The sequence below is a fragment of the Drosophila subobscura genome, chromosome U, assembly GCF_008121235.1.
Source record: "Drosophila subobscura isolate 14011-0131.10 chromosome U, UCBerk_Dsub_1.0, whole genome shotgun sequence".
Lineage (NCBI taxonomy): Eukaryota > Metazoa > Arthropoda > Insecta > Diptera > Drosophilidae > Drosophila > Drosophila subobscura.
The window spans coordinates 14032398-14154293 of record NC_048534.1 but is presented as its reverse complement, the minus strand read 5'-3'; the positions used below and the strand labels follow the sequence as shown (position 1 = coordinate 14154293).

The 121896-nt window shown below is 46.1% G+C and overlaps 11 protein-coding genes across 29 annotated transcripts in view; 4 read left to right on the top strand and 7 right to left on the bottom strand.

The window, feature by feature from the left end:
- Positions 1 to 2047: 2047 nt before the first annotated feature.
- On the bottom strand, positions 2048 to 16140 carry LOC117901377 (rho guanine nucleotide exchange factor 7). Of its 6 annotated transcripts, XM_034812091.1 has the most exons (9): positions 15692 to 16133; positions 10680 to 11058; positions 10415 to 10615; positions 9936 to 10356; positions 9637 to 9876; positions 6193 to 6595; positions 5887 to 6129; positions 3915 to 4757; positions 2048 to 2423 (listed from the first exon to the last, which is right to left on the bottom strand). In XM_034812091.1, exons 2-9 carry the CDS (start codon positions 11015 to 11017, stop codon positions 2230 to 2232), a joined length of 2883 nt encoding a protein of 960 aa, XP_034667982.1. In that variant the 5' UTR covers positions 11018 to 11058; positions 15692 to 16133; the 3' UTR covers positions 2048 to 2229. The 6 variants fall into 6 exon arrangements, with proteins under 6 accessions (XP_034667982.1, XP_034667983.1, XP_034667984.1 ...); XM_034812092.1 differs by lacking the exon at positions 3915 to 4757 and having other exon boundaries at positions 15692 to 16128; XM_034812093.1 differs by lacking the exons at positions 2048 to 2423; positions 3915 to 4757 and adding an exon at positions 5301 to 5479 and having other exon boundaries at positions 15692 to 16128.
- A 283-nt stretch (positions 16141 to 16423) lies between these two features.
- Positions 16424 to 17928, top strand: LOC117901381 (la protein homolog). Its single transcript, XM_034812108.1, has 2 exons — positions 16424 to 17495; positions 17559 to 17928. The coding sequence occupies exons 1-2, from the start codon at positions 16512 to 16514 to the stop codon at positions 17748 to 17750; spliced, it is 1176 nt and encodes a 391-aa protein (XP_034667999.1). The 5' UTR covers positions 16424 to 16511; the 3' UTR covers positions 17751 to 17928.
- A 101-nt stretch (positions 17929 to 18029) lies between these two features.
- LOC117901378 (protein spire) lies at positions 18030 to 59037 on the bottom strand. 5 transcript variants are annotated; one of them, XM_034812094.1, is made up of 16 exons: positions 57658 to 59037; positions 42943 to 43010; positions 31586 to 31703; positions 31094 to 31203; positions 30093 to 30213; positions 29951 to 30030; positions 26997 to 27127; positions 26781 to 26892; positions 26444 to 26576; positions 22576 to 22649; positions 22310 to 22517; positions 20965 to 21078; positions 20186 to 20721; positions 19923 to 20126; positions 19547 to 19863; positions 18030 to 19494 (listed from the first exon to the last, which is right to left on the bottom strand). In XM_034812094.1, exons 1-16 carry the CDS (start codon positions 58280 to 58282, stop codon positions 19275 to 19277), a joined length of 3171 nt encoding a protein of 1056 aa, XP_034667985.1. In that variant the 5' UTR covers positions 58283 to 59037; the 3' UTR covers positions 18030 to 19274. The 5 variants fall into 5 exon arrangements, with proteins under 5 accessions (XP_034667985.1, XP_034667986.1, XP_034667987.1 ...); XM_034812095.1 differs by having other exon boundaries at positions 20965 to 21063; XM_034812096.1 differs by lacking the exon at positions 20965 to 21078 and having other exon boundaries at positions 57658 to 59036.
- A 7481-nt stretch (positions 59038 to 66518) lies between these two features.
- LOC117901384 lies at positions 66519 to 67244 on the bottom strand. The gene is made up of 2 exons (XM_034812110.1): positions 67111 to 67244; positions 66519 to 67046 (listed from the first exon to the last, which is right to left on the bottom strand). The coding sequence occupies exon 2, from the start codon at positions 67036 to 67038 to the stop codon at positions 66757 to 66759; it is 282 nt and encodes a 93-aa protein (XP_034668001.1). The 5' UTR covers positions 67039 to 67046; positions 67111 to 67244; the 3' UTR covers positions 66519 to 66756.
- Positions 67245 to 67470: 226 nt separating this feature from the next.
- Positions 67471 to 68222, top strand: LOC117901382 (protein UXT). Its single transcript, XM_034812109.1, has 2 exons — positions 67471 to 67626; positions 67676 to 68222. The coding sequence occupies exons 1-2, from the start codon at positions 67580 to 67582 to the stop codon at positions 68124 to 68126; spliced, it is 498 nt and encodes a 165-aa protein (XP_034668000.1). The 5' UTR covers positions 67471 to 67579; the 3' UTR covers positions 68127 to 68222.
- On the bottom strand, positions 68160 to 75646 carry LOC117901379 (zinc finger protein 853). 4 transcript variants are annotated; one of them, XM_034812100.1, is made up of 12 exons: positions 74720 to 75646; positions 74323 to 74658; positions 73923 to 74081; positions 73390 to 73647; positions 73099 to 73333; positions 72936 to 73024; positions 72622 to 72756; positions 69481 to 69637; positions 69225 to 69430; positions 68895 to 69163; positions 68529 to 68829; positions 68160 to 68473 (listed from the first exon to the last, which is right to left on the bottom strand). In XM_034812100.1, the coding sequence occupies exons 1-12, from the start codon at positions 75050 to 75052 to the stop codon at positions 68291 to 68293; spliced, it is 2661 nt and encodes an 886-aa protein (XP_034667991.1). In that variant the 5' UTR covers positions 75053 to 75646; the 3' UTR covers positions 68160 to 68290. The 4 variants fall into 4 exon arrangements, with proteins under 4 accessions (XP_034667991.1, XP_034667994.1, XP_034667992.1 ...); XM_034812101.1 differs by lacking the exon at positions 68160 to 68473 and having other exon boundaries at positions 68689 to 68851; XM_034812102.1 differs by lacking the exons at positions 68160 to 68473; positions 68529 to 68829; positions 68895 to 69163; positions 69225 to 69430; positions 69481 to 69637 and adding an exon at positions 72212 to 72562 and having other exon boundaries at positions 74720 to 75645.
- Positions 75647 to 77522: 1876 nt separating this feature from the next.
- On the bottom strand, positions 77523 to 82765 carry LOC117901380 (cullin-3-A). Of its 3 annotated transcripts, none has more exons than XM_034812106.1 (11): positions 82624 to 82765; positions 81606 to 81866; positions 80210 to 80593; positions 79382 to 80143; positions 79142 to 79312; positions 78904 to 79074; positions 78726 to 78840; positions 78522 to 78664; positions 78243 to 78466; positions 78047 to 78185; positions 77523 to 77978 (listed from the first exon to the last, which is right to left on the bottom strand). In XM_034812106.1, exons 2-11 carry the CDS (start codon positions 81663 to 81665, stop codon positions 77826 to 77828), a joined length of 2322 nt encoding a protein of 773 aa, XP_034667997.1. In that variant the 5' UTR covers positions 81666 to 81866; positions 82624 to 82765; the 3' UTR covers positions 77523 to 77825. The 3 variants fall into 3 exon arrangements, with proteins under 3 accessions (XP_034667997.1, XP_034667998.1, XP_034667996.1); XM_034812107.1 differs by lacking the exon at positions 82624 to 82765 and adding an exon at positions 82339 to 82543; XM_034812105.1 differs by lacking the exons at positions 81606 to 81866; positions 82624 to 82765 and adding an exon at positions 80671 to 81382.
- Positions 82766 to 85125: 2360 nt separating this feature from the next.
- On the bottom strand, positions 85126 to 85926 carry LOC117901903 (rutC family protein UK114). The gene is made up of 3 exons (XM_034812868.1): positions 85769 to 85926; positions 85471 to 85700; positions 85126 to 85313 (listed from the first exon to the last, which is right to left on the bottom strand). The coding sequence occupies exons 1-3, from the start codon at positions 85831 to 85833 to the stop codon at positions 85192 to 85194; spliced, it is 417 nt and encodes a 138-aa protein (XP_034668759.1). The 5' UTR covers positions 85834 to 85926; the 3' UTR covers positions 85126 to 85191.
- Positions 85927 to 99359: 13433 nt separating this feature from the next.
- LOC117901285 lies at positions 99360 to 99984 on the top strand. The gene is made up of 3 exons (XM_034811978.1): positions 99360 to 99569; positions 99630 to 99768; positions 99823 to 99984. Exons 1-3 carry the CDS (start codon positions 99360 to 99362, stop codon positions 99882 to 99884), a joined length of 411 nt encoding a protein of 136 aa, XP_034667869.1. The 3' UTR covers positions 99885 to 99984.
- Positions 99985 to 103662: 3678 nt separating this feature from the next.
- Positions 103663 to 105501, top strand: LOC117901963. The gene has a single exon (XM_034812943.1). It carries the CDS (start codon positions 103775 to 103777, stop codon positions 105260 to 105262), a length of 1488 nt encoding a protein of 495 aa, XP_034668834.1. The 5' UTR covers positions 103663 to 103774; the 3' UTR covers positions 105263 to 105501.
- Positions 105502 to 121054: 15553 nt separating this feature from the next.
- LOC117900467 overlaps positions 121055 to 121896 on the bottom strand; it is a 1857-nt gene continuing 1015 nt past the window's right edge. For 3 of the 5 annotated variants that reach the window (XM_034810845.1, XM_034810844.1, XM_034810846.1), the window contains exons 2-3: positions 121895 to 121896; positions 121060 to 121837 (exon numbers count right to left, since the gene is read on the bottom strand). The exon at positions 121895 to 121896 is cut by the window's right edge. In XM_034810845.1, coding sequence (XP_034666736.1) covers positions 121198 to 121827 — 630 coding nt within the window. In that variant the 5' untranslated portion in view covers positions 121828 to 121837; positions 121895 to 121896 and the 3' untranslated portion in view covers positions 121060 to 121197. Of the gene's footprint in view, positions 121838 to 121894 lie in introns of all 5 variants that reach the window. The other 2 variants (XM_034810843.1, XM_034810847.1) reach the window with 2 other exon arrangements.

Below are 121896 nucleotides of genomic sequence, written 5' to 3'. Positions count from 1 at the left end.
AGTGAGTATAAAAAAGTGTAAAATATTCCCTGCTTTTTGATTCAATTTCTATATTAACCACAAGAAGAAAAGTAATGGAAAGTTAGTCAGCAAAGCCCTTTCTCCCTCAAGGCAGCTTCCGATAGCCACAAGCGAATAAATTTCCAATTTAAACGAAATTGAATATTCAAATATTCAATCGGAAATTTCACTAAACAACCAGAAGCGATTTAAGAGCCACAATTAATTGTAAATGTGGAATCAGATGTCAGCGGGAGATATTAATGGGAAGCGCCCTCTGTCGCTGTGTGGCCACATCCCACCAGGTAGTAACAATAGTTAGACCAAATTACATAAATGCATACATAAATATGTACACACAAATGTACATGCATATGCAGTGCGGTTGATTGCGGTTGCAAATTATAATTTCAATTTCGAGGCAGGGTCGGGAAAAGTTGCCCAGCCCCGACTAATTGTGACATGGAACTGGGATGGAAGTGGCAGCCATGCCTTGGCAGCGTTAAAAATTGGCTAAGCAGCGAACCTTGTGGATTATACAGAGCGGCCATTAAGACTTTAAGGCATAACCGACAGGCTGGGTGGGACTTGTGCGATAATTTCAGGCTACAAGTCAGTTGAGTTTTATGCTCCAGGCCTCTCGGGGGATCTGAGATTGCTAGCCGACGGAAGACCGATCCGCGGCAGAGAAAAACCTGCCATAAAACTAAAGAATTAAATTTTTAATAGCTTTCAGATACAATAAAGTCTTTAAGCGAACCATCAGGGGCGCCCTTCGCTTCTTGCATGTAGGCCCGGGTAATCATCAAGTTGAAAGTAGTAATTGCTAATTGCTAATAATTTAATAGTTGGAAAATATGAAGCCAGAAAGCAACGCTAATGATCGTCATTAAAGCGGCCCAGGGGGTTACTATCACCATCTCCACTCCAGCCGAATCCATTTAGCTAAGCAGCTGCAATAAGTCTTGCTAGCAGGTGGAGGGCTGGAGGAGAGCCCCTGGGAAGGAAGGGCGGTCTGTGCAGATTGCATGCGAAAACTTCCGCAAGTCTTTGCATCCGTTGCCACAACACAACTCAACACAGAGGGCAAGGCAAGTCCGCAAGTTCCACGGCCCCAGGAAGTGGAAGTGACACATTCCAAGCCGATCAGCCAGCCAGACAGACAGACAAACAGCAACTCAGACCGACCGGCTAGCGCTTGCATTGTTCTCAAATCCTTACTGACATACTGAATTTGTTTCGCCAGCATTGTGTGTTGTTGGGTCTTGTCTAACGCTTGCTGTTCATTTGTCGCCAGCTGCCTCCACTCAGCTTGCCGCTGAGTGATTGCAATCTCATTATGTTCCTCAGCAGCCCCGACATGGACCTCAGCAGACAGCGGAGAGCGTCGCCGTCGGAGTTGTAGGAAGCAGAGCAGAAAAACCTGAAAGCATTCCGAATTATGCAGTAAAATTGTCAAAGAAACTGTTGCGGGCATACATTGTTTTACACTTGTTAAATCATTGTCATTCTTCTGCCGCTGATTTGGGTTAGTTTCCGTTTCTTCTTAGCTGTTTATGTGGGTTCCGATTACAATCTGTGGGCGCACATTAACCGTCAGCCTCGTTATGGGAGTATTTATACGCAATTAGAGCCACTGTTTTCTTTGTTTATATTTATCCTCGTAAATGTTTCTATATTGTATAATAAAATATATGTAAATACAACTTCTGTTGAGCGTTGTTTCAGAACTCGCTTAATTTGAATACTAAATTATTGGCACATTTTCAGAATTTTGAATGAACAAACCAAAAGTGCAAATCTGGGACTGGGACTGGAACTGGGACTAACTAACATAACTTACACAAGCAGCATACTAGAGCGTTGCAATGTGGCAACCTGTGAGGCCAAATCAGAACTAAATCTAACAATGTTAATGCTGATAAACTCTAGACTATAAATAGGTGTACAACTCTTAGTAGATTGCATAGAAGTAGACGTATTTTAGAAGTAGCTTTCACACACTTATTGGCGTATTGTCCATTCACAAATAAATATACATTGAATATTGTATGTGTGTGGGGTTGTAAAGTCCATTGGTAGTTCATTTTTTTGGTACACACTCTGCCCGACTGCCCAGGGGGGTTGGATGCAAAATAAAACACTCTTATAGCTAAGTTATATAAAGCTATGTGGAAGCAGCGGCGGGATACGTTTCATCGTCGATGGAGTATGAAGCTACTTGCATAGTCAACACTTGGGTGTGTTGGCCCCACTGCTCACGCTGCTCGTCTCGAGGTGCTGCATGAGCAGCTGCTGGAGGTCGGCGCGCAGGGCACGCTCCTCGTTGATTTGCAGCTTGATCTGGGACATGTCCTGCTGCATCTGGCGTATGGCGGTCCAGAGCTGTCGCAATGTCGGTGTCATGTCCTCGTTCTCAAGGCCTGCTCGGTTGTGGGAGTTTTGGATTTTTTTTTGTATTTCAGTTGGATAAAAGAATAAAGAACAAAATATGTTAGTGTGTTGTGTGATTGGTTGAGGATCGAATAATGGCATAGAAGTGGGGCGGCGGAGAAATGTGTACAGTAGATGGTCTATAATGTGTGTGCATAAATCATAATTTGTAAGCTATCACAACGGAAATAAAGAGAGTGCTAAAGAAGAATTGCTAAAGGTAAGACATCGTGGCCCCTGCATTGCAACACTTGGATCCTAGATCCCTACTAGCTACAATACATTAAGTTATACTAATTATATTATAAGCATAAATACTAATGAACAACACACAGCCACACACAGAGACAAACAAAAGGGAGCTTCGTCTTGTAAAGGATTTATTCATTTTTCATTTATCGTTTCATTTTTGTTCGACTTCTTCTCTTGCCACTCGACTCGAACACAAATACAAACACGTACAAACGGATTAATAAATATTAGATTATAAGGTAGTTTCATTTGGTTAGACAACATTTTGCACAAAACACTTACAAATTACGGCCGGGGGGTTTCTCCCTCGTTTAATAATGCACAACAGTAGGTTACTTTGATTTAGTGGCTATGGCTAAGAGACTTTAAATCTGCGCCTTTTGATTACACACTTGCACGTACTTTGATTCGATTTCTTGCTAGGCAGGCAACGAACATAAACACGAGAGTACTGGAACTAGCAATAACTTATAACTGGGCAGCACTGGGTCTACCCCCATTTTGGTTTAGTACGCACAAAACATAAATACGTTTAGGAGTAAATGTTTATAGATTATAAAGTTTATGCTATGGCAAAAAAATACACTTATAGTTCTTTAGCAAACTACAAAGTGTTCCCTACAAAGTGTAGCGTGTAAAGCCGAGGACGGAAATTGTAGAGCCCTTCTCGCAGCGGAACTAAACCGTATCGCATATGGAAGCCAGAAGCCAGGAACCAACTGGAGCTGCTGGCAAGCCTCAAAGAGCTAGTCTCTAACTCGCTTAGTCTTGTCACGAAGGCAAACGGTAGGATGCTTATTACAGGACACAATGTCAGCTATGCTAAACACACACAAACTCTACTCGTAATTAGGTTTATAGACACAACAAGGCGGCGCTTATGGCTTATGGCTAGGACTGGCAAGTAATTTGTACAAACATTTTGGTCAAGTGTTGAGGAGCACGAAACTCCTCTGGCATTGTACAAATTAGTTGTTACAATCTATGGTTAAGGCTTTTGGCGTTGAAAGCGTTGAGCAGCCAGAAATCAACTAAAAATATAATTAAATACTCTTCATTCAAAGCAAAGCTTGAGCAGCGGCTGGAGCAGCAGGCGGCAATGCGGGATGCGAATGCTGATGTTCTGATGCTGATGCTGATGCAGAGATGATTGATGAGGCATGCCCCGACCACACCCAGACAGACTCAAAGATGGTTGATCTTGCGCCACTGCTTCATCACAAAATTACCGCAACACCAGCTGCCCGACTGCCGCTTGGTACCGTCAGAGTTCAGCTCCAGGGACGCCGGACCCGCTCCGTTGCGCAGCAGTGAGGCAGCACATCCGTGTTCCTCGCGCTCCAAATCGCTGTCGTCCGACCGCTCGGCTCCCGCCAGCTGGGGCGTGCTCCGCTGTAGTGTGCTGGTGCGCAGGGCGCCGCCGCAGTTCATCAGGTAGCCAGCACCGTAGCCGGCATAGCGGTGGGATGTGGAGGTCTCGAAGGAACGGTTCAGCCGGCGGTCGTAGAGTCCGGGATGGGCAACGGTTCCATCAGGATTTGGCTTCACAATAGTTGTGGGCGATCTCTGATACGTTTGCTGTGCAATCAGCTTCGGGGCGGGCTTGTTTTTCCTCGGCAACAAGGGCGAAGTGCACACGTTGTCGTAGCCAGAACCGAAGCCGCTCTTGAGGCGGTTCAGGGACTTCCTGGTGGCCCGCTCCTCGGACAGCGCTCGCTGGTAGTCCTTGATCGAGGGCGAACCTCCGCCCGCTCCTGTGATGGAGTAGCGCTGCCCAGGGGCCGCATTCAGCGAGGAGGACACCGAGCTGGAGTACAGATTGAAGTTGTTTGGACTGGCCTCTCGCCAAATGAACGAGGAGTTCAGGCTTCCTGCCGAATGCTGGCGGTTTTGTTGCTGTTGCTGTTGATGGTGCTGCTGCTGGTGGTGATGCTGCTGCTGCTGCTGTTGTGCCTGGCTGAGGTAGGTGGCATTGGCTATGAAAGGCAGCTGAGGATTGGAGGTCGAGAAGGTCTTGCTCGTTTTCAGCTTGCCGCCGCGTATGGGCAGGCACGGAGTCCAAGGTTGCAAGACTACAGAGGCGGAGGCATTCATTTCAGTTCAAATCGGTTCGGTTTGGTTCGGTTCAGGAGTTGTTGGAAAGAGAGAGAGAAAAATGAAGATATTTGAAGAAAACGGAAAAACGAAATACCAACAGCGACAACAGGAAGGACGCAGAACCAAAACACCCAAACAAAAACCAAACACAAATGAAAAGAACCCAAAACGGGTGGAGCACAACGACAAGGGAGACAACAGCAAACATACATACAGGAAAGCATAAGTGGGAGATTGTGAGATGATGAGGGATTGTGTGTGGACGGACCGAACCGGGACAGTGGACATATACCAGAACCAGATACCAAGTGGGGGGGGATGAGAATAAAACAGAACAGAGGGAAAGTTCTCTAGTTAGTGTGTGGAAAAGAATATTAAACCAAAACCCCTAGCTGTACGAATATACATAATGTGAGAGGCATAAAGTGACAATGCTGAATGGAGTGGTGGATAGTGCAATGATGTATGGGGCGGGCGGTCGTGGGTGTAACAATAAATTAAACTAAACTTTACACAGGTAAATGGGATAATAACAGAAACATAATATTTATTCAATGTGGGAATAAAACACAAACAATTCCAATTGCAAATACAAAAACATCAAGAGATTTGTAACAAAAAACTTTGGTTCCTTTGCTCGCAGCTTAGCAGCAATTTCGCAGCTTAAAAACGAAACATTAATGGCCAATTCTGTCAACTAAAAATTACAAATCATTAAACTCTCTTAAACGTTAAGGTTTGGTTAACAATTTTCAAGCTTAAAATTAAACTTTTCGCCTAAGCCTAATACAATTTAAGTTCTCGTTTCAATTTGGAAAAACTCTTCTTGGTTTGGTGAATTAATTCAGAGGTGATTAAAAAGCAAATTAAATTATTAAAATTATAAACCAACAAAAATGAAAACTAAATGTAGAGTGAGTGTGTGTGTGAGTGTACAGCTGTGTGTGTGTGTGAGTAAAATTAAGCAATTTTCTAATTATATTCAAAGTTGCTTTTTGGTCAATTATTTGGGAAGTTCTTGGCACGACACGGAAATGTTTACAAAGCCCACAGCTAGCTGTGGCTGCTAGATGAGGCACATGTTTGGCGGCCTGCGCCACTTACCCGAGTGTATGGTGTTCCTGGCATTGTTCTGGTAGGCGGCACAGTAGGCCTCGAAGACGCGCAGCACCAGGGCATCCTCCTCGTAGGTGGGCTGGTTCTTACGACCGCTGCAGTAGCTGGCCAGGGCATTGGAGGAACTACTGCTGCCGCCGCCTCCACCACCGCCACCGCCACTGCCACCGGCATTCAACAAACTGGGACGCAGCGGCGGCGTGGGACGCAAGCAGCTGATGGTCCAGTTAGCTGAGAATGCGCAGAAGGGAAACATAAGCGAAAAAGATTGATCCGGATGTGTGCTGAGCTCACCCTTTGTGCTTCCTTTCCTTGCGCTTTGCCCCACCGTTGCTCCCGCTGCCGCTGCTGCCTGCAGTGCCGCCGGGCTGCCGTCCATGGCTGCCGCCGCTGGTGCCTGGGCTGCTGTCTTGCTGCTTGGTGTCTGGGCTGAACTTGATCTGTGGCCGGCCGCCCCCAGATGACTTGGTAGACTTGGTGGTTGTGGCGGATGCAGAAGATGTGGTGGAGGCTGAGTGTGCGTGTACTGGTTGTAGCTCAGGTGATGGTTGAACGACTGGCTCCGTTTGTGTTGTGACATCGAGTTGGCGGCCGGAGAGCCCTGCAGACTGTTGCCCGAAGGAACGGCTGGCACCTGCTGACGGCCGCCTGCCTGTGGAGGCAGCAGCAGCAGGCTGTGGCTCGATGGCGGCGACATCTGCAAAGGAAAGAGATAAGCCTCATGAATACTCAGCAATAAAACAAAAGTCTTTCGGTCTCTTGGCGGCTGCAAATTAACAAGAACAACGTACAGGCGGCAAGCAGTCCTGTGTGTGGCTGCAGCGAGCAAAGCGCAGCAAGCAAATCGAATCGAATGCGAATTTCTCATTTAGAATTTGTGGTTCTTTGTGGTGCTGAGCGTTAGATAAATGTTTTGTAATTCGTTTGGCTACAAAGATGACAACCTCAATGCAAAAACACAACGCCAAAAAAGTAACAAAAGTTCTGCAAGGAAACTGGAATGATTTTCTGGTATGATTAGTGGAGAGATTCTCCCTCTCGCTTCGGGCCATACACACGGGTTAGTCATGGGATGTCATGGGTTGATGAGGAAGCAATTGTGTGGATGCGATCGTTTCGATTTCGTTTTGGACGTGCTGCATTTTGCCAAATGGTTTTTGAATATGGGTGGACATGAGAGAGCAAAACGAATTTACAAAACAATCAAACGGAACACGTGCACAAACGCCCACCGACCAGGCCACACGAAGCTCCATCTCAGACTGAGACGAACCTCCGGGCAACCTGGCAGGCAACACATTTCGGTTTGCTTGCCTTCTTCGCCCGCGAAAGAGACGCGCGCCGCACAAATGGGACAGTCGAGCGAGGAGGAGTAGGCTGGCTCGCTGGCATATGCCCCGCGTGCGGCGGACAGGCGGGCCGACGCCTCATCCTCGCTGCACAGCGGACAGCCAGAGGAGGACGAGGCTGTGGTGGTGGTGGTATTGGTGGTGCTGGTGGTGCTCCCATTGTAGTAGTCCACGCAGTTCTGGCACACGGAGCAGTACAGCGTGCCCTCGCTGTACCCGCTGGCACCCAGCGAGCAGAAGCAGCTGGAGCACACTGAGCCCGAGTCCTTGGAGTCCTTGGAGCTGTCATGCACCGACGGCAGGCTCTTGTTGTACGCATGGGCTATGCCCCGCACCACTTCCGGCGGCAGGCGCTCCTTCTTCCACCAGTGCGCGTACATTCCAGAGCGAAAGGTGGCGCGTGGTGCGGTGTCCAGCTCCCCCACTGAGCTGGAGCTGACCAGTGGATCGGTTGCCGAAGTGGTGTGCGTCTCATCCATGCTGGCGCTGCAGGGCAGATAAATGCTCCTGGCATTCACTTGAATCTGCGTTGTGCTGACAATGGAAGCCTCTTCTTGGGTTGCCTTTTGGTTCGTGGGTGTCGTCGGCTCCTCTGCCAGCTCCTCGACAGGCTCCGCCTCCTCCTGCGTTGCCTCTGGCGTCAGAAACTTATCACGGAACATGCCACACACATCAAAGCGCTCGCCGGACTTGCCGCTGTCATCGAGCACATCCTGGCCTGTGGCGCACATTGGAAAATAGGACTCTGGGTTGGGTGGATCTGGCGAGGCTATGGTGCAGCTGCCAGCCATGCCGCTGTCACTGGAGCGCGGACTGGGGCACTGGGAGCTCTCGCAACAGCGACACTTCGAGTGCAAGTGGAGATCTGGATCGCGACGAGGCGGATTCGGCGGCGGTGGGCGGTTGGACATCTGCAGAAACTGATAGCTAATGCAGCGCCTAATGGAGTCCCTGCTGTGCTCTGCGGCGGCGTCCCGCTTCTTGGAGGCGGTATCAATGCACAGTTCGGTCGTTGAGCTGCTCCTCGCCGCCTGGCTGGATTCTCTTTGAGGCTTGCCAGACGCGGGACTGTCGCTCTTGTGGGAGACCCGCTTATCCGAGTTTAGATTGTGGCTCTGGAAGGGCAAAGTTTCGCGCTGCAACTGCAGCGGATTCTCGAGGGAAGCCAGCGCCTCGTCGTAGTTGTACAGCAACTCCGCTTGCATTTTGTCGGGCGCAGTGCGACAGGCAGCGGGTAGATCCAGCGAGCTGGAGTGCACTCCGTCCTCTGGCTCCGCCTCAACACTTTGGTTCTGCATCTCCTGCCGATCCTTCCACGTGGGCACATAGACCTCTGTGTTCTTCGACAGATTGAAGCGGTTGCCCACGAAAATGCTCGGCATGCTGTGCCGCTCCGTTGGCGAGGCGGGCAGAGGAGCGGTTGCCTCCTGTTCGCGCTGCACCTGGCTGAGGCTGAGATCATCGGGCATGCTGGCAAGGTTCTCGCAAGCAGTGAAGGCGCCGCCCAAGCGAGCTGCATACATGGAACTGGCATCGGAGCTCTGCTGCTGTAGGGTGAAAGATTTCTTTGGCTGCTCCTCCGCGACACAGCTCGTGATGCTGCCGCCAGCACCCAGCTCCAGCGTGGCCGTGGAAGTGTGAACGCTGGAATTCCGATTCAATGACTTGCGCGCCATGGCCCGCAGAGCCCTGGAACCAATGATGAGCGACTCCTTTTTCAGCTCATTCTGAGCGAGAACCTCTTGGTCATCAATCGAATCCAGTTTGATGAGATTGATGGACGAACAGTGTCTCCTGGGCAGCCCATGGTCCACAAAGGTGCCAGTGGAGTTGCAGAGGGAATCGTTCCTCTTGTTCTGATAAAACTGAACGTATTCAAACGGATCCGAGTCGCAGGAATGAAGGTACTCATCATCGAAGTCATCCTCATAGCTCTCCGAGTCTGTGGGCAGCTCAATGGCATCCTGCCGCTCCAGTTCCGACTGCCCAGACTCGCCGTTTTCATTGAGATCCTTGAGCTTGGCAGCAGCCTTGTGGCAGCGCTTCTTGCGCAGCGCAATGCGCATGAGATCGATGCTCTGGCGAGCCTGTGGATACAGCAGCATCTTGACAATCGCACTCCTCAGTCCTCCGGCCCTAACCAGACGGGCAAAGTGCGCGCTGAGGTTCGCATAGGGCGCCGTGGGCGGATAGTTGCTGGGCGGCAGCGTCGTCCGCACTGGGTGGACATTACCCTCACTGGGCGTGCTGGCGTAGTATGCGCAGAGCGAGAATCGCGTGCAGTAGCCGCGCGAGTCCAAGTGCTGGCTGAGCTGCTCAGTGGCCCAAGATTATGGTACGAAATAAAGAGGTAATCAAGATCATTGTTCGGTTATAGCTCATCACTTACATGCGCCGCATTCAGCTGTCCCATCGAGGAGTTGCTCAGGTTGCTCAGCTGCCGCTTGATGCCCATCGGCAGGCTGGGATTGTTGGCATTCAGCAGCTCCACCCACTTGTTGGCCTCGTTGGGTCCCTGGCAGACGGCCACTATGCGATCGATCAGTGGGCTGCTGATCTCGAAGGCGTTCTTAATGGCGTCCGTGTCCTCCAGCCGGTGCACAATGATGCCAGTGAGCGGCAGTTTGCCCTGCGAGCAAGAAAGATTAACAAAACGTTCGCAAACTAAAAGCAAACAGCAATCCCAACCTCATAGATAAAGGCGCTCATGCGCTGACTGACACTCAGGATGAGCAGCGTTTGGGGGAACAGCACGAAGTAGCGATCCCGATGGTCGGCGCCCACAGCCACGCTGCCCATGTGTATGATGTCCCCGAGGGTGCTCAGCTCTTGGCCCTGCCAGCCGCGCACTGGTCCTGTCAGCACCTGCAGCTCCAGCTCCTTCTGGCGACGCGTGGCCGAGCAGGTGGCCGCAATGTCCTTGTACACGGCCACACTGCGCTGAGTGTCGCCACGGTCGGGGTGGCTGCTCTCCATGTGCCGCTCCAGCTCCTGCAGCATGGCCGAGTACTTGTCCAGCCGCCGGAAGGGCTTCGAGAGGCCCGTGGTGAGCACGAGTAAGCCTGGAGTGGCCGCCCCCTGTCGTTCCATGTACTTTTCCAGGTCATCCCTGGAGAACCAAGGAAGATTTTAGTATAAATTCGTAAGCAGTTGGGAGTTGCACTCACTTGTACTTGTCCAATATGACTATGGCTTTGGGATGGGCTGCACAGTAGGCCTGATGGACCTTCTTCATGAGTGGGGCGCTGGTGAGGAAGAGCTTGCCCACGCGATCGTTGCACTCCTCGATCTGTATGAGCAGCTCCTCGTGTGTCCTCACAATCTCCACAAAGTTGCACATCAGCTGGGCATACTCGTCCTGGTTGAGACTAAAAGGAGAGGCAAACAATGCCATCAGAATAGCTTCCCTTTCAGTGGAAATCTGGCACCTACATTTGCGTCTGTTGCATGGGCTCTAGGAAGTTCTCCAGCAGACCCTGCAGTTCCGCCACATGGGCACGCTCCGAGTCGAGCAGGTCCTTCAGCACCACCGAGCGATACTCCTGTATCTCCTCCGGCGGACGTATGGTCTCGGCCAGCGGCAGCTGTGCCTTGCACTCGTTCACATAGTTGCTGGGAAACCAGCCAGTCTTGTCGTTCAGTGTGCCCTCCCACCAGCCGCCATCCTCGCGCTGTGTGACTGTGATGACGTCGCCCTTCTTGAAGCACAGCTCATCGTTGTTGCTGCCCATGAAGGAGTACTCGGCCTGCACTATCAGTGGATGCTCCATCTTCAAGCTTGCTCTGGGTCTGCACTCTGGGATTGCTTAAACTGAAACGAGGCGAAAACAAAAGGGGAATTTTCAGTTTCGGTTCAGTTGCTGAACTTGAAAAATCAACAAAAAATCAAGCAAGCAATTTGTTCAATGAAATTCCCCATCCATTGACCATCTGTGAGCACAAAGACGTATCTATATAAGTGTCCACATGTGTGTCTGTCTGTCCACCAACTTTCTGCCGGCACCTACGCAGCATTGCAATTTGCTCTCATGCTCTCATCATCTTTTCGGATCGTTGGACATTCCATTGGTTTCTGCCGCTATCTAAACGTTGAAAAACATTTCTTAAACATCTGTTGCTCTCGGCGTTAAAGGCGTGCGCAAGTCTCTTGACATTTTTTCGGTCTGGCATGCTGCAAGTGTCTGGAAAACTCGTGCACGGTACACGACGGCCAAGGTCAGAGCCGCAGCCAGCAGCCAGCAACCATTGGAAAATTGGAAGAAAAAGAGTGTAAGTTGTACACAACAAAATCACTCACAGATTACGAAATCAGAACAGATTTTTTAGGCCAATAAAAACAGTGTGAAGAACGGAGAGAGGAGAGAGGAGAACGGAGAGCGGCGAATAAACGAGTATAAATCATAAGCAACGACCGTGTCGTGTACTCAAAATGTTTACGAGCCCATTCTTTATGGACTGTTCGAACATTACTTTAAGAGATTCAGCATGCGAATTCGGACAAGCAGAAGACATTCTAAATCGAAGAATTTTTATGGATATCGTTAAACTTAAATGTCAGACGATTCCCCAAGAGGGGAAGTGGTTTCACCGGAGCAAACCAATAATGCAGATCTTTTAGATTAAAAATAATGAAAAGCTTTACTTAGCGTGAAGAGATTGGAGTTTTGTTTTACACATTTGCTCAGCATTCACAGTTAACGTGCACTCACACACGGCAGCAGCACAAGCGCTGTACCGTTATTTCGTGCTTTATCCTCCCCTTTTTCGCTCGCTCTCAGAAAGCAGCAACAACTAAGCTGCTCTCACGCTCTCGATCTCTCGCGCTCATTCCTAGCATACACCTCTCTTCTGTCCTTTCAGTCCCTCTTGAGAGCAATAACGTTTTCTAGAACAGCTAGGCACCTGCTTATGCATGTATGTATGTACATATGAACTTTACATTTAAGTATTCAACATGGCTCGAGTTATGAATTAGGTATGTATTTCGAAACAGTTGGTAAAAAAGTTTACTAGCTTAACAAAATGCAAGATCGTAAAGTCGTTATCTGAGCTCTGTTACATGCTGATAAATTATACACTAATAAATTCAACACATTTAGAGGCAACTCAATAAATGTACAAATAATGTATAATGTATGTATCTGGAAAGTCTAGAGGTCTCTGAACAAGGCATAGATACTATATAATTTACATTATTACTATCTCTATGTACACTTTCTTTAAATGTTATGTTATACATACATAAATACATTAATCACTCTTGTTTTTTATTGCTGCAATGAGTAAACGCCAAAATATGAAAAACATGTTTCTATTTGGCCCAAAATGCTATTTTTTTTCCTCAGTTTGCCTACTAAAAATAAAAAACCGACGAATAAACATACATATAAATCTTGACGACTTGACTCGACTCGACTCACTCCCATATGGCAAATGGGAATGGCTATATTGAGATTTTGCAAGATATCTGAGGCTGGGTACATACAAACGTTCTCCGAGACTTTCAAACAGTTGACCAAGAGACACGTTCCATTACAGTTTCCCGAGAGAGCCGAGGGCCTTCCTTTTGGCGAAAGTTGTCAAGATTAATCAGACGATTTTCCTCGGAATTCTGTCTGAGAATATTTCTAAGAGGCAAGGTCACGTTTTGGTTGCACACACGCATGAAAACGCCGTCAGATTGTGACTTTTCGGCCGCTTGGCTACACAACACTCTCGCACTCTTACGATTATACAGAATTTTTAAAGAATATATACTTGTTCAACAATGAATTGTTGTACGGAAAATTCGTCGTATTCCGCCGTTGCCGTTGCCGTTGCACCGCACGCGTTCATTGCCTCAGCGAAACTGCCTGCTGCGGACCACGAAATACAGAAAAACTGGCGACAAATAGAAGCCGAATTTTCACGCTTTTCCCTCCCAGACATCACTCTCACTCTCTCTTTTCTCTGGCTCGGCTCTCACTGAATGATCGCGAATGAAACATACATAGAAACGTACATACAATATATCTGTTCACGGGCGGATACAGCGCATTTTTTCTTGAAAAATCAACACAGATATGACAATATGGGGAACTTGGCCACAGCCTCCCAATTCGAAAATTCCGAAATGGGGCTCACTCTATATCTTAATTTTGTTTCATTGAGAAATGTAGAGCGTCGTTCCCCGTCGTGCTGCTTTCGTTCTGTTTTGTTTTCTGTTTTTAAAAAACCCATTAAAATATTTCGCGTAGGAATCATGGCATTTTTGCTGGATGTGATGTTGCTCTATGTTTATGTGTTCAGTAATCGATTAAGAGCGTGTGCATATACAAAAGACATACGGAAGGAGTCACCTGTTCCGTTCAGTTCGGAAGATGCGTGACCGTGGGTCGTGACTCTTCACTGAACTTCACTCCACAGAACCTGTCTAGGCGTCAAATGTGAGCATGGTGGATCGTACAAACATAGAATGGGCCATGCAACTTCCCCTGATGAGAACCCTGAAACTGCTCAAGTCCCTGGCCGACAATAATCAAATTTCCGTAGGTGCTAGCCGTGGCTGTGGCTGTGGCTGCTTCGTCCCCTAATGATGCAGCCGAGGACGCATCACAGAATGTGACAGGAAGCATGAGGGAGGCGAGAGCCACAAGCAGCCACAAGCTGCAAACTGCACAACATTTTAATTAATTCATTAAACCTGCACATGGCGCCGACGCAGCAATGTCAAAGCTCAGACACGAGTATGGGTGCACGTTGAGCCCACGCTCTCTAAATATAATACCTACAACATGATGGACTCTTTCGGATATTAACGATCTGTCACCGAAGGCAGAAATCAAATGCATACATATGTAGCTGTGTGTGTTTGGATGTTGTCGGAGCGGCTTCCGGAAATGCGCAATTCGACGAGAAATCACTGCGAGAGCAGGGGGAACACCTATGAGATCTCACGATGTGTATTTCTGTGTTGTCCCACTAAGAGCGTAAACAATGCCGAAAGTAGATTTGTTATTGTTTTTCGTTCTTTTCTTTTCTTTGTTTGTTCTCGCGCAAAATCAAAGAAATGAAAACAAAGCCAGCCAAAGACAAACCAAATTTATGCAGTTCTACAGCCGGCAAGATCTTGTCACGGCTAGTTCCCCTCCCTTCCCATCCCATACCATCCCACCAATCCATCCATCCATTCATCCACTCTGCGTATCCGCCTCTCGAATCCCCTTCAATGTGTCAATACTGAGATTTACAACAGGCCTGAGGCCTGAGGGGCCGCCACTTGAGATGCATTTTCCCCGCATTGGTTGGATGTGCACCACAGATACGAGTACAATATATAGACATAATATAATTTGATTGCTCCGCCGTATTTATAGATATCTTCAGTTCGAGTTGCCTTTGCCGTTGCCGTTGCCAGTCTGTGGATTCGGTTCTCGAAAGAGGTGCGTGGGCGAGGAAGTTCATAATTTGAATTGATTGGACTTTGAAATTCTCTCTTTCAAAGTTTTCAGTATCGTATTGCCAATGCCATGGGGAAAATGAGGTCAACAGCAACAGGAACCATAAAGCAGAGGGGTTTGCTGCTATTTCCAAATGAAAATCAAGCGCATGACTTTTTGTTCAAATAAAAACTTAAGTTGTTCACGAAACGCTTTCTTTAGAGCGCAAAACTAACAATAACAGGGCTAAATGTCAAGACGAATGATGGTTTTGACTGTTTGATACCCTGAGTCTGGCCAGAAAACAGAACTGAGTCTTTATATTAAAGCTCTTATTTTCTTTGAGCTTGTTCTAAAATCCATTCTAAGGTGCCTGATACACTGTAGAGGACAGAATTTGCATTTGTTTGAGTTTTGCCTTTGACAGAATTTTATTTTGGCAACTGTTCAAAATTTCGTTCGTGGCGACTGTTGGTAATGGTTATCGCTGGTTAGGGGTTTCTCTCCCCATCCGCCTTCCTCTTGCTCCTCTTAGACTTGCTCTGCAGAGGAAGAGTGACACCGGAGGAAGATAAATACAGACAAAAATACATATGTATGTGTGTACATATAGCCGGGCAGGGATACCAGGCAGGGGCACAAGCAAACAAGCACATTTCTACCTCTGCTCTCCCACTTAGGCGGCACGGATTCTTTGGAGTGGCGGCCCCTGCTATTGACCCAATGGATTATGCAGCATAAATGGCGGGACACTTCAACCTCTGCGACCTGCAACCTCTACGAGACGGCGCACTGTGCCCTCAACCGGCAGTAAATTACACTTGCACTCTTCCCCGAAAGAGCCTCTAGATTGTTGCTTTAGTTGCATGCAGCCCCGCTGACGCATCAACGGAGGGATGGGGCTTGCAGTGGGGTTCGGTTCGGATGATGCCACTGAACTCTGACTGCGGCATAGTCGTAGGAAAACCTGAGTCATCTTCAGGGCGGCTTCAAGCCAAACTGTCTGGCCCTCTGCATCGAACTCACCTTCAACTTTGCTTATTTGTAACAATCATTTGTTGCGTTTGTTGTTGCTGTTTCTGGTTTCGTTTTGCTTGTCGTTTCGCAGCAAAAATAGAGAATGAGTAATGGGGGGCCTTCGGCTTCTCCCACCCTTCTACCACTTTCGTCACTTTACGCAGGGCCCAGCGTGCTTTTAATTATATACACAATTAGTAATATACTAAATAAAACACACTCTTCGCACTGCATTCAAGTATTAGGACAGAAGCTTCCCGATTTTATATTTCGAAGAAAACAACAAACGCAAGTGTTCGATGTTCGTCTGTATGATACGCGCTGATAACGTTCACACATTTGTGGTCGATTTACTAACGTCTACATTATCACTTTCAACTTATTTTTGTACTTTTCTAAGCATTCATTTTACAAATACATTTTTCGTCATATTTATTAGGGCTGCACAGCAGTGTGACCGCGGAACTATCGATTCAATATACCGTCAGACCCTCGAAAATATACCAAAAAGTTGCAGTCAATGTATCGTTTGCATAATACAACAGGATCATCGCTGGGATGATCGGATTTCATCGCTGCAACGTTGCCGCATTGATCAGGTACTCGTGGTAATCGTTTTTATTTAAATAAATACATTTTTTTTCCGCGGTATATTTTACGGTATATTTTGAAAATGCAAGGGTATATTTCGGTATCTTTTCGAGGTTCTGACAATATATTTTATCGATAATTTCGCGGTCCCACTGGTCACACTGTTCCTCACCCTTCACACACGTGTTTTCCGTACGCACGTTTAATTTTATTTGCCCGACAAATATTCACATTTATAATGGCCGACGTTGCAGAAACTACCGTCCCCGAGGTTAAGGAGCAGGTCGTGGAGGAAACCAAAGCAGAGGAAGTCGCAGCCGAAGAGCCTGAAGCCAAGAACGGCACTTCCAAGGAGGAGCCGGCTTCGGCGGCCGACGGAGACTTCTCCAAACAAGAACGCGCCATTATCCGGCAAGTAGAGTATTACTTCGGGGACGCCAATCTGAATCGAGACAAGTTCCTGCGCGAGCAGATATCCAAAAACGAGGATGGGTGGGTGCCGCTCACAGTGCTGGTCACATTCAAGCGCCTGGCAACACTCTCCACCGACTTCGATGAAATCATCGGAGCCCTGAACAAGTCCGACGAGGGCCTGGTCCAGATCAGCGAGGACAAGAAGGAGCTGCGTCGCCACCCCGAGCGACCCATCCCAGAGCACAACGAGGAGCGCCGCAAGGAGATCCAGGAGCGAACTGCCTACGCCAAGGGCTTCCCCCTGGATTCGCAGATGAGCGAGCTGCTCGACTTCTTTGCCTCGTACGAGAAGGTGGTCAACATCACCATGCGCAAACACTACGACAAGCCAACAAAGTCGTACAAGTTCAAGGGCAGCATTTTCCTCACCTTCGAGACCAAGGACCAGGCCAAGGCATTCCTGGAGAAGGACAACAAAGTGCTCTACAAGGAGCGCGAGCTTCTCCGCAAGTGGCAGATCGACTACCTCAAGGAGAAGCAGGAGGAATATCAACAGAAGAGCGAAAAGAAACAGAAGAAGAAGGAGGCCAAGGCCGAGCCCGCCATTGAGCTGCCCAAGAACGCGATTGTGGTCTTTGAGGGTGCTCCGGAGACGGTGTCCCGCGAGGAGATCCGCGAGGCCTTTGAAAAAGTGAAGGATTTCGATATCGCCTACATTGAGTTCAACAAGGGCGACACAAAGGGTTCAGTGCGTCTAACCGAAGCCGACGCGGCTGACAAATACATTTCCAAAGTGGAGGAGGGCAAGGTAAGAAAGAGGTTCTGGTATTTCGATTGAAGGAGTCTCGCTAACGCCCAGTTTCTTTTTCAGTTGAAGTTTAACGAGGAAGTCACACTGACACTCCGCAAGGCCACTGAGGACGAGGAAAAGACGTTCCTGGACAAGGCCGTGGAGTTCATGAAGAAGCGCCGCGACTTCAGCCGGAACAAGAACAAGCGCTTCGGCCGCAAGCGCCACGGCGGCAACGACAATCGACAGGGCAAGAAGTCGCGTGCAGAGTAGTCACCTGCTAGACCTTGCAAACGTGTTACTCCGTAGGATCTAGTTGACTTAGCTTTAAGCTCTTAAGTGTACGTCTTGTACGCTGTACGTTTTTTCTGTAGTTTCCGAAGATAATCCGTAGGATAATAATACAGAAAGTATCTCTGAAGAGTATGTTGCTTTGATAACATTATTACAAGATGAACTTTAATTTATTTTACTTACAAGAACTTCGATTTCATACTTTTCCTTAAAAGAAAGCCACAAATAAAAAGAAAGAAAGTGAGTCCCTCGAGCCGGTTGTATTTTTAATTAGTTTTTATTTAATTGTTTCATTGCGGTTTAGTGTATTTTCGTTCTCTTTGTGTTGGTGTTTTTGTTATAAATCAAAGAAAAAAATAATTCAACTTAAAAGCATTAAAAGTGTAAATTACAAATACGTTTAAATGCGATTCAAAATGAAAACAAAAACTGATCAAACTTCAATATTATACGATAGGTTACCGATAGGTGATTTCGTTAGGGGTTTGCTTTGCATCGCAGCTTGTACAATATGAACGGTCGCGTCGCTTAGATGGTAGGTGGAAATAAAAACTATGCGATCAATGGAACTAAATAGTATGGGTTGCATTGCAACAAAGAGACTAAAATTAAATTAGGCTATCAACTAAGGAGTTATCCTGCGATATACATTGACGTTGTGTAGGTGGAAATCAGACTGGGTGGGGACGACGACAACGAGAACTCAGATCACAAGTAAACGATAATTCGATCTGCGCAAGCACAAACAGTTTCTTTCACAACATTAATGTAACAATATCGAACTGGGGAATCATTCTTGATAAATCGAGAGCACAAGCCGGGAGATACTATTGCGGATTACATACGGATCGTACATACGGATCGTACTTCTTACAGGATCTATGAGTATATACTTAATCAACATTTACGTATAAATTAAACATTTACAAACAACGGCATTGTACTGCGATAATATATGTAGTGTGTGTATCGTATGTGTTATTATTCAGTTAATTATTATTATTTATATACTCGTATCGTATGTGGTGGGGTGCGCTCAAGCGGATCATCTCTCTGTAGCCGGCAGAAAATGTACAAAGCTTCAGCCAGGAATGTTTCGTTCTCTCCTTTTGCTTATTCACTAAACTAACACGATTTACATACAAGGGGAGGGAAGGGAGTCTCCTCGAGGCTCTACCTTTCAAAGTGTGTACAACAAACAGTCCATTTAATCCATAATCCATGCACGTCTGTATGTATGTATCTTCCGTATGTTTGGTGCGTTCCAGTCCCATAAAAATACCTAATTAGCTCTGGCAATTGCGAGCATATTGAAAATGGTTCGACTTCAGACAGTTCTGGTATAAAGTCAGCAATCAAATAAAGTCGTAGTCCGTCATCGAAGAAATTTAGCAATTGAATTTTAGGGTAGGTTTCCAGAAACCATTTCGAAATGGATAGATTCCTAGAGTCAGTGTCCTGTAGTCTTGAAACGCACTGTAGGGCTGAGGGTTTGATCTGTGCTTACTTCCAGACTGGCGTTAGATCTAGGGTGAGATTCTGTATGGTGCGGTTCCTCGCAGAGCTGCGCTTCTGCTTCACAGAGCTGGTGATCTCGTTGACGAGGCCTTGGCAGTCATTGCAGACGGGCACCTGTTCGCCGCGCAGATTCTCCTTTTGTTCCTGGGTCTGTGCCAAATGGCTGCCCGAGGAGAACAAGGCGAAGCCCCGCGAGAAGCGGGACCTACAATGGTTATAGAATTAGTTATCAAGCTTGTTGCAGAGGCTGCACTTACTTCCTCTCGAGTGTGCTGCTGTTGGACAGCGGTCGATATGCTGGGCTGTGCACGGGCAGACTCCGGGGTCCCTCCATGCTACGCGACATGGCGTTGTTGTAGTGATGCTTCTGGTGGTGCTGTATCACTCCCGAGGGCCGCATGGCTGACGAGTAGGAGGCGGACATGGATGCCTGGTCGTGCAGTGCCTCCACGGCATGGCCAGGGGCGGCGGAGGCGGATGCGCCGGCTCCGGGCCCCACGCTGATGCCAGGAGTGCTCATGTTTGATCTTTGGTGCTTGGGTGAGGATGGCGCACTGCCCACAGTGCTGCGAGTCTGCAAAAAGCAACCTCAAGTGAGTAAAATGTCGAGGAAAAGCCAAGCTGTCTGCGAACCTTTCTATCTGACTCGGAGCGCAGGAGACGCTCAATCAGGGACTTGGGGAACTGATCGTCCATAATGTTCCCTGTCGACGAGGAGTGCGCCTGGTGGGCGTGGTGAGAGGGTGAGGGTGTGCTCGAGCTGGCCGGACTGGACAGCAGCGATGGTGAGATCAGCACAAGGGGAACGTTCCTGAAGTGCTCCGAGGGAATGCGCATCTGCAAGAGAGCAAATTAATGATTAGTCAGTCCTCTAGCCCTATGCTTTAGAGACCCACCTTGGTGTAGCACTTGGCGCAGACAGTGCGCTGGCAGAGCTTGCACTGTATGCCCCAGGGGCCGAAGAAGGAGAAGCGTGTGCGCAGGCACAGGAAGCAGACGCGACGCTTTTCAACATCCTCCTTGACGCGCACGTCCATGGGCAGGCCCTCCAGCTCGGCCTTGGTCATGACAGAACGTATGTGAACGATCTCCGCCAGCGTGACGGACAGCCGATCGTCCCCCCGTTCCATCCAGGTCTGTTTGTCCATAAAGGACTTGTTCCATGGCCCAAGCGAGGATGTTGAATGAGCCTCGTCCAGCCTGGGCGGCAGCTCCGTCGTCTGCGCGTGCTCGCCCGCTGTCAGGGGGCTCTTCCTGTGTGCCTCACTGCTGGCTGCTCCCGACTGCTGACTGCCTGCGTCATCCGACTGACGCGACTCGGGCCTCGTGGATGGCATTGAGTGCGTCTCCTCCAGGTTGCTCTGGCAGCCCACAATAGTGTGGCGGCGCAGTGAAGCGCGTCTCGACTCGCACTGAGTGGCCAGATCGTAGGCTGTGGAGTACGGAAAGTGCAGAAGAAAGCGTTAGTCTGGGGTGGACATTGTTGTTTATATTTCTATATGAATGTACAGGAGAGAGGGGAAATTCGAAGGGTGTATGGTGGCGGTGGGTGGCGTGGCATTGGGTGTACGAGTATGAAAAATAAGAGGCTGAATGAGCTTAATGATGGGCACCGTGATGCATCGAATGGAAAGCAAGCGTGTGAGATTTTAGTTTAGCTTTTATAGATATTTACATTCGAGGGCATTGTCGAAGAACCTGTGGTACTCGTCCTCCGTAAAGGATGGCTCTGCGGGCGGCGCTGGCTGTGGTTGTGCTTGCTTGGGTGGTTCCACTGCAGCGCCAGGAATTATTGTGGCAGCGTTAATTTTTGTATTTATTTTTTAAGCGTTTTTGTGGCAGAATTGAAATTAAATTATTTCTCATACAATTACTCGTATAACAGCAGGGGGCACGGGCACAGCAACCAAAAAATAGATTAGTGCAAGAGAAAGATCTACTCGAGTGCAGAAAATAATAATGATAATTGTAATAATACTAGGGGAGCAGCTTGCAGTAGATTCTCTTTTATTTTTATACATTTTCTTTGCTTTTTAATTTTACAAAATATTTCGAGATTTTCGTTTGTGTGTGTTTTGTGTGTGCGTGTGTGTGCGCTGCTCCTTAAGGCTTAAAGCTGAACCAACTCCATTTTGTTATCTGCCCACACCAAAACCCTTGCAAGGTCTTCGTCTTAGAATCTAAGTTTTCTGTTTGTTCTTAGTGCGATTTGGGAGCGGGTAAATAATTATAATACTCGCACAACACTTGCTGGTTTGCTGGTGCCTTGTTGCCTCGCAAAAACCATACAACAAATAATAATTAGTCGAAAGTTGTTAGCAGTGTGTGTTGTGTTGTGTTGTGGTCACAGTAAAACGATCAAATACCTTTGCAAAATTAGGTTTGTTGTGTTGGGAAGGAACGCAAAAATGTAAGAAATAAAAATAAAATAAATTAAAATTATAAGAAAAACTTAAACCATTTTACACAAAATACAGAGTGGGCAGTGCGTGTCAGAACTGTAAGAGACTCGCTGCATAAGTTGGCCTTATAGTTGTGTTACGCACTTTGTGATAGCTAAAGACTAAAGCCAGACTGTGGCTTTCAGAGTGAGGCACCAAGTGAAGTGGAAATTTAACCCATTAAACTGTTATAAAAGTTTCTTTAAAAAGCGAAAGAGATTAAAGTTTAAAAGCAGCCCTGGAGTAGTTTTCGATTGTGTGAAATACATCCCTACATTAGTGGTTTTTGGAAGACCCATAATAGTCCCTTGCAAGAGAATCTTTCAGACATTTTATACATACAATCGTGATACGTAGCTTCAGTGTTTAGGCTTTCATTCGGACAATCCAGAAATAAATTCCACACTCAAGTCTGTTCAAAAAGTGAATTGAATTTCAAACATGTACAGACATAAATCTAAGTTGCCTCTGCCAATACTTGGTGTTAAGTGCCCAAAGTGCCCGTATATATATTGTAAATATATTTTATACAGATTATAGATTACATTTATTGCACAACGATTAGAATTGGATACTCACTTGTGCGTCTGGGGCGCATCAGCGACGCTGTTGCCTGGCAATCTTGCCGCGCTTGGCTGGGCACCATGTAGCCACCAAATGGATACGGTGGCATCTTGGGCTGAGAGCAGCGGTGCAGCTCGGCTAGATGTGCATGGTGATGCTGGTGTGTGGCCGCTGTGGAGTGGGTGCTGCTCATGCTGGACTCATCAAAGAAGAGCTCGTCGTCCTAGGAGATAAATTTCGATTAGCAAAACGAACAGAGGATCAGCTGGGGGGAGACTCACCTGCAGCTGTGAGAAATCCACTTTAATGAGCCGCTGCCTGGAACGCGACAGCGTGGAATTCGCACTTGGAAGCACTGCAAATTGAAGATTGAAAGAAACAATGAGACTTCTGGTTCCAAAGCGAAAGTGAATGCAGTCCGCAGCAGCCATGGGAAAAGCTGCGCGTGATGGGATTATCTAATGAATATCATGGAGTAATGCCATCTCTCTGAGTAGCAGTCGGTAGAAACCGGCTCTGCTCATGTCTGCCCTTTCTGTCCACTCATTGCGCCATTAGAGGAGACCTGCCCGGATGGTTGGCTGACTGGAAGTTGTCAACACGCCGCCTCGCACTTTTCAGCGGCCATTCGGCCACAAGAAACCGTTAAGACCCGGCGCACTTAATGGTTCTACTTATGAAATCACTACGAAGAGCCGCTGCTTGCCTGGGAACTTCTTGGAGCGGCTGGGGTCGCTTCACTCTTCTACTTGTCGGAGATACACTTTATGACTGGCCCCATAATAGCCGCTACGTGACTGGCTTTGACCCGCGGCTGCAAACAGGAAAAGGAAGCAAACGTCACACAGAACCGGGTACAAACAAATGCAGTTTCAGCAACACATTTTCCCTTGCCATTTCCTAACAAAGGGTATCCAAACTTCTGCACAACGATGTTGGATTGAGGATTGCGGATTGCTTCACGGCTTTAATGACTGGAGCACAGAGTCGGAGTGCAATTACCGCAGCCACTGCACTCGCTACAGATTTACTCCTTAAACACATACGATGCCTTGGGGGCATGCCACCCCCTCCCTGAAACAGCACACAGCGACTCACACACTTAAAAAAAAGCATAGACGAGGCTGAAATTGAAACCAGGTCAAAGCAGAGCAAAGCATTTTTCGTTGCCCAAAGCAATATTGGGGCATGGAAACGTTTTTCGGGTTACCTTTTGATGACTTGACGGCCTGCCGTGGCTTGGGTGTCGGCGGATTGGGTACTGCTGCTGTCGACGAGGCTGTTGCACGCGGCGCGGCACGAGGCGTTGGCTGTGGCTTGGGCTCCGACTGGCAGAGATTGCTGTCCCCGTCGGAGCCGCAGTAGAGGGAAGCATCGCTGCCCACGTCCACCACATCCACGGCGCGCACCACGTGGTGGCTCTTGAACACCGACGCGGCCGTGGAGCGCTTGGCACTGGGCATACCGGGCTTTGAATCCATTTCGAAGCGGTCACAAGATTACAGTCTCCACATGTCCGACTGGTGGATGGTGCTGAGTGCCAGGTGCTTGGTGCTCCACTTCCACGGCACTTCTTGAATCACTTTGGCTCACTCTTGTTGCCTTTTCACTTTTCTCTCTCTTTGTGTGCCACACGGTTGCATTCAGGCTATCGATCCGGGGAGTACAACAAATGGGAACCAACCCCACAGAGCTTCGCCGAGGGTTGTGTCCGTGCCCTTTCCCCCAGACTGCCAGACTGGCACTGACTGATGGCCGATTTTCCACTATAACTTTCCACTAGGCCTTGCCTTTCTGCGAGCCTTTTTCGGTTATTTTAATCATCCAGTTTTTGTCACTTTTCCCCAACCGCGCCACGCTCCCACCGCTCTCAACATAATCAATGGACGCCAATCCTCCAACCAGCAGAAACAAAACCGAACGAATGAAGCGCAACCGCCAAGCCAAAGCAACAAAACACGGAGCCCCCAAACCAGTTACAGTTACAATTTGCAGTGCGAAAAGGGCACAGCCATTAAAGGTGCGTCCACTCCGCTCTTCGGTGGCCTAAATTGCTTGCATGCTTTTTACGTTATATGTGTGGAGGGAATAATAATTAAAACAATGGTCATATTCTTTTGCAAAATTATAGCCATAAGCACATGTGTATCTACTATATTTATGCATATCTAAAACAAATAAATTGTTAGCTTTAAATATTCGCATGAGCGCATGGTATAACTGTGTTGGGTAGGGAACAACATACGCAGCGCGCATGCGCAGAGAGAGAGAGAGAGAGCGCTTGAGAGAGTGGGTTTAATGAGAGCTTAAGCCAGAGAGTTGCTTTTGTTTTGGCACACTCAGCGTTTTGTTTTGTTTGTTGGGGGCTTTTACGTCACTGCTTGGGTGGGTGGTTCGTGTGATGACGTACAGGTAGAACGCGTTGGCAGGGACAGCAGCGATTATGAGTAAGCAAAGGGGGTATTTGGGGTATTAAAAACAAAGTTGCAGCAATAATGATCAAGTTTGCAAGCATTCATCTCTGGATGGGAATTTACATTCAACTAAAAATGGAAAAGCAATTCAAAATGCTGGGAGAAGACAGTTGGCCGTGTATTCAATATGTCTTAGCAGGCATTGATAAGTATTATGCACTTTTTCTGCTTCCAAAAACTGAGATACTGGCATAAAATAATTAATACAGCTGCTTGCAGCTTATAGAAGCATTTTTTGTCATATACTTTCTACATCATTTGTAGGCACTACAAACGCCTAAAAGTAGTGCACACTTTTCAGCTCTCTTAACCATGTAAATTATTCGTAGCTGTAAGTTGCATGTAATGCTATGTAGCATATACATACATATGTACATACATATGTAAAATAAATGTAGCTTATGGCTGATGGACGGAAACGACTGTAAATGAATCTTATTTCATAGAACTGTAGAATCGAGAAGAAATTGTTTAGAAAAAGATTGGGATGATGTCTTAGTAGAGATAGCATCCTTATGAGATTTAAGAAGATTCAGAATATGTAGGAATATCGGTGGGCAATCAGTATGCAAAGTGTTTGCTTTAAGCAAATGATAGATTTGGTTCGGAATCATTCATTAATGGGCATATGCACATGTTGACCAATTGAATAGCGTTTTCGACAGTCAAACCATATTTTTCGGGCAGCAGCTGCAAACATATCTCAGAGACAAAAAAGATTCCCAGCTCCAGAGACGGGAGTCACAAAAGAAAAGCAACAAGCAACAGCGACAAACGAACTGACAAACATACATAAACAAACATACAAACACTGTCTAAGGTGGAGGTTGTCGTGAGCCTGGCTTTGGTCGTTGTCGTCGCTATCTTTGTGTGTCACCGTTTTGCACGCTTCCTTCAGCAGAGCGGATTGTGGATTGGGTATTGGGTATTGGAAAAAGTGGCCGTTTTTGATCTATGCTGGCATGCGCTCTGCGCTGTAGAGATACAGCAAGAAAGAGACAGATTGGGACGACAGACAGAGCGACGGACAATGGAGCTCCCCGGACGACAAGTGCAGTGAAAAGTTTTCCCATCTCTCTCTCTCTCTCTCTGTCTCTACTTCTCTCATTCTCTCTTTCGGACTGTGTGTCTTTCGAGCGGAGACATCTGTCTATGTAAGCACATGCGTATGACAACAATTTATGGGCGGCTGGCGTTTAAAATTGGAAATCGGCAATGACAATCCATGGAGAGGATGGCTGCGAAGACAGACACCCACCAAAGATTAGAGGCGGCATCTATTTTTGGCACTCACTGCGGAAAAGCACACTGCGTCTGCTTGTGCCGGGAAAACTATTGACAGACAATTTAGTGACGCCCTTTGTAGGGAGTTTATGACCAACGTCATTGTCAGGACAAAGCTGTGGAATGCATGTACACAATATGTACATGAATACATAAATAAGTACATATTTACATGGATATGTGTGGGGATGCAACCAAGCCAAGCATCTGCCGCACTCTTCTAAGGTTTAAGTTGGCAAACTGCAATCTCCTTGCTCCTTGGCCTATCTAATTATGTTTTTTATTTGAACTTTCTACTATCTCTCTTATAGAACTTTCCCAAATCTTCCAAATATTACCCACATAATCGCACTCGCTTCTCGTAGTACTTTCTATTTCTATTTGAACTTACTTCTCTGCCTCAAAGGAGGTGCCTCTGGTGGTGTGATCTGCTTCAGCTCCTTGCCCTGCCGTATGGACTCCATGAGCTGTTCTCTGGGCGAGGGCGTGCACTTCCGGGGCGGACCCAACTGCCGCTCGGATGCCTGGTTGGGAAAGGAAACAAAGAACAACAAAAAATAGAACAACCAAAAATTAGTTTGAATGTGGAATTGGAACTGTGAATTTTTATTTGGATGCCAGAAAATTTAAACACGGCAAGCGGCCTTTGGGGAGCTGGACTTTGGATCGGGTTTGCTTTTGGGAGTTTGGGATTTGGTTGTGGTTGTTGATTTGGGGGCACTACACACCTTCTTCAATGGCGGCCGTGACCTGATGAACTCCAAGATCATGGCATGGGCATCTTTTTTGACACGCGGCGGTATATCTCCATTGACCATCACCTTGCGCAACTGATACTTTCTGTAAAGAGAAAATTTGCTCGTTGATTGGCTCTGCTTGTGCCTGTGCCTGTGCTTTGCGTGGGAATATCTCTTGTTTCTCCCCTCTCTCTCTCTCGTACTTACTTGGCTCGAATATCGCCCATGAGTATCTCGTAGGGCGTCAGCTCGTACTCGATGGGCGTGCGCTCGAAGTTGCTCTTCTTCAGGCGTACGCCGCGGCGCAGCTCGTCGATCACCTGCACCCAGAAGCGTGCCTGCAAAATGGGGAAAGTGTGTCTCAGAGATTGTTCAGATAGGGGAATAGAGGATGTAGAACGGATAACGGCTAACAAGACATGCAACTCAACTAGGGACATGCTGGTCCTCGACTTTATCCACCTACTTGAAGTGCCATCCACACCTTCAGTTCGTGCATGGAGGACGAAAGGTAAACACAAATCAGAGCATAAATCGGCAGAGAGTTGAATGAAGAGGGAGACAGATAGAGAGCACATTTCACTTTTTATGCAGCAGCTCGTCCCCTGCCGCCGTTATGAATATTTTCATTTAATTAGCTAATAATAATTGAGGCTGCCGTTGCATTGGCTGATTAATGCCAGACATGCCAGCCAGCCACTTGCCACATGACAAGCTAACGGTGCGTACATATGAGTAATGTGTGTTGAATGCTGTGCGCTGGCAGGAAGACTGCAACTTCAGCTCCCAACTATTTAGCACACAATGGGAGAGGCTGTGCGAGGCGGGGGAGCGACCGACTATATGTAACAGCGTTTTGGCACTTCGCGTTTTCACTTTTCGCTGCTGCATTCGCTTTTCCTGTTCCTGCCAACACTCAATTGGTGGCAAATGCATTTTCGAGACAGCTCATTAACTATGCAAAACGGGATGGGGGGGCCAGCACCCACAAATATCTGCAACAAAAAGAAGCTAAGATGCCAAGCCACGCTTGAATGCTTCATCCATTGTGGCAGCAGCTTCCGGAAGAGCTGTCTGTAGTTGTGCGTAGAGAGTACAACCTTTTTGAACCGTCTGGATCGACACATTTGCATAGGAGCTGTGGCCCATATCATGACGGCAGGCAGCAAACCGAAACACAGACAACCGATGCGAGCCGATGCCTCAGCAGTTGCAACACTAAAAATCATTTCTAGACGTGCAAGCACTATGAGAGTTCACAGAAAAATCCCCCACGTGCTGGCAAACAGAAACAGAAACAGCAACAGCCAAAAACCAGCATGCAGAATCGCAAACAAAATAAATGTAAATTTCTCTCTTTGTACAAACTTTGCTTTGGTTTGTGACATTCTGAAGGCTGTGAGATTCTGAGAAAAAGCTGATAAAACGCTGACTAGAGACACACTTCTTGGGTGGGTCTGCCAGCAGCAGTAGCAAAAATAAACAATAGAATGGCCAGGCTCACAGCAGACTCTTATCGAACAGCTGGGGAAGTGATAAGAGCGCTTTTAATCAAGCCAACAATTGCCTGAAATTACAGCAAACACAGAGACAACAAACACTCTAGAGTGCAGAATGTGGTTCCAGTCCGACGACGATGATGATGATGATGGCCCACCTGTCTGGGGTCTGGCCAATTAATTGGCAATTGGCAGAGACGACTGCGCCTTCTTTAATCTGCGGCTCTCAACACATGCAAATGCAAAGCGAACTGGCACGAAAACAGCACAAATATTTATGGTCTATTTATTTAATTACGAATGTGGCGTGAAGACGGCCTCGCATCTGGATAAACTCTTAGATATATAGTGGGTATACCTATGGTATGGACTATTACATGCTCCTATGATTTGTCGTTTGGCTCGCACGCAAAGTTTCTGATTTGTTTGCTTGGTTTTTGCGGTTTGTTTCTGTGCTATCAAACATGCAAACATTGCGAATGACGTGAGCCAAGACTCGGGCCCAGGGCGGAGAAATTATTCAACAAACGCGAGGAGCGGCGACCGGCTACAGGAGGGGAAGATTCCCCGGTTGAAAATTAAAGGAAAGTCCGAAACACTTAGAGGTTCATTTGTGGTTAGAATGTGTCCATTATTCGCAAAGAAAAGCGCTCTAATCTCTGTCATTTTGGTCAAAAGCGAATCCCTGAAACTACACAGCAAACGGATGAGTACATAAATGTGGTAGAGCAGGTTTTCAGAGTCAATCTTTTAGTATTGATTCCGTGTTTCCACACGCAAAATAAAAGAATTAATTGAGTCTAATATGATTAGCAGTTCGTATAAATCGAACAGCTCGAAGAATATCTTAAAAAATAAATATTCAAAGGCAGAATAAACCAATTAGCACTGGCATTACCTTTCGTTTGAACAAGTTTGTCGCGAAGAAAACTAATTAAGAAAAAACTCCACACCTTTCCCTGCATCGGAGCAGAAGTTTGCGAGCGATTCTACTGGACTGGGCAGCTGTCTGATTCAATCAGATAAAACCAAACCCAAAGCACACCTCGAACGGTAAAGCAAAGGCACTCTAGTATATGTTTCGCGAAGCTCTGCGTTTGCCTTGCCTTTGCCTTTGCCTTTGCGTGTCTGGCCAATTTGCGTGTGGGTCTCAATGGGTTCCGGAGGTCCAACGATGATGGCAAAATTCCTGTGACGGCCTCGACACATTCGCCAAAGGTCAAACCAAATACAAATTGATCAACTAATGTGTGGCCCAAGTAGTTGGAGTAGATGGCGCTGAACTCATTAGGATGATGGTCGAGTGGCAAGCAGCAGTCGTCGGTTGCCGCGGGGCCAATTATTGAAATTAAAAGTGAATTCATTTGGCAATACCCTCCCTAAGCATGAAATAGTTCACTTTTTCCGCTGAGCCATGGAGGAAAACCCCCAGCCAAAAAAATGGCTCACATGTGCGGACGGACATCACGCGTGATCTCTCAGTCTCTGAGTCTCTGAGTCTCTCTGTGATAATGATTATGATGATGATGGCTTGGCCAAGCGCTGCTTCGAAGAGGTGCGCCTGTCGGACAGCTCGTGAGTCGGTAGCCCACTTCAAAGTGGAGCCATTAGTGGAGCTGTACGGGTTGCATAACAGTCTGGAGGGGGAATGGCAAGTCTTACCCAGTCGTTGAAGCCCAGCTTCGCCAGTTCCTTCTGTGTGGTCGGTGAAGATTCTGAGGCCTTGATGAGCTTCTCGGCACCTGTGGCAGCAGCATGATTATCGAATGATTAATCTCATTTACGCCCAAGCCGAAAGACTCACCATTGTTGAGGACTTGCTGCAGGAACACGCGAAGCTCAATTGTCTCCGTGACCAGGGCTCGGCACACGGCTTTGTAGTGATTGTCTGCTAATGCTGGTTTCTGCAAGTGATTTCGGCAGGTCTGCAAAGGAGAGAGGCGATTAAATGGGTGTAATAATATTTCTTTACATTTCAACTAAATCTTTCCCCTTGTTGCTTCAGCTGCAGCTACTTTTCCACTTTGCATTTGTGTGTTAGCTGCACGGCTTCTGGCCGAAGCTCTGCTCACTCTTGCCTGACAGCAATGTGTCAATTCTATAAAGTGGCTCATTAGAGCTCCGGCAGCGTTCGGACTTGCAGGCAATCAGCAACGGTGTGAGGTTTATCACACGCCCCAATGCCACACGAAGCAAGTGATCCTCAGCTGGGTTGCACTTGCTCCCCCGGATGGGGCAGCAGAAACATTCCAGCGAGGCATTTGTCTGTGAAATTCAGGTTCGATTTCAGATTCTAGCCTGCTCGATGGATTTCCTTGTGATTACGAAATCGCTTGTCTTTATGCTTAGTTTTGGTTATTTAACATTGCGGCTGTGGCTGAGGCGATTGGAAATTGTTTTTTGCAGTCAGGTACTCGTAATCCAAGTAGAACCGGGCTATGCTTGTTTGGCTGCGGTTAGCCGCGATACAGATACAGATACAGCAACAGCCACAGCTACAGATACTCGAGTGCAACGCGCAGATACTTTTTTTCTCTCGCTCTCTCGCTCCCTCGGCTAACTGTAACGCGCGAGCCAAACAAGTTTTTCCCACAGCGGATACATCGATCTATATACCTCACATATTTATATGTCAAATGGAGCTGCTCAGAGCCTCGGAGTCAAAAGGTCAGCCCGTGGCGCACCCCCGACGCCACTGAGTCATGGATTGCTGTGTGTTTTTTTTGGCACATCATGACACGATTCGATCTCAAATGTCAGATACCAAATCGAAGCTGAAGCTGAAACTGAAAAGCAGAAACCTACCTCGATTATGTGCTCTAGTTCTTTGGTGTCGTTGCGCTCCTCCTCCGCCTCGTCGTCCCAGCGCTTGTCGCCCTCGTCGATGCCCTCGTCAATGCAATCCTCGTCAGTCTCTGGAATAAAAACAAAACAACAAAAGGGTCAAACGTTGAGTGATAACTTTGCATATTGCTTGATTTAGTTTATCAAAGCTTTGGCGTGATTCATGGCAGATCAGCGAGGGGGAGACCTTCAGCTCGCTTTCAGCTGTGCAGCTGTGGGATTTACGCTTGAAGGCTGCTCTTCGATGGGGGACTTTGCCGAAAGGCACCCACTGAAAGTGACTCAAGCACACAGAATCTTGTGTGAACATTTCATCACTGCGATAAGTAAACAAAGCAAAGCAAAACCCAATCTACTCTTCCGTTTTGTGGGAAATCTAACAAATATTCTACGTGCTGTTGGACCCGTAACTCCAACTGATCAAAGTCCATACAGCTACGCAGCTTTACTCACCATCCGCTGTCATAAAGTTGAACAGATTCTCGAGCTCCTGCGACATCTGGCACTCCTCGTCCTCCGGCAGATTGTAGTCCAAAGCGGTGTACACAATTTCCGCCATTTCGCTGATGATCTGCAAAGGTAAAAACAGTTTTTGAGATTTAATAAAATACTGGTAATAGTTGCAAATCGAATTATCGCTCATAAATAGCAGAGAGCAAGGGTTAAGGCCGCCGTTTAAGCCCCTCAAGTGCCTGACTAGGGTCTGGCAGAGGGACTGCTGGCCTGGGGCTTGGGTGCCTGCTGGTTAGGCGCCTTGACAAACAAGCTGTTCAGGCAGTTCATTAAACTGACACTCTAATTGGAGTTGAAGTTGACGAAGCTTCGTAGAAAAAGGCGACACACTGCAGCAAAAGCAACAAAAATGAACTCTAATTGTTGTTGTTTAGCCGAGAGCTGGGAAGTTTTGAGCTCGATCTGAAGTTGCTAAAGTTCAGGTGCAACAACAGCAGAGAGAGAGGCGAAAAGCAGCAACTTCAAACACCCAAACCCAAACCCAAACCCAAGTGCAGTGTCAGCTGTAAAATGCTGCCCCTGCCTCAGGCACCAGCCGCTGTCGATTCACTTTCACTTTGGCGTTGGCGAAAACACTTGCCGAAAAAGAAAAGAAAAAAGAGTTATACATAGAGTGTTAAGACATAAACTGAAGAAGTCGTTAAATAATAATTCGCAGCTGCCTGCTGCCTGCTGGCTGACAGTGAACCCCAAGCAGCCAACGGCAAGACGTGGGTCGAGACGCTGACGACGACGACGACGACGCCCACACACCTGGCGAGGCATTATGGCATCGCTTCCGATCTCATCCGTTCATCCGTTCAATCCGCAGCCACTGCCTCGCTCCCTCTTTGATCTTTGTCTTGTGTTTTTATTATGAAAATTAAATGATAAAACATTGTGACAGCTGTGCATTCGATTCACTTGCCTTGGGCAGGGACAGACACAGACTAGGGAAGGGCTTCGACTCTAGCTCTGGCCACTGAAGAGGTTGACAACAAATGTCAGTTGGCCCTTACATCATTTGCAGAAGAATTACAGCTGCAGTGGCAGTGGCAGTGACAGTTTGCAGGCGTTGAGTGGATGGGAAGACAGACATAATTAATGGCTAAATGATGGGTAAGAGTTGCAAGTGCAAAAGTGGCACGCAGAATGCAGAAATACACTTTCAACCAAGCACAATATTAGAACCTTAGTTAGGGCTTTCCCATGGGAAAAAGTGTAGTCGAAGCGCAACCTCTAATCAGAGTATCCCAGAATTGTTGTGCATAATTTTAGATCAAGCGCCTTCTGCGCAGGAACCCATCCATCATCAGCATCGACTCTTGAGAATTTTCCCATGCAATTAGCGAAGGGAACACAAACAGCAGGGATGCGGAATGTGCATTGTTGATGTGATAGTCAGCCACCAGCAAAGTGTAATAGGCCAAAGGGGAGCCGCCGCAATGGCAATCGTTTCTTGCTGCCTACTTTGCATATAAGTATTCGTACTCGTACACGTAACCAGTGCAAAAAGTATGGGTTTATGGGGTCTACATGAATGTAGAGGGTGCGCCCTGTTCCCAATCCGACAATCCGCCAATTCTCACCAAACTAGTCGCTGGCACTTGGCTAATATCAAAGTTGAAACCTGGCAACATGCAATGCGGCAATTATAAGACAGTTTCCAAAGTTCCATTTCCAAAGTTGGGCCCCACAAAGCCATGGAAACAAAGGGTGCCCAGCGCCCCAGCCCCAGCCATTTGGTGCGCCGCTTGTCAATTTTGGCAGTTTAACCTTTCGACTGACCTGAGGAGTTCCTCAGGTTCTCATTCTCCCCCTGTTGCTGCCTTTTTTGGGGGGCAAACTACAAATTATTTGCAGGACCAGTCGCGGCAAGTGGCACTGTCTGCGGTGGTGCAAATATTTGAGTGCACTTTTGCTCTTTGGGTTGTGTTCAGGGGAGTGTCTTCGGCTTTGCTTTCAAGGAGAAAGGGCACCGAAAGCACATTTCCTACCTCGACAGTCATCCATTATGATGGTCCATTGTCTCATGGGGCATCGGCAGGAATCATAAACTCACTGCCTCCCTCTCTCTGTCTGGTACTTGCTCGGGCGAGTCTGGTCTCCTACTGTTTGCCCACTTGACTTGACCATTTCCTAGTCGCAGAAGGCAGTGGCTGTGGCTGTGTTTCTCTCGCTATCAGGATTCACATTTTATGCAATTGTTTCCATAGAAAGAATGCCGTGTATAAATACACTCTGCCATACAGACAGACAGACATACATAGTTGCAGCCTACACTTGTAGCTCTTGGCTCTAGCTCTGACTCGGCCTCTGTCTCTGGCTTCTCCCTGCTTGGCTGGACTATCTGGCCAGTCGTGATCAATGTTGGCAGCAGTAGCCGCAAAAAATGCGACGCCAATGTAAAGCAGCATAAAATGGTATCTAGGAGAAGGGGCTGGCTCGGGCAGTCTGCGAACGTTGACAAGGCGACGCTGGCGACAACGATTAAAATCTCTGGGGAGACCTGAGCACACGGACGTTTGGGCTGCTGCTGTACTCAGGGGGGGAACACAATGAGAACTGGAAATATTTTTGTAAATTACAATGCAATTTTATGCCACACAAAAGGTTTCGTTTTTTGCTTCTTGTTTTCAGAGTAAAGTTTTTCTACCATTTCTGTTTCTGTTTGTGTTTGTTTTGGTCAACTGCTGGCTGGGCCCATTAAGCACTTTACATTGAATGTGGCAAGATCAAAGTGGCTGAAATTTATGACCGCAGATACGAGTACACTCGTACAGAGATATACTCGCTGTGCCTGTGCCTGTGGCTGTGGCTGTGGCTGAGCCTATGCCCAAGTGCAGCCGCTGACCAGACCTGGTCCAGGACAGTGGGTTGAAGGAAACAAGCGGCAGCTGCTGCTGCCACTGCCGCTGCTGATGCCGGAGCAGGTTATACAATTTTAGATTTTCCAGTTTCTTTTTGCTCTTCACAGCTTCACAGTTGGCCCGCTCGGCATGGGTAAGGCGAAGGGGAGAGGCAGGCGATAAAGGAGATGGGTGGAGAGGCCAATGAGTATGCATGTTTGACCCAAATTCAGGCCGAGAGCCCCGACAAGAGACAGAGGGAAATATGGGAAATACTCGTTTGAATATCAAAGTTTGTGCTTAGGCGTGCACAGCGACAAAATAAATGGTAATAGTAATAAAAGTAATGGAAATTATGAAAACATAAAGAGAATATTTTAATTGTAAAGTAAAAGTTCCTAATGGAAAGTAAAAGATTCTTTCGGGGCATTAGTTGCATGTGTCTGAGAGTGTTCTGCAAGCAGTGCATTTTCGCTCAGTGCATTAAGCAGTGCTGTGCAATACGTCATCCCACAATTATGTTCTCATCTTATCGGGCGAGGCGTCGGCCCCAGCCCCCGTTCCCTTCCCCGTCACAACTTCTGCCTAGCGGGGAAAGTGAATGGGAAGGAGAGAATGTAAGAAGAATACGAGCATAGATAAATGCAAATATACACACATAAATATGCATGCAAGTGCGAGCGAGTTGGATGTACAGAAGGTGAGGGAGGAGGGCGGCTGTCTTAAAATAATATTTGCACATATTTGCAGCTACGATACGGGAGCGCCTGCAATTAGCTACAACATGATTATCAGGCAGGTCTCTGCGTCTCCCCACCGTAGCTAACCTTCCCCTATTGCAGTAGCTATCTGCCTGGAGCAGCTCTCCCCGGTGGGGCCCTCTTGTCTTTTGTTGCCTTCGCCTTTGTCAACCGACGACTCGTTTGCCTCGGCAAACTATTGTTGTTTGTTTCGGCACAGACGTGCGAACTGGGTTAATTTTCTATATACATATACACATACATACATATATATACTTATACATATACATAGATACGATCTGCAATTGTACTTTACGCTGTCTTGTACATACCTAGACCACGGCAGTAGTTTCACACGATTCGCGATTCGCAACGAGCTTGCCAAAGAAGCAAAAGCCAAAACTAAGCTCTGACTAGCAATAATTTCACATTATTTTCTTTCAATGTTGGTAATAACACGTTGCTAATAATACAATATCAGCTCGAACTGGTGTATAAAAATGACTAAACGCAGGAAAACTCTCCTCGATTGGTTTCTCATGGTGGACCCATGGGAACCAGCCTCGGCGGCTTAGCCATCGATCAATATCGTAGAGTGCCTGCCATCAGAACTCCTAATGCAGTTCCGGTAAGTTGAAGATCGGATCAGGCCACCTAGAAAAGCTTCTCCTCTCTCTCGCTCTCAAGCACTCTCACACATGGACGCTAAGAGCACTTAGCGCGCACACACAAAGAGGCGCACGGCTTAGGTGGAGAGAGACAGAGACAGAGAGAGATCGGAGATTGGAGATTGCGATCTGCAGGCCCTACAGCCAGATATGAGTACAGCAACAACAAGATCAGCAGGCAGGCAGCGCTGCCATCAAGCTTCAGCAAGCGTCAAAGCAGAGCCCGACAGACGCATCGATAATAATCGATGGACAAGTTTCGGAGTGGAATGGGTAGGAGGAGAAGGAGACGGAGAAGAAGGAGAAAGAGAAGGAGTGCGAGGTGAGAGGTGGAACATAATCCCTAGCAGCATTATAACGGTACCCGAAACAAAACGCTAATTGTACACGCCTCTAGAACATGACTCAAATCAAAAGAAAAATAGCATTGCCGGTGGGGTCTTAGCCTACAAAATGCTATATATCAATATTTGGGCATCTACGGTGCGGAGGGGGCGGTGATCAGAGTGGGGAGTGGCAATGCCTGATGATGGGGACGGTGAGATAGCACAAAACGCTGGCGTTTAATTGGGTAATTGGCTCAAGTACCGTACGTATTACCACCAGCAGACCAACAGAACAACAGAGCAACAGAGCAACAGAGCAAAGAGACTTCGACCAAAACAGAAATTGAAAGACTCGCGCACTCCGCACATGACTGCTGCAAAAGATAGAAGCGAAGTGAGGAGGAATCAAGCCAACTGTGCCACAGCTCTACAATAATGCCACAAAAGCAATGTGCAAGTGTGTAAGTCGGAGCTTATGAATTGGCCAAGTCCGTGTCTGCTCCAGCCTCTAGCCTGCAGCTCCCATCACAGAACAGAACCGAATGGTCCGGGAACAACTCGTGACTGGCGGCAACCAGTTGCTGTTTGCTGCCTTGGCTCCATGCAGTTTCCCATGACGGGCAGCAGTCTATGCAGTTCCCGAAAAATTAGATACTTATGTGCACACACACACACACACATACTCAGTATACATATGTATGTACATGTATAGTTATAGGAAAAGTAACTGTTACTCTCCCAAGTGAGCCAGCAACTTGTTTTGCGTCTTCTTTCCATTTTGCTCAAAATATTGTACGCTTTAAGCTCCATAGAATGAGAATGTTAACAGGAGCTATCGAAGCTGCGATACCCCTCAATGGGGGAGAAACACATGGAACAATGTCAAACAATTCTGCAGAAATTATAAAATTAATAAACGATATTTAAGCTCCAACTTTAGACAATCATTAGATTATCCAATCTAAATCTAATCATAAATAAACAACTTTACCATCTGCTTAGTTCAAAGCAACTCCCAATGAAAACTTCCAAACTGCATCCAACCGCAAGGGTATCAGGAATAGAAAAAGTAAAGACTGGTTCGCGTTGGAAGTGCTTTGTGGGCCTTGAAGTGGCAAAGCAATTGAACAAGTGAGTATCCACGAGTGAGCCTCTCTCTCACTCCTCCCATGTCTCCCCCTGCCTGTCTGTCTCTCTGCACTGAAGTTGGCTTGCAGGCTGCTGGGCCAGCCCATTGAAGTGATGTTTTAATGAGTCCTTTATCATTTCCATGTGGCATGGCTTGGCATGGCCTGACAGGGGTTGGGGTCGTATGGGATGGCTAGAATTATGGCTTCATTGTGGGCCACGATTCCCACAGTTTTCGTTTGCATTTATTCTAATTTCGAGTGTGGCCACACTTGAGCTGAGCGTTTCCACAGATTCTGATTTTCAGAATTCTGGTGTTTGCCTAACGGTGTCTGGGGGGGCGGGCCAAGCGGTGGCTTGTGTCAAATATTGACATGCATTCAATTTCAAATGTTTGCCCAATGTTTGTTTAGGTGCCCAAAAGTTTTGTCTCGGTCATCGCCGCACACAGCGATTTCTAGAGATGAAGTTGAATCTGAAGCTGAAGCCTGGAGCTGCACCATGGGCACGGCAGTGCATGCAATTACAGACGGCCATAAATACAATTGCTCTGAAGAATCAGCACCAAGTGCAGGCCGACCCCCTCCTGCGCCGTGTCTGCGACTCCAAAGACAATTCCAGTCCAGCCGCTCCAGCGAGCCATGAAGTTTGCCTCTTGGCAAGCCAAGCACTTCCCCATATCCCATTCCCACTCCCATTCCTATTCCCATTCCCATTCCCCCTCCCCATTCAATCCTCATCCTCAGACCCGACAACGTTTAGTTGATCGACACTTTTATGTTGACGTCGTGCGCGTTGTCATCGTCATCGTCGTCGTCGGCGGCGTCGTGGCAGTTCTGGTGCTGTGCCTGCCACGCAATTGATTGATTCCATAGAACAATGGGAAATGGTAGAGCGATGCGCCTGCGCCTTTGCCGTCACTTAGGCGCAGCAGCGAACGAGTGGCACAGTGGGCCACGTGCAATGACTGCCCCTGAGCGCGTGTCCAGCTTCGTTTGCTCGTTGTGCGCGTCCCACTGTGCCAAGTTCCGTTTATTATAAATGCGTAAAAATAGCACAGAGCGTGGCCAGAGCCAGAGAGCCAGAGAACCAGAGCCGCAGCCAGGCAGCCAGACGAAGCATAAAACAAACGGCGAGTCACTCAACCAAGTCGCCTTCCAGAGTGGAGTCAGAGCCAGAGCCAGAGCAAGAGCCATGCGGCTGCCATTGTTTTTGGAGCTACTTGTACCAGACAGCAGCAGCAGCAGCAGCAGCAGCAGTTGTTGCCACTTGCAACGTTTTTCAGATGTTGCTGCTGCTACTGGAGCATAAGGTACCCCCAACCCGGACGAGCCGAACCCATAAAAGTACAGGCGGGCCAGCTAAATGGAACAGGTAGGCCAAGCCAGCCAGAGAGCCAGCTGTTCACGCTCTAAAAAAAAAGGCTATGACTTATTTCGGCGCTTATTTGCCGTGGTCTTAGTCAGAATGGGAATACTGTGGAGATCGCCCGAGTAAACCTGAGTCAGGGCCCAAAGTGTTTCATTTCAGTGAAAATATTTACAGTAAATAATTGTGCACACTTTCGGGATTCGCTTGAGTATTTGCTTGGGACAGACAGAACCTTGATCTGCGCCGAGGTTTGCTTTGCCTGAGTGCCCAAAGACTGCGACTTCAACGAGGGTGTATCAACGTCCACATGTTGCCTCATTTTGCGCTCAATTTAAATGAAATTTAAAGTTTGCTGAGCATTACCCAATCAACTCTGTCCTTCCCGTTGTTTGGTGCTGCGGAGTGCGAGTGCCATCCGATATCTATGACAATTTAGGCCACGGCTTCTTCATTTCGTACTTATCTATTTCAAAGATATGAAAACTCTTTCCCCGAGACGACACACGCAACCCTGACAGCCAAATGGGGGGGGGTTTCGTATGAAAATTGTTGGCTGCTTAATGTAATGAATACTGCAGATAGAACCCTGATTTATAGTTCACAATTACACAGCAAAGAATTTAGAATTTAAAACTCAATTTGAAGCGGAACTGCCTCCCGACCTTGAGCCAGTGGGAATCTTAATGGAAGTTTGTGGCCAAAACCCAATCGAAATGAAATGAATTATGCCCTGCCCCTAGACCCAATTAAAGGAAATTAAAGAGCCCAAAAAGCGAAGCTGTCAAACAGAACGTCGCGTGGGAGAAGTAATCCTATTTGGCGGACCTCAGACTTGCCTCCGACATCTGTCGGATATGTGGGGTGCCACACCCGCAAATACTGGATATTGGAAAACCATAAACCAATTACAGAAATGCCCCCTACCAATGGGTACAACTGTCAAACGCTTTATTGGTTTTTCCTGCATTGTAAACTTAGGTTCAATTCGACTCCACACGGGCGCCACGGGAGAGTATTTATGGGCAATGCAAGAGCGCAACAAATGGAGCCAAGCCAAGCCCTTATCCATGGCGATGGGGTGTGGGGCTACTTTTGAAGGTTTTTCCCTATACGCAGTGGAGTGTGGTGAAGCGCATCAGAAATTGACTCACAAACCATTCAGCAGGCAGGCAGTACCCCCCGCGATATGGATTACAAACTTACTGGCGACCTTAGTAGGTTGACTTAACCGCAGAAATTTTGCCACAGACTTCCTAGTTGCAGATCCATTTGGCTGTCATTCAGTCAGTTAGTCAGTCAGTCACGAGCCACGAGCCACAAAGCCCCGGAAAATCAGGAGGCAGTGCCGAGGCTTGATGAAGTCTTCTGCGGTTAGTGGGGCTGCCAGCAGTAATTTGTATCTGCCCATAAACATGTGTAGCTCTTCTCTATCCCAATACCAATTTCCCGTGCACGTATGATCATCAATTTTTCGTATTTTTGCATAATGCACAGCCGTTGCTTGTACGAGGCTTTGTCATATGATAGGTGCCATAAGTTCCGCATCGCTTTGCTCGCTGTCCTTTGCCCAATTGCATAACCCAACCGATAGTTACTGAAGGCAGCAGCTCTGCCGAAAAGCATTTACTGGCATGGGAAAACTATATATAAATACCATATCTATGGCTTAAGCTCCGACTGGCAAACAAAGGTCAAACATGTTTAAAGTGCAGTTCGAGCGGAAAATGTCACTGCACGCGCTGTCACTCTTAACTCTTAACTCTTCGCCTGCCTTTGGTCTGTGTCTCTGCCTCTGCCTCTGGCAATTGTTTTTTCCACTCAATTTCAATTGTTAGTGCGCCCCCCTTCCACTGCTGCGTTGCGACTTTAAACAAATGAATATTTTTGCGCATTGCAGTCGCACTCCCAACGCCCGCCCATAATTTTTCGAGGGGGAGGACTGACCTTACAAAAGCGAAAATCTGCCCCCCTGGTAATTTTGCGAATTGTTGTATAATAATGTCCAATTGCCGCGACGATGAGCGGGCGACTGCCGTTGGATCTCTTGATTCAATTGATCGCAATTGGGGCTGGGTTGGGGCATGGCGATGGCGTTTGACTCTACTAATTGGAGATCATCTGCAATGGTAATTGTTTGGGGTACTGTCTTTTGAGCTGTGGCTACTGGCAGGTGCCTTTAACTCACTTATTCTATGGCTGATTCCTGTAGCTCTTATGTAGTTATCTGTTATAGAAATACAAATCTTTCCGGCTCGGAACTCATCTATATTTGTGTCGAGAACAACCATTAATAAGTATGATCTGGTAGCAACGTAAATTACAAGAATTTTTAAGGTTACCCCTTCAGAATGCAGCAGAAAAGTTCACATGGAACAACGTACACAATGGAGTTGACTTATGCTGAAACTTCTCCACTCGTAGGAGGGGAGAACATACACAAGGAACGAACGAACGACCTCCATTGAGTGGCAGCAGCAGCGAAACATGAATATTTCTCACACACACCCATTACATGGAAACAATCGCGGCAACACTTAATTGAAAACGGCATCTGGAAAGGGGAACAGCCGCCGTCACAGCCACCTCTTGCTTGTGGTGCATCCCCGACCCAGCTAAAAGATACATTAAAAATGTTCAGGCGTAGAGAAACTTCGCGCTTCCATGTTACGATCTTCTGGGCCTAAATGCAGTTGGTGTTGGCTGCCGCTGCCGCTGCAGATGCCGCTGCAGATGCTCGTTGTTTTAATTACCTTGCCAGCGATTCAAGCCTGCCCCCGAACCCGAACCCGGCAACCAAACAGCGCTACTAACGATCATCATGTGAACTCTTCTCCTCCGCAGCGGAGCGCCTGCGCACTTCCTCCGCTTTGGCCAGAGCTTGGGAACCGAACAGCAAAGCTGAAAAGCTGAAAAACAGAAAACCCTCGGAGTGCATTCTTCGTGGGCTTTTCTGAAAACACTTTCGCATCTCGGGCTAGTGGCTGAGGCGGAGGGGCAAAGCTAAAAAGAGTTTTCTGGGCATGTTGAACATCTGCTAAAATCGCCATAAAGCCGTTGTGTGGCTCTCCCTTGGGCCGCCAACACTTTCACACATTAGGCCAAGGGGTCTTGGTCTTGGTCTTGGTCTCCTCGTCGTAGATGTTGTGGCGGTTGTACCTCATTCTGCTTTATGGCCTGTTAAGTTTGATGCGAGCCACGACCAAGGAGTGGGATTCCTCCTTGGTATGATTGAAAACACGATTGGGGCATGGTTATTCTCAGCTTCTCAGCGCATGAATAAAGAAAACCAATCATAGGAATCTCCTCTATGGGTTTCCCGCAACAACTGACGATATTTCCGATATTCTGAGTATCGGATACCGAACCGCTACTTTCCTTTCAGCACGAAATGGGAAATGGAAAGCTCCAAGGCTATAAAAGAAAATAAACTAACAAGAGGAACAAACATCTTTACAGATTGGAAGATATTTAAATGTGAGAACTGAAGGAACTAAAACTCTGGAAGTAGAGGAAATTCGAGATTATTCTGGTACCCCATTGCTATGCCTCCTGTGTGAGTTCTGATGAATTCTAAAATTGATGAATTGGTGATGCTTTTTCAGTATTAATCGTTGAGTTAAAATACTGTAGATTTTCGGAAGAATATTTCTATCCAAACTACATTTCTATAATATCCTATAATATTTGAATAAAATATATTAAAACGTGTTCGTGGCCGTTCGCTTATGGGAACTTTTAATTCGTTTTAGGTTGGAAATTGGTCTTTAATTACTTCATTCCAATTTTAAGTGCATTTCAGAGACTTTTATGTGCCAGGAGAGCCACCTGATGGGAATGCCTAATGTCGAACTCTCACGGACGTTCTTTTCCGCTTTGATCTGCCCTGCGATCTTTTCCGATACTGAAGTTCCCCACCTCCCTTCTATTATCATAAATCATTAGAACTTAATTAAAACGCGAACCGGAACCGCAGCAGCAAGACAAAACATGGACAATCCGTTCGGAATGAACTCATTTGAGCGAGCTTTACGAGCCATAATTCTAATCTCTAATCTTTAATCTGTGGGCACTAAAAAATCCCCGTCCGCAGAGACACGTGAAAGAATTGAAAACTGTTAACGGGCTGGGCAGTAAAAACTACAAAATAAATGCGAGCACATGTCCAGGGAATAGGAAGAAGAAAGAGCAGCGGTACCGGTCCCTGTCCCGGTCCCGGTCCATATAAATATCACTCACCTTTCGATGCGAGACGACGAGCGGCGTTTGGTGCTGATGATGATGGTGATGATTGTTGTTGTCAAAGGCTGTGGAGTAGACAAAAATGAAGTGGGAATTTAATAACAGCATTTGTGGGATTTGCAATTTGTAAATGAAATAATAATATGCCATAAATGTGGCCATAATCTGGCGGCGATTCGGTTACAGTTAACAGACATTCAGTCATTCGGTCGGTCGGGAAATCATTTGCGAAAAGCCATAAACGAGCCAATTGCAATTAAGCAGAGCAGAGAGCCAAAACAACACACAAACTGTTCACCTTTCCAATTGCATTTTAAGATATGCAAAAATTGCAAAAGCCCCCCCTCCTGGCCCTCCCCTGCCAACGTACCGTACCGCACCGTACGAGTGATCTATTTTTTTCTTTCCTTGCCATGAAACTTCCGCAGTGTACGGCCAAGCCTAGTAAAAAACAGAAACGCTCGTAACGAAAACCTGGAACGGGTTCAGCAATCATAAACTTGTTGTGCAGACGGACATATCAAAGCGGGGTGGGCAGGTGACGCTGACCAACAGCATTTCAACGGAAAATTGTCAATGAACGAACCCGCAAAACCAAACCAAACCAACCCGAGCCGAGTCGAGTCGAGTCGAGCAATTGTATTATAAGTGTGAAGGTTGCAGACCAAAAATACAAAATTTAGAATGTCTGGACAAAAATTGTATTAAGAATTTTTTTTGGGAACAGTCTTCTTATTTTATCGCAAAAATATTGAACCTTCCCCACTGTACATGCATTCCATAGAGAGCCCAAATGCAAGATCAGAAGCTTTTATCTTGAAAAGCTCTCTCTTTCGAAATTGCACGTGCGAGCGCCGTTCACATGTGAGCTTTTCTCTCCGCAAGCATAGCTTACGGCTAGCCCTTCGAGAACCTTCTTAGCTCTCTCATACCCAGCTTTTGGAGGGGTAAAATAGTTAGGCTAAGTGCATGCTGCACAGAACAAAAAGTGCATTCAAAGTTGGAAGACTTAATTAATGTGCGTACAGAACACATAAAAAAAAAAAACGTGGTGAAAATTCTGCAAAACCATAAAAGGGAACATAAACCCAATAAAACCATTTGAAAAGTGTTGTGGCTGCAAAGAACAAAACAAAAACCAAACCCTGGATAAGGTACGCAAAGAAAATGAAAAAGTGACCTTATTACATAATTTCACGTATGTACTGTACATACATAGGTTATGATCCACGTGTGGCAGAAAATTGCTGACCTGGCCTGACCACCCCTCAAGGAGGGGGGGTCCGCTTCATGACGATCATCAGTCCTTCTTCTTGGTGCCACCGGACCTTGCCTGCAGGCATAGAAACGGATGGACTTGGCGATCGGGACCGAGCCGTTTATATACATATATCTCACGCGCAATTAAGCCGCTCAACAACAACGACAATATAAAACCATCTAAAATATTATATCACCGCGCCTTGTGTAAAGAAAATGTTGGTGCTTGCACATACGTAGGGTGTGGAAAAATTAGCTCAGCGGTCATTGCCCTTGCGGCTGACCATACACCTATGCACACTTAACTAGACCCACCTGACCGTATGTCACCTATTCTCTCCTTCTCTCAGGTTATTAAAATTGTTCGATGCCGACATTCTAAAAGCCACTTAAAGGGAAGAAAAATAAATCACAAAATCTAGAAAAGAAAATTTAATGAAAAATTATGGATCGAAGAAAAAAATAGAAAAGAAAATTGTTTAATAATATTAAATATTCCTAGACGTTAACTTAGAAATAGAAGAAGAAAAAAAATGAAATTTATGCCTAGTTAAGAATAGATTTTAAAAGGTGCATCATCGGTCTCATTGTGTCCATGGAAGGGTATTGGTAAAATACCTCTTCATAACGCTTCTTGTTATTTTGCATATTTCTACATTTCTTTAACAGTTTTTATTGCAAACGTGAAGTTGGGCGCCATTTGTTATGTAACGGACACGGGAAGTGTCGTCTCGTCAGACACTCTGTCTACTAAAGGTTGGCCGGCTAGGCTCAGGGGAAAATAGGGTGGGTGTTGTGCTGCGAAAACGAACTCCGTCACCTAACAAAATCGTAACAGATTTACGGGAACTGGGATCGGAATTACAAACCCGGACGGAACTTAAGGTCCACTACCTTCTGTTTAATTAAGGTGGTTGTTCTTCCCTCTTACCCACCCTTTAGAATAACATAAGAATATGCCATTTTGGTTCTTCATATTTGAAACTATTTTTACTGCATGTTATATATGTGGGGGCTAATTTAGACATAGGAATATATATGATCAAATATGAATAAAAATAATTTTATCAAAATATAAAGTAAGAAATTAATTAAAGGTTAAAAACAACATGAAGTGATGGTAGTTAATAATAATTCATTTTATAATGGTTAACATGCATTTCTCATCTGATTTTTCTCCTGACCCGGTTCCTAAGTATATATGTGTGTCTACTTACAGACTTTTAAACAGCAGCTGGTTTTGGGTAATTTCATAATAAAATGTTAAAGAAATGTATGTTAAATCTACATGGAGGGTTGGGTCAATTCTATTTTACCAATGCCTTCCATGGACACAATGTAGACCGATGATGCACCTTTTAAAATCCGTTAACTAGGCATTTTTAATTTTTTTTTCTTCTTCTATTTCCCGTAAAACGTCTAGGAATATTTAATATTTTAAACAATTTTTAGGGTTTTTCTTCGTTCATAATTTTTCATTAAATTTTCTTTTTTTCTAGATTTTTGTGATTTATTTTTTCTTCCCTTAAGTGGCCTTTTAGAATGTCGGCATCGAACAATTTTAATAACCTTCAGAAGGAGAGAATAGGTGACATACGGTCAATGGGTCTAGTTAAGTGTGCATAGGTGTATGGTCAGCCACGTATTTTAATGACCGCTGAGCTAATTTTCCACACCCTACATGTGCAAGCACCAACATTTTCTTTACACAAAGGCGCGGTATAATATTTTTAGATGGTTTTATATTGTCGTTGTTGTTGAGCGGCTTAATTGCGCGTGAGATATATGTATATAAACGGCTCGGTCCCGATCCCAATATCCATCCGTTTCTATTTGCAGTTTTCAGTTTTTTGTGTTGATATCGTCCAGCTCGGAACCCCTCCTCAAGGGAATCTGATCGGCAAAGATCCAGCAATTTTCTGTCGGACCCTATGTATGACCAGTGAATTGAATTATGTAATAGAAGAATTTTCTTTTGCGTACCTTATCCAGGGTTTGGATTTGTTTTTATTCTTTGCATCCAGGATACTAGGAATGGTTAGTTATGGGTTTATTTCCCTTTTATACCTTGCAGCGAATTTTCACCACCTTTTTTCTTTTTGTGTTCTGTACACACATTTTCAGTCTGGAAAATTTGGTTTATGCCTTTTGTTTTGTGGTTGCAAGGATTTTAACAAAAAAGCTGGGTTTTTCTGTTCTAAGAAGGTTCTTAAAGGGCTTCCGTAACTTTTGCGGATGCACATTCACATGTGAACGGCGCTGCACGTGCCTTTCGAAGAGACCCTCAAGAAAATCTTCTGATTGCCCATCTCTATGGAATGCATTACAGTGGGGAAGGTTCAATATTTTTGCGATAAAAAAAATTCTCACAAAAATTCTTAAGGCAATTTTTGTTTTTCCTTAATCAAAAGATTTGTCTTAGGGTTTGGCCCTAGATAAAACTGAATGCAACAACAAGGGGAAATGTTTAATCTTTTTTGTCTCTATAAAATATCCTTACTGTTCACTTAAAGCTCAATTCATACCAGCCAGGACACCGACATTCTTTTGTGTATTTTTTGGAAACAACCAAACACAAAATACCAGGTCGTGTTTATCGGATTGGTTGACATCCAAATGAGACATGCCCGATTTGTTCGTTACCGTTGCGTTCACAATCCACAATTGAACTGTAAAGAGCTGGGGAAATTTAACATTAAGGATATTTGGTAGCTAGAGACAAAAGTCTGCACCCTTCCTTGTTGTTGTTTCAGTTTTATCTTGGGTCAAAACCCTAAGATAAAATCTGGCGGGGGGGTGTGAAGGTTGCAGACCAAAAAATACAAAATTTAGAATGTCTGGACAAAAATTGTATTAAGAATTTTTTTTGGGAACAGTCTTCTTATTTTATCGCAAAAATATTGAACCTTCCCCACTGTACATGCATTCCATAGAGAGCCCAAATGCAAGATCAGAAGCTTTTATCTTGAAAAGCTCTCTTTCGAAATTGCACGCGAGCGCCGTTCACATGCGAGCTTTTCTCTCCGCAAGCATAGCTTACGGCTAGCCCTTCGAGAACCTTCTTAGCTCTCATACCCAGCTTTTGGAGGGGTAAAATAGTTAGGCTAAGTGCATGCTGCACAGAACAAAAAGTGCATTCAAAGTTGGAAGACTTAATTAATGTGCGTACAGAACACATAAAAAGAAAAACGTGGTGAAAATTCTGCAAAACCATAAAAGGGAACATAAACCCAATAAAAACCATTTGAAAAGTGTTGTGGCTGCAAAGAACAAAACAAAACCAAACCCTGGATAAGGTACGCAAAGAAAATGAAAAAGTGACCTTATTACATAATTTCACGTATGTACTGTACATACATAGGTTATGATCCACGTGTGGCAGAAAATTGCTGATCTGGCCTGACCACCCCTCAAGGAGGGGGTCCGCTTCATGACGATCATCAGTCCTTCTTCTTGGTGCCACCGGACCTTGCCTGCAGGCATAGAAACGGATGGACTTGGCGATCGGGACCGAGCCGTTTATATACATATATCTCACGCGCAATTAAGCCGCTCAACAACAACGACAATATAAAACCATCTAAAATATTATATCACCGCGCCTTGTGTAAAGAAAATGTTGGTGCTTGCAATACGTAGGGTGTGGAAAAATTAGCTCAGCGGTCATTGCCCTTTGCGGCTGACCATACACCTATGCACACTTAACTAGACCCACCTGACCGTATGTCACCTATTCTCTCCTTCTCTCAGGTTATTAAAATTGTTCGATGCCGACATTCTAAAAGCCACTTAAGGGAAGAAAAAATAAATCACAAAATCTAGAAAAGAAAATTTAATGAAAAATTATGGATCGAAGAAAAAAATAGAAAAGAAAAATTGTTTAATAATATTAAATATTCCTAGACGTTAACTTAGAAATAGAAGAAGAAAAAAAAAAAAATGAAATTTATGCCTAGTTAAGAATAGATTTTAAAAGGTGCATCATCGGTCTCATTGTGTCCATGGAAGGGTATTGGTAAAATACCTCTTCATAACGCTTCTTGTTATTTTGCATATTTCTACATTTCTTTAACAGTTTTATTGCAAACGTGAAATTGGGCCCAACGACACCAGCAGCTGTTTAAAAGTCTGTAAGTAGACACACATATATACACATACACTCCGGGTCAGGAGAATAGCGTCTACACAGTGAGACATGCATGCTTAACCATATATAAAATGAATTATTATTAACTACCATCACTACAATTATGCCATTTAATTCCTTTAATTAATTCATTCTTACTTTATATTTTGATTATATTATTTTTATTCATATTTGATCATTCTCTTGAATTCCTATGTCTTAAATTAGCCCCACATATATATACACATGCAGTAAAAATAGTTTTAAGGGTTGGGTAGAACCATAATGGCATATTCTTATGTTATTCTACATGGAGGGTGGGTCAAGAGGGAAGAGCACAACCACCTTGCTCTTCACAGTAGGTAGTGGACCTTAAGTTCCGTCCGGGTTTGTAATTCCGATCCCAGTTCCCGTAAATCTGTCTACGATTTTGTTAGGTGACGGAGTTCGTTTTCGCAGCACAACACCCACCCCATTTTCCCTGAGCCTAGCCGGCCAACCTTTAGTAGACAGAGAGTGCTGACGAGACGACACTTCCCGTGTCCGTTACATAAGTTATATCTCTATTTCTGATACAGATAGAGACAGAGGCATATCCATAACGCGCTTTGGCATTTTGTTAAACAATTAAATGCATTTAAACAACAACAGCAACGAAGTTTGAAAATAGTTGACTCAGCCCCGGGCCAAGGTGCTTGCAGGCTGGGGGTTTCAGTTTGATTTGCTGACCGGCCGGCTTTTGATTACAAACTGCCCCGCGACAAAGACCAGGCCCCCTCTGGTTGGTGGTTGTTTTTGTATTGTATCACGGCCCAGCAATTCCATTTTGTGGTTTATTAAGCGTGACTCGTGGACAACAGTTGGAGCAGGTACAAACCGGCAATAAATACATCAAAAGTGGAGTAAAATATTGCCAGTTATTGGATCTCAACCTGATTTGCTTAGAGATTGTGGGGACAAAATGCATGGGATAGGAAAACATAAATTCCCCTGCACATTTCTCAATTTTAGATACCCAAAATAGAGCCCCAAAATTCGTATTTATCCTGTGGGAAAAGAGCTACGCCACCGCAGGGGCTATGATTCATTCAGCGGTTGCCGACATGATCTTGGCCCCCTTTGGGCCCATTGTGTTGGTTCCGCGTTCAACTTTTGAACCTTAACCGCAGGTTGAGTGGAGTCTGCGGGTCAGACAACCAGAACACAGCCAAAAAACATGGCACAAAAGTCAGAGATGATCTCAAAGGCGGCACAGCATGATATCATTGTTGTGTTTTATTGTCTCCGGCTGGCTTGTCCGTCACTTTCGCAGGAAATGAGGCAAGCACCAGGCTCTAGGGACGGGGCCACGGCCAGTTTCAACCGAAAATTCCATCATGGAGGAGACTTTTGGCAGATGGGCATGGAGGAACATGCCGCGACTTATAATTAAATAATAAATTTGAATGCTCAGCAGCAGGCAGCAGGCAGAAGACAGACAGGCAGGCAGGCAGGCGGTTCCACTTAATAATTAATTGACATTTGGCAAAGAAATTCAAATGTACGGCAGGCTGTCGAAATTCGCACAATTTCAGTTTTATTAATGCTTGATTTATGGCACAGACAGATGCTCGAGGGTCTGCAAACATGTGCTACTGATTGACTTTCGAGCGTTACAATTTGAAATCTCAAGAGATCCACGACCAAGTCCAAGAGCGAGCGAATCGACTTAGACCCAAGCGCCGACATCTGTGAACAATTTCGGGCCAAAGCTGGAGATTTTAGATAGCGACATGCTCGAGATGCTCGTGAGATGGATCACCTCAGATCTGGCAAGGGATTAGCCATGACAATAAATATTTTAAGTCCTGTGATCATTACTCATTTGTACCTTAATTACGAAGAGATTTAGAGATGCTGCGGATCAAATAAATATATTTAGGGGCTTAAAATAAACTAAATCCATGCAAAAATATTTTATAGAATTCATTCAGCTACCGCAAGACATTCTTTGACATCCAAAAAATCGTGGGAGAAACGCAGTAAACGGAAAACTGATTGCTGAGTTCATTCTTTAGTTCACTACTATTATTAGTATCTGATGTAATCAATCATTAATGTCGAAACAAATACGGCTTAGGCCTTCAGTTCTAAGTTCTTACATTAGAGGAAGGAAACGAAATATCGTTTAAAGATAAACTGAGAACAAATAGGGACACTCCAAACATAATTTCTCCATAGAAAAACAGATCTGATCTCCCTGTAAAGATTGAACGAAAAATGTATTTCCTCAACGAGATTCTGCTTAAGTTTTCGCCGGGGTGCCTGCCGCATGCTTTTTGCAATACCAATAAAAATGGAAGAATAAAAGCAAATTTTGTTATCAGTAAATGAATCACCGGACGAGCACTGCGTCAATTTTCAGTCGCTTAATTGGTGATCCAATTCAAAAGAGAGACAGAGAGAGTGAGAGAGAGAGAGAGGGAGGGAGAGAGGGATTCATATAGCTACCAACAAACGAATGAGTTTCTGTGTCTGTACTTTGCTCAGTGAACAGCAAAAAAAAAACAGAAAAAGAAATTGGTTAACTCGTTCTGATAAGATTAGATTGCTTGAAAACTCCTCAAAGCATTCGCTTCGGCTCGAAAGTCTTGCACGCGGCACGGGGAGAATTGCATTTCCGATTGAAAATATTGCGAATAATAAACGGGGAATGGGAAAAGCTCCGTCTCAGGGTCAGACAATAGACTCCGACTTTCCTTTAGTCAAATCCAATTAATAATAATAAAGCCGCAGCCACTTGGGCAACTGACTTTCAATTGTTTGCTCTGTCCCCTGCCCGCAACAAGCAGCCACCTACAGTCCACCCACAGCCTTCTCCTTCTCCTGATCAGGTTCAATAGAAAAGTATCAACAAGTATCAATGTGGCTTGGTGGTTGAGGTGGCTGCTGCTGTGCTGCTGCTGGAGTGCAGCCTCTGACGGTTGACCAAGTGGCCTCATGGCAATTTACTTTCTAATGCCAGGAGAAAAGTCATGTGCATGTCAACAGCAAAAACATGAGGCCAAGACGAAGCTTTTCTTGGCTGTGTTTTTTTTAATATATTAACGAATTAAATATATATGGAAAATACGATATCTGTTGGTCTATTTAGAAGATAAACCTTTTTATTAATTAATTAAACAACGCCACAGAGAGGTGGAGAGCCGTTGAGGCGTCGACAACAAATAGCAAATCTTTCATTTTCCTTGCGTTTCCCACATGGCTCGGCGAGTGGAATGTTAAAGTGTTTTGTGCGTCTGGGGACTGTAATTTGCATTGCAACATCTTTGAGATATTTATCCACCCAATGCGGGCCCTGCTCTTTTTTCTTTTTGCTTACAATTAGCTGCATGCCGCCTGCCTCTTCCCCCTTCAAATTATAAAACAATCAATATTCGGTGAATGAATAATGAATGAATCGGGAAGCGATAGACAGACAGTCCGCAATTAACTTAATTACAGGCGTTTTGGCTTTCGGAGCGATTACTAAACCAATTTACAGATGATCGAGCGGAACAAGAGTTGTGTAATCTTACACAACTTTTATTGTGTGCCTAGAACGGAACGTTAATTGAGGGGAATTACATGTTCTACCCGCACGTAGCCCTGAACTGTTGAATATCGATATGGGCAGGCTGAAGTTTTTTAATTGGGGGCACCCTTATCGACGAAAGCCATTCAGGGGGATTCCCTTTTGCAGGATTGGCCTGTGCGACTGCAATAAAGGTGGTAAATATGCACTCTGACAGTATCTATTCATATTCACAAAATAATCAATATTATCTCATAGATTCTCTTGCCGCTTTACCTCTATTCACGCACATCCATCATAATCTGCTTGTGATTAGCAGGCAGCTTGTGATTTAACATCATAAAGACATTGTAGTTCGACTGTGACCTAGGTCTGGGGCAACAATCTTCTGAATGGCATTCCGCATTAAGACACAAACCGCAGAGCCAATCGATGCCCATTCTTCAATTATTTTACACACGGCTGGCTGTTGCGTAAGGCCCATATCCCCACATATGTGGGCTGGACTCGGACAAAGGGTTCCCCCAAATAAAGGCCTGGGCTGGACCGCGCTTTAAATGTCACTCTTGCTTTCATCTTTTGTTGATGGAGCGCCTCTGCAGCGCTCCCGATGAAGTGAAAGAGAAATATTTATTAATGTTTATGGCCAGCGATTCGGAATTAAAGCAGACAAATAGACAAACAAATTTGTAAAATATTCAGAGTATGCAAATTTGCCAGCAAATTAAAATAGTTCCAAGCCGAACCAAAGTCAGTGCCACCGAAGATACTGAGGCCTGATCCTCGGAGTGTGTCTGTGTATCTCTCAGCATCTGCAGAGTATCTGTATCTGCGGCTGTGTGGCAGCACACTGCTGCCCGTCAACAGGTTGAATTGTTGTTTATGGCCGTATTGCTGGTGTTGTTTTTCACTCGCGGCCGGCTTTGAGAAATGTGAAAGATGAAAGCGTAAATGCTGATTAAAGATTGTTTCTTTCTATATGCATGCATACGTATACATTTATATTGTAATTTAAGCGTCGTCTGGCAGTATGCAAAGTGAAAGAGCCAGCAGCAGCCGAGACTGTGCCAGAGCCAGAGCCAGAGTCAGTCAATCAGACGGTCGGTTAGTCGGTTAGTTGATAACAGCGATACAGCACCCGCTGCCTTGCTGTCTAATTTCACAGTCATCAAGTCGAGTCAGCTCCGAGTCAGCGAGAAAGCGAGAGTCTCGATTACAGCTTAGTCTCGCCTGCGCAGTCATCGCGGGCCCCATGCAAAAATCTCCATCAAGGTGAATTACCCCCAACCGAAGTGATCCACGCCCACGCCCACACCCCATTCAAAGTAAATGTGTCAAAAGAAATTTGATAGCTGAATTTATGGAGTTGCTGAAACAATTATGTAGTTGAGCGACTTTTAAACAGAACAACATTCAGAGAGTTACTTGGAAGATGCTTTTTCCATGTTCCTTGCATATTTCTGTACTCATTTCTGTCTTTTGCAGGGGCTGGGACATTGTCAAGAATCTAATCCTCATGCTCATGGGAGGAATCCAGGAATTAACGCACCTTTTTGAGCCTCTTCCACATGGAAGTGTGAACCAATTTATGTGTTTTTCCTGGCTGCCACTCGACACGGAGTCAATAGCCCGATCCAGCACACGAATACATAAATAAATGTACAACCGATATGATAAGAACACGAAAAGCAGCTCTTTCGATGGCGCATTTACTAGCTTATGGCTTTTGGCATTTGCCTTTTTCGATTGCGTTTAATTGCATCAAAATGTATTTATAAATGTGGAAAACACCGGACCTTGGCCGGGCATCTATCAGCTGTAGGTGGTGTGTGGTGTGGTGCCACTCAGGGCCACTTCAACCCGCCCCACATTGTGGCACTGGCAAGTGTCATCGCAACAAGAGATGAAACGCCAAGCAACAGTTTTGGATTATCGTTTGATTTATTGGACTTTCAAAACAAATGCCAGACAGAGTGCGACCTACGGCAAGGCGTTTACAAATTTCATTTCCAAAATGCAGTCCGAATTTCGTAACGGACAAGACAGATGCAAACTGCACAGGTGGACAAGTTTATAGGAGAGGCCCAACAAAAAACTAAACACAAAATACACAAAAAAAAGGCAAACTACTTTTGGGCACGAGTATGTGGAACTGGGATTGGGTTCAGGTTCGGGCTTATGTCATTTGCTGTCATTATGGAAATATTATTATATTAATTTGACCCCAAAACTGGAGCAGCAGCCACAATGGGCAGCAATTATATGTGGGTCTATGTCTGCCAAACGATGTGTCAGACAGAAAAGAGCTTCGGGTGGGGTCCCCAAATCGCTGGAAATGCATCCAAGGTGGCCATTCTTCGGCTGCCTAAACTGAGGCCATCACATAACGCCACAAATTCCCAATAAATCCAACCACGAAATCGGTTGCAAAATCGAAATGTTTTTGGGCTTGAAAAGTGTGCTGGCACCTGGAAGATGATCGGAATGGCTCGACATGTGTTCAGCGGCGTACGGAAAAAGGAATTTGATACTAGGGTCTACGATCTGGGTTATGAAAATTCCAGGAAAAATTTGTTTTTGTTTTTGTTTAAGCTCTGATTAAGGTCTGACTCTGTTTAAAGTTGCTTATTAAAAGCAAACTCTGGGATTGTTTAGTAATTAAGTGAAATGTGGAAATGTCATTGTTTTATTTTCCCAACCCTTCCCCCGTTGGTAACTCTTCGCTTAGCCCCGCACCTGCCCAGAGCTACTGCCACAAAAAACGAACAAAAACTGATACACTTTGTTGTACAATTAGTTTCGTTATAATTTGTGTGTTTTTTTTTGGCTTTTCTAGTTTCTAGTTTCGGGCAGTGTTTTTTTGTGGCTGTGGCCATTTTTTGTACCATTATTTTGGGTGTAATTATTTAAACATTAAACCAGTCGAGCGACTGCCATGACTTCTGCCTGCTGCTGTCCGTTTTTCAACGGTCACTTCCATTGCAGAGAAAACAAGAAAGTCATAGACCAAACGATGAAATGGAATATCATCACCCATCGGAGCAGTCCGAGCCCGAAGGTAAAGGGATTGTTTCTGGCCGACGCTTTCTACGTAGATTGTGGGGGAATTTCTTTGATTACTCTCCGGGAGAAATTTGTTCACAGCGGAAGAACAGAATTAAATGTGATTTGGTGGAGCTGGGGGGAAGAATCAACTTAACGAAACAATAATCAGCAGCTGACACGAAAAGAGAAGAGAGAGAGAGAGAGAGAAAGGAAAATGGAAAAGTGCAGAATGAGAGAACCTACCACAACATTTTCCCGATTCTCTTGAACTGCGCATGACTTGACCTGACCTTGGGGAAGGCGGCAAAAAAAACAAACTTTCACTGCGAGCATTTTCCGCATCTTGCTGCACGCCTGGTGGAAAACGTAATGGCGAGTTTGTGTGTTGACAGATTCAAGCGCCAATTTGGCCAAGAATTTATTGAGCCACCAGCAAAGGGGCGACACCCGCTGGCACGGACGACCTCTTGCTGGAACGGCTGCGCGCCTAATCGAGGCGCCATAGGGCGCGGCGACCTGACGGCGCCGCCGACGCTCCCGTCACCGCGGCACCTTCTCCCACGACATTTGATAGTCGTGGTCGTGGTCTCCATGGTCTAGTCTGCACAGCACAATCAATGATTCGTTGCGCCGGCCGATGCGGTTGTCAGAAGCTGATAGAGCGCGATTCCGAACTCAAAGGCGAGCCCAAACCGAAATCAAAATCGAAGAGAAGAGAAGAGAAGACAGCAAATGGTCGGCAAGTTTAAAGCTTTTAGAATGTAAACTGCCAAACGGTTCCCCCGAGTTTTCAACGCCGATTTTCACACGTTTTAATCGCTTTGAACTTGCTCGGATAACACCGAAACAAAAACAAAAGACGAAAACCCATTAGAAGTTGCCAGCGGCTGGCATCGCATCTGTGTATCGCTGTAATAACTTGTTTGAGCAGACTAATTGACGCTGCTGTCTGTCGGTCGGTTAAAGGTAACAGACCCCTTTGATATCTTTTGCGCTTAAGAGCGAGTACCTAATGGGTTTGATTTTAGCTTCTAAATTGCTGGTAATCAAGGTGTCGCAAGGTCTTCCTGCGTCATCTATTTGCCCCGAAGAAAGTTGTTAGATTTCAACTCCAAACGAGTGTTCCATCTTCCTTATAGGATTGAAACTCTATCCAGAATAAATGCACAAATGCCTTGATGGTTCTTTCAACTCGCAGCTGAACAATTTAATTAATATTTCCAACCGACTTCCTGCATCTGAGCATGCGAATGCCCTTAAGAATAAATACCCAACGCTGGCTAATTGCTTCTCCGCGTACACAACACATGTAAGAAGCCACAGAGAATTGGCCTTGTCGATGCGAACAGACTGGGTCTGGCCATATAGAGATAGATCAACGCACTGAAGCTTGGAAATGCAGTAGAATGCTGAGGCATTCCGGGACCCAAAACTCACATGAAAGATCTTCAATGTGTGATGTGTGTGGGGCGGGCCACACGTGAGAGAAGATCCCAGTCTAGCCACCACACAGACGGACACCGACAGATATATTTTCCAATTAACGTGGCTTATCTAAAAGTCGTTGGCTTAGCAGCCTTTAGTTTGACAGTCACAGTCCCCAGCATCGAATGATTAAACAATTAGCTGGGCGACTCGGGCCACGACCCAGACACGTTCTGAAGATCGGGGGGACAGATCTGAAGATCCCTCATCAATTACAGAAAAATGAAGGAGAGAAAAAATGGAGAAACAAATACCAAGCTGTGATGAGAAGGCAAAGCTAAGCAGCAACAACACCAGCCACAAAAGAAAGTGAAAAACAGACATCTACGAGCATAGCTAGACAGATGTGGATGGGACCTTCTTCATGGGAGTCGCCGTTTACACTTTCCCAAGACAACACGCAATCAGACGGAGAAGCGGACTGGAGAAAAACCTCAATCAAAGCGGGCTGCATAACTTAAATGCAGAGGTCATCATTGGATCCGTTGTGTGGGTTGTTTGTTTGGAAAGCGGTGGAAAGATGCCAATGCCATGCCCATGCCAGATGGATGGCACACGGAAACGCACATCACAGGCCACTGTCCGAAAATAAATGGCCCCAGAAAAAGAAAGAAGCTAACTGTAGCTGATTAAGTGAAAATGAAAGCGTTTGCTGGCCAGAGAGAGAAAGAGAGAGAGACCCCCGGTTCCCGGTTAACCGGTTCCCCCTGGTCAAAGCTAGTCCCAAGCCTGTGCACAAGTACTTCGGGGCTGACCTCTAGCCTCTGTTGGAAGAGTTGTAAAAGGAAAGGCACATCTTAGAGCAGCGGAAAAAATAGAAATATTCTCATTCTCAATTCCGTCAAATAAAATGTTGGTCAAACTTTTATCCTCTTTTTAACCTTTTCTGCTTCGGGTTTTCCTTTCATTTTACATTTTATATTTAAATAAATAATTTCCAATCATTAAAGGTTCACAAACTCGCATGTTCCCGGCTTTCAGTATATGAAATTAATCATCCAAACTGTGTAAATATGTACCATGTAAACCCAATACATGCTGATCAGCTGAGGGATTCTATGTACACATTTAAATGCAAAAATCAGATAAGAAATATAATTTGTATAGGAATCAACAGAGCGAAATAAACTCAATCAAAATAAACTCAATTGTTGCTCTCCAATTTCTCTGAAATATTCCAAACTTTCAAGCGAGAAGCTCTCTTTAGTGTTTTTTTCCCCACCCCAAGAACTATTTCGCTTACCTCTCTCAATGGCTGCATTGCTGTCCACGCTGCTGGTGGCACTGTCATCCATTTGCGGCTGCTTCTGCTGGACCTCTTCTTGCTCCTGGGATTCCACGAGCTCTGGCAGCCGCTCCGCGCCAGAGAAGTGCACGCTGCCATCGCGGTGGAAGTGCAGCTCGAAGCGGGTGGGCAGGTCGGCCTCGTAGTCCCCGCCCGACTTGTGGGCCTGGGCAGCCACCTTGTAGTAGAGGGAGGCGAACTGGTAGATGAGGGCCCAGGCCTGGTCCTCGGAGAGCGGCGCCTTGAATGAGTCCAGTATGTTGTTCAGGGTGACGCACTGCTCCGGACACGAGCACTGGTGGAAGGCCTGCCGAAGCAGCTGGCGACTGCCGCCAGGCTCCAGGCCGCCGTTTCCATTTTGAGTTTTGGCAGCTCCTTTGGAGTGCGCGTGTGAGATGGTGTGAGTGTGAGTAAGGGTATGGGTATGGGCCTGCTGGGCACTGTCGCCGTTGGCACTGTCCGGCGAGGTGGAGAGGAAACCCTCCTCGGCCTCCGAGAACTTGGCCTTGGGCGCAGCCATGGCCTTGGACTCGGATGCACTCTGCGTCGCGTCGGCGTGCACGTCCATGTGATGCTCCGTCATGGCTCGCTCGGGTTGCCTATCCAGACTCTGGTTCGGATGCAACGGTCCAAGTCTCTCCTGCACCCCTCCACATATAAGGAGATTGCTCTGCTCTGGCTTAGCCCGGAATTGCTGCGGCTCCACACGATCGATGGCAGGTCGCAGGTTGGCAGGTTGTAGGTCGAGTAAGTACGCGATTATCCTACTGTTGTTCGGGGTAACACTGAACAGATATGGGACACACAGAAATTGATTTTCTCTCACAAACAATTGACACACAAAAATATTACGGGTACGGGTACGGTGTGTGTGTGCTTGTCAAATCAGACACAGAACACTTATTATTTTAGATTACGAGTAACACAAAAAGGAATACTAGACGAAAACGAAATTGAAAAGCAGAGCGCAGAGCACAAGAACTACATATGCTGGGGCGCTGTCGTCACGTTTTTATGCACTTTGCACGGTTGCCGTTATGTTTGCCTATTGCTCTTTGCGGCACTTTTCTTTTACTTTGCTTTGCTTTGCTTAGCGTTGCTCTGGCTTATTTTAGCCGCTTTGCTTCTCCTGTTTTGAATTTCACAACACTGAGCTGAGTAACTATTTGTTTAATTATTTTAATTTTTCATCAGCTGCTAAACAATATCACGCGCACTAATATTTGTTTACATTCTTTTAATCAGAAAATCACTCTGAATTTTATGTCAAGTGCATGTTTAAATAATTTGAGTAAACGCAGTCGCTGTCGCCGATCCGCTTACCGTGTCCGCTCGGTTGAGAGAAAAATTTTAAACAAGCGCGCCGCAGAACCAAAAGCACATACGGAGCCAAAGACCAAAGACGAGAGAGAGAGAGAGAGAGAGAGCAAGAGAGAGACAGCAGAGAGCGATAGGGAGAGAGAAAAAGCCGCTTGGCTTGGAAAACATGTTTCAAATACAACCAGTGATGGCAACTCTACGGGACAGGTAAACAAGCGATTGAAAAAAGCTAGAAATAGCTAAAACATTTTTAATGGCCGCTAAAAAGAAACGCTGGAGTAGTGAAAATATGTGTTAATTGATTTAATGTATTACCGTCAAACAAATTGTCTACTGCACCTGCGTGTAAGCCTGCAATTATATTCCTCCCTTACATAATATACTCCGCATATGGCAATTGCAAGCCGCTAGATCTAGTGAGAAAAGAGCTAAGCTGGCAACACTTGATTCAACAATTGTCCGCTCAGCTGTTCGCTCTCTCACTCACTCTCTCTCTCCTCTCTTTGCATTTCTATTTTGATTCCGGTTTTCGTTGTGTTTGCGCTTCGCTTCGTTCAGCTGATAAGAGCATTTGCCTGTCTTTGCTTTAGACTTTTCATTCTGTTTCTGTTTGGTGCTGGGGGGTCTTAATATTTTGATTCGCCGATTCCAAGAGCGATTCGTGTTAAGGTCAGACGAAGTCCGCTGAGCGGAGCAGCTGCTCTCTGGGCCACTGTCGCCATAAGGTTGTAAAAACTCTTTGGGACTGGCGGAAATGGCCAGGTTATTAACTGTGCGGATAATTAGATACGAGTTGGTGCTTGTAGTTGATTACACTTGGGCTATTTTTAGGGGTTATTAAGAAAAACATTGAGCTGTGCACTTAATTTGAGCAAAATATATGTTCAAATGTCAAAGATCCGTCCACCATGGTGGGTCTAACAAGAGGTTAAAGGAGTTTAAGCGATTGTCTTACATATTATTATTTCATGGGGAGAACTAATTTTTTTTCAACAAATCTGATGGAAAAATTATCTAATTAAATGCACCAAATTATTTCTCAGACAATGGTTACTTCTAGAATGGGTATAAGTTGGCCCAAGTTGGGTCATCATTTCAAGGTCCTTGGGGACATTGGAAAACCGCGCAACATCAACCATCCCAGCATCATTTGTAAGGGATCTCAGTCGCATTTTTACGAGATAATAAGCCCCATAAGTACGGCCGACCAAGTTATGATATATGAGCCGTAAATTGAAACTTTATATCAATGCCATGCCGACTTGTTTGTTGGGGGAAGATTTGCATACAGTGTTATGGGTATTACAGCATCACCATCACTGGGTATCGGGAATCAGGCATCTGCGGTAAACTTTAACGACTTGTTTTTGCGCGTTAATAAAAAGTAAAACACAAACAAAATGCATTTCTCTCTGTACGTGCATTTTATTAATTGGCAGCAACTGCTGCCGAAGAGCCCGAGACCGCTCCGGGCCCACGTAATCATCGAATAGCCATAAAAAGTGTGTCCTCAACTAGGTAGCAACGTGCAGCTGGCCACGCATGTCCCCTGACAGCGACGATGACGACACCAGCATCAGCATCAGCATCATGCAGAAGCCGTTGGTGCACCATCGACAATCACCATCCGCAGATATGGCAATTTTTATGTGCCAATGGCTAATGAATTAATTAGCCAGCCACCATTTGCATTGGATTTAATTTCTATAGAAAATAATACTCCGCCAAACGGGCACCTGGTCAAGTTCCGAGCGGGGTTCAATAGCCGCCGCGCCGGCGAACTTCAACCCACAACCGGCCAATCGCCATTGCTGCTGTCTTTGTTCTTGAACAATATGAGAACTTGACTGCCATGAATCATTCATAATTCGAACACACGAAATGCATGCCAAAGACAAGGCAACCCGCACACAATGAGACTAGATGTACTCGAAGCTATGATGACCCGTAAACTGGAGCACATTCATTCGATATTTCCGGTTTTCAATGGCCAATACAGATTGTAAAACATTATCGAACAAATGTTGTCCTCATTTTACATTCAACATTTATTGGCTGTGAGCTCTCCATGCTTCATGCTAAATATTATCATTATCTAGAATTAAATCTCCGCTGAAATTTGGAGCTTAAACTTTAAATTTCAATGACCCATTTAAATAAATACTTCAACTATTTAGAATATGTATAAAAATATATAATGAATATTTATACATTTATTCTAAATGCATAGAGGTTCTCTGGTGACAGCTTTCAAAGTTTCTTCTATATAAATTCTGACTTTTTCGAACGACTTCAGTAGAAGTAATTGAATGGTCGAAACTCGCGCACCTTCCCGGCGTTGTTGGCGGCTGTTCTATCTGTGCGGTGCAACCAAGCGTAGCATTTTTGGTCAATTTTATATACATATATACATACTATGTACATTAATACATATACATATGTACATATATGTATGTATACTTATGTACATTTGTCGCGCGGTTGGCTCCAGTCGTTGTCCGAACCAGAACCCGCTCCAAGCTCGCAATTCGCTTTTGGACTTTCAGCTGTCTAGCATGATCGAGTGGGGGTGTGGGCGTGTGGCTCCGTGCTTTGTGTGTCATGCAACGGCGCGGCGTCTCCCTCCACTCATACCGGAAACGTGCATCCGTTTCGTATAGGGCTCGATCTCCACCCCGTTAAATGCAGGCTTCTACTCAGTCAGATTCTACGGCATAAAGTTTGCCGAATCTGTGCCAGACGCAAGTGTAAGTCGCCTCAGACGAGGTCTATCCCAATTTGGCTGCAGACTGCGTGCGATTGCCACATGGTGCTGCAACGTTGTAGCTGTTGCTGCAGAGGATGCAACGCTTCGTTGCGCCTGACACTTTGCTCACAAAATTGCATAAAGTACACAAGTTTCGAGGAAGCCACCAAAGCACTCATCAAGTGGCAAAATAGAAAATGGATAATAATGAATATCTGCGGCTGTGGCTGCAACGCCCTTATGGAGGGTTGCTTCGCTGTGTCATAAATGCAGTTAAAAATTTAAATTAAACATGGGTTAAAGTATCAACAATATAGCAGCTGTCAGGCACTGATTTGATTTGACTTCAGTAGCTGGAAGTATAAGGAAAATGCCTGAAACCATTCCCAACCCCTTGTGAGTGTAATTAAATGTCTTCTAGCTGCGAGTTGCATTCTTCCGAAATGGTTATTGTTGTCACAGCTACCGCGTAGCGTTCATTAAAGAAAATGATCAAAACCTGCCAGTCAGACGTTCCCTCCAGCCGTCAGAGTCGGTGACGAAGATGAAGTTTCGAGTTGGAGTCCACCGCTCAGGGCTGATCTTAGCTCACGTGTGGAAATCATGGCAGCTAATGTGCATTATATTTCTTTCCTCTCCGTTATTGTTGTTGCTATTAGCGTTGTTATTTCTGTGTCCCTGCAGTCAGTCTACAATTGTGTAATATTCTGTCGGCATTTGTGTGTGCCCCCCCAGGTGGGGCTGCTCTAAAAACGTGATGCAATTAGGGCTCAGAGCAGGCGTAGCCCCCAGCTGCAGTTCAAGAGCGCACAAAGGCAGGAGAAACTCGAACTCTGGGGGAAAAACGGTGTGAAAAGGGTGCCCAGAGTTATGATTATCGTACGTGTTCGTTCTTCTAGCTCCTCACATCGGTGTAATCAATTTTTTCATGTCTTCATTATTGTTTTGATTTCTGTTTCCGAGTGTGAGAATTTTGTGCATGATTTAATGGGTTCCGGAGCTCCTTCCCAGAGGCATGAGAATGTTTAGAATTAGGTTTCATAATGTGTACATTCGGAGAGCTAATTGGTGATTCCTAAGGGAAAATTCTAAATAAATATAAGCAAGCTGGTGGCTTCATTTGTGAACTTTCCCTAGATGCTGATCCCACGAGCTATTACTGTAACCATCTGTAATTGAGAGACAGTTTCTGCCATCTTGACACCCATTACTCATCACACCTCTCGTGTACCACATGTGGCACATTGACCCAAGTGCCAAATACCAGACCAGCTAACCCAGAAAGCAAAACCCCCCCGGAAGCCACGAGCAGAGTGTCTCCGAGCTATTTTCTATTTCCATTGGGGGGCAATGGCAGAATCCACTTCAATTACCACAATACGCATTATTTTTGTTTGCTATAAAACACATTTTTCAGCGGCTTAAATGTATCGGAAGACGCAGACGCAGAGAAAAGGCCGTGCTCAAGTAGACGTGACAAGAGACAAAAGGCAGGCAGGCAGGGCCGAATAGAAGCTTGCGATTTGGCATGCCCAGTGAAAGCAGCGAAGAATTACCCGTACTAATGGTAGGAATGGAAATCGCACACAAATCGCAGAACGATTCCTAGCTGCGCTCCAATTTTGTGTTCACGTAATTATTCCAGGTAACTCCGCGCCGGTAACTCCATTTAAACGGTAGGGCAACGTATTGAAACTAAGTGCCACTTAGTGCCTGCCCAAAAGCTTTTCATTTTGCCAGAACTTGCGCAAAAAGCCCTGACAGACAAAGAGATTGTCTCTCTCTCCCTCTCTCTCTCTCTCTAGCTTCGAGTGCCTCCGATGGGGCACATTTAGTCCGTGGTACTCGTACTTCGTAGTTCGTTGATCATTTTGCCATGCAATTTCTAAAACGTGATTCGTGCAGAGACAAAATGCCACACTCTGCTCCAACTTCAACTCCAACTCCTCGCCCAGTGGAGCCCATTAATATAATTTGTGTCTGGAACTATTTTTGCTCAGACTTGCAGTCTACGAGCTGCGATCCCAGCCTCGTCCTAAACGATTATGAGCTCTGATGTTGGGAAAACATGCCACAGTTTTCCATATCGCATTGTTGGCTGACGGCTGACGGGGTCACAGCACCCCCAAAGCACCTCCCTGCCATGTAGATCAAATGGAACCGCTGATCGTGTCGTGTCGTCGGTCGATCGATTGCCGTTTTCCCGGCCTCTTGGCCTTCGTTTTTGATGTGTGTTTTGGTGTGTGGGCTTTCCTCTTATTTATTTACAGAACTGTCTACGCTTTTTATTGGATGGCGCTTAATTTTTATTAGCGCGCAACCGCAATTTGTTCATGGGAACAAATGGCCCAACAGCGCCGGGAGGTTGGCGTGTTGACAGTCCACCAATAAATTCAAGTCAGACGCTGGGCTGGGGTGTTCCCTTTTTGGATGGTGGAAACACAAGTCGTGTGGGTGGACATAATAGAAATTGTTGTCTTGATCTGATGATTCAATTGAGATTCGAAGACTTTTACCCTCTTTTTATTCATCTAAAACTTGGAAACTTCGCATCGTGGATGCGTAAATAAATGTCTCAAAAATTATTATCTAGCACAGGAGCAATATTTGTTTGTTTTTCAGTAAAAAACAATTAAAAAACTAAGCCATATTTATTTGTTTACAATTAATTTATGAACTTTAAAGTTGATCTTATAATTTTGGTGTAATTTATAATTATTTCCAGCTTATTTGCTGTTTATTCCGCAGTGACTTTCGTTGCTCCTGTCCAGAATCTTTCTATAAGTATTGGCTGCCCCCCCCACACGCTGCTCATCCCATTGGCCATTGGCATTAACGAAAAACACACAGTCGCGGGACACAGCCCAGCCCAGGCGGCTCACAGGTGCCGACAACAGGTTGGGGCGACGCTTTTTTATGATTCAGAGAAAACTTAAAGTCCGCGGTCTGGGGAGGCGACAAATCAGCGAGGATCGAGCCACGATCTGCGGTCATACAATCGTAAACAAAGTGACCACCGGGCTGCGGGGCGGCCGCTGGCCATAAAGCAAATTCTTTATGGGGCGACACCGACTTGGACTACGACTGCGATAATGAAGATCTCGCCACAATGTTCTCACTTCCCGAGCAAGGAATAGAGTCGCTGGGCGTCTAATGATGGGAACCAAGCGACGACTTGGAAAGCGTCGGACCCCACCAAAGAGAGGATGGAAAGAGAGAGTGAGAACAGACCAGATCGGTCCCGTCCCTGTTGGAGTACTTGAATCGGCTGCAAGCGGCAGGCGCACTTTCATTTTCAGCTCCCGCCGCATAATTAATTGCGACCGAAAGTGGACGACGATTTTTCGTGGCAGCAGAAAGTAAAATGTTGGCCCCAAGCTGCACCCCGCGCTCCTGCGCAGGAACAACGAACCTGTCGACCGACCGACCAGCAAACCGGATCAATGCCAGGCCGGGCAACTTTCTTCTTGCGGCTTCTGACACACTAAACTGACGCAACGCAACGTGTGGCAAGTGCAACAAGTGCCGATCAGAGCACCGCCAACGTGCAACGTGCAACGCCCACGAGGAAGGCAGCTTCCTTGCCGGCAAGAAATCAGTTTTCAATGGCCTGGGCATAAATAAAATGTAAGCACATTTATGTGCAGGTGGGCGAGGGGCAGCTGCATGGCGGGGTGCATGCCTCATTCACACGATTCAGTTGGGGATCGTTCCCTATAAGTTTTTGCCTTGCAGCTCGGGCATGTTGGCTCCTGCCAAAACGCAGCAGCGACTCCGATTTGGTTGCTAGCTAAAGCTACTCAGAGGCTGTTGATTTGTCGTGGAAAACTTTCATTTGTTGCTTGGAAAAATATCTAAAAATCACTTAAAGGGCGCCACGTTGTCGTCGACCCACGCTCGTCGACGTTCGACTGCCTGCAAGGAGTGCGGCACCGATCGACAGTCCCCTGGCTGACAGAACCAGTTTAATGGCACATGAAATTTCTCCAAAAAAAATCTGTGAATCTCCCAGTCTAGCTCGAGGAGGGGACACAGGCGGGCGTGGCCAGTTGATTTGCTTAAAAAGAAATTCACTTTCCTTCGACGATTTTTACTTTTTCCAAACTCTTTTCTGTCCCATGGGCCGCCGCCGCCTGCAAGGCGAAGAAGGTCACGCCGTGTTGTAGATCATGAGGATCGGATCCGACAAGGCCCAGACCACGGGAGGCTGCTGACTGCTGGCTGCTGCCCGCTGGATACTGAATGGTGGATGGTGGCTTGTTGGCTTGTTGTCTTGGTCAAAGTCGCAGGCTAAGGCTAAGGCTAAGTCTGAGCTGTGGCTGCGGCTGTGTCTGTGGCTGGGACTAACAAACCCAACAAAGCGAACATCCACAATTGAATGCAATGCAATGCCTTGCACTGGCAATGAGCGCAGAAATACTTTTAATGAAAGTTGGCACTTTGCTTTTTGGGTTTTCGGATTCGTTTTGTTTTCGTTTAGTTTTGTTGGTTTTTCAGTTTTTGATTTGTGGGCTGGCTGGCAACCGTGGAAAATGCTTAGACTTGTGGCAGCCGCAGGCTAAAAAGCGTCGCTGGGCGGACGAGGCGTTTGCAGAGGCTAATTGGCTGTGGACAATGGTTGTGGTTGCTTGTTGCAGTCACTAGGGGTAGGAGAGGTCCTTAATAAACATTTTCTTAACTCTATTTGCAATTTGTAGATTGAAAACGTGTACTGCTTATGGCTAGCTCTTTCCTGCAGCTAGCTAAAATCTTATTAAGACGAAAGATCTGCGCGCTTTATTAACATCGCTCTACATGGCACGCTGTTGCTGAGCGTTGACTGCAATTTGTACGCTGGAAATGTTACACTTTTCATGTACTTTTGTTTCTTGTGTGAGTGTACAGTTAGTGGGTGTGTAGAGGTTGGATCCCAGTAAAAGAGTCTCTCCTCAGAAGTCACCGTTTAAAAGTTTACAACGTGTGGAGGGACATCAAGTCCCAAGTGTCGACATTTAGTTTTTTTCATCCTTCGTTGACGAAGGATCCTCCTCAGCCGGCGCGGATTCCTCCTCCTCCACGATGCCGTTGTGCAGCTTGGACCAACGTGGAATTTGAAAGAGTGCCCAGAAGGGAATGATCATCATGACCAGCAGTGAGCCGCCGCCCAAAATCAACTTCTTGCCGGGCGACATGGGGAATCGTGGTGGACCCGCAATTGGGGCATGGTGACGCACTTGTGTCACGGGTCCCGACTTTTTGGGTAGCAGCAGTTGCCGCATCAAAGGAAAACTCATGGCGAACTCTGTGCAAAGAAAGCCGTGAGGCAAGCACAGAAAATATTTCAATAATTTAAGCAAAAAACTTACACAGCTGCTGTCGTCTGCCGTCGAAAAGTGAAAATGAGACTGTAAACGAACTGAAAGCTGAACTGACAGTTTCCAACAGGGTCCAGGCCTACTGCCATTTGACGATGATGAGACAGGAGACCAGGAAACAGTTTGGACGAGTGGATTTATTAACAAATTAGACTTTGCTTTCCCGCCCAACATTAGCAGTGCTGGAAAGCGGTGGGGCATCAGCTGATACCGCAGTATGGTTTTGCAAAATATCGATAGTGCCGCAAAGTTGTTCGTTCCTTCTTTGCAGATTGAAATAAAAACGCAACAATTTAAATTAACAATATTCTGGTTGTTTGCTTGTAACTTATAAACTTATAAATAATTGCATTATTCGACAGCGACAACTATCGATAGTGAACCAAATTGCATCGATAGGTAGTCAGCTCAGCTCTAACAAATATCTGTTTCAAACAATAATAAACAAAAATATGCGAAAATGAATGAAAAGTCCACAGGAGACGTTGCCTACGAGCGCAAGCAAGGGTAAGTAAACCCCAAGAAAATCTGCGGGTTACTAATATCACATTTGCAGTGGCCCCCAGAGCGACACACACCAAGCGCGCATCACGCAGATTGAAGAGTTCATCAACGAAGTTCTGAAACGTGACCTGAGGGAGCTGGAGGACTGGATCGGGCAATACAACCAGGAAATCATGGAGTTTGTCCAGCTGAAGAACACCCTGCAGACATTCGACGCCCACCTGCCGGAGGGATACAAGACGCAAGTGAACATTGGCAGCAACGTGTTCATGCAGGCGCGCGTCACGCAAATGGACAAAATTCTGGTGAACGTGGGCAAGGACGTGTTCCTGGAGATGAGCATGCCGGAGGCGGAGCACTTCAGCGACGTGCGCATTAAGATACTCACCAAAGAGGCGGACGTGCTACGCGATGAGAGCATTAAGAAGCGGACGCAGATCAAGATGTCTCTGCTGGCGATAGGCGAGCGGGAGAAGCTGATGCAGCAGGAGGCGCGCCAGTGAGCAAGCGCCGCTCGGGTAGGTTTAATATGTAGATAGTTTTACACCAGCACACAGCATACTTCATTTCAACTACAAATTGCAGAGACAATTTACAATATACGCAAAATTTAATGTAAACAAAGTTGGCCGAATGGTAGATGAGATTTAACTGAAACTGAAATGGACTAGGGATTCGGATGCTGTTCGTGCAATGGGCTATCCGAGGATTGTGTGTTCCGTGACAGGGATGGATTTTCCTGCTCCTGCTGCGCGCCTTTCCGCAAACTCGTCTGGTCAATGAGCATTTTGGAGTGGATGGCAAGACGCTGCGATGTATTGGCCAGACTGCGCAGACGTGCAGACATTTGCTGTGTGAAAAATATTTAGTTGATTTGGGCAGAATTCAGCCATCGCTCAACTCACTTCGTCGCCCATATGTGGGGCCACGCGGGCACAGTCCGGCGACGTCGTTTGAGGGGATGTGGTGGTGCGTTGGATGGCCTGCTTGACTCTTTGTATTTCGGCTTCCAGTAGGGAATGGTCCCGGTGCAGTGCCCTGTACTCATGGACCAGTGTCTGATTCTCCTCCACGAGCAGACTGATGTGCTCCTCTGCCCGTTTCTCGCACCGCCGCCTTGCCTCGTCCGCCCGAATCTGTGCGTCCTTCCACTGCCGAAACGAACTGATGATCTCCTCCTGCTGTTGGTTTACGTCCGCCTGCTGCCTGTCAGGAGTCCACACGGAATCTGCTCTTAGATTGATGTACATCCATCCAGACGGCATACTTACTTCAGCTTTCCCCTCATCCGCTGGCACTCGCCCTCGAATTCCCGCAGCTGCTGGTTCATTGTGTTGTTGGCCACCTCCAGCTGCTCGACGACCTCGCGATGCTTTTGCTTGCCCTGTTTCAAGTGGTCCTGCAAGTTTTGTATAACCCGCCGGGCATTGTTCAGCTCCTTTTCGGTGAAGTTCAACTGATCGCCAAGCGCCCGCTCGCGTCCTGCGGCTGTGGCCTCCTTCTCTTTTAGCGCCATGATCTCCTCCCGCAACAGATTGCGCTGGAAAAAACGACTTGTTAGTGGAAATATTTCATATGGAGTTTGAGAATCGTTTTCCTACCTCTACTGTGACCTCCTCCAGCACCATCTCGCCCTGAGAGACTGACTCCTCTAGGCACTGCTGGCGCTTTTTCGACTTTTTTAGCTCCTTGCACTGATCCTCGTAATTCCTCTCAAGTTCCTCGTGCTCTTTGCAGAGTTCCGCGCGCAGCTCTTCACGACTCTTGAGCAACGTGGTCAGCTCACGCAACTTGTGTTGCTGTGCACCTGCAATGGAAGCGATTAGTTTTCGGACTAACTATCGTCTCGCCACTAACTGTGTGTCTGCTTGAGGCTGTAAATCTCCTCCTTGAGTCGTTGGTGATCACTGAAGTCGGAGTAGCTGTGTATCATGCCCTGCAGCTCGGACACTTGGGCATCACGATCTTCTAGCTTCTCCTGCAGGCAGCTTATCTGGCAGGCCAAACGCTGGTTCTGGGATGGAAAACAGGGACACGGATTAAAGAAGCGTTTAAGAAATGAAGGCAGAGTGCAGTCTTGAGCTATTGTGTTCTTGTGTTTGTGTGTGTTTGTTTGATGGCCAACTTGTATCTCTAGTTCGTTGTTGATCCCGGGCGGTTCCTCAAGCTCTGATTCTGGTGGCTGTTGCTGCTGCTGCTGCTGCTGCTCTACTTGCTCTGTCAGCTCCTCAAGGTCCCGCTTGAACTCATCGATTATGCTCAGGTAGTTGTCCCGCGTGGCCTGCAAGATCTCCGATTGTGTTTGGCAGCGAAGTAGCGTGTGCTCAAGCTCCTGTCGATGTGGACAGTCCGCAGCCTCGTCCGTCTGGAGTACACGATAAGGGGAAATGGAGAATGGGACACTGGCGCTGTGCTAGGGCTTACCATGGCAAATTTTCGGAGTGCACTCCGAAACCTGGAACTTATGTCCGAGCTCTCAGACAGTTGTGTACGGGGTTTCTTGTTGCTGTTTACTTTAAATTGTTTTCGGAGTCGTGTGACCTGTGGTGTTGCAACTTTCGTTTCGTGTCGGTGTCATATTGCACAGATCCAAAAATACATATCGTCTCGGTGGACGAATTTTGGCTTCATTACCGTTTCATTTCATTTCAATAATATTGCTATTAAAACTTTGTCACGAAAATAAAACCAAATCGAATTGATTGACTCTGCCTTTCCTCCTCCACACTCCTCAGCATTCCCTCCCTCTCACACACACTCTTTTTGTAGAGAAAGTTTCCTAGCGCTTGGTAGGTGGCAAGGTTTCGGGTTTCAAAGTTCCGTTTCTTTGGCACTTCGGGCAACACGAGTCAAACAGTCAAACATCCAAGCAGTGAGTCGGAGTCGGAGCTCCCCTCGAAGGTTGTCTGTAGTTTTATAGACATTATTATATTTATTCCGCCCCTGGCCTCGCCCGACTGTTTGACACGATTTGAAAATAAAGCTGCCTCGGCTGCCAGGGAATTATCGTTGAACTGAGACGTCAGTCAGTCTGTCAGTCTGTCTGTCTGCATGTGTTGGATTGGCGGAGGGGAAGCGTGGCTACGCGCACTTAAAACACTTTTAAAGGCAAATTATGGTGGAGTAGGAGCCGAGGGAGTAAACAGTAACCGTAGCGAGCGATCCTGCTGAATATGATAGCTTAAGGAATGTGAAAATCGATTTAGACAAACGACTTGGCTTGGGGGCAATGAATTGTTATGATTTTGTTGGGTTCCCCTCCGAGTTGCAGTTCCATCTGCAGTCCCATCAAAAGTTATCCTGCAATTGGTTTTTCGACACCTTTTAGTTCCGTTGGTTGCACATTTGCACTTTTCCCGCCACTCGAAAACAATTTACACTTTGGCCCAACTTTTTCCGACGTTTGTATCAGTATCGCCTGTTTGGCTGTCAAAAACTTTTGGGCTAATTGCACGCTCTCCCCGTTGCCACGTGTCCACGTTGCCACCAGTTCAGGTTGAAACACTTCGCGGCATTCGTTTACGCGCGCTTTGCCACCTGCAAGCTTGAATACAAAACTGTCGGTGAGTGGGTGGGGAACAGCGAGGGCGAAGGTAACTAATTAAGGCTCGTAAATTGTCTGTTTTACGTGTTTGTTTAGCGGCGCGGGACTTCGTATTAGACGAGAATCCTGGTGCCTTTTGTGGACTTGTTTCAACCGAATAAACAGCAACGAACGACGGATGACGGGACTCTGATATGAACTGAGCTTCCAAGTGCCGACGGACGACTCCTCGACTATTTCCGGAGCAGCGTTTATTCTGCCGTCGCTGACTGCTAATAGAGATGATCACGTGAGGGAGGGTTCACCGTTGGATCTGAGCTGTTTGCCAGTTGTGGATCCTTGAGTTTTAGCCAGTGGTAATTGGTTGGGTTGGGAAACATTCAAAGATTCATTCCTGTCCTTATGTTCGCTTTCTTTCTCCGAAAAGGATCAAATGTTCCCTTTCTTTCAGATTGGGCCCGAGCGACTCGTGAGACTCACGAACTTCACGAGCATCTCTGGTCGTCCCTCCACTCATCGATATGCATATCACTGGTCGCCTGCCTCGCGTGTCGATTGTGGGTAAATAAATAACACGAAACCTATTTCCGATTGTAGACGGAAACGGAGAAGGAGAATGAAGGAAGGTGGCACGTTCCAGATGAACTTATTGTGGAGTCTCCTCAATAAACACATTCGCAAGCGATTTGTATTTGTCGCATGTAGACAGCAACCGCGCGGGGGGCCCGTGAAATGAAATCTTTTACTTTTGGCTCATACAAAATATATATAGCGGTAAATAAATCAGAGGACTGTTGTCATATTCCAGCCTGGATACAAACATAAGTACCAGGGAGGAGGTGCCAAGGAGGTGCACGTCTGGCTGTAACCATTTACCACATTTTGGATATTTCCAAGTGTGTCGAGGGGAATTGTATGTACTCGTACTTGCTAAAGTTCAGATATAGTTCAGATTGCAGTGATGGTTTGATAAAGCTTTCGTTTCCTCCCTGCTCCTTCCCCAGTACAGCGACCAATTGATGTACACGTATAAACAAGACCTTACTTATGGGTTTATTTTACAAGTCAATCGCTTTGCTTTTTGGCGGGAAGAACTTTCCTTTCCACGATAAATACACTTAAAACTTTTGCTGAACTACGCGAGTAACGAGTAACGAGAAAATTGTAACTCAAAGCGGAAACTTAACCAATCTTAAATTGTACATAACTAGGCTTAAGTCAATTGTTTCGAAGTGTCAACAAGGGACCCAGTTACTTGGAACTTCGGGACTTTGTTGCCGGCTTTGCCGTTGAAGCTTTCGCTGTGGTTTTCGAAGATTGTTTCGATTTTGTTACTTCTGCAGGTTTGTCTTTGACGCGCCCTGCTGTATGGGTTGGAGTTTTTGTGTCGATTTGCTGCATTTAATAATAATAATTAACTATTGCTTTGGCAGTCGAGGCCATGAGACACTTACAGTTTTTACCAGCAGCTGCTCCTCCAAGGAGTTGTTGTCTTTTATGTTATCGTATAATTCATTGAGGACTGCACAGAATGGATTGTGCGTTGAGTCTGTTTCATATATTTCTTTGTACGTGATTTCTTGAAAGCCCTGCATGGAAGGAAAGAAATTATGGTCCGTGAGGCATGAATATACGACAATGAATCAAAAATCAAATTTCTTGGTGTATTTTAATGAAACTTTGCACCAATCAATCCCCCATTTTGTGAACGAAAGTTCTCATAGATAGAACAGGAATATTTATCAATTGGAACACCCAATTAACTCACCATCTCCACCAGCTTATCGGCTATACCCTTGATAATATCTGTGCTCCTGGTGTTTGTTAAACTTTTCGCTTTAAGCTGGGAGTGTAAATCTGAAATGTTGCAACAAGGCAGTCAGGAAGTTAGTAAGACAAAAACCATGAATTAGACATTAAAAAAAACTCACCATTGTTTTCGGTAACCAGTTGTAGGTAATTGCCGAGCATTTCCTTTGTGGCATTATTGTAGGCCTGCAGCTGCTGTCGCAAAGACTCAAGTGACGTTCCATCCGGATCCGGACCAACCAAACTTATCGGCGTGCTGTAGGCATCAGAGCCGGGCTTATTCACATCGTCTCGAAGCGCTCTCAGCTGGCTACGGACATTTTCCAGATTTCTGGTGGCTTCAACGAGTTCTTTGCTCTACAAAAGAAACTCAAAGTAGCAATAAGAGCGATAACTCGTGAAAGATTACTTACAAACTTCTCGAAAAAGCCGTAAAGGCGATTCCGGCAGGCCTCCATGCACTTAACTTCGTGTCTACCGTGCAGCTCCAGCAGTTCATTGAGTTCGGTATCAAGTGTCTTCAGAATTTTGCTCTCCTCCCTATCTTTCAGACAGAGGCTTTCCAGAAAGCAGGAAGCTACCATATCTCCGATCTGCACTTCTTCCTTTGGCGCCTCGTAACACGGCGAAGGCTGTGGCACGTTCGCAAGGCACTCCTTGATCTGCTGCAGCTGGTCACACGCAATTGGCAACAATTCATTAATTGACTTCATTTTTAAATCTTTATATTTTTGTATTTATTGTGTATTGTATGTTGTTGTGTTCTGTTTTGTTTTGTGTGAATTCAGAAGTCATTTGAAATTTTCTACGTATCAAAAAAAACGAAAACAGACTTAAAACCGAAATGAAGGTTGATCAAAGTATTCGATTAAGTGGATTTTAGTTGATAAGAAAATGTTCGAGTAGTCTAAAAGTAAAGTCACAGTCTCTGTGACAGTTCACTTACCTGCTGATTGAGTTGGGCAATGCATTGGTCCTTCAGGATAAGCTTCTGCCTGGCCGTTTGGACCACTTCATCCAGAGCACAGAGCTGGGACTTTAAATGGCAAACCTCATCGTGCTTGGAGGCCATTTCGTTGACCAGAGATTTCATGCATTCCGCCATCTGCAAGGAGGAAATCGGATTCAAATCGAGTGAACGAGTGAATGAAAACAAAGCTTAGAACAATTAGATCTTAAATTTATTAGAACAATTTAAAGAACATCATCAAATAGGGGATATCTTCAAGGGGAAGATGGGGGACTGTCGGAGGGATTACAGCAGCACTCGGCGCATTCGCTATTGCTCTATGGAGGAGTACACACCGAGTGAGTGAAACAAAGTTGGAACCTGCTCTATATCCTACCTTTTCGCTCTCGCTCTGCGGATGACGCTGCTCGCGGGGTAATCCCAGCAGCTGGTTGACAGTCATTGTCTCCAGTGACATATTAGTCGTATCCCAAACGCCCTTGTAGTAGGCATCCTGTAGGAACTTTACAATTGTGCAGAGATCCTTGCGCTGCTTGCGGTAGTCGTCCAGCGTATGCTGTTGCTCCCCCTTGACCGACTGCATGCAGGCCATGACCTTTCCGTACGTCGCATTTTCAAGTTCCGAAATGTTGCTGAATATGACGCTGTTGGAATGCAGTAGGAACTCCACCCACTCTTGGTAAGTCACCAGACGCACCTTTTGTGTGATGCTCTGCAAGAAATATTGGATATTGAGGCGTTGCGCGGAACACTTTTATTTTCTAACGCCTCACCATTGAATCTCCGCCCTGAGAATTCTGAGAGTCAAGGCTGTCGATGTCCGCCAGCCGTCTTAGGAATTCCTTGTTCAGCTTTAGGTTCATCTGGAACGCCTCATCGGGTAAATTCGGCAATTCGTCCACCAGCTGGCGAAAGTGCTCCGTGGGTAAGGGCTCAGAGATCACATTGCACGTGGAGTGGAAGTCGCGGTCGCCCGCTTTCCCAGCTTTCTCTGTGTTCTCGTGTGCAAAATTGTGGCATTTCTGCTTTCCCGTGGTTGTGGGCTTCTCCGGATTGGACAGTCCCATGGACTTTGCGTCCAAGACGAATCCACGTTTGTCGCTCATGTTTCAACGATTGCGGTGTCCTCGTCCGTTTCACGTAAAATTCAAAATTTTATGTGGCTGGCCTAGTTGTATAACTCTCTCAATGGAATACGGAGAAGTGTACATGTGCTGGGGGAGTGTTTTTTTCCAGTTTCGAAATCAAACGTTCACTTCGAGAGCGGGAATCTCAAGGCACTGCTGATGGGCGAGATTCAGGTGCAGTTTTCCGCTCCTAAGGTCAGCTCCACGACGACCGCACGACTCCACACGCACGCAAATCAGCACAGAGAATCGCGAAACGCGAAACGTTAAGAAAAAGCTCTGCTCTGCTCTGCTCTGAAAAGTAATACTACTATAGTATCCGATTCGCCAGAGCGCCGCCCAGACGAACCTTGGGCAGCGACGTCAGCGGCAACGGCAGCTACAGCTCGGCTGCGTTGCGTTCATATCTTTTGTTTGCGGTCTTCTGACGTAGCAAGTAGTTTTTGTTTATTTGTGAGTATATTTTTCTGGTTCTGGTTTTCCTTTTGCTGCCTTTGCCGCTGTGCTGTGCTGTGCTGTGCGACGAGTATTTCATTCCCCGCACACGCGTTCGCCACACAGGTATTTTTCAGGTAGACTGATTGAGTTCGCACACTGAGCGTGTCTCAGTGCGGGGCAAGGTGCATTTACGCAGGGTGATCCATTTCATTTCAGAGCGGGTCTCCTACGAAACAGACCGACTCGACTCGTACTTAGTTTTAGTTAATCAACAAACCTAGTCTAGAGCAACTTTAGACAAAGCGAAGGTGGGAGAGGAGCACCTTACATTGATGTACCATGTGTGAGTTACTTCGCTCTCCACGCTCTCGTGTAGCCGCTCTCTATGGCTCCGCAGCTTATCAGTGCGTCGGATCGATTCGGATCATCGCCCGAACAACCCCACTCGGTACGAGTATTTACCAAAAAACTTAGCAAAGCAAACTTTCTGTTTCGCGTGAGGGGAACATGCAAATCATTGATATTTACCAAAAATTGCGGTTGCGGCTCTGTGGTCTACAGTTCTCGTGGTGGTGTTACTTCTCTATGGCTACATCTTCGTATAACCAATTTATTTGTCAATTTGCCTTTCTCGATAAGCCTGTTTGCACAGTGCTGGTAGGGAAAATGTAGAAAAATATGTAAATATGTATGTATGAATATGTAACTCGAAAGTGAACTTAAATTTGTTGCACAACCGCCGAAAGAATAAATGCAGGTCAGGTACTGCATTCGAACAAATTACGTAGATCTTTTCGGTGCTAATTACCCTCGTGGGACATCTGAAATGCCAATATTCCTAAGAAGTGGAAGCTGGAGAATCATTATGATATACCATCTGAATTACAACAGACAAACCTAGTGGCAAACAAGTCTTTAGTATTTAGAAATGATCTCTTGCGTCAATTCATGCTTCACTCCCCCTACAAACGCCATCTGAGCGAAGCAAATCTTTCGAAAAATTTAATCAAAGAGTAAATGAGTTACAAAATAACATTCTAGGAGCAGCCTCTTCTGCTTTGAACCCTTCGATATATCTATGTATAATACCACCATCTAATAATACATAAAATCACTCAAGTTTCTGCTGTATCTACTGATATTTGGATTTAAAGAACCATAACCGCCAGACTATCCTAATACCAATCTGTGCTTTAATTGCTACTCAAAGATAGACAACAAATTGTAAATTTTAACGCTCATACACGTTTTATTTCATATATAATATATTTTTCATGAGTAAGAAGAACAAAAATGTATGTACAGATTTAAGATCGCGTTTGTTTGTTCGGTGTTCAATTGTTTTTTTTTTTTCGTTTTTGTCCCATTCAAAATGCATCATCCTGCGTGTTCTACTTAATACAAATCTTCTGAAATAAACATGTTCTGCATATGTATGCGTACATGTTCATATACATATGTACATATGTATGTATGTTTGTATGTATCAACTAATAGATAAAACAACTTTCATACAGATTATCATAATTACTTCTCTTCATACAATACATTTACTTTTGGGCATTCGTTGGAAATTCCAAACAAAAAGATGGGATAATGGATATATGTAATAATCTTTAAAATCTTTTCATTCTGTTCACATGAATCTCAAAACGTTGTTTGAATATATTTGCAAGGGAATTTTGCTTTGGGCAGACATAGAAATGTACATCAAACGCTCACTATAATTAATAATTCATTTATAAATTTATTACTTTAGCTATATGTATAATTATTAATATTACTTTTCTTTCCTTAGAGTGCTTCTCTTGTATATCCTTTGTTGTGGTTTCTCTGCTTAAAGTTAGGCCTTGCATTATGCATTACTTCCTTATGTTGCTTTGCGTACGGTACGATCTTGTGTGGTTTGATGCGTCTATGAAGTAGTGCATGAGGAGGGTGCAGTGTGTGTGTAGGTTCGGACTTATTGCTATACATCGTGTGTTATCCGCGAAAGAAAATGACCAAAAACAATGCTTATAGAATTATATTAGGGTTAATAGTTAGGTTTCTGAGGGACTTGCCATTCTCAAAAGCAATGTTAAACTGTTCAATTTTGAATGTGACAGGCATACAAAATGTTTCAAAAGAGAATAATAAATGATTTGTTGGGTCGCTTCTTTCGATAACTCTGGGAGGAAGTCATGTAATTCTTGGTCAAAAATAGTATTACAGCTGTGATTTGGGTGCCTGCCTTGCTGGGTGCTTGCTCTCCTGATGGCCGAAATTGTTGCAATCTACTGATGAGTATGATCTGGATCCTGCCTGTACCAGCTTAAGCCAAGTAAATGTAAACCTTTCGGTCCTCTGGTGATCGCTGTAGGTATTCTCGTTCGATGAGGCCTTCTATGCGCTTCTTGATGAACACGGGCGAGGGCAAGAACCGCGACTTCAGCTGCGTCGTCACATCCGAAACGAGCAAATTGTGCTAAAAATCATTCAAGACGAACGCGTTAGCATATATATTCAAAATAAAAGAAGCTTTTATATACTCACAGCCATTCGCTTGCGCGCCTTCATAATGCGTACAATGGCTGCTTCGATTTCGTGCTTTCGGTCCTCGTCCACCTTGCCGCGCGTCTCCTTGCGCTCTGGCTCTGATTCGCCCTTGGCGGCCACTGTTTGTATCTTTACTCTGCAAAATAGTTTAGAATCGTATCCTGTTTAGCTTGCTTCTAGACCACCAACTTACCTGTGGAACTTTGACACAAAAGCGTCATTCACATAGAACTCATCCGTGGGCTCAATTTCCTTTGTTTTCGTTTTGGAATTTCGCACAAGCAAACGCTGCGCTGGCTTGCCCATTGACAGCGATTGGAGAGCTCTGACCAGCTCTCTTCCGGGTATGTCTGTCTCTTGTTGAATGTCGTCGTAGGTGAGGACATCGCGATTGTTGAACAGAAGCAAAACACACATCTGCAGCGAAGCAATAAATTAATACATAATAGCTGTATTTCTTAGTAAATCTTACCTGGTAGGTGGACACTTGCAGAATATGCTTGCGCGTTGTCGTGGGCACAGTGCATCCGGCTGAACTAGAGCTGGGTGCATCTTTGTCCTTGTCGCTGTCGGCAGCTTTGCGACCATAGAACACAGCATTGATGTAGGAGGTTCCTAGAAGGGTTCAAGATATGGTTAGAAATGCTCACGGAATGACCTTCGAGTTATGGCTTACCCATTTGCGGTTGTAACGTCAGCTGGCGTCCCGAATGCTTGTTTAGATAAAAGCTCTTGAATATCTCAAAGGCTTCGCGTGGCGCTATAGGTATGTTGCAGTTGGGTGTCGCTGTCTGTTAGAGATCGGGCATGAGATTTAGAGCATGAGATGTGAGACAGCTCAGCAACACACTTACCTGAGTGGGCCAGAATCCAGTGGTTAGTATGCGTACCGTCAGCTCGACACCCACCAAAGAAAGGTTGTTGTTATTTACATAGTTCTTGAACTCATCCATTATCGTGTTGGAAACGGACATATCCTTGAACATACCCTCGAGCTTTGAGGTAAATTGGCAGCCGCATTCAGTCTGCAAGGGGAGGGAAAAAAATAAATGCATTAATTAATGAATCGGCAGGTGGTTAGAGCTTGCGAACCTTTAGTTTGGATATCATGTTCTTTTCGAAATCATCTGAGACTGATTTATTGAGCAGCAATCGCTTGGCCAGATGTGTCTTGTAATAGCGCTCGAAGACATCCTTCTCCAGCAGGAACCGGAACAGCACCATTGTCTTGTCCAAAATGGATTCGATTTCCTGCTCGCTCATCTGTGGAAGGAATGGGAATGTTGCGGCTATTAAGTTGAACAGAAAATGTAGACTGCTTTAAATACTCACACCCTTGCCGCCTTTTTTCAGTTTGTCATCGATGAAGAGCGACAAATACTCCGGGGATTTGTTGTTCAAGTTAAGGAAATGCTCGAAATCAGATGAGATGACATTCTTGAAAATGCGATCGTTGCTAAATGAGTGCACGAGAAACTGATCGAAGCGATCTTTGAGATCGAGGAGGTTTTGCACAAATGTTATGGGATTTGTGTTTCCATTTTCCTCCTCCTTGACCAGCATGCGTCCCTGTTCGCGCAGATATGCCGACATTGTGTCGGCTATCACCTTGAGACCCTCCTCCTTCAAGCGTGAAAACAGTTTGTATGTGCAAGCCAGGTCCTCGGTCTTCGAGTTCTTGATCATGTACACCACGCCAGAGTTCTCCATTTCAACGATCGGCCTCATGTGTTTCTTGATCAATTCTTCCTCCACCACTCTCACAATACGTGGCTCCGTGTCCTTGTCCAGATAAAGAGCAGCCCGCGACGACTCTTCGGTGATGCGTGCCTCCACTTTCTTGATGTAAACGCCAGCGTTGTTCTCGGCAAGAAAGTTTTGCGATTCAAATTTGTAGAAGGCAGCAGACTGTGCCAGGAAGGGCTTCTCAAAGTCCTCCTCGTAGACAGTGCGCGAGTTAATGCCCAGCGTAATGAGCATGGTGCAGGCATTCTTAATGGCCAAATGGTTGATGGCCTCGCCATGCCGCTCTTCCATGACCATGCCCAGCAGTTTCTCGCGCAGAGCCTTCTGTATTTCCGAATGGCGAACAACCTGCGAAACGAAAATATTTAGCACACGGTCACAAGATATTTCAAGTTTTAAGTAGTGGTTCCTCACTTGATCTCTGAATAGAATCAATCCCAGATTATATACATTGTCCACTTCCCGCTGCTGCACATAAACTCTGTCCATATACATGAGTATGTCGCGTATCATCACCATCGAAGTCTGGTGGTCTGTCCAGGCTTGGTTCAGCTTGGGTAGGAAATTGCTGTGCAGGCTCTCCAGCACCTCTTGGCGCACTTTAAGCTCGAGGTGCTCGGAGACGACTTCTCTAAGTCCGTAGTACAATCGATTGCCGTGCTTGTGGAGCACCATGTTGTAGGCATTTCGATACAGTTGCTCGAAGGACAGGCCCGAGTTGTTCTTCTTCTGTATCTCCTGGATGGCATTCTTCAGGCTCGCCCAAATTGTCTCCACGTATTTTTCGTCCATTGATGCCTGCAAAATAGATTACAGAGTCGATTAGATATGACTTTCCCATGGTTCTTTTCGAGGTTATTGTGTTATAGGCTAACGTTGAAGGCTCTGCGCTTGTACTCTGGCAGCCAGAGCGGATGCTTGTATTCGATTTCCTTCAAATGCGAAACGCCTGCACTCTCGTGGGGCGAAACAGGTGCTGCCTGAGCCGGTGATCGGTTGATTCTGCTGCTGTTTGAAAGGCTTGGCTGCAGAAAATGCACGGACTGAGGATGCGGCGCAGCTATATTGAGGACACGAACGTGACGGTGTCCTGCATTGGTACGATGAGCTCGGTTAACTGCATCATTTGCTGCATTGCCGCCGCCGCCTTCTCCAATGTTCACTTGGATGTTATTGGAGCCAGCAGCAATGCGGCTGTGGTAACGGCCATTACTGTTTAGATTGTTCAGAGGTTCCGGCGGCTGCAGTCGGGGATCCCGCCTGTGCATTGGAGGTGGCAGTCGCGAGCTGTAGCGCCAACGGGTGCCGTGGTGCTCGCCGGCAATGTTGTCCCGTTCCAAATCCTGCTGTTGCGGTTCCCGCCGCTGTGGTTGAACGCCGCGTTGCTCCTCGCCCGCTTGTGCCGTGCGGAAGCGGCTTCTATCTGTCGACCTAATGATGACGACTTCTTCAACATTCAACGAATGGTCTAACGAGCCGCGCAGAGTTCTTTGCCAGCCTCTCACCCTGTTTTCCTCATGCACAATCTTTCGCTGTGCGTCCGGTAGGAACTTAATTTTTCGTATAAACTACGCTGGAACACGAGTCACAACTAAAATTGTTTTTTTGTTCTAATTTTTGCCTGACAGAATTTCGAACGAAATTGTCAGCAGGTGTAGGGGTGTAAGGTGTTACGGTGACTGGAAGTCTGGCAAGACCAGTTAGCAACGGACTGCTGGGATTGTGCCATTTTCTGATCGAAAAATTGTGCCTCTTCTTTTTTTGAAAGTGAATTCCTGTGTGGGTAGATTTTGGTTCTGTTTTGACTTACCGGAAAGGCGCGTATGCGCATTTTTCCCTCCTTCTTGGGAGGATTTCCCCTTAGATTCATGATTTGTAGGCGACGACACTGCTTTTCCACTTTATCTGTATTCCGATCTCTGGAGCAGGTGAGCTGCTGCAGTAGCTCTGTACGCTCGGCGCTCGCCCAATCAACGAATGCGGGGGCGGGCGGGCGTTGGCAGATGCGGCGATACAAGCGGCTTCTATGCAGACGTCAATCTCGTGAATCGTTGGACAATCTTTAGTACTTCTATGGGCAAAACGTAATCTCGTGTTAATATCTTGCAGTCTTATCACCAAAATTGCTTTAAATAATTATAAGGGTTAAACATATGTTTTTGGTTCAAGGTACATAATGTATCTACTATACAAGACAGCTGTGGGAAGCCCACAAGAGCTGGTAACGACCGGACCATGAGTTCACTTCTACATTCCGCCCAAAATGTTAGGGTGTCACTATTCGAATGTGCATGGGTGCGTCTATTTAGAGAGGCGCCTTATTCGCAATACCTTTCCCCCGCGGCTGCTCGCATGACGCCTTAAAACATGCCAGTCCGACGATCCAAGGCGGATCGACATCAGCACTTCCTTTGTTGCAGCATATCGATGTATCCACACTATACCCCATATATTCCTTTTCTTGTGTCTTGTGGATCTCTCTCTCCGCGAACAGCGGCAGAAGGCGGAATGAAGCGAAACGAAGAAGAAACAGAAAAACTCACACGGCGACAAATAATTGTTATGTATGTGCGTGCGATGCAGGCAGCTGAAAATGGAGGCCCAGCAATGGAACTCGTGCTTCTGGCACAATACGCAACTTTAAACAAATCACTATATGCAAAAGAAAGTCCTTTTACATTTTCACTAACTTTCCTGATGTTTTTCTATAGTTTTTTTTCTATTTCACTTTGTCATGGAAAATACGGGCCGAGTGTGTCAGAGCGTGAGAGTGTCTGTTTCTCTCTCCCACTGTGTTCGTGTGCGTGTGTGTGAAAGAGTTGTTGTACCTCTGCTTTCTAAGCGGCGTTGCTCTTGGTGCTCACTCGAATATTACTTTTCTCGATTAGTTTCACCTATTCATGCTAACTTTTAATTTTTGTTTTACTTCATTTGCTCTTTTAACGTTGTTTATTGCAATCCAGTGTGACCGCGGAATTATCGATAAAATATACCGACAGACCCCGGAAATATACCAAAATATACACTTGCATTTTCAAAATATACTGTAAATATACCGTGAATCTTACATTATTTTCCTCGATTTTGATGTTCTATTTGATATTACAAGTTATTTAGGAGTCTCTGCGCTAAAACTATAATTTTATCGGACTTATCAATCAATTTTCCAGAAGTTCAATGATATTCAAATATTAATAATGACTTTATTTTAGAACGACATGCTCCTACCCTTTTCATTAGTTTTCTATCTATACTCATATGAACATCTCGAACTCAATACTCAAAGAACTCCACAAAATTGAAAAAATATTTATTTAAGGTGGCTACGCATCTACTATAATTAAAAACATATTGCAGCCGTATGATATTCGTATTTGATGGTAGTTTTAGCCCGAATTATAAATGTGTTCTACATTCCACCTTGCAAACAGAGCAACAGGTGAACTTAATGCTGTCAATATCCAACTAGAAGTAATTTAAAATTTATTTTACCTCTTCATCACACCGGATTAATATATTTGATTTGAAATCAATACAAAATAAATAAACAAATGCACAGCAGCCACCTTGTTAGTGTATGCAGCTAAATTGTTAGTTCCAGAAGTGTCCGTCGATTTGAATGTATGTAACTCATGTCAATTACGTGTATTGACATGATGTAAAATGTTATCTTGTAAAGATTAATGTAGCGGCTACGTTTTTTTTTAATTTTAGGAACTTTGGCGGCAATTTTAGAGTTTTAAATCGAGCTGAACCAGGATACCCATAATAATTAAAGGATTTTGTAACTGATATGGGAGTGATACACTTATAGGAAAGTAAATTAATAACAAATAATTTGTGTTTGGTAAAACCGTATTTTGGAAAGCCTTCCGAAATTTGAGTACATTTTAAAGCGCTTTTTACGAATCATAGCTAAGAAATATTTCCATATATTAGGTTTCAACTTTAACTGGCGCGCCAGCAAGTGAAAGCTCAGTTTAACAACTAATTACCCTACGGCAAGGTCTCCCGACAGAATAATATTTTAATTATGACAACTTGGGACTGCTGGAACGACTGTTGTAAATGGATATGCAGGACTGGCTGCCGCATGTGGCTTTCTTAATTGGCCAGGCGCACTGGCTGGCAGGGCTTTGCTGATAAGCAAATTGGGAAAAATTTACAACAAAATTGTGAGTTTAATTTGTAAATAAATTCTTCGACCTCCTCCGCTTTCAAGGCCCGTGCCAGACTCCAAGCTCGCCTTTGGCCCGTGCGTGTAAATTATGCGCACTTTCACCGCGCCGCAGTGTGGCAGCCCAGCCCAGCCTGTTGCTGTCAGCCTGGCTGTCGCTGTGGCAGGCTTTTGTGGTGCATTCGCTGTACCTTTTGCTTCATTTGTCGCCTTTGCCGGTCGTTGTGCGTCGAAATTAATTAGTTGCACTTCATGTTCATGCGTGGGTGTTCTGTCTGCCCAACAGGGGAGTGGTCCCCAGTTTGCTGCCATCAATTTATGCGCACAATAGTTCATATTTTGTATACGATTGTGATGCGCCTGGCATTAATTACAAGTCAGGTACTTCAACGTGAATGTTGCCGCACCGCGGGTGCATAAACATAAAGAAACAGAAACTACTCCTAAGCGGCGAATATGTGAGTGGCTGTGTGTCTCCAGCGATAATCGTGCACCATCGCTACCACTCATATTCACACCAGGCGCACACTCGCGGCAAACAAGGACAATAAATCATCCAACAAGCATCGAGTGCAGACAAATTCCCTGAAATTTGAATAAAAATCAAAATAAATGCACACAAAACACGAGTCTGGGAGTTGGGGCCGTAAAAGGCATTCATATTGCCTGAAAGGCAGCCGCATCAATATTGAGCACAGCCACAGCCACAACCACTGCCATAGCCACAGCCACTGCTCCTCGACGTCGGCATTATGAATAACTTTTAAATTTGAATGTGAAATAAACGCTTTGTCTAAGCTTGGCTACCGTTAGCAACGTGCTGTTCGGGATTACCTCTTGCCACTGCTGCTGCTGCTGCTGCAGTTGTTGCCAATGATTTATGCAGCAATATTTGATGAAATATAATACAAAAGGCGCACAGCAGCAACAGCCGAAAAAGCAGCAACAACAAAGATAAATTGCCGCACGCTAAATTGTAAACTATATAAGGTTTAAATGCAAAGTGTGTTGTGTTGCATGATTATGTTGCACGCTGCACTCGTATTGTGTTTACATAACGTCCGGCAACAACAACAACAAAAAACCACCACAAATCGTTGTCCTGCACTGCCTGCATAGCCTTTCAGTGTTGTATTACGGCACGGGTATCACCCGTATACGATATTTTAATAAATCATAAGAACAATTGATCTGCTCACAGCTTACTGGATATTAACTGCTATTTAGCCGTCTCCGTGCGCACGGGGCCCGTAAGGGCAATGCATTCGATCTCCACCAGGGCGTCCATCGGCAGCTTGGCCACCTGGAAACAGCTGCGGGCCGGAAAGTCCTTATTGAACACTACAGAGATATAGATAAGCAAGCATAATGAGAATAATAGTCGTAAAAGTTTACAGCAGAGAATAATAAACACACATAGTCGTAGTCGCTGATAAGTCGCTACGATTGCCTTATCAAGCGGCATCGACCTAAGAGGCCGAGACCACACTGCACTCACCCCGCTTGTACACCTCGTTGACCGCACCAAAGTCGTTCAGATCTTTGAGGAATACTGTGTTCTTGATCACCTTATCCACGCCGGAGTCGGCTGCCGCCAGTATGGCCTGCAGATTCTCCAGCGCCTTCTCTGTCTGCTCCGTGGGACCGCCAGGCACCAGCTTCATCGAGTCCTTGTCCAGGCCAAGGCAGCCGGACACGTACACAGTGCGATCGGCCACCACAGCTTGACTAACAACAATAACAAACAAAACATTAGCGCTCATAGATCGGGGCACACGGTCCATCTCCGTACTCACTTGTAGGGCGCCACCGGCTTGGCGGCGTTTACGGTGCTGATCAGCTTCCTCACAATTGTCGACATTTTAGTTAGTGATTAGCGTGTGTTCTGCACCTGAAGCTGGCCTGTGGAATGATGGACCCGCTCGCTGCTACGTTTGTTTTTGTTTCCAGCAGAAATGGAATGTTATCAGCTGCGCCTGGGGAGTGTGAAAAAGAGAACGCAATGCTCATTTTTGCTCTGCTTTGCTCAGACTTTCGAGCAGGTGTCGAGCAGCAGAGTTAACGTAAAAGTTATGTGGAAATTCCATTTCAACGCGTCTCGAAACCTCCAATGAATACCAATTTGTAATTTGCCGCTAATTCTAAGCTAAATTCATTTGAGACAAAAAAAGCACTGCAATTCATTCACAGCTGATCAAAAAATGGTAAGCTAACATTTCGGACAACGGCAGTGTTTCACAGTGGCGCAGCCAGCAGCGGTCGACGGCCACATTAGTCACTATTCTGGTCTCTGTCGCTAACTACATTCGTTTTGTTTTACATGTAGAATAAAATGATTAGTTTCAGTGGAAAGCAAATATGTTCGGGACTGGGCTTGATTGATTGATTTGGCTAACTAATTACTATTAATATTCAACATTTCCCTTATATTTTTTAACATACTGTCAATTAATATTCGCTTCAGCGCAAGGGTTTGTTCGGTGTCCGCGATGTCCTGCCATTGTCTCGTATGGTGTAATAACTTAATTAACATTTTTTTTTGCTTGGGATTATTAATTCGCGATCAGTGAATTTGGGTCGCAGTCGCTTTCTCTAGCAGAAAGAAGTGCAGCCAATATTTGATTTAACGCCATGAAAAATGCATGCCATGTCACTGTGCCACGCCCCCATACACCGCCCCAGACTAATTATTTATTATTTGGAAATTGCTGTCTGTCAGTCGCTGTCAGGCAGAGGCAGACACGGACACAGAGGCAAAAGGGCAAAAAGAAAGCCCTGCGAGAGATCCCGCTTCAGAATATTTACGCATCCCAGAAAAATACCAAAAAGCACAAACACACAAGCAACAAAAAGAATACGCTGTAATTATATATTATGTACGAGTATGTGGAAGAGGATCTCAAAGTGCTGCTAAGGGTCTTAATCCCAGCAAACCTCGAAACCTCAAACCCGGGACTGGGTGCAGCCTGGGCCCAGCGTAGGTGCAACGCAGAGTAAAGAGAACACGCCCTGGAAACGCCGCCCAAAGATTGATTGCAGACGCTTTGTTGTTGCTGTTGCTGTTGTTGGAGCTGGTGGTGCATGGTGGTGGTGCATGCTGCTGGCCAACCCACGAAGATGCCCCAAAATGCTGTAGCAAAAAAAGCGCTGCCTCTGCCCGGAGCATTTTGATGTCGCATTTGAGTGCATTAATTACTTTATATGATCCACTTTATGAGCATAAAATATGCACGTACCCCGGATCGGGAAAAGCAATTTCACAGGAGAGACTTGAGACTCGATCTTGGTCTTGGTTGTGGGGCAGCAAAGCTTCGTGGGTGTTGCAGGGGCTTCCACTTTGACTCCAACAAAATCAACATTGATATTAATTAGCTGGGAGACGACGCATATTGATTTATATTTATATGCACGAGTATGTAATCTACGTATGCCTCATTTAATGATGGCCCCTGGCCTTTACAAACAATTTTACATTAAATGCTTTAATAAATAAAGCTCTAAATAAGCCAAAGCAGCAACGAGAAGATGCCCTATAATTACCAACAAATAACAAATTGCCTCTGAGTTCCACTGCGAATGGCAAATGGTAAGGTGTGCATTAAGAAAGGGCTGGACCAGAACCCTCAAGGATCCCAGAACAAGTTGCAGGCTGTTCGATATTTATGGCACTTGTTGAAGGAGTAGCAGCAAAGTCCGAGCCCCGAGACCATACACTCGTACCCATATGATTGACGACAGGTGCGGATTCAGTGCGTGCAGGGCAGGGCCCGAACACACAAGCCTCTTCAATATACCAAAGATTTGAAACACTTTCCATGCGCCAATGATGCCATGAAAAATCTCAGGCCGCACCTGATTGGCATCCGCTTCTAGATGATACAGAAAACTTTCCCTTTCGTCTTGACATACTCCTGGGCAGATGGCTCCCCATCAGTTTGTGTCTGCCATTTTTTATTGGCTCAAATAACTTCATTTGTTTAAAGCTTTATTGAAGCGCCTGCGGGCCCAGAGCGGACGCTGAAGCTGGAAACTCTGGACGGGGACAGGTCTCTCCATGGCGCAAATTACAACAATTTCTCAGACAGAGTCAGAGTCAGAGCAGGAGCCAGAGCCCAGAGCCCAGAGCCTGGCAGCTACCGCCACTTGCTGGTCTGGTTATCGGATACTCTATAATTTGCATGTGATTTTTATGACTCGCTCGATTTCCATGCTGAATTATTTGATTTTAATTTGCTGCGTAATTGCTGGGTTGCCACCATGAAAAGAAAAACCAGAGCCAGAAGCTGGCCAGGAGCGCAGCCTGGTAGCCACGTTGTCTGGGCCCACCTCTTGCCCATTAGCCGCTAGATTTATGTTTATGGCGCTATTGACGCGACTAATCCCGACGCGAAGTCCGCGAGCCCCTCCACATAAGGCTCAATTTGCTGGAAATAGAATGGAAGTCATTTATCCACAAAAGGGGGAGAACCGACCAAGGACGCTTCCTTTGTGTCCGTTGCAGTTTTGTTTTGCTGCATCACTGATGCTGATGTTGTGATGGCATTTATTTATGTTGCAATACAGACAATTATTTAACTAATTTTAAGGCACAATAGTTCATGCATTAAAGTCTGTTAAATTGTTTAATTTTGGGCGAACTTTTCCTTTCTTTTTACGAGCTTGAACCACCAACGCCCACTCGCCGATCTCCGACAGGGCTGCCGCTCCATCTGGACACAGAGGATCGCTGGGGCGTTGACATGCAACTGCCAAAACGATGCACACAGTCACAGAATTTGCCATTTGCAGCAAGTGAAAATTGTCTGTTTCTTCGTTAATTTGCAATGCAAAATAGTTGCACGATCCCGATCCAGATCCCGGACTGGCACACGCCCTAAACGCCACAAATGGAAACTAATGATTTTCACTTTATAACGCTGTGGCAGGGGGCCTTGTGAGTGCCTCACGCAAAAGTTGCCGCACGGAAGCGAATGGAGCAGCTTTGGGCTTGCATGGAAAATTTGAAACCTAATCGCTGGCAATTAATTTGCTCCAAATGCAGTGAAAAGCGTTCCAAAAAGGGGGTCGGGCTGGGGCTAAGACTGGGACTGAGACTGGCGCCCCCACAGTTGCAGCTGCTGCCGACGTAGCCGCACCACCCGCTGTGCATCGAGGTGGGTCAGTCGCATGTCCACCTGTATTGACTGGGAGCAGCGGCAGCCACCCGGACCCCATCGGAGCGGCATCTGTGTGGTCCGTTGGGTCCCCGAGTCTCTGCCTGCCGATGACAAACGAACATTCAGCATCCAGCATCCAGCATTCAACATTCAACATGGAACGTGCAACGTGCAACGTTCAATGTTCGACATTTGGCAAGTGGCCAGCCGCTCAACGTCGCAGTCGGCGGGCAGGAAAATTGAAAAATTAACAACTATGAAATGTGCAATTAAAGTGGGCTAGTCCCGTCCCCCACATTATCCCAGTGGTAATTTGAGCCAGTCACCAGACTGTTGCCTGTTGCATGCTGCCTCCTGCCTCCTGCCTGTTGCATGCCTCCTACCGCCCTGCCTCATCCTAGCCAAGTGAGGATGGACAACGCTGTCTACACCTGATCCGGAGGAGGCGCATTATTAATCCAATTTTAATTGCATCCCACTTGGGTTTGCCCCTGGCCTCTGCAGCCCGGAGGTACTTGTTGTGGCACTTGGCACATGCCCCCCTCCCCCACCCGTTCATTCCCCGCTGATTAATGTGCGCCAATTGTGAAATAAATGTTTTGCTGCCTCGGATCGGTGCTCCGCTCCTCCGCTCCTCTGCCCACTCTCTAATTGAATTATTGGCAGGGGCAAATTGGCGGCAGGCACACATATTCATACAGCTACGAGCCCATATGATGGGGCGGGCCACAGGCCTTATTGATTGTTGTTTGCTCAGGGGCGGAGAGCCACAGCCACAGTCAGAGCCAGAGCCAGAGAGATACAAAATTAAGGGGTGGCCCACAGAGACGCGTGCGAGATATTAAATCTCTCCAAAAAGATGCTAAATTGGGGCCAAAAAGCGTAAGAGGATATTGGAGATATTTCTCAAAGGTCAACGTTTGGTTTGGTTAGCCTCAGCCTTTAGTTTAATGGAAAAATGTCGACTTGCCCCATAAAGTGTGCAGGCTGCAGGATTCATGATCAGGTTGAAGGGCTGTCTGACATTTCCTTTTGCTGCGGGATTGCTGATGGGTTGGCGACCCATTTCGATCATATTTTTGGGCGAACATCGGACTTATTTCGGTTCTTGCTCGAACTTGCAAGAATTATTTGCTGAATTTTCACCCGTTTTGCCTTTGGCCTCGACATGATCTTTGCGGCTAAAGTGGCACACTGGGCAATGAAATTGGCAATGCAGCAAATTGGCCAGCAACAATGGTCTGCCAGCCAGCCTGGAAAACAAAGTACAACGAGGTCAGTCCAGGGCGATGTCGATGTCGATGTACGTAGCCAGAGTCGCGCCTCATGGCCATGCTCCCTCTAATGTCAACATATAATGCCTCCGGCTGCTGTGGCTGTGGCTGTGGCTGAACCTGAGGCTGTGGCACGTTGGCCTACATAGGAAGAAGCCGCAACAGAACGTTGCAGCGACTGGTTGGAGGTGGTGTCACTGGCTAAGCACCAGACACAGACCAGAGCTTCTCTCGCTCTCTCGATTTGGTGCCTGGCCAAAATGCGGCAAAACTTGACCATAAACATAACAATTGAATGGCTCGGCGGCTGAGGGACAGAACAAATGCATATTCCCGATGAATGCGGATATTCAGGGCGTTGCCGGAGTGCTGTGATGTGTCTGTCTGTCTGTCTGTCTGGCCCCCACCTGATGCACCACTGATAGCGCACAGCCCAAACAAAGTAAAGGAAACTTCGAGGGCTCCACAGTCTCTCTCTCTCTCTCTCTCTCTCCATCTCGAGCTGTGTCTCTGTTGCTGTCTCCGGCTGCTTGTAGCTGTCATTGAGTGCAGCAAGCAGCAAAAGAAAACGACGGAAAAAATTCATTAAATTGAAGAAAGGGTACCAAGTGCAAAAGGTTACAGGTAGAAAAAAAAACAAACAACGAAACAAAACAAAACAAAACAGAAAAAAGGCGCAAAACAAAGCGACGAAACGAATCGAAATGAAATAAAGTGGAAAAAATAAATACCCACTAGTCGACGTGTCGATGCTCTTACCAAAATAAACAACACCTTAATTATATATAATAATATTTTAAATGCATTTTTCTTCAGCCAATAATTTAGTTGCGTAATAAAATGATAAATTCTCCACTTGTAATAATTTTTAAAAGGGATTTCTGGCAATGTTTAAAATATATTTAATGTAAAATCAAAGCAGGTGCCCAACCAGCTGGCATCCGGGAACATTCTTCCTCCATCAAAGTGTATGTCCGACGGTGTAACTGTGTCCCAAGCAGCAGAGACAGACTCGAAACAGTCGCAAAATAAATCTGACAAGAGTTTTGCAGTCGCTGCGGCTTTGACTTTAGAATGCCCCGCGATGTCCGATGATGAAGTGATTTTAAGGGGGCCAGGGCGGGGTCCCTGCAGCTTGGGGGAGGGGAGGCCGTTGAAGCGACTCCAAAGCGCACGCGCTGGCTGCCACTTAACGAGCGGAGCGGAGGCAACGAGGAAGGAAAGCGCAGACTGCGCTGCCACTGCTGCAGCTCCTGCAGCTCCTGCCGCTGCTGCCTTCGAGGGCGTTGCAAGATCTCTCGACTACAGCACACAAAAAAACCTACAAAAAAAAGGGAAAAAAGAGGTGACAAAGTCACGAAATTCTTGTCAATTTTCAACTACAGACCAATTTGTTTGTCTTCCCCCAGTTGCAAGCAAAAGCCAAAGAAAAAGCGAGGAAAAAGAGCATCGTGACAAATCAAGCTACCAAAATTGGAAGCCAGCTCCGAAGCTCACTCGCAGACCAGAGGGCGGGCGACAGGGGACAGGGGAAAGGCAGAAGGAACCGTCTCAGGCCCGGTGATTCGACCCATATTAATAACTTTTTCCCAGCCCAATTCTTTCCTGTGGCACCTCAGCCTGCTGCTGCTGCTGCTGCTGCGGCTGCTGCGGCTGCTGCCTGCCACAGTTTTCTCACATTTCTAATTTTGGTCAACTTTAAGGCCAAATGAAATTGTCTTGACCAAGCGCTAAGTGTTTTCCCCAGTCTCTGGCCATATATAGTCGATTGATTGCTCCAGCAAGTCGAGCGGCATCGCGCTTGGATGTTTTTCAGGCCATATCAAACGATATCATTTGTGCAACATTTTCAGCACAATAAATTTCAATTACAAGCGCTCGAACTGCACTTTAACTGCTCCAAGAATTGAGCTTAAGCCAGCGTCAAAGTTAACCAAAATATTTGCAATTTTTCGCACTATCCTCCTCCGGTTATCCTCCTCTTTCGCGGAGTAAAATATTTTTTAGAAAGTCACATTTGACCCCAGTGAGGCTGCTGCTTGGACTGCCCTTTCAGATAGAACATGAAAAATCAATCATGTCAGTGCGGGAATAAGATGTTGACAGAGGAGAGCCAGAGAGTGCCTGAGAGCGCAGCAGATCAAAAGCCGGCAAGGAGGCAGCTTGAACAGGGGAATATTATGGCTGCATTGTGTGTCTCAGTCAGTGGCTGGGAAATGCGTAACGAATTTATGGCCACAGTTTGGGATGACAAATCCACAAAATCCGATACGATCCGAGCCGATTCTGGTCACATATTACAGCCGCGACCACACCCGAGTGGCCCGAGTGGCCCGCCTGGCGGTTCACTTGATCCTTGGCTGGGCCTACAGTCCACAGGCCCAGTGCAAGCGCCACATGTTCAGGTTTTTGATTTACTCTGCCGGTGGGTTTATTTATAGACGACAGGCACCCTGTTGCGTCATCTGGGGCGGCTGCGGTGGGTGGCTTAGGGTCTCGAGAGCAATGGCTCTCGCTTTTTAATTTGCCAAAATGTATACACAAAGTTTTCCAGATTGGTTTTTCCAGGACCAGTACAGTGCAGCTTCAAGCAGGGAAATGATGGAACATTTTATATGAATTTTATTTGATTTTTCTATAATTTATTTTCGTTAAAGATTCCACCAGACCCGTTCATGGCATAACTTTTGGCAGTCTTTCGGGAAATACATTTTAGTTGCTGCCATGGCCTGCCCCACTGTCCTGTTGATTCATTCAGCTTTCGGCCACGGACCACCCACAGTCTTAGATTTCAACAAATGCAACCAGAGCTCTGTGGAGTCGGGAGTCTCCGAGTCTCGCAACAGATGCAAAACGAATGTCGACTTAATTAATAGATTTATTGGCATTGTCTTGGCTATTACAACGGCCCGAAATTGTTAACGAATTAATCCTTGCGAGCATTACTCATACGCCCGATGCACCGAGCAAACTAATGACCTGCCACGGCCTCGCTCCCCTCAATAAAAACGAGTAAGAACTGCATTACCCGAACGAGAAGCCAATTGCCAAATATGGCAGCGCATCGCTCTCTTGCTCTCTCGCTCTCTTGGATATTTACAATTTATGTGAGCCAGCAGAAGGTTGTGCCAGTTCCTGCGAAGCAAACAAAAACTTGGGACCAACGGCTAGACCCGGGGATGCTTGTGGATTCCCAAATGTTCGACAGGCAACACATGTTCGCCCTGCGCCTTGCCACATGGCCAGTTTGTGTGTTTATCTTGCCACAGCGATGAGCCAGTTGGACTTGGACTCTGCCACTGTTTGCCTGGCCTGGCCTGGCCTGGACTAGGGCTTTGGTTTCGGCTTCGGCTTCAACTTGCTGCTGCTACTGTGCGCAAAACTGTCAAAAAGCGAGGGAACTGCAACTGCAAAAACTGATGCTGGTCTGCGACTAAACTCCATGTGGGCTTGATTTAATGCCACGTCTTGCGACTGCTGATGGAGCGGAGGAGAAGCTGGACTCCAGGCGCGCTGAGTTATGACTTGAACTCTGCTACTTTGCTCTTGACTTTCGGCGCTGAGCAGAAGAGCAGATGATCAGGGGCTACCCGACTCACATTTTTCTGTTCAGTTTTCCATTTAATTTTAGTGGGTCAAACTCTTTATTCGAGGACTCCAGTGATAAGAGCAATTACAGCTCAGAATGCGTTGAAAATGGACTATGAATCCAGCGAAACTTCACCTGTTTTGGCATCGAACTTGATAGCAGCCTGGTAATTGCTTGGAGGGTTTGTGGAAGAGAGTCGGAAATTCTATTACGGAGAAGAGCTTCTCTCCACCAGAGTCTCTGGGCAATCAGAGTTTTCAGGAAACTCATCTTGAGGCTTCTTTTTGCTAGGCTGCTCATTAAGAGTGTGCGTTCAGCTTGTCCTACGCAGTCCTGAGCTAACTTTTTATTGTGCAGACGGCAAGAAACATGAAAACAAGGAATAGCCACAAAAAAATAAATGAACTGTCCCATTGTCTTGTGGGATTAGGGCTGCTGCAGCTCCTTCGCCGATGGTGGGTGATAAATGTTGAGGCAGTGGCAGTGGCAGTGGCAGAGCTGCAGGCAGACTCCATTGAAATTAGTTATTCACGCGGATCGTTTAAGGCAATCCAACACCAGGAGGCAAGGCAGCAGCCTGGTAGCTGTTCCCCGGTTAGCGGTTAGTTGGCTGCTGCTCCACTGCGGCAAGTTTTTTGTTTGCTTTGTGTGTTGGCCATTGCTCTTGGTCATGGCTTGTCAGTGATGGCTCTGGCTCCGGCTCTGGCTCCTCCGGCTGCCGCTTTTGTTTTAATGATCGTGCCCGGGATGCTCATTTACCGCTGCGCTAAGGCTGCGGCCAAACGGGATGACTCTTTGGCTTTGTGTCCCTTATCAGTGCAACATTTTGCATGTTGGCCAGGACAGCCTTCCAGCCGGTCGGTCCTCCTGCGGCCTGGGCATTTGTCACAGTCTCTCCTCCCCCTCCCTCCCACACACACACACACTTAACATGTGTCTTTTTATGTATGCTTTTAGCCAGGTTTATCGCCGGCATTCGGCTACTGCGGCGCTCCAGTGTCTCCTGGCCTGCCATGGCCCGGCCTGAGCTCCTCTCCCCTAATGGCTCATTTCCTTGAGCTCCCAACAACAACGGTAATTAACCTGTGCATGTTAATGAACTTCAAACTGCACACTCCTACTCCAGTGCACTGAGCGAAACAGCAAAACAGCAAATCGTTCGAGGAATCTCTTTGCATTCAAACAGCATTTGCTGAGGTGTGCTTATAGGTGGATCCATTGATAATACTGCCAGACTGACTTTTTTTAATATACAGATATCTCTACCTTTTTTTAAAGAATTATGTCTATTTTTTCTATTGCATAACTTTTTTTTAAAGAATTTTTACAAATTTTATATATTTTTTTAAGGTTTTTTTTAGAGGTAGCTCTGTTTTTATGCACTTAACTTAAGTATCTGACATCTGGTTGTAATTGTTTTTGCTATTCTAAAAAGCTGACAAATGCATCTGTAAATTATTCCCAAACACCTTGTGGTTTAAGCTTACCGTCTGGGAAATATTAGGCTTGCAGATGCAAAAATATTGATTTCTGTGCGTTAATTTTTAAGAAATTTTGACTTTGAATTAAGCTCCAAAGTTCTGCCACTTGGCACACAGGTTTCTCTTCAATTAATTCCCTACACATTCTCATATTATGATACAAACTTCTAAACAGCTTCCCATTTTATTTGTTTGCCTAAAACTTCCTCCTGTGTTCCTGGCAGTGCACTCGCGGCCAAGTGGCCAAAGTTTATGCAGATTTTTGTCTTCGCTGTTCACGTTGGCGCTAATGCAAATGTGGAAAGGCATTTTGTGAGGCGAAATGAGGTTGGTTGTTGTCGTGCCGCTGACAATCTAATTAGAATACAAAATGCTTTTAGAGGCTCCAGCCAACCAGCAACCAGAGTCTAAGCCAGTCAAGTCCATTGGGTTTCAAGTTCATGGTGTTGACATATGTAGCCAGGGGTTGGGGCTGGGGCTGGGGCTGGGGGTTGAGCCTGCTCTGGCACTTCGTTGCATGAGATTTTGACAGCATATTGGAAGGGATTTGATTTCAGATGATCCTCCAATGATAGTGCGATGAACTTTGGGCCAAAATTGTCAACAAACACTCATAATGAGTGGAAAGTTTTGCGAGAGCGAAAGATCATCTGCGGCCCTAATGGAAAATTAATTCAGGTTAGACATTGACTCGGTGCAGGGATCTCCTTTGCAGACTGAAATGGTTTTGGTTACCTTTATGAACAACAATCTAGTCCTCATCTCCAGCCACATCAACTCTTACCCAGCAGTCACGTAGGCTGCCAGCCCGCTGCCTCTGCCTCTGCCCCCTGCCTCCACCTTGTTCAACAAATTTCAACTCTGAACTTCACAATCGATTTGATATGCCCACTCATACCTCCTCGGGTGCTTGTTCCAGGAACTGGCAACACATCAGAGCACATCGAGGCACAGCACGTGCACAGAGTCAACAAGGCAAAGAGCCAGGCAGCTGGCAGAGCAGAGCAGACACACATATCAAGCTAATTAAGCAGACTTTGAATGAACAAAAAGTGGGCACTCGATCGTGGGCAAAAGCGACAACACACCGCAGTACACCGCACCACCTGGAGCTCACTGAAGAGCAGCCACAGATCGCAGATAGCAGATCGCAGATCGCAGAGAGATCGCTGCCATGGCACGCGATAATCAATCAAAAGCCATTACAGCCAAACGTCTCTGCGGCAGTAGAAAGCATTTCGCTGGAATAGGAAAGGGCAGCAGCGAGGGAGTGGCCTGCGTCGAGACAAGTTAAAGATCAAAATCAAAGCACAAAGGGAGCACCAGAGGGGGGAGCTGGAGAGGCGCAAACGGTTGCAGTTGCCTCGCTGTAGATGATTGACAGAATTAGAATATGGAATCGTGAGCTGCCCCCCCCCCCAGCCTCTCTGCCATTATGATTACGATTTGATATTAAGTGACCCAGTTATGCCTAAACGCCTTTTTGTTTGGCCCACAAGAAAAGTGAAGGCAATGGCCCAGACCCAGACCCAGACCCAAATGTCGCTCAGAGTTTGGCGCATGCAAATCGACTTCCCAGTGCAACTTTCTAAATGAAATGAAATTCCAATCGCACAGCTCTCCTGCCACTGCCATATGTGTCATGTGTGCACAAAATTAAAGAAATAATTTCCCAGTTGAGTGTCACCTGGCCAGGGGGAACTCTGACTGAATTACAGCCTGGACACAAACACCTTTCTCCGCACTAAATTAGCCTGCAACTTCCCATTTCTCGCGGTGTAAGCCACGTCCCATTCCCCTCTAAGTCCGCTCAATTAGAGACGCATTCGCAAATTGCTTTGCACTTTTATTGTCAGCACTTGGGAGACGCGACCGCGGACCACGGACCACGGACCACGGACCACGGATTGCGCTGCGCGGTGGCATTTTGTCGCGACGCCTTCGACGTCTCCCCGTCACTCCACTGGACACTCCAGGTAATTGCCTTTGACATGTTTCGCCTGCTCGGCTCCAACTTGCACTTGTAGGCATTTTGTTTGACTTGGATTATCGTTAAGTGCATTGGGCTCAACATTCCGCAGATGTGCGACTAAACGTTGATGATCTCTGGACAACTTGCGGGAAGCTGCTGCGACCTTGCCTAGTCATGTACAGGGCAGGTGGGCCTGCAGCTGAACCCTCAATCACCTTTGAATGTTTTCCTCTCTGTACAAACTCAGCTGCTCCCGATGCCCAAAATCTGTGCCATGCATTCACACCAGGGACCAGGACTGGGCGCCCTGATCTAGCCATGACCAGCCCGCATCCCATGCGAAGTGGCCATTAAACTCCACATATAAATCACCATTAATTTGACAGTAGGCTTTTACATAACTCAGGCCAACAGGTGAAAGCGTGCAGCTGGCAGGCGGAGACCATGGCAGCGGGATCCCGGGGGGGTGTCGCCACTTGCACTCGTAAAAAAGGCGAGTGCTTCCCCCCTCGAGCACCAGCAGCGATGCAGCATGCAAAATCGAATTGTGTGCTAATATTTGGCCAAAATGCAGAGTGCCGGCGGTTACTGGCGGGCCACGACATGACGAAGTGACTGCCTGGCGGCGTCCACACTGCATCGGATGAGGACTTTTCCATGCTTTTGCATTGCTCTCCCGCTCCCCAGCCGCAATAAAAATCATTTTCTTTTCAGCCCAAATTGGCAAGTGTTGTGTGTGGGCGCAGGGGGGACAGGGGGCAAGGGGTGCCCGATCGACATGCAATGTCAGTGAAATTTCCGTCAAATGGGTAAAAGTTGTCATGATTTTAGCTCGGGATTGGTGGAGGTTTATACGATTTATACCTTAATTGCATTTAAACTGGGAAAAAGGTGACGACTATCGAGAGTATTTTGAGTGGAAATAAAAGATTAGTTAATGTGATTCATTTGGGATGCAAATTTTTATTATATATTCTGAAAATATAGCATCAGTATGGAAAGTTTCACAAGGCAAAGAATATTATTGAGACACGATTTGAACTCAAGGCAGCAAAGAAGCTTTTTATGACCAATTTGGAGATTAGGAATTTGTTTACAAAAACTCTTCAAAAAAAATTGGATGTTTAGAAAACAAATAAGAGTTCATTAACAAATTGTAATGGCTCAAATCTATCAGAAAAAATTGATTTGGTTTTTATAAAAGAAAAAGAGTTCGATTCTGTCGAGTAGTGAAATAATTCCTCATAAATGATGGACGAATTCCAAGACAGATTGAGACTCTTTCTAGCGTAGTTCTAATTTGCGCTGAAATGTCTTGCATTCATTTTATTCAAACTCTCCCGATCGACACTTAAGTATTTATTGTTTCAAAAGATTCATATGAAAAGTATTACCTTTATTTTGTCAGATTTAATTATTATAATCGAATCATTCAAGAGGTTCCAAGAGCTTGTAGAACAATCCCCTAGTAGCTGCTAGACTGGTGCCAGCAGCATCGAAACCAGTTAACCTTTGCCCCGCTCAGAAGATGCCAAAAAAGAAAGCTCTCACACACATGACAGCCAAGTGCCCGGGCCAGCTTCGATTAATAGCTTTGGGGAAGAGTTCGGTGATGGAAACACGGCTTTTGTTTTAGCAGTTTAGCCCTAGACAACATATTTTCAAGCTAAAAGCTTTTCCCCACACCAGACACACACATGACAAGCAGTTGCTCATGCAGAGGTGTACAATGCGAGCTGAGACACTTTAGACTTTCACTGAACACGCACATTATGGGAGAGAGAACAAACTCGGATGTAGATGGCCATTGGCCAGGTGTTTGATGAGGAAATTCCCATTGCAGCTCTTTCCTGCTAGCAGTTCTTGGATTAGTTGTCAAATATTCAAAACAAAAACACCTTTTGCCTTTGCCGGCATGCCTTTCCTGGAGAAATGTTGCTTTTGTGTGCCGCTGCGTTGCATGTGCTTATTCCTGGCCTACGCCTTGCTGGCACCGCCCTTTTTCAACTTCGTGTGGCTGATAATTCTGCGCGAGTTTCTCTGCGCTCGCCTCACCACACTCTGGATCTTCGCTGATCTGTTCAATGTGCTGTCGAGTTTTCTGCTGCTCGGTGGACTCTATATGGTAAGAGGAGCCTCAAGCCACATCCCTCACCCATCACCCATCAAGTGACATTTCCCACAGAACAGCAGCAGCATTCTCCCACTGCACATCGTCTCCAAGCTAATTGGTTTGATTGTGGAAATGATTTGCCACTTGCTAATCGCCGCCGTGGAAATGGGTCGGCCCCTGTCGATAGTCAGTTCCGTTTTCTCCATCGGATGTGAGTTTTTCGGGGAGTGATTGATCTGCCTACTGTCCGCTCCCTCGCCCACAGGCACCTGCTTGGACGTGCTGGTGGTGCTCAGATTCTACCAGCAGGAGGAGCAGGAGGACTAGCCCATGTCCTGGTCACCCACTAACCCGCAACGGAGCTTTGGCCAGACCTAATCGCAGCGTGTAGCATTTTGTGGCGCGATTAAACGCAGATTTATTGGCACAACTGTTGCTCAATCTCCACGTGGCGGCGCGCGGGCATAAATCGTGTGCAATTGTCACCAGATTTGGCCGCAGCACGTTTAATTATCGCCACGGCATAGCCCCGGCGAGTTACATGCGTGCTAATTGACTGAGCCCCAAGAAAGCAGCACAGTCCCCCCAGTCTGCATATGTCCCAGTCCCAGTCCCAGTCCCATTCCCAATCGCAGTCGCACTCCAAGTCCCAGTCGCACTCTTGCCAAGTGTCCGGGCCAGATGATAACCGCCACGATGAAAACGCATGCTGAGCCCAATGAAAATTATGTTGCAATGACTGGAGGAGAGTGGTGCCCGCTGGCTGGCTGGTCACTGAACCACTGAGCCAACCACTGCTCCAGCGCAGGCCTTAATTAATTTCGTTGATTAATTGAAAGTGCACTCCGGCCTGCGCTCTGGATTTATTTTGCTTATTTTCGGCAGTGCAAAGTTGAAGGCGAAATGCTCCTCGTACTCTCGGATTCGGTAGTATGTTATGGGCGTTGCCCGGGGCCAACCCTTGGCCATTACTCTTCGCTGGGGCTCCACCGTCTGCAATCCTTTTGCCAGCTCTCGATTATGGCTAAAGTTATGATCAGCGTGGAACTATAATCGCGACTGGGTATTGCAGAATTTAGTTTTTTGGGTCAAACAACTCGTAATGGAACTGTGCTGGAAATGCTTTGAACTTGCTGAGAAAAAGCGTTGACCTTGGCCACATTTCTAGGCCTCAATGTGCCTGAAACTGCATGCAAGTTTCGAGGAGCAACAAAGTTTCATAAAATATTACGATAACTGTCGCTCTCCACATTTATAAGCAAGAATAATTGTTTTATGTTTTATGGCTTATGGCCGCAAAGCGACATTAAATGCTGCTGCTTAAAGAAACAAAATGCAATCGCAACGAGAAACAAAACGCAGCAAGAGAAAAATGAATTGTCTTCATTTTGTAATTTAATGATATTTTATTGAATTTGTGATGGGCTTGGACAAGGCGGATTTGTCCGGGCGCTCCAGCTCCATCCTTGGCTTGTGGCCTGGCGGGATGGCTGGCGGGATGGCCGCTGCTGCCGCCTCGATGGGATCTCTCCGGTACGTTTCGTTCCTGTTGACATTTAAAATATGGCCGCATGTCAATGCGACTGCCCTACGCCCATTTTTAAGTCAGGTTTAAGTTTCGATTACGATTTCGAGCTGCAATTGAGCCCCGAAATATCCCAGAGTGAATTCAATTTGAAGGTCTGCGCACAGGCCGAAAAATGTGCTTTCACTTGACCCGCAATGCTGCGTAAATAAATTTTATCGCACCGTTGACACGTGCGCGTAATATTTCATTAAATTGAAGCCCAGCCAAAAGGAGCTCCGAAAAGCAAGGCAAAAGTAAAATAAATATAATTGCAGTGCGGTCAAAACGGCAGCATAAACCAATCTGCGATTGCATCGTAACTCCGTTTGCAATTTGGCAAGTTTGACACTTGGCCAGTTAGTGGCGCGGCTTGGTGACTCTCGCTCTCGCTCTCGCTCTTGCCATGTGCCACCGGCTGCCTGTTTCAAATGTGTCCAGAGTGCCACCTACGTTGGCTCACAGTGTAGGCCCAAGGGGGTCTACCTGTCGCGGCTCGGCTCGGCTCGGCTCTTGCCGCCTGCCATTCACTTGCCGGCAGTGCGTGACTCTTTGACTCACTGATTGCAACTGGCAATAGTTGTTCCACATATGTGGGAGAAATCACAATCAATCAAGCACAAACATAAGTACAAAGTGTATATAATAAATAAATATTAAAATTATTCTGACTATTTTTAATCAATCCTTCAAATTTCACTCTTTCCTGGCATACAATTAGTCGCAGAAATCTTTCCTTAACCTCCAAATACTTTTCTTTGTATTATTCGATTTGCTGCATTTTATGGCCCATTCAAAATGAACTGCCAGTGCTGATACGCTCACAAAATAATGTCCACTGTGCGGCTTTGTCTAATTTACTTGCAGGGCTTACAAACTTAGTGCTGTAACTTGAGGCACGTAAAAGAAATGGGAAAGAAAAACACAACCCGATTTAACCTTGACTCGGCGAACGCCCACAAGGATGGCAAACATCCCAAGAGTGATCTACGCCTTATTGTGCATAATTTTTAAAGCTGCAAAGAACGCCATAAACATGTGGCCATTACGCTGAACGCTTCGGCTAATGGCCCGCGTGGCACCAACAGCACCACAGCACCACCAGCACCACAGTTCCAATGAGATCGTAAACTCATCCGACTGTGGGACTACTGCCGCGTCTTAGGCGGAGGTGCAAGTGCCGCTCCCGACGGTCATTAGGAGCGAAGGCAACACACGCATCCAGCGGAGCCGGGCCGTGGTCGGGTCATTTGAGTACGCTGGCGGACGGGGCGTCACTTAAGCCGATACTAATTTCCATAATGTACGCCTTGACGGAGACGAACAGGTTCCCTCTGCAAATAGATGTACGAAATAATGGACGCCGTAATCTAGGAAGTAAAGCACTGGAGATGGCCGCGTGACACGGCAAAGTGCACGCGAGAAGCATCGGTTGTGGCAGTTGGAGCTTAATGCAAAAATATCTGACATCCAATTAAAGATCCGCGCATAAGCAGCTCTGGTTAACACCTATTGGTCCCATGCTTGCTGGCCTAGACCTTGGCCAGGAACCCCAATGACTGGCAATGGCAATTTAACGGCTCAGCAATTGCCTGACCCATCGACGGGGCCTGCAGTTGGGGTTTTTGCCAGTGTCTCTGGCAACATGAGTATGATTTATTGTGGGCCGAAGCTCCGACTTCGGAGCCACAGCAGCTTCTGCCTTCAGTTCGTGATGACTTGGATTCCCGTTTGTCCGTTCGTTAGCTGCACACAGAGCGGACATAGCGGACATAGCGGACAGAGCAGAGCCTTGGTCTGTGGCTCTCTGCCTGCTTTATGTGTATCATTTTTCTTGGCCTGCGGCTGGCTCTGAGATTTTGCATTATTGTATTTTCATATTGTTTGTGGTTAATTTGCTTCCCCCAGACGTCATAGAGCGATGTTCGGCTCTCGGCTCTCGGCTCTCGGGAGGCTCCTCTACCCTGGACAAGTTCGTTAATTTGACGCTCGCATAAATTTTCGCCAGTGCAGGCAAATGACTCAACCTGGGGACGTGGTGGGCAGGTCCTCTTGGGCTCTTGGGCTATTAGCGGACAAAGCCAACGCCTCGCCCGACACCTCCGCTGCGGCGTTTCTTTTGTCAATTTCCAGACATTTGCCTCTAAGTGCAGCAACTGGCAAAAGGAGATTTATGTTACTCTGGTGTCACTTTAAGTTAATGGGCTATGCTATACTCCCTGACCAGTTTTTGCACTCGCAGATGGACCCGCGAAGCGCTCTTCGACTCCAGCTGCAGGTGGATTTGGCTGTGGCAAATTTATGGCTCTGGCTTTTAAATTGGTTTATGGCAATTTCCTCGGCACCCACACGGCGACAGGCATCCTCCAGCACATGTTCATTTATTATCAACAAAATTCAAAGTAGGTTTCAACCATTTTGCATGTGCCAGGGCTGGCAATCAGCAGCCAGAACAACTTGCTCCTGCCAGTGTTGTAAAGTGTGCCGTTTGCGGTGCTTTTGCGTTTGTGACACTGAACTGTCAGTGCGAGAATTTGCTGATGTGAATTTTAGTTTTTTTCTCTGGGAAAACATACAGTTTCTGTTCGCTGCTTGTCATCGAAATTTTCTCAGTCATTTGGCAGTCCGCAAAACGTTCTCTCAGGCCCCCACCATGAAGCGTCACAATGCCCGGGCCATACGTGCCGCGGCCGCCGCCGCCGGTGTGCCATCAAATGCGGAACGGCAAACAAAGTCGCTGCCGAAGCTCGTGCACTCCGAAGCGAGTGTGAAGGGTCCCGTTCTCTATGTGGATGTGGTGAAGAATATGCCCAAGGGCAAGCATGCAACGGTCGAGCACTCTCCGCAAATCTCGCCACCAGAGTTCAGCCTTTTCCGCGAGGACTTTCCGGCACTGCCAGGCGGGCGTCGCGCATCGGTGACCTCTGTGCCCGACGACTGGACGAGCATGATCAGCGACGACGAAGAGCTCGTGGTAAATGTTCCGAAGACCCCGAACATAGCCTCGTCCCCCACTGAGAAGAGCTCTGAGGAAGATCTGGTGGCAGATGAACCGAAATCCGTGTACAGTCTGGTCTCTGCAGCAGAGCAATTGTCTTTGTCCAGCGAACCAGAGGTTGAACCCAATAAGTGCGAGCTCAAGAAGGAGTCGCCCAAGGAGGAGTCGCCCAAGGAGGAGTCGCCCAAGGATGAGTCGCCCAAGGAGGAGTCGCCCAAGGCTGCTCTACCGGAAAGTGACTCCAGCAGCCCCCGCAGCTCCTGCTTCGAACTCAATGGCAACTGCATCGACTACTTCCCCGTAAGCGCCAGCTGTGTGCCGGAACCCGTAGCGTCGGAGCTGCTTTGCGAAGTCAGCGTCATATTTTCCAAGCAGTTCATGCAGGAGGGAGTGCGACAGCGCGCCATGAAGGGTTCTTATCGTCAGCTGGCTCCAGCTGCCCCAGGCGGAGTGGAGGAGACCAAGATTCGCGCCTCCCTCAAGACACATTTCACGGGCTTTCCCGTGGGCGGTGTGAACTTTGAACGCGAGGTGCCAGCCAGAAGCTCTGCGCCCCATGGATCCGGAATGGCAGGAGTCTACGGCCTGTTGGGACTGGCGGGAAGGCTGGGCGTAGCCCAAGATGATCCCGACATTATACCCATGATCTATGGAGAAGACGATCTAATGAGCATGGGGAACAACTTCCCTAACGACGGCTCCCGCAACCTGCACTCAGCCGTTGCTGTGCCATTCCAGGGCTTTTCCTGTGGCCTCAATGACGGCAGCTTCAATGTGCCACCGGAACGTCGAATGGCCAGCCGACTCGGCCTGGAGCAGCCCAAAATGTCGCAGATGCAGGAGGAGCTGCTGTTTTACTACTTCTACAACTGCCCCGGCGACATGCTGCAGATGTTGGCCGCCGCCGAGCTGGCCGATCGCAATTGGCGCTACCACATGTACGAGTGCCTCTGGCTACGCCGACAGACGGATAATCCCAACTACGTTTACGTCGGCTTCCAGGAGTCCGGCGAGTACCATTACTTCAACAAGTTCCAATGGGTGATTCAGCGTCGTTACTTTTACCTGGACCCCGACCAAATAGAGCGCACGCTCTCCAAGGAGGAATTGTTCGAGAAATACGGCTACCATCCACAGATGTAGGGCAGGCACAGGCCTACACACAGATGACACTTCCACGATGGGCTAACACACACTCAGCGGGCAGCACCACTTGGGGAAAACACATTTACACTGGCTCACATTTAAGTCTTGCTGGAACTTAAATATTTGTCAACTTATCTGCGATATTTACACACAAAACACACACAATTATTTGGCACCCTTTACATGCACATGCAAAGGGTAATATGTTAGGAATAAATACAAATGTAACATCTAGATTTGCTTTGACTTTAAACTCACATTGTGGCCAGCCTTACGGCGTCACCTTGCAGCTTTGCCTGCAAGTTTGGTCCAAAATCTGGCCGCCACACCCTCGACCTGGCTCGGACAAGCCTCGTTGCTAGCAAAGAAACTAAAATGAAACGATGGGGGGAGCAAAATCGTAGCGCTCATTAGCAAAGTAATACACTGGCCAGCCGGCCACACGATCTCTTTGGCCAAGTGTCGCCATCAGTGCTGTCGTCGTTTAGCCCGCTAATTGCCACGTAAATTTGCAACCATTTTTGGCAGCTCATTAAATTTATTATTAAAACAAAGCTGGAGTAAACTTAATTGCCATCAAATTGACATGCGAGACGGAGTCGGAGACGGAGACGGATGACAGCACCCGCCGCAGAGCAGGAGCTGGAGCTAGAGCTGGAGCTGGATGTGGACCACGGCTCATGCGTATTAATTGCCAGAGTAACTTCATAATTTCATGTGGAAAAATGTGAACGTTGGGCGTGCGCAGCAGCTACTCCAGCCACAAATACGAGCCAAGTACAATGTGTAATTTAAGCGAAAGACTTAAGCGAGGCAGATTGGAGTGGAGCCGGGTTTTGGGATCTGTCTGTCCACTTGGTGGCTTATTTATGGCACGGCGAAGTTTGATTGAAATGTGTTGTCTATGAAATTGACAACTTGGGTGAGATTTGCACGGCACACGAGTACGAGTACGAGTACGAGTACAGCTGTGGCCAGTGGCTGTTGAAGCCAATTAAGCATGAATCATGCTCGCAGTGTTGTGCAACGTCCGAGAGCTCTGATTAATAAGCCGCCCGCACATGGCTGGAGCATGGAATTAACCCCGAGCTGAGGCACACGCATGCACAGCGGCAATTACCGTTACCCATGCAAAATGCACCAGGGAGAGGGAGAGAGAGAGAGAGGGACAGGCACAGGTAGGGTGTCAACACGATCGTAACTTGCAATCAACTTAAGATGACAGTGGAAATGAAGCATTGACGCCTCGCACGTACCACATACAGTCCGCGAAGAAGGCTGGAAGGCTGGAAGGCTGGAAGGCCCATGGAAAGTCCACATCCCAGGAGCCAGTGGTGCCCGTGGTGGGCAGACGAAGAAAAGTAAAAAGCTGCTGCAATCAGGTTTCGTGCTTTCTGCTCCCTCGAGTGGGCACCAAATTAGACACATTTTATTATTAAAATCCACTTGTGTTGAAATAAAACACGACTTTCTGTGTCGCACATAATGAAAATATATGGCAGCCAGGCACCTCGCTGGGAAGGATGCCATCAGAGTACTTGCTGTAAATAAAGTTAGCCAAACTTCTAGTGTGTGTCGTTGCCATAACTAACTAATCACTGATATTATAGCTAATACTGCTGGCTGTTCCAGTTACAAGTTGTGCATCCCAGCCACCAATTTGTGTTCGACTTGGCAACAGCATCGCGGGAGCTGCATGATCGGAGATCAATGAACGTTGTGATCAAGGATTTTGTCATCAGTTCGCTCCCATTCAAGTCACGTCTCCGGCTTTATGCATATATCAGCCTCAGCATCAGCCTCAGCCTCAGCTTCAGTTCCCTCCGCGATGCTAATTGCGGCAGCCAGAAGAAGCTCTTCCTTTTGCTGGACAAATTTGTAATGTTAATTACTCTCGAGAGTCGAGAGAACTTTATCGATTTGCATGCGAAGATCGAGTCAGGTATATTTCGGCTTCTGCTGGTATTTATTTATTATTTTATTCCTCTTGCTGGGTTCCTGCGCTCGCTCGCTGGCGGCTCCCAGAGCTGGCGCGGTTCGTTGTCTCATTCATCGGCGTCGTCTGAGTGTCTGGGGACGACGATGGGCATTATGCCATAGCCCTGGAAGATGGTTCGGCAGCAGGCAGAAAGGCAGGCAGAAGACAGGCAGAGTTCAAAGACACAACGGTACATTCAACCTGGAGCAGAGGAGCGACAAGGCCACGACAACGAGTGTCTCCACGCTCCACACCCACGTGTGTCCAGCCCGAGAGTCGTTGACCATTCGAGTTGATTGAACTGGAAACCAGAGAAATATCACAATAAGAACTGTTGTTGCTGTTGCCTGCCTGCCCCAACAAACGGCAAATTGCAGCTTCCAAGGAGAGCGGCAGAGGGGAGCGAGCGAGAGGGAGAGCGAGCGAGAACTATGAGCTCGATTTGCAATTCAGCAGTAGAACAATGGCTCAAGCATCCGCATCGGCATCGGCATCGGCGAGGGCGAGTTCGGGCAGCGTTGATCGTCTTCCCGTAACAATTTCCCTTCTGCTTTATGCAGCATGCACGGGGCATTAACGGATTCCTGCCCCGACATCTCCGACATCTGGCCGGTGGGCACTGAACTGCCGCTTGGCGAGAAAAGCGAGCAACACAAATGTAGGTGGCATGCATTTTAATATAGTGAAAGTGCAAGAACCACAAAACAGCCGTTCATTGTGCCACAATGCAGTCGGAGCTCGATCTCGATCTCGATGCATTTCAGCTCTTTCCACATTTCATTCTGCTGTCTATATGTATCTGCATCCCAAGTACATTGTCTGTCTGTATGTATCTTGTATCTGGCTCGCTCTTATCTAAGCATTTTACATATTTCGGTTTTCTGCACACACGAAATTTGTCAAAACAAAATTCGAATTGAATTTGTCAAGGCATACGCCGAGCGATACCGTACCCCTCCATATTATGTAAGTTTAATTAGCATAAATGTGATTGATCCCCCCAGTCGCAGCAAGTTTTCTTGGGATTATTTGATTTTTATTGATCTTTTGAACGAATGAAATGCAAAAAAATGCAATTGCACTTTTGCCGTTTTGTTGTTGTTGTTGTTTTCTGTCTGACTTTTTGTTGTTATGAATGCTGAATGGGTCTAAGACTTCACTTACCATCAAAGACTTCAATGGTCTCAATGGTCTAAGCACTGGAGACCAAATGGCTACCCTACGAGCCATTTGGAAGTCAATTAAGACAGGGAAGAATTACTTGAAGAACTCTTTGAAAATATACATTTTTTGTACCATTATTTATAGTTAATCAAATGAATTTTCCAAGCAATCTCTCTATTTCCGCTTGATGAGTACTGCCAATGTCCATAACGCTCAACAAAACTCCTTCTTGCACACATCTCCACCCCATTGTTTGTATCTCCATAGCCTGCCGGTCCCTGTCATGCACATATTTAATAGCTTTGTGCATATGATATGACAAAATATGCACAGCCCGCGGATAACCAACAAATCTTCGAAGTCTGCGACGCAGGTGAAATTTGCATGGTTATACGAGTCGAACAACAAACAGTAACTAAATATTTTTCATTTTGAATGAGGTCAAAGCGCAAGTTGGCTGCCTAGAAATGAGGGAAAATAGTCCCCGTTTGCCATTTTATGCTAAATTAAGAATAAATTGGGCTTAGTAAATATTTAGTAATGCTTCAAAGTTTGATCTTTGATCTGATTTGGTAATTCGTTTATTTCTGTTTCAAACTTATCTTTCTTTAAACATATTTCAGAATTCTTCCTTATCGATTCCCTACCACATTGAGCCCTTTTTTTGCCACATTATTACACGCACGCGCCCTGCGGTCCTGGGCGCCAGTTGTGTTCCCTCTCTTCCCCTCTGCAACTCCGGTTCGGGGCATCTCGTTCGCCCCGCTTAACATGCTGCATTCGTGTGCGCTGCTCATTGATCGAAATTGAATTGGACATAAATAAAACAAGATCAATCAATTGATTTATTTTGACATGTTGCAAGAGCGCAGTGCTCGGCTCAGCTCCAACTACAACTTCGCCAGCGACTGGTACTGCAGCTTCAACCTCAGCTTCAACTTCAGCTCCGACTTCAGGTTGGTGGCCGGTTTCGGTTAACTGTCCCATTGGCCTCCTACTCCTTCGGAGCGCAGTGGGTCTCATTTGCTTTGTCGCTGGGGAGATTTGTTTCGTCTCCGTCTGTCCCGCTGTTCCTCTGTCCCGCTGCCCCCCTGTCCTGCTGTCCCGCTGCTTGCATTTGCAACTTTTGGCATTGTTGTGGCAGCTTTGGTGCTGTGTCTGGGTTTGATTTTATTGCTTGTTCTGCCTCCGTTTTCGGTCTCGTTTGGTTAATTTGTCGCTCCATGGTGGGGACTTTTTGCCTGCTTGCCTGATTAATTTTTATATGCGCCTCGGCTGAGCGTGTACCCCGAGCTGGCATTGGATTCTAATGAGGATTTTGATGAGGCCGTAACAGGTTTGTTTTCCACCAGATTTTCTGATGCATTGCGAAGATTCGAATCACGCATAACACTCAAGGGGGCAGTGGGATGATTGTTTACAAAATACTCGAAACAATCAAGCTTTAGGCGATCCCAGTAGCGGGGCAGTAGTGAAGTTTTCCACCAAGCTGGCATTGAAAGTAAATGAAGATTTTTGGATGAGGCCATAGCTGGTGGCAGGTTCGTTGCTTCAATATTTCCACAAACGAATTTCAAATTAACATTAGGATGGTGACATTGGAAAATTAATTTAAATACATTTTATGTATGATACCCTCAGTACTTGTCACTACGAAAGCTCAACTATAACCGCACTTCTTGCACTGCTTGCACTGCTTAAGCACTGCTTAAAGGCAATCCCGCTATCCCTGTGATCCATGCATAATGCATGGCATATTTACAGTCGGCGAAAGAGAAGCAAAACCCAGCGACAACGACCTTAATTGCCTCGCATGTTCTGCCACCCACATGCCCGTTCCGTTTCGTTCCGTTCCGTCCCGTTCCGTCTCGAATGAGCGACTGGGAGATTGAAAATAGTTTTCTCCAATCCCAATTCCAATGCGAAGCCCGGGCCCAACCTCTGTGCAGCCAATTGAAAGTGCGCTGCATCGAGCTGTGGATCGGCTGAGATTAATTGTCAGCTTTCCATGGCTAGAGATACTCGCATGTGTTTGTGTGCCTTTGTGCAACTGTTTAGGCATTTCCCCATTTCCCATCACGTGTCACAATTAAGTGCGGGAAAGTGCCGCGCGAAGTGCATTTCTGTGGGAAGGTGAAGGGCTGACTGCCTGTCTGACGATCCTGCCAGCTCTTCCGTACGAGTATTCGTACTTATTTTTGAACTTCCGTCGCGTAGAGAGAGACAGATGGAAAACTGATTTACAGAACCGAATGGGATGCCAAGACGGAGAAAGTGCATTCATTTTGGGTTTCTCTTCTCGAACAAAAATGATAAATTAGCTTAGAAAAGTCACGAGTGCCAGGGCGTGAGTGCCAGGGTATCGTATCGGAATCACCACATGCTCCCAGCTCCAAAGAGTGGGTTATGCGTGTGTGTGGGGACTTGATTAATGCACTTGCACAGGCTCTGGCTCTAGCTCTGGCTCTGGCTCGGGGCACGCCTTGACAGCCCACGGTCGACTCTAATAAAGTAATTTACCTTACTAAATAGTCTTGCCGGCAGCCAATTTTAAACCCTCCTTAAATATTTTGCAAGCGGCAGGGAGTACGGCTTCCTCTGTCCGTTTGCGAAATTAGCATTTTAATTGAAATGTCACGCCAAATGCTCGCCAAGTGCCAAAGCGCCTCAGCCAAACATTAGTTGTAAATATCTACACATATATTCGTATTTACATTGGATTTTCCACACACGAAACGCACTTTTTCATGCCGCTTAAATACCTCTGAATTGATGTTTTCATTTGCCTTTTTGCGCCTGATGAATGGCAACCCGGCCAAATTTGCCCAATATCTGACTCGAGTTTCAAATTGCAAACTGCAAGTTTTGGCCATTTATTAGTGGCTTTGCTGGCCAAGTTGATGAATGTCGAACGAATGTCAGAGAGGGCTGAATGTGAGGCAAGTTGACAGGAAATTGAATAGTTAAAGGAACATGTTTACATTCGCGCAATAAAGAACCGAAAATTCAATTAAAAATTGATAATTTAGCTGAATTTTTAGTTGCCATTAGTCATTGATACTTGAAACGAATAATCATTAAATTAGAACCTGTGGTTCTCATATTTCTGGAAGATTTTTGCAGGCTTTACCTTTTAGAATGAAGTAAAAATTTAACTGGAAATCTTAGAGCTGTTTTTAAAGTGTAGAAATCAGTAATCAGCTTTTAGTGAGTGTTTTTTCAGTGTAATTTCACAGCAGTCTGCACAAAATCCTGCCTAATCCAGCTCCTAAATTCTCTGATATTGTCTGCCTCACATTTTATTCTAGTTCCTGCGTTCACAACTGATTAGAACACCTCCAATTAGAAGTAAATGTTTCCATGTTAATGTAAATGGTTTCCAACTGGAACTTCTCATTTATCTTGTGCATCCACCAGAGGGACGATCCGAGGTGATTAGGACTTTCCCATGGTCGCTTCAGTGTGTTGAAAACGAATGCCAATTGATTGGATATTTCATAAATAAGAAGCAGCTACCCGAAAACTCAATAGGGGAAAGTCAGATGCAGGCGAAAGGTGACAGTCCTGAGAAGCAAATTTGAAAGCCAGCAACGCGCCTTCCCCTACCTTGTTGCTTCGTGCAGCTCTAATCACTTTCTAGCTACCGCGCGGATGCTGCGACTTATTCGAGTGGCTGCTGCCAGGCACCGCATGTGGCTGCCATAATTATTATTTATAAATAATACAATGCTCACGTGTTGAGGCTAAATCTCTTCCCAGCAGCTCCCGGGCAACCCCTCCGCGACACATGAGTTATGATCGAAACTTCCTCCAACTTCAACGTGGATCTCTGTTTTAGTTTCTGCTCCGTCGTGTTCGGCTACTGCGGTGTTAATAAATTTGAGCATTCTGCGCATAAATTATTCCGATTGCATATTAATTTTGGGGTTAGCCCTTGTCACACGGGGACGAGTCGAGCGGGTGGTGCCTTCGGTAGCGATGGGGTTTAGGTTACCTCGCGACTTCTGCCATGTACTCGTAAATGACATTATTTATGGAGTTACACGTGTTTGGATGGCACCCTGGGGACCCTATCTGTATTAGTATTACTATTCCGATTGAAGGGAAACATCGAGCTCAAGAAAGCGTAACGAAATATCATCCAGTGTCCATCTATTTTGTAAGTGATTTAATATCCTCTGGTTAGTCTTCAACGCCCTCGCAGGTTGCCCATAAATCAATTTGGTTGTTCTGTAGATTTAATATTTAATCGATTCGATGCGCCAAACGTGACTCTCCACTGTGCTCCAGACACATTCTTTGCCACTTCCATTAGCATTTAAGAGCGGAATGATACGAGTATTTCCCCCCCGAACTTATGGCCATTTCTGTTACATCAACAACTGTTTGCAGGTGAGCTCGGCTCTTATATGGTCATTGTTTACCGAAAAAAACCCAAAAATATGATACCAAAAGGTTCGACTTTTGTGTGGCTATTGTCTGGCATTGTGGGTGAAAGTACCCGCAGCCCACCAGCAGCCTAATAAGTGCACTGCGAGAAGTGGCTTGTGGCATTTGCTGCTTGAAACATAACTGTTTAAGTTGGTTTTCTGGCAGTGCCATTATTAACTCATTGACTAGGCTCTGCAGAGAGAGAAATGTGTTAATTTGCTGGGGCAAAACAATCGCCAAATTACATCATCGCAGACACAAATGGGAGTCAGCGGCGAGAGTCTGAAACTCATTTGAATGGCTCGCTTCCGCCACAAAGTGCCATTGCATTGTGGCTCGAGTGCGTTTCGCTGCAACTTTATTTCAATTGCGAAATTTGTACAATTGTGGAAACAACAAAAAGCAGCAAAAAGGCAACAGCAACAGCAACAAGCACTCATGTCCATATATGTGTTATATGTAGCGGGCACAACGCATTTGTGGCCAATTCTCCGATTCCAATTCCCATTCGGTATTTATAGCTTGACATTTGCGCCAACATGGAGCTCCTTCGCTCCTTCCATTCTTCCCCTCCTGTCGGCTAGTTAACATGTGTTTAGCTGCACCTGCAACCCGGGCGGCCCACTCCCCCTCAGCCGAATATTTACAATGGCAGCCATTTTTGGGCTGCAGCCACAAAAACAAAGATGAAGATGTCGTTGTGGCTGTGGCTGAAAGTGAAATGTCCAACATTACATATTGCGATTCCTCAATTGGCTACACACACACACACACTCGTGATTCCGTTTTGTACATGGCGAAGAGCTATGGGGGTCAACTGGTCATTCGTTTGGTTCTCGGAAGAGTAGGCTGCAACATTGTACAGAACAGTTCAAGTCGGACATAAAGCACCAAACGGCCTGCCAGGCACACACAAGCAACAAGAAACACCTTGAAGTCGAACGATTAAATACCCTTGCGGCCGGTCTTTCGCCTCTTTCTGCCTCAAAATTTGTGACCTAAAAAAAGGAATTTGAATAAAATAAATAAATATTAAATATTGAAAATGATCAATAGTTGTTAAATTAAAACATTTATTATTACAATATTTTTCTATATTTATTGTACAAGAACCAGAGCCAGCACCCAAAAGATAGAGAGAGAGAGGGACACGCACCATTTCAAAGTTCGAAAGGAAACACGCTGCATGAAGTGTTTGTCGACGAAAAACACAACAAAAAGCGGGAAAAAAAGTAAATTGAATTTTACAAGCGTACAAATTAAAAATGCCCAAAGTCTGCGCTTTAATTAGTCAAACTCGCGCCAAAGCCACAAAGGCGACTCGGCGACGCACGAACCACAAGAAAAAAAAGCTCGAATCGGAGTCGGGTTGGGGGCTGGGGTTCAGAGTCAGGGCTGCGCCACACGGCGACGACTTCCGCTGCAGTGGAAAATGTCTAAGCATTGGCTAACCGAAAACCGAAAAAAAAATGAAACGACACTTGTCAACGGTTTTTAGTCTAATTTTTTTAGTGGCCAAGTTTTGGAAATGAAATTGTTTTGCCGGCGAGATTTATGTGTCAGGTTTTTGGGGCCTTTGTGGCTACTTTGTGGCACTTGCCCTGCCACACTTGGGGCCATATGGCAGGCCGCTAGTGTCCGCTTTTTACGTTTTTGTACAACTAAATTTCCAAATAAACTTGCTTTTTACGACACGGCCAGCCCAGAGCGATCTCAATCATATTTCCCAGTAACTTGTAAATGGAGTAACAAGTGGATAAACGCTACGCCACATCAGGGCGAGGTGGAGAAGCTACCGCAGCCAGCAGCAGCTCTCGTTTATATCTGAACTTTTTGGTTTTCAAATGCTTTACGAGTGTGGCTGCTTCTATGAATTCTCGTTCTCGTTTGGCTTCTTTCTTTCTCTCTGACTTAGGCCGAAAAAAATGAGATATTATGGCGTTCGTTTAAATTAATTGCCAGAGATGCGAGTCCCGATTGCCGATGGAAACGTGACGAGAACAGGAGCCTTTGCCTTGGTTTGTTTTCAGTTTTTAATGCAGAAGATGGTCTCTCCGAGTGAAGTTTGTGGTGGAGTCTTGAATGGTTTACTGGGAATACAACGGTGGAGTACGAGAGAGGCGCCAAAGTCGGGGGACAATTCTCCACAGAGTTCTGAATGAGTTTTTAGATATTGAAATGTGTGCAAGAGTTCTTAGTTGAAATTTATTCCGAGTAAAACCAATTTGAAATTTCACATTGAACCGTTTGCCCCTCCATTCGTGTGCAATCCACACCAGAATCCATTCAACAGCACCGCAAACAGCCTCTGAGGCATATCACTTTGGTCATTGAAAGGTGTTCCCCGAATTCCGGTAGCTACCTGTTGGCTTATAAACTGACAAAGCGCCGAGACTCAAGCACTTGTTGTGTGGGCGTTAGCTGAACAATTTCCAAATGAATTTGCCACAGGGTAGGACAGACACGAAGAGAGGCTGAGGTTCGCGTTCACACGCACTTTTGTAAGCGACAAAAATTCCACAATCTCTCGGCCTTTGTTTTGGCCAACAAATAATTACCCGAGCGCTGTGAATGATATCTGGCCTGCATTCAGGTCTTCTTTGCCTTGGCTACACCTGAATGCTGAACAGGTACATGAAAAAGTGTAGCTGATCCGCGTGTAAGAGTTTATTTCTATTGATTTGCCATTTGAGCAGAGTAGCCGGAGAAAGCCCATTGTGTTGGGTGTGCTCTGTGTGTGGCCCGAGTGCGAATTGAAATTTCGGCTTAATTTCTTTCGGCGGGAAAGCGGCTAAAATCCGATTCCAAACCCCATTGTTGCCCGCCCATATGGGGGTCAAGTGTGCGGCAAGTTCGTTGCTTAAGTCTTGCCTTTTTCCTCATTGCTTTTGTATCTTTTTGTTCTGCTGTCGGCAGCTCATGTCAGCGAATTTGTTAAACAAACTGAGATGAAATTTCATTTCTGGGGCCGCTTTTAATTAGTGAAAATATGGATGGCGCACAATTAAGGAGATGCTTTGCATCCGCGATTAAATCTGCACTCCAGACAGGCGGAAGGAGATGATCTCGTTGTTAAACTGCTAACTCATAATGCGAATGAGGAGAGCCTGGACAGGTCTGCTCCATGTCGTTTAGTGCTTATTGTGTCTGCACGTCTGGGACGTGTCCAGTCCGGACTTACCCTGTAAGAAAGAGAGCCAAAAGCTGTACACGAGAAATCAAAATTTTATGTTTCTTTTTGTGTCGTGTCATGGTCTTGCGACTCCCCCGAAAGTGACACACTCACTCGGTTCGGATTTTTGATTATTTTCTGTGTTTTCTCATCTCTCCTTTCTCCGCTGCTGCCGCCTCTTTTCCTGTCTCTTTCTGCCGCTGCTGCTGCTGCTGCTGCTGCTGAAGTGTCATGCGACAAGTGCCGCAATTGAGTCGCTTGCCTCTCTCGGTACTTGTCAGCAGTGTGCCCCCCCTCCTGGAGACACGGAGACACGGAGACCGATGCCCGATGCTGGTGCTGTTGCTGGACATGCCTGTCACCTGGTTGGAGCATTGTCTGCACGTCGAACAGGTGAAGTTTGCTTTGTGTCTTGGCCCGTTGTTGTTTTGGCAGTGAAATCGAGCAAAGCAAAGATTTTGGTTTCTTTTTTGGGGTTTTCGTTGGATCTTGATCGCCTCCTCGGTGTCCGCCGTTGATTTATGGCCAACAATTTAAGCAATTTCATTTTATTTCATGCTTCTCCTTCGGCTGCTTAAATGTAATGTCAACTGTTTTGCATGTCATTTAAACGGCGTGCAGGGGGGGCACAGCTCTTGGATGGGGGAGAGATCATGGTGGCATGGACAATTGTTGTATCTGTCACTTGGCCACCGAGCTTTGAGTTGTATAGGAAATGATTGGCCAGCAAAAAGAGTGTTTTGGCCAAAGTATTGCTTAGAGAAAGTGAAAGAAGATTTGAGAGAGACTAACAAATATTTTTAAATATCAGCGTGAAACAAAAAGAACAATAAAACGTCATTATTCGCTTGAAGAAATGAAGAAATAAAAGCCCCAACAAATATCACGAACTGAAAATGCGTGGGAACATATTTTTTTTGCGTGCGACTTCGAAAATGTTTGCGGGCGAAAAGAGACTCGTAAAGCAAAGCCAGAAGAAAAACTAATCGCACAAATATAAATATGACAATAAAAAAGTGTTTAGCGGCTCTGGAGCGAAGCGCGGTCCAGTCCGGGCATGGACTGTAATAAATTATCGAGAAACACGAAATGCCCGCTCCACAGTGCCCAGACCGACTCGACCCAGTTGTGGTCTATTAAAAACACTCAAATTTGCACAAATCTGAGGCAGAGATTAGCATCACCAGCCGAAACACAAAGTTGGCATTTGCTGGAGGGGGAGGGGAGTGGTGTGGAAACAGGTTCTCACGCCAGCCAGGACCAGAGCACCTCATCTGCAGGAAGCGTAGCTGAAATTGCGGGCAGGCCCAGCCTCTCCTTTCTACCTGTTCCAGCGTCCAGACTCAACTGGCTTCCAGTTTTTGGGCTGTGCGAGCAACAAGTGAATGACAGGATAATCGTCCTGTGTACCTGTTCGGTTTTGTTCAGAACTCAACCGGGATCCGCTTTGTTTCGCTTCTTTTTTTGGCATGTGAACAGCCTCGCATAAAATCTCTTAATGTTTGCATTCTTATGCGGCTGTCGTCTCGTTTGATGCGTGATCTTGTTGATTATGCTGATGCCTGGACGGCTTCGGCTTTACCCTTCCCTGGGCTGGAATCGGAATCGGACTCAGAATCGAGATCAAGTCTTGGCTGTGTGTCTCTGGTGGAGGTTTCTCAGCCCCTGGCAGGTTCAAGCGTCCATTCGGGTTCATATATTCGTACATGAATGTATTCGTATTGTTTTTTGTTGCTGTTCCACTTGCGAGTGTGAAATGTCTGCTTGCTTGGCATTCATGGAAATTGCCTATGCCTCGGAATTTGTGGGAACAAGTGCAGCAGCAGCAGCAGCAGCATCGACCACATTACGTGCTCTTTTTTGTTGTTGGTTGGTGAGGAGAGAACACCCGCAGGCGGGAGCGTGTGAAATTTCAGTTTTTGGGAACGATTCTTGTTCCTTTTTCTGCAAAATTCAGAGACTTCGCAGAGTTAGTTGGTGGGAAAGACATGCTCACAATGTTTGAGAGGATGTTGGGCTTCAGTTTTTACATGTAGGAGTACAAGCTGAAATGGCTCTAAGGACAACAGTTTTGAATGAATTTGTTTGACGTGGAAAAAGCACAAATTGAATTCATTTTAGAGCTCATATTTGTAAGTATTTCTATGATTTTTTGGGCACCTGTTTTGTTCTAAATTAAAGCCTCTAAATGAAGCACAAAACTTAAAGTTTGCCTTGATATATCTTCAAGAGCAGCCAGTCTATGGACACATATCAGAGATAACAAACATATTATTAGCCCTTCAATTTGTTTGTTATCGACTGTAGATGAAAGTGCATTGCAAATGTTCTTTTTGGGAGTTTATTCTATATTTTTATACCATGCAAAGTTCTGAATATAAACACCAAACTCCAGCAGCTTTCCCTCATCATAGTAGCAGCTCCGCTCTGTACCATGCTCCATTTATATTAAAAAATTCCAGCAACCTGCAAACTCCAGTCGAAGCCGCCGCCACGTCTGTTCATATGTTGTCGCTGCTGATGTGTGTTGTGTGCCCTAAAGTGCTGTCACCTCAGTGCCGCACGCATCTTGATTTATGTGCTGGCATCGACAAAATTAAATAATAAAAATGAAAATCTGTAACAAAATGCTGAAGTCGGAGAGTCCGGCCGCGCATGCGCAATAAATTCGAATTTTATGACACCTGACAAAATACGCAGCAGCAGCAGCAACGGCAACGGCAGCAGCAGCAGGAGCAGGAGTTGCATATGGAGTTACAGCTTGAAGCATGAAGATGGAAGCGGCTGCTTCAGTTGAAAATTGTTTAATGACTAATGGCAGAGCTGGGCCACAAGGCTGCTGCGGATGCTGCTGCTGCCGAGCTTCGTTTATTGCCCTGTGTCTATTGAAGATTAATTTCATTTACACAACTTCATCGCCTCGACTTGGTTTGGTCTTCGCCGAGCAAGGCTCGGACTGGCTGGCTTAACACTTTGTTGTCCGCCTGGTTGCGTTTTGGAGTTAATAAAGTCATAAATTGTCTGTACCCTGGGCTCGCTTCCAACTCTAATGCGCCACGCAGCAGCAGCAGGAGCAGCAGCAGCGGCAGCGGCAGTTGGAGGAGCCGCAGCTCAAAGCCGCAGCAAAGTCTGTAGCGGCACCAATCGTTACGTGTCCATGTGTTTTTATTGCTTCTTTTGTGAGTGCTCACTAGTGTCGGATACGAGGGGAGTAGAGGAGAGGCACACTGGTGTGGTCCACACCAAGCTGGCAGCATCTGTTGCGGATTAGAAACGGAGCCAGCAAGCGACTCAATTCAATTTCATATACCCAAAACACACACAATTCATCAGCTCCATGATCTATCTGTGTTCTGTCAATCATCGCTGTGCAGTAGATATTTTCTTGTGTATTTTTGAGACATTTTAGATGCTTGAAAATGTTTTAGGAGTCTGAAAACAATGCGCGAATTCTCTGCTGCAAAGAAATCCAAGTTATTACACGTCTAAAAACCATTAAATATTTGTACAGCTATGAAAGATAACTCCAACTTGCAAATGGAATGCAAATATAGACCACAAAAATAGTTAGCTCTACATAAGAATTAATCCTATGCAGGGGACACGTGTAAACCCAATTTTGATCACTGAATGCAACGCCCCAAAACCTCACCAGTAGCTGGCCTTCGGCAATTGGGGTTACTTAAATGAGTAGACAAATAAGAGACGGCGCACTCAATGACATGTTCATAAATATGTAAATAAATAATAGCCAGCCAAGACATCACTATGGGCTCCTTATCAGCGGGCAGCTCCAATCAATTCCGTTGCTCCGAGCTGTTAAACGAGCAAACAACGAGAGGCCGGGGCTGGCAGGGGCTGACTATTGGCACAGCTGCTACCGCAGTGAAGAGGAGTCGTGGCTCGTATTTTAATACAATGATGACGGGACATATGTATATCCGGATAGCAAAGAGCGGAACATTATGCAAAAAAAGAAAGAAAAGGTGCCACAGACAAGCCTCTGCCTCAGCCGCACAACAGCAACTCTTTGTGTGTTCCTGCTATACAAATACGATGATAATACTCATGCCACATATGCAGGAACCCCTAACGGATCGCTGTGCTGGAATTCGCCTCCCTCCCAGGGCTGTTCCTCTGTTCAAATACACCTTGCAAACGTGGCAAGTTGCCTGCTTCCTCCTTCCGGGCTGGAAAACCGATCCACACTCGAGTGGCCACCTCTGGGGGTGGTTTGCAGGACTGTTTAGGGTAGAACTTTTCCTGCTGCCTCCTGGGGTACCTGTCAAGTTTACGCCTGACAGCGCACTCGCTGGATATTTTCCTGCAGCCGGCAGCTGTTGCCCCGAGTCCTTGAAAAAGGGATACACATGCCTGAGTTAATGTTGCAACTGGCTAGGGGATAGGCATAGGGATAGGGGTGGCTGTATAGCTTTGCGGCCTCCGACAGGTGGGACTCACTTGAAATTTGTTTAAACATTAGGAGGCACTCCAGCTAGCAGTTATCTGTGGAGTGGAGTACAGTTTTCTGTTTGCAATTAGAGCAATAAAGAGACACTCGTACCTGTAGATGTATATAGCACCTCCTTCCGATCAAATTCGAACCCAAAATTAGTGTTCTGTGCGGAATGCTTAAATATTCCAAGCCTCAATGCATTTTTAATCACTCCAACCCATTCGTAGTGCCCACAATTACCAGACATGGATTGGTAAAGACTTCTTAGCACGATCCTCCGACATTTCGCGGTCTGGTACGTGAGCGGGGCCAGACCTTCCGATTGCTGGCGCACGGCTTCAATTGAAGTTCGATGAGATGTGTCGCCCTCGTGCGCTTTGATTTTATTGCCAGCACTTAGCATAATGAGCCGCACTGATAGCATCACGTTTCCTATCCAAAGACCTAAAGGCCGAAAGACCGCGCTCGCACTGCGGCGCATGCGCAATGCGCATATGCTTCCTGTCCCGCCGGAAATTCCTTTGAGTACTCCGCTTTGTCGTCTGCAGCACAAAAGTTCAAAGTGCATGCAGAGGGAATCGTGGATTTCCATTGAGCTGGATTCCCCATTGAAATGCGCAGAGCAGAGGAAACAAAAGGACACACCACCACCTGTTTCCTTGGGCTTTGCCTGAGATTTATTCGAAGAGGAAGTTCATTGAACTGCAAATGAAACTGGAACGGAGCTCGCCTCAGTAATCATATTTGGAGTTTGCAGCATTGAGAATTCTCGTGTGAGCATAGCGCTTGTCATCGTTTAGGAAGCCAATCACATCGGTAACGCAGATGTACTTCCAGCGTTTGGCTGCCGGACGCTGGGGCAGGGATGCTGCCAGTGGAGCCTGTCGACTCCTTGGTCCAACGGCATTCAGCGCCGTGATGTTGGTCGTCTCCAGGCGCTTGGCCATGCCCATTCCAAAGTCCGAGGCGGGCTTCTGCCGCTTGAAGTTATCTTCTTCATCCGACAAGCAGTGCTCCTCCCGATCCCTCTTGTCGAGAAGTTCCATCTTCGCTTTCATGTCGTAAATCAACACAAAACGCATGTCGCCGTGCAGATCATAGCCAGTGCGATGCTCGCAGCGTTCTATGATCCCCTTCAAGGCACTCGCCATGTATGTGGCCAGTGCACGTAGAAAGGTGTCCAGCAGGCCCTCGCAGCCCTCGAAACTGAAGCTCTGTCCCTGTCTGCCCTCGTAGGCCATGTGTTTCATTAGTTGTATCATAATGCTCTTCCGCTGGAAGCACAACGCCAGGGAATGCTCTTGAGCATTGTGCGATCTGCTTGCCAATCCCTGAGGAGCTGCGACGATGCTCCCCGACATGCTGCAGAATCTAGCGAGAAATTCGTTTAATTTTTAATGGAAAAACAAAGGATTTAGTTATGTTTACCA

Bases quoted from the DNA above. Each gene is read 5' to 3' on its own strand.
- LOC117901903 (XM_034812868.1), bottom strand. From the start codon at position 85,833: ATGTCGACAATTGTGAGGAAGCTGATCAGCACCGTAAACGCCGCCAAG. The intron at 85,701-85,768 runs GTGAGTACGGAG...TATTGTTGTTAG, and splicing joins AAGCCGGTGGCGCCCTACAA to TCAAGCTGTGGTGGCCGATC. The intron at 85,314-85,470 runs GTGAGTGCAGTG...ATATCTCTGTAG, and splicing joins CAACGAGGTGTACAAGCGGG to TGTTCAATAAGGACTTTCCG.
- LOC117901384 (XM_034812110.1), bottom strand. From the start codon at position 67,038: ATGAGTTTTCCTTTGATGCGGCAACTGCTGCTACCCAAAAAGTCGGGA.
- LOC117901963 (XM_034812943.1), top strand. From the start codon at position 103,775: ATGAAGCGTCACAATGCCCGGGCCATACGTGCCGCGGCCGCCGCCGCC.
- LOC117901380 (XM_034812105.1), bottom strand. From the start codon at position 81,063: ATGCACAGGCGGGATCCCCGACTGCAGCCGCCGGAACCTCTGAACAAT. The intron at 79,313-79,381 runs GTGAGTATTTAA...TTCCTTCCACAG, and splicing joins TGAAAAAAGGCGGCAAGGGT to ATGAGCGAGCAGGAAATCGA. The intron at 77,979-78,046 runs GTGAGTATATAA...AATGATTTTTAG, and splicing joins AGGCGCGCAAGCGAATGGCT to CACAATTTGCTCGTTTCGGA.
- LOC117901381 (XM_034812108.1), top strand. From the start codon at position 16,512: ATGGCCGACGTTGCAGAAACTACCGTCCCCGAGGTTAAGGAGCAGGTC. The intron at 17,496-17,558 runs GTAAGAAAGAGG...TTTCTTTTTCAG, and splicing joins CCAAAGTGGAGGAGGGCAAG to TTGAAGTTTAACGAGGAAGT.
- LOC117901377 (XM_034812087.1), bottom strand. From the start codon at position 11,017: ATGGAGCATCCACTGATAGTGCAGGCCGAGTACTCCTTCATGGGCAGC. The intron at 10,616-10,679 runs GTAGGTGCCAGA...CTCTCCTTTTAG, and splicing joins CCCATGCAACAGACGCAAAT to TCTCAACCAGGACGAGTATG. The intron at 6,596-7,212 runs GCAAGCAAACCG...TTTCCTTTGCAG, and splicing joins CTCTTTCGCGGGCGAAGAAG to ATGTCGCCGCCATCGAGCCA.
- LOC117901285 (XM_034811978.1), top strand. From the start codon at position 99,360: ATGCCTTTCCTGGAGAAATGTTGCTTTTGTGTGCCGCTGCGTTGCATG. The intron at 99,570-99,629 runs GTAAGAGGAGCC...CATTTCCCACAG, and splicing joins TGCTCGGTGGACTCTATATG to AACAGCAGCAGCATTCTCCC. The intron at 99,769-99,822 runs GTGAGTTTTTCG...CCTCGCCCACAG, and splicing joins TTCCGTTTTCTCCATCGGAT to GCACCTGCTTGGACGTGCTG.
- LOC117901379 (XM_034812100.1), bottom strand. From the start codon at position 75,052: ATGAGCGACAAACGTGGATTCGTCTTGGACGCAAAGTCCATGGGACTG. The intron at 68,830-68,894 runs GTAAGTATGCCG...GACTCCTGACAG, and splicing joins CGGATGAGGGGAAAGCTGAA to GCAGCAGGCGGACGTAAACC. The intron at 68,474-68,528 runs GTGAGTTGAGCG...TTTTTCACACAG, and splicing joins CCCCACATATGGGCGACGAA to CAAATGTCTGCACGTCTGCG.
- LOC117901378 (XM_034812094.1), bottom strand. From the start codon at position 58,282: ATGACGGAGCATCACATGGACGTGCACGCCGACGCGACGCAGAGTGCA. The intron at 20,722-20,964 runs GTAAATATCTAT...CGTACTCCACAG, and splicing joins CTTCGACAATGCCCTCGAAT to CCTACGATCTGGCCACTCAG. The intron at 19,864-19,922 runs GTTCGCAGACAG...TGCTTTTTGCAG, and splicing joins GCTCCGAGTCAGATAGAAAG to ACTCGCAGCACTGTGGGCAG.
- LOC117901382 (XM_034812109.1), top strand. From the start codon at position 67,580: ATGAATGAAAAGTCCACAGGAGACGTTGCCTACGAGCGCAAGCAAGG. The intron at 67,627-67,675 runs GTAAGTAAACCC...TCACATTTGCAG, and splicing joins GCCTACGAGCGCAAGCAAGG to TGGCCCCCAGAGCGACACAC.